Raw genomic sequence first — 144179 nt, 5'->3', positions numbered from 1 at the left:
AGAAGAGTACAGATTTCAATCTTTTGCTTAAGAATAACATCAAAGAGAGGATGAAATTACCCATTTGTTTCTATGGATTGACATTACATATGAACCAAGCTCCTGTTTATGTTGATCCGTATTCAGAAGAACTTCTTTAAATTTATGTCAGTAAATGGATACAAAAGCCATTCTTTAGATTTCACCAGAACTACCCAGTAGATCTGAATGAAAAATGTATCTATCTTGAAGCTGAAAACACATGTAGACATAAAATGCAAGCCCATGTCTATTTTACTTGAATTACATGTCATCATCTATGTATTACCTTTGTTCAGATTCTGGCTCTTCATAAAGCCCCTATTGCTAATCTGTTTCTTCAATGTTTTGTCATGCCATGAAGGCTGGCATTAAGATATGTGTGCAAGCTCTCTTGTTTATCTTCATTGGCATATTACCAGGCACTTTGGGAAAGAAACCCTGAGGTTGGTGCTGAATTTGATGAATTTTAGCAGTTGGCGCATTCTAACGAATCTCTGCCTACTCAAATTCTCCTCACCAATTTGTTTAGACTGAAGAAGCTGAAGAAGCTACTTGAATAAGCAGCAAAACATCTCTCAGACCAACAAGCAAATAAGTCCAGTTATCATGACTCAACTTGGTACAGATTAACAGAGTTGGAAGGGACCTTGTAGGTCATCTAGTCCAACCCCCCAGCCAAGCAATAGACCCTGCACCATTTCTGACAAATGACAGTCCAATCTCTTCTTGAAAGCCTCCAGTAATGAAGCTCCCACAACTTCCGAAGGCAAGTTGTTCCATTGGTTGATTGCTCTCACTGTCAGAAAATTTCTCCTTATTTCTAGGTTGAATCTCTCCTTGGTCAGTTTCCATCCATTATTCCTCATCTGGCCTTTGGCTGCCTTGGAAAATAGCTTGACCCCTTTCTCTCTGTGGCAGCCCGTCAAATATTGGAACACTGCTACCAGGTCTCCCCTGGTCCTTCTCTTCACTTCCAGACTCTCTCATTTAGGTTAAATATCATAGGCTTCATACTTACATCTTACTTGCCCCCAGGCTGAAATGGCTTGTTGGACTTATATCGAAGACATTTCCTCACAATGAAACCTCCATCTTGGTGCCAGCCTGTCATGAGGCAGGATGAAGCTTTGATCGAAGTGATCTGGCAGGAAAGAGGAGCTGACCATCAAACTATACAATATAATTTCTTAACTGCACATTCTAATCCATGCGGGGAGAGGAAAACCTGGAGGAAGTCAGCCATCTGACAAACTACAATTAGCCCTCTACAGGAACACCCTTTTCCACCCAGACTTGGGGTTCGGTGTCTTTCTGGCTATTTTTGCTTTGGTTGCCAGACAGAAGCGAACCAACTTAGCCATTAAAGCCTTCTTCTTTTTAGACCCCACAGGAAAGTAACTTATCCTAATAAGTATTCTATGAGGTTGCTATTCTACCAATAATCATACTACCATACATTTCCTGTGTTCCTCTCAGTCCAATTCAGCAGACCAGACTAAGAAACCAATGCCATGTGAGTCAGGACTACTTTTATTGCAACAACTATAGTGACAGAATCTAGAATATCTGCCTGTATGTGCTTCCCCTCCTTTCTTTGATCTTCATGAGAATTAGGTAGAGGCTATCTGAGATGCTGGGATGCGGGGAGGTTAATGGATAAGATGCTGAGCTTGTCGATCGAAAGGTCGGCAGTTCAGCGGTTCAAATCCCTAGTGCTGCATAACGGGGTGAGCTCCCGTGACTTGTCCCAGCTTCTGCCAATCTAGCAGTTCGAAAGCATGTAAAAAAATGCAAGTAGAAAAATAGGGACCACCTTTTTTTTTTTATTGAAAAAGTTTTCAAATACAGATTTTCCCCCCTTTTTTTCCCCCCTCTCCCTCCCCCTCCCTAACCCCCCCCTCCCCACCCCACCCATCCCCCCCTGTGACTTCTTCATAACAAAAAAAAAACCCTATTCATAACAGATTACTTACTCCCTCCTCTAGATATTGACCTTTACTTACTAAAAATATTATTAATATTATAACATCCCCTTTTATCCATACATTTCAGAAAAGAGAAAAGAAAGGGAAAAAAAAGGAAGAAAAAAAAAGACATTATACTATGACATTATAAAATAACTTCTCCACTTTAAAACTATACAATAAGTCCTACTTTAACATTTAATCTTCTATGTATATTACTATGACATTTCAAAGCAGCCTTCCCCATCAAATCTAGTTTAACATTTATTCCACTCTATCCATTTCCTCCACTCCCCTAAATATATCACTTAAAAATCCCTTTTCTTAGACTAATCAATCTACTAACTAGCTTATTCACCCACTATCAAGCAAAATTACCATACAACATTTCTTAATATCTTTGATTCACTGCCCACACTACTTAAAAATCTATGTCTATATTTTCCATTATATCTAAATAAAAAAAAAGAAAAGACAATAACTTTAAATTTATAATCCATATAGTATCTTCTTTAAGATCTTTCCACTGGATTGGTAGAACCAACATCCATAATCGGGTAACGTAACTTGCTGGTGCAACAGTTTATTCAAGATCTTCAATCATATCTGCCCCCATCAATAGTAAATATCTTCTTATATATATAAAAGTAAAAACAACCACCCGAGTGACATTATAATTATATTCCATATAGTAATAATTATGGGTTTCATCAGGATTATTAATTCCCGTCATCGTAGTGGGTAACAACCCGATCTTCTGCATGCCCCAGCATAATTCTCTTGCCTTGTAATTGTAATAATATAATATATTTATCAACCCCAAAAAAAAAAAAATTCCGAAATGGATAATTCAAATCCATCAGTTTAAGGCTCATTTCACGTCCCCAAATTACGGCCATGCAGAGATCTGCCACAATCTTCAGGATGATATTAACCAATACGTCGCCTCTTCTGTGTTTACACATAATAATTCATATTTTAAAGTCACTGGCTTCACTGTTGCCTGATTTAGAAATTTCTATTTTTATGCCACCTATTTCTTTTTTTCTTTTCTTTTTGTGGGTTTGTTTTCCATCCTGGTTTCTTTTCTACAGATTGTGTATCATCCGGTCGGATTTTGTTCTGCTTTGTAGATTGGTCTTGTTGGTTTTGTTTTTGTATCTCATATTTCTTTTTTATCCCTTGTATTTCACCTAATTGGTTTCCATGCTTGTCCTTGCCTTGATAAGTCATCACTTTAAGATTAGATGCCACTTCTCTCAGATTTGTAGATAATCCAGCTGGGGTATCCAATAAATCCAAAGGCAATTCTTCTGGTACAGTCTCTATATTTCGATATTTTACCTTTATTTCCAGCTCCTTCTGCTTATCCTGTATTATACCTGAAGATGTTAAGTTCATTTTCAACCTATTTTGATAAAATTCTTCCGCTCTTTCAACAGTGTTTAACTGATATCTTTCTCCTTGATATCTAAATATAATACCCACTGGGGCATCCCACCTGTATAAGATATTTCTCTTTTTTAACTCATTCACCAGAAAACCAAATTTCTTCCTTTCCATCAATATCTTAGGTGGGAGTTCCTTGTAAATCCAAATCTTTCTTCCATGCAATTGCAATTTAGAATTGAAGGAATTTTGCACGATGTTATTCCTAATTTCTTTGTCTGTAAAATAAATCACCACATCTCTAGGCAATTGCCTATGCTTGGCAATCCAGGAGTTAATTCGATAAACTCTGTCAATCCTACAAAACACTTCATCAGGTTGAACCTTTAGAATCCCAGCTAGAAATTCAGAAGATATTTTCCTTAAATCATCTCTATTATTTTCCTGCAAACCTCTTAATCTTATCGCATATTCTGTGAAATTATATTGTGCCATTAAAATCTCTTTTTCAATCTTCTGTTGCAGATTTTCTGCATTACCATACTTTTGATCAGCATTCATTTTAGATTTTTCTTCTAAGCTATTATCCTGAATATTTATCAAGTCATTTTCAATTTTTTGGATTCTATTGTCCAATTTATCTTGAATTCCTTCCATTTTAGACTCTAGTGCATTAGTATTTATGTCCAACTGCATCATAAATTCTGTAAAACCATTAGTCATAGATTTCACCAATTCTTTAATTTCCTGCTTAAATTTTTCAAATTGCTGATTCACAATCTCCTCCCTTCTTTCAATCTCTTCTATAAAAAATTCTATTATATTAAAATCAGGTTTCTCAGACTGAAGAGTTAAGACTTGTTCCTTTAAGTTGTTGGTGGGGGAATCCCCCCCCCTTCTTGTTTATCTGACTTTATGAGTCTCAGTGCCATGTTTCCGCCCAGGCAGACTTTGTTAAAAAAAAAAAGGCAAGAAAGACCTCTTTCCAATCAACAACAATATCAGGTCTCCAAGGGAGAGAAAAAGAGAAAAAAACACAGGAGCGAAGTTTTGTCTACAAATGTAGCCAGTGGTATTTATTCCGCTACTTTGTAGTAATAAAAAACGGAAGACTTTCCCTTTCTGCCTCTCCTCCAGCCGACGCCATTTTAAAAGGCTTTTTTTCCTCTTTCTTTTCCTCCTCTCTCTTAAATAATTTCTTTTTAAAAAATCAGTAAGATACTTGCAGTTCAATATTACAGGTCCAGCTCACATTTTCTTTGAGTAGTCTGTTAAATTTGCAGGCTTGCTTTTGATGCCTGGCTCTGCATCAGCAGAGGTCTCCCAAAGCCCGGAGCAGCGGCTGGGGATACGGGGCATCTCATCCGCTCCGTCCCAAAAGTAAAGGAAAAACTTTTGGGACTCTGCAGAGAGTTCTACCCACCCCTGCCGGCTCTATCTCCGTTTCCTCATGGAAACGGAGTTTTTTCGAGCCACCATTCCGTTGTGAAGGCGGCTCTGACAGGCGATGGAAGCTGACGATCCCAAAGGAACGTCTGGCAGTGACAAGCAGCAAACCGGAAGTCAATAGGGACCACCTTTGATGGGAAGGTGACAGCATTCCGTGTGCCTTCGGCGTTGAGTCATGCCGGTCACATGACCACAGAGATGTCTTTGCACAGCGCTGGCTCTTCAGCTTTGAAATAGAGATGAGCACCACCCCCTAGAGTTGGGAACGACTAGCACATATGTGCGAGGGGAACCTTTGCCTTTACCTTATCTGAGATGCTATTTAAACTGATTTTCTGGCCTAGGCCCCTTATCTGACCTTTGCCTTGGAAGTGGCTCTTTCTCTTGTCTTTCAAGGCCATTCCTATGCTCTCTATAGACCCCCCTAGATTTTTCTCCTATTTGCAAAGCATGGAGGCTTCCTAGAGAGGAGGGGGGGGAAGGTATTTCATCCTTCCTGCCTAGAATGAGTCAACTGGCTGAGTGCCAAGACCTAGCATGATGTCCTTCAGGAAGAATCCAATAAAAATAGAAAGTAAAATAATATCTGGGTCCCATAAACTGGCTCAAACTGGGTTTGGCAACCTCCCAACCTGGAGGTTTTTGGGAGCCCAATGGAGCAGCATACCCGGTGACTCCCTTAAATCAAACCTGGTGATTGACAAGTCTGCCCCCAGATCAAAATAATCCTTGTACTTAAGTCACCACAGACCAATTCAATCTTGAGAATAGAGAGACCGTGTGGGTGTGTGAGAGAGAGGTCCTCACCTTTATTATTCACTTCACCTCTCAGTAGCCTGGTCTCCGTATCTGAGCAGTAACCAGTTGCATTAGTTAGTTTGATGGATGTATAAGAAACTGATTTATTTTATTTTGTAGGAATAAAAAAGAAAATGAAAATGAGTTACTTCTTCATGCTTCAGTCTCAGCAATCAGTTCCACATTTTCAGGAAGAAGCATCATCATTCCTTACCAATACAACTGAAATCGGGCACACGTATTACATACTATAAGGATGATTAACACTGCAAATGTCATCACATTTTGTCTCAGTACAATAAAATGACAGATAGTTAAAAAATTAAAAGATCATAGTTTGAACACATTTTACAGATTTCTATAAATTGGGCATGCCCTTTCTCATCTAACAGACCAGCCTGCCTGTAAAATTTCATCCCGTTCCACTGAGAAACAAAAAGTTACAGATTTGTTTTATTCGTGGCTAGATAATGGGAGAAAGGGAGCCAATTTTTTCAAGTCTGGTTTGTGGATCGATCAGCGTCAAGTTGTCTGGAATATCTCCAAAGTGAATCAGAATAGGACTTCTGGACTGGGCCCTTAAATTGGACTTTCTGTATACCCTAGTAAGCATTTAAGATAAAAGCACAATTTAGTAATTGTTATAAAGAGATATATATTTCATAATCTGGCATTTCAGTTTTAACATTTATATAGTAGGATTGATTTGCAAAGATTTAGATGCATCAAAGGAAAAAAAAACAAATAGAAAACCAAATAGCATTGCCAACAATGGAAGATAAGAGAGAGAGAATATCGGTAAGATTGATAAGAGGTGGCGGATGGAGGTTTCTCACGCTGGCAAAGTCGTTGCAACAGATTTTATGTTTTGCAAGATGCACACAGACATACACAGAGACTCATGGACATAAACAGAGGTTCAGCCAGTTCAGACTGGTTCAGGTGAACCAGTTATTAAAATTCTGCGCAGTTTGGCGAACTGGCAAATCCCACCACTGGCAGGCCCTGCCCACCCCACCCCACCCTATCTCACCTCGCCCACCTTGGCCAGTGGCTAGAGTCATGCCTGCGCCCAGCTACTCTTTGGCTAGAATCACACTCGCTCGCCCCGACCACGTGGCCCAGCTGATCTCCATGTCCACCCTGAGGCGGCCCTTCGGCGAGCACCTTACCTTTGCGGGCAGCCACAGTGAGCAGAGTGGGCAAGGTGCAGAGATCAACTGGGCCACATTGTCTGGGTGAGTGAGCACGATTCTATCGCAGAATCTTAACAACTGGTTCGGCCACCTCTGTTTATGTCCACGAGTCTCTGTGTATGTCTGTGTGCATCTTACAAAACATAAAATCTGTTGCAACAACTTATACATACATCAAATATTGTGAAGAACATTCTTGCTCAAAAGTATATTGCTTGTGTAAATCATAGTGTTCTGTAATGAAATAGGTGATATGTTGTATAGCAAAATGATCATTACCATTTATTTCCAAAGGGTATAATGAAAAATATGGGGTTGTGGAAAGTTTCTCTCAGGAAAGTGTATTCTCACAGAAAGCTGAGAAATAGCATATTTCTTTGAGGAAATTTAGGATTCTACTATGTATTAGTAAAGAGTGAAATATGGCCATTTGCCTCTTATAAAGATGAGAATTCCATTTCAAACTGGAAAATGGAAGTAATCTAAGATCCAATTCCCATAAAGTAGTTTTTTTAAATAACTTATTTTAGTCCCCTAATAATTTTATCACTTAGTTCTCTACTATCTCAGTTTGATAGCTTAGCTAAATTGTTACCTGCTGATTTCCATATATGAGATACTCTATAGATCAGAACATATATCCTGAGGGAGATGGGCGGTCCAAAAACATGATAGTTAAACAAAAAGTGATTTTTTTTTCTTTTTTTAAGGAAGTCATGTAGAAGGTCCCAGTATCTTATACATTTTGTGCATCCAAGCATATTCTTAGGCAGTATATCTTTTCTTAGTGCTTTATGCTACTATTCTCCTCAATTCCATTTAATATTCTATCAAATTTGAGATACTTTTGAATAAGCCATTTGTAAGCAATAAGCTTTAGTACCCATATATTAGAAGTATGATAAATGTGCTTCTTCATTTTATTTTCCAGGCATAGTCATTGGGTATTTGCATAACACATGAACTCTTATCATAAAACATTATCAATTAAGCAAAACCAGAAAATATTTATACCTTCCCTCTTATTAGCATGAAAATTTTATGAGCTTGAGCAAGGTGGATTTGGTCATCTGAACTAAGAACTAAAACCTCCAGTACTATTAAACAGGTCAGATGAAAATAAGAAGATAATGTGTTGGTTTTACCTTTTCTTTCTTTTTCTTTCTTTCTTTCTTCTTTCTTTCTTTCTTTCTTTCTTTCTTTCTTTCTTTCTTTCTTTCTTTCTTTCTTATCTATATTTATTTATTTATTTATTTGTTTGTTTGTTTGTTTGTTTATTTATTTATTTATTTATTCATCTATCTATTATTTATCTAGATGGCATGGTGGCTCAGTAGTTAAGACATTGGGCTTGTCGTCTGGAAAGCCAGCAATCCAGGTTCGAGATCCAAGCACCATGCGATGGGGTGAGCTCCATCCTCGCCCTAGTTTCTGCCAACCTAGCAGTTTGAAAGCATGCAAATGCAAATAGATAAATAGGTACCACTTCAGTGGGAAGGTAATAGTGCTCTGTTACGACATGCTGGCCACATGATCGTGGAATGTCTTCTGGCTAAGAAGGTTACAAATGGTGATCACATAATCCTGGGGCAGTACAAGTGTCATAAATATGTTCCAGTTGCCAAGTGCCCGAATTTTGGTCACGTGACCATAAGGATGCTGCAATGGTTATAAGTGTGTAAGTAAATGTGTGTAAGTATGAAAACTGGTCACTTTTTTCAGTGCTCTTGTAACTTTGAACAGTCAATAAATGAATTGTTATAAACCTTGTATATTATCAGAAGATGGAATTAGAGTCAGATGGGGTTATGGCCTTTCATTTCAGTGATTCTGAGCAACTGAGAACCATTCAGCTCCTTTAAATGCTTCCTTTTCTTGGCAGATGGAGGCTGAGGAATGAGGAATATAGAAACAAGAGAAAAGAATAGAACATGGTTCAGGCATTATTTTGAATAAACTAATTTGAAACTACATTAACAACTAGGTAGACTAAGAGCTCCTATAATGCAACAAAGTGAAGCAGGCTGCTTTCGACAGATGAAGTTAAGGAGAATAGAGTAAGGCAGGAACTGATGTATGATTGGACCTGAAAAGCTTTGTGTGGTCTTCCTATAAGGAAAAATAGTGCAGTTTTGTGCTTAATTTTAGGCAGCTATATGTTTGAAGCAGTAGTAGGTTGCCCCTGGTTCGGACCAGTTCTATAGAATCGGTAGTAAAACCGGTGGGAGGCTCCGCCCACCGATCTCGACATCACCGGGAAGCTTCTGCGCCTGCGCAGAAATGCAAGTGCACGAAGCGAGCTCGCGCACGGCCTCGTTGCGAACCGGTAGTAAAGGTAAGTAGAACCCACCCCTGATTTGAAGTTAGCATTGCTCCTAGGGAAGTTACTATTCCCAAATCACATTTTTGTACATTTGGTTATGTCAACTAGGTGAAACATTTATTAAGTTACTAATTCCTGTCCCAACAGATGTAATTAGATTGCTGTTGTTCAAAGCAATACTAGATTGATAGAAGAACAAAGATGAAACTCTGTAACTAAGGATAGGATCTAATAGAAAACTTGTCTCTATAATGGGCTCACTCTAAAAAGAATTCCTTATATTTCTTCCTATACTTCTTGAAAATATGAAAAAAAAATGTCTACAGACAAAGGACTAAGCCAATTAGACAAGAGCCTCTACTATTGGGCCACGATGCTTTCAAAAATAGACAGACAGAGAGACAAGACACTTTATTTCAGTCATTGGCCAATAAAAGTACGGTATGTTCAATAAAATGAACAACACAAAACTATTCGCTAACAAAATAAGTGTTAGTAATCGTCTGTGGCCTTCTCAGCCTTTGGGCTAGGATCAAATGTAGTTCAAAAATATAAATTGAATATAATTCACTATATGCCTATAATTGTCAGCATTTATTTATGTTGTAATTTTCTGGGAAGTGATTTAGCATGAGAAGAAATTTTGAGGAAAAATTGGAGCCGCAGCCAAACCTCTTACCTCAGTGGGAAAGGTCTAGTTCAGGTTAAAGGCGAAAAGCCTCCCTATTTTCAAACAGTGTTTAAAATGCAGTAGAATAAAATTGTCCAACATTTATGCCTAGTTTATATTCTTAGTGCTTCCAAACATAATGGATAAATCTTCAACCTGTATGAAGCAAGATTTCAATTTTGAAGGGAAAACTGAACTGACTTGTGAGAAGAAGAAAAAAACTATCCTAACTCTTTTTGCCTTTCCACTGTTTACAAGTTAACTATCTTTGCTGCTTTGTGATATGAAACTCCATTGCCCTCCCTAGGCCTTGTGTATGTATGACAGATAAAATTCAAATGTTCTCATGCTGTTTTTCCTTTATTTTTCACACCTGCACAAATGTGATTGAAATGTAAATCTATGAAAAAGGCAGCTTTTACTCACAAATAGCACATGCAAATATTTTAAAAATATAAGATTAGCGATAGATTCTCTGGAACATAAACATATAATAACATTACTATTTGTCTATCATAGACCTTACTTAGTGGCACCTCATATACAATTAGCCTGCTTAAATTCCAATCACTGTTTTCATGAGATTTAAGAAACCTAGATAGGGCTATATTTGGAGGCTTAGAGGATTTTATTCAGAAATTTAATCTAGATTTTCCAATAGGAAGCCTCCATTATAACAATATTGAAGGTTCTTTTTAAAAGGAACACTCCGTGTTATATATTTATTTGGAAGTAAATCTCATTGACTTTGACGTATGTGCTTCTTCTCTATATTGCAATTAGAAACCCATCTGGTATGATTAGATTGCATCAATAATTTGCAATAAAAGAAGTAGCTCTTTCCACCAAAAGTACAATCTACTAGTGATATATTGCATATCAATATATTGGGATGTGTTGTGTACTCGTTCAATAGTATAGTGGAAATCTTTTGACTATTTTTAATGGGTAATGGAGAACCAAGGGAATTTTGGACAGAGCCTTATTGAAATCATCCAGTATAGTGGGAATTGTCCACAGAACCCATATTTAGCAGAATATACATTCATGAAGTGAAGCAAGCACATTCAGACTATCTAGAGCACCGGTGTCAAACTTGCCGCGTCACGTTGCGATCATGTGAGATTTCATGACGTTTTTCCCCTTCGCAGAGCTGGAATGGGAGTGGCCTGTGTGTGACACATCTGGCCCGTGGGCCGCCAGTTTGACACCCCTGATCTAGAGAGAGGAGGAAGTATTCAATTTGCTAGGATGAGGATTGAAGAAAAAAGTCTAGGTTTTTCAGTTGGGAAAAGCAGAGTAGAGGCAAAGAGAAGTACAGAGAGAGTTCTTTGCGTGTTATAAATATTCTTGATATTCCTAGTGGTCATTAATATAAAAGATGCAAAGAACTGTTAATTTTAGAACTACCTCTCAGAGATTGCATGTTTCAATGTTTCCATATTCATATTTTTTATAAAAAAAGATGCACATCCAGGTATTTTAAAATCTAGTATGTGGAGGTAAAGAAGAAAGATTTGCTAGTTACCAATATAAAACACTGTTACAAATAGATGATATAAATAATATAGATAGATACAGATATACAGATATATGTCATGGTGGGCTGAGATTCAGAGGAGGAGACCAGGGGTGAAATGCTACCGGTTTGGACCGGTTCAGAGAACCAGTAGCGATGGCAGCACGAAGCTCTGCCCAACCACCTGGTCGTCATTACTTCCTGTTTTAACCTGGAAATAACTTGTTTTTTCCTCTCTGCACATGTGCAGAAGGGTTTGCGTATGTGCAGAAGGGTTTACTCATGAGCAGAGGGTCTGCACACGCGCTTTGGAACCGGTAGGGAAGGTAAGTAGATTTCACCCCGGAGGATATCAACCACGAATAGCCAGCTCTAGAATTACCAAATGGACTGACAGACACTGAGCAGTCAGCTTGCTTTCTTGGAAACCTCATCTAGTGCAACTAACTCTTTGTGTACTTGTGTGTGCTTGGCCTGGGATAGAATGAAATAGATAAGTTACCGACAATGTGTAAAAAGCTGGCATATTGAATGCCTAGGAAATCTATAGAATGCATGGTGTTTTTAGAGAAAGTACGAAATGTCTGTGTTATTTTAATATGCTACATAGTTTCCCTAGGCATTGTATATAATACCTAGGCATTATGCAGAATGACAAGAATCTCATGAAAAGAGAGTCATGAAAAGTACAAGATTTTCTTACTGAAAAAAAGATTAAAAAAAAACTTGTATTGATTTACTTGTTGCAACAAGGAAGGCTAGAATAGAGAGAATAATTTATTATTAATAATAACCTCCAATGAGGCATTACCTTGACATGGTTGTGGGAATTATGTGCACTGAAGAGAATGAGAGCTATGCCAGAAGTTCAACAATACTGGACAAAGGAGTATTAAATACAGAGGAGCTAGACAAAGAGTCTCTCTCCCATAAACAAGCTACTGAGAAGTAATTTATAGAAATCCATGGCATAGTGGATCAGTCAGTACTACAGGTATCCATGCCACCCAAATCTCAGGCTGTGTTCTTCTATTTCTCAGCAGCATCCATCCATCCAAATCAAACAGCAAGGTGCAAAGTATAATTTCAAATCAGGTAAACGCAACCTCCTCTTTCCTTTGTATCTTTGTAATGCCTTCTGTTTAACTTGTGTTTTCCCCCTGCCATACAAATCCAGATATATTCTTCTGCCACTGTTTAAGTAGTGCATCAGTTGTCAAAATAGGTATAGTCTGATACAAAAACATCATTCTAGGCAAGACATTCATTTTTATCACAGAAATTCTCTCCAGCAATGACAGTTATAATTTCTCTCACCTTAACATATCTTTTTTTAACTTCATTCCATGTCTTAAAATAGTTATTTTGAAGTAACATACAATTTATATAGTATTTGTCATAGTGATACCCAGATATTTAATTTCTTCTCAATCTTATTAATTAATTCTGTTTGATAGTCTATCTTCACATTTTTGTTAACAATTTTGTTTTCTGTTTATTATTCCACAGAACCGCTTATGTAGCAATTTTTTAGTCTTCCATTAGTACTTCAATTCCCTTTAAAGGATCTTCCAGAACCAACACCAAGTCATCTGCAAAAGCTCTTAACTTGTAAGTTTCTGTTTTAATCTTTTCTCCCACAATCCTGTCTTCTTGTCTTAGATCTCTGTACAGTATTTCCAGAAGCAAAATAGACAAGAGAACAAACAGTGGGCATCCCTGTCTTGCTCCTTTTGGTATCTCAGAGGATTTTGTTAGATCTCTATTAACTATTATTTATGCTTTCTGTGAAGTGTATTTCAAATTTATCCATTTTATGAAGTTCTCTCCAAAATTGTATGTTCCAAAACTTTGAAGAAGAAAGCCCAGTTCAAATGTCAAAGGTCTCTGCAGCTAAGAAAAACTGTGTCTTAATTTTCATTATGTTGCTTCAAGTATTCCAAAATGCCCAACATATTTATAACATTGTTCTTCAACTAACTTTTAGGTAACCACAATGATTCTCATGAATAATCTCCTGCAAAATGATTTTCACTGAAAATCATTGTGAACAACCTGTAATCATTATTCAATAATAATATTGGCCCTTTTTTTTTGGTTGTTGTTAAAGTCAAATGTTGTCCCTCTTTGGGAATAAACACTACATTGATCTCTTTGGCATTTTTACTTCTGGTAGGATAGTGTTCATCGTGTTTGTAAAGATTGTAAAAGTTCATCCTCAAAATATTTATAATAAGAATCAGACAGTTCTGATTCAGACAGTTTTCTTAGCTTAATTTTTTTATAGCTTCAGAAACTTCCCTTATTGTTAAAGGTCTGTTCACAATCTGTCTCTGCATAGAGGGGCTCTACTCCACAAATTAGATGATAATTCCTTGAGGGAAGAGTCTTAGATGACATCTGATGGGAGAAGGATGGGAATAGTGCAACTATCCTCGCTCTTCTTGACTTGTTAGTGGCCTCTGGACTGGCTTCAGGAGTGAGGGTGGATGCCACTGTGGGGTACTGGTTCTCCTCTTTCTTGTGTGGTCAATTCCAGTCAGTCTAGATTGGGCGGTAGAGAACCAACCTACTCCCTCTACTTTTTGAGGTGCCCCAGAGCTCAATTTTCTTTTTTCACCTCTTTAATATCTACATAAGGCAGAAGGTGAGACAATTTGGGGTGAGATTGATGATACCCAGCCTTATATCTCCAACTCAGGTTGCCTGAGCGATACTGTGGATGTCCCGTCCCAGTTCCTAGAGACTATAAGGGTCTAGATGGGATGCAATAGTCTTCAACTTAACCAAAGCAAGACAGAGTATTGCTTATGGGTATTTGAGCCTTCCATGGAAAAGGTTTTTCCACTGCTACCCTGGGCAGTGTTGCAGTGACCAGATGAATCTGGTGCATAATCTGTAACCAGGAGGGCCTTCGCATACCTTAGGGTTATGCTCTAGTTGTGCCTGATCCTTGATCGGGAGGCTTTGCTCGCAATCACTCATGCCCTTTTGTTTGGATTACTTCCATTAGATGGGGGGGGGGGGGTGAAAAGAAGAGGTGGGACACCGTAGTCCATTTCAGCACTTTATTTCCAGCAGTGATCAGGGGCAAGAGGGCGGCAGGCCGCCAGAGCTCTCTTTTTAAAGAGCTCCAGCAGTCTCGCCGGCCACTGACAGTGGTTTATTTTTTCCCGCCGCTAGATTAGCCAATCAACAGCGGGCATGCAAATTGGTGCTCCGTATGTCCGTACATAACAACTTCAATGTGTTCTACATGGTGCTGCCCCTGAAGAGTATCTGGAAGCTTCAATTGTTGTAGAATATGATTGCATGGGCAGTAAAATGTGTTGGATAATTGACACATATAACACTACTGCTAAGTGAGCCGCACCGACTACCAGAATGCTTCTGGATACAATTCAAGATGCTGGCTATCATCCTTAAAGCCCTATATGACTTGGGGCTGGATTACCTGAGAAAGTGTCTTCTTCCAGTTGTTGTTTTTTTTGTACCCACCCGATTCGGTCTGGCGGGTTGGGCATGGCACGGGTCCCATCAGGCAAGAAATGTCAGATAGCGAGGACCAGCTGTGTCTTCTGTGCCATAGCTCCTGCCCTCTGAAATATTGTCCCTTCAGAGTTGATGACCCTGATCCTATTAGCCTTTATCATATTACAGCTAATCAAAATGGGGAACCTGGAGAATGAGAGCTGTCACTACTGCTAATGTCTAGTGCTGGAACTAATATAAATGTACAGTAATGGGGGACAAAACAGAAAAAGTAAGAGCTGCCTCAGATCAAGAAAAGAGATATTTGAGAGTATCTCAAATGTTGGGATTAGTGTCAGTTTGTGCATGAAATAGCTCTCTGTCTTCTATCAACAGAAATTGTGGTCATGGTTATTACAATAGGAAACCATAAGGAATAATAAATCTGAGTTGGAAGGAAGAAGTCGGTGGAAAAAAAACATTCTCCAGGAAATCTCTCTACCATAGTACAATGGGGGCTGGTGTTCTCTCTCTCCCTCCCTCCCCCCCCCTCTCTCCCTCTCATTATTTTAAGTCTCTAAGAGTCACACAAGCTTAGTAGTAAGATACTAATGTATTTGAAGGAGGAAGGTCCAGAGTTTTCAGTCTCTCATGGGTTTTTAAAAATGAAAAGGATATATTAAACTATTTCTTTTAACAAACAGAACATATTATGCTGCCTGGTTTGGGTATTTTGGTGGTAAAATCTTGTGGTACTCCCGGGACTGTAAAATGAGGTAGATTATGAGTTGCACACCCATAGTTTAGCACTTAGGAACAGATAACATGGATTCATTACATCTATCAAATTTCTGCCAGGCACAGAATAGTTTAAAGTCAGAGGATCTCTGCCAAAATAAAGACATCATCTCTAGTTGCAAATGTGAGCTCCCTGCAGAGCATTCTGCTTTATGCAACTCCACAAATTTATCACTTCTGATCCTTAAAACACTTTTCCAAGCGCTGTACAGCAGTAGCCTTTTTTTGAATCAGTCATAATGGTTTTGAACTGGCTGTAAGTACTATCCAGCCACTCCTATTTTTTTTTCTCAACTTCAATTATCTTCTTTTAAATCTTAGAATACATTCTGTATTACAGCGATGAATTAATATTTGCACTTTGGTATTTTATATAGAGAGACAATGAAATTTAGAATTTGGCAAACTTGAAGTCAGCTTTTAAGCATTATACTTTGCTTAAATCTCTTGCAATGTGTCATCATTATTTTATGGCTATGTTTGCTTGGAGATACAGATACACACATATATATATATATATCTTATAGATCGTTGAACCATTTGGTAAATTTTCTATTGGCTAATTTTGGCAGTGATGCAGCTTGATAATTAAAAAGTATGTTATCTCTTGCCAGCTCATTATAGCCAAGTGTAAACCAACTTTAGCTTTCCCTAATCCCATCAACCCAGTCTGTAGGAAGGGTCAGAGGTCAGTAACTGCTTCTAAAAACACTGTTCAATTGAATTCAAACACGTTGTTACCTACTAAGCAGCTGCTCGCAAACAATCCAGAATCTGTGCTCACTCCTAATTGTGAAGGCCTCTTATTGCAAGAAAAGTACAAATCTGAACGGAGCCCCTCATTCATCACTAAGACTGTAGGACAGACTGAGATCAAGTCAGCGCTCTCCCTTCCCCCACTTAAAAATATATGTTTTGAGGCCAGCTAGCTAGCCCTGGGGGATAATGATTGGATGTTTTCACAGACAAACTGCTGAACAGAAGACCTGAACCTCCCATAGCCAAACCACATTAATTGCCACAAGATTCAGAGAAATGATGCAAAGAAAATGTTTGCATTTCTGAGGATCAGCCACGAAGGATCATAAATATGTCCAAGTGTGACTTAGCAACCATAAACCCAACTGGATCCAGAGCTCCATAGAATAACTGTTCAAAGAGTTAAAGTCGACTTCGCTGCTTGGGGCTTACTCTGCTTGAGAGATTTAGGTGTGGTTTGGCTAGTAGCACCCTAGTACTAAATAATAGCTAAAACGAGAAGGTTAAAAAAAATTAAATTCTGTCATAAAGTTTTAGTACTTGGGTGGGAGACAGTGTGGCAACTCCAGGTGCATAGGCTAGAGAGGGAGGTTAAAACAACTCCTTGAAGGCAACAGAAAACCACTTTTGAAATCATGCCCAGAAAATTGCATGTCTATTTTCTGGTGAGGAACTGGACTTGACTTGAATGCAAAACATGTTCAGATAAGGAGAAATTCTTGGGAAGATTATGAAGCGGGGGTAGGTTTTAAATGGCTATGCTGACTGGGAATGCTGGGAATTGTACCGCAGTTGCAGTGCATTTATGCAGACCTAGATGTACACGAGTCACCTCTCTTGCGGGAGCTACATTGGCTGCTGATTTACTTCCAATTTAAGGCACTGGTTGGCCCTCCATGATTTGGGATCTGGTTAACTGAAGGATCGTCTTTTCCTGGTCATATCTACCTGACTCACCAGAGAGGGAATGCTATGGGTCCCCTCTCCTAAGGAAGTCCGTTAGTGGGGTCAAGAAGAAGGGCCTGCTCCATGGTTGCTCCCTCCCGGGGGAACATCATTCCCACAGAGATAAGATTGGCCCCAGCTTGACACTCTTTCACAAGGCCTGGTTTTGCCAACAGGTCTGGAGATGCCAGAGTGGGATGGAGCCCATCAAATTGCTGTTGTTAGCTGTTGGCAGGGGGTTGGGGCATTATCGTTTTTTTATTGTCTTTGTATTGGGTTTTATCCTTGTCAGCTCTCAGGAGTCACTCAGAGTGAGTTGGGTAGCTATATAAATGTTCTTAAATAAAAAAAATATGTTTGGAGATTGGCAGAATAGGGAAATACAACTGTGACAATGTTACTACCTATGTGACAATTGGCTATTCTAGAAAATCGGGTTACTGAGAGAGTGGGAATTCAGCCTAAAAAGTGGCTTGGGATGGAATCTGTCCTAGGATTGGTTTCTGGAAATGAAAAGGAAGCATTTAAAGGGGACCAGAGGTCCAGATGGGTTGAAAGCTCTTAAGATCGATTTATAGCTGTATTCCAAAGAATATGCTTTAACTAGTGTCTTGTAATTGATACTTTTCATGTTGCCTTTTATCTATAGGGCTGCCTTGTGGGCTGCCTGCAGCATTTCTTTTTAGTGTAAAAGTGGGATATAACCTGAATACTTGAATCAGAGTGAATCCCTGATATGTATTGCCAGGTAACATGATCAAGATTAGACTGTAAGCAATTTGGTGCAATTTACTTTCTAGAATTGTAAGGGTTAGCTATACATACAAACTGGTAAGATAAATGCACTTTGTACATTTCTACATTAATCTTGGAGTACTCCCTTTTATATATTTGTATTTGGGTTGTACACTGGGATAGAAAGAGAATCGAGGGGCTGGTTTCTGTTAACTACTCACTTATGTTACATCCTAGCACTCATTTCTCATTTCAAGTACCACTTTTCCTTAATCGTATTTTATTAATTCATATCATTCTGCTTCCTATCAGTCTGCTTGCATGTAATAAAAATTGAACATCTATTTTAGAAATTTGAAGGATTTGAATCACTATATGGTTGGAAAGATAAAGGATTTAATACCGAGGATATTGAAAATAGTTAAAAGAATGAATAATATCCCATCTCCTTGGAATGCAACTCATTTGGCCTGAAATAAAATAATGGATTATATCATAATCCACTTTTATTTTCTCCTTCTTTAGGAAGATTGGCCTTTGTCAGTCATAGTCAGTTTTCTATATGCACGTCATGTATAGACATTGCTTAAAAATACGTTGCTATATTTTACTCTGATACAATGTGTTCATATATTATATGCAGTGAATTAATGCTTCAGGAAAATACATTTCTCAGTGAATGATTATTTAATATTTTAAAAATCTTAAAATTTCCAAATCTGGAAGAGCGTTGTTAAGAATAATAATAAAAAAATTAATATCTGACCGGGCTCCTAATTTTTCTAATTCTCTTTATATACAAATAATTTTCTTTCAGAAAATCCCATTGGTTCTTTGGCATTTAAAAAAGAAAGGAAGTCAAATTCCATCAGGTTGAGTTTATATTAGACTGTTGAAATGTTTATGGTGACCTTCTGTTTAAAATAGAAGCTGAAATAGAAAAATAGAAGCAACTTTCTACATAAATCAACACAGCAGTAAGTCTGGACTCACAGAAAAACTTTATTTACTAGGCTTTAGTTATCTCTTGCTTGGCCTTAAATTCTCAAGCAATAGTAATGTGCTAACAACTTGGCCTGAATTTAAAACTGCAGGAAAAAAAGACAAGCAGAAGATGAAGTCATATAAAATATTGGCTCTATTTTGCTTTGTTTAAAGGAAAAGAGAAAAACCAGGGTCCTTTTAATCATGTTTGGGTTTATAAAAGTTTTCTCTGTTCTTTTCTGTTCTTCTCTTCCCACCCTCCCTTCCTGCAAAAAAAGGAGCGAAGAGAATCTAAGACCCTCTTAACTGTAGCTGAAAGTTTATTCAGGTGCTATGAATCAGAGCAAGCTCACGAAAGCAAACTTTCACCCCTGCTAAAATACCTGCCAGAGGACAAGGCGTGCAGTAATCCCCTTGCCCTCGCCCAGAAAACTGGGGTGAGGCAAAGCTGCCCTCTCATTATAGTTTAGGTCTCAAGGTTAGCCAGAGACCCTTAGGGTAACCAGCTGTCAATTAGAGATAACTCCCAGCAATGCTTCTCTGAAATCTTGGACTTATCTCCTAGCAACCTGAACTCTCCTCTTCTTTTAGGACACCCCAACCCCCTTGGCTGGGCCATCAGCTCAAGAGGCATCTTTTCAAACCAGCAAAAATAACCTTGTCAATGGGGAGGGAGGGGGAGATGCATAAAGGGGTCTGTGTTCAGAGGTAAGTCAGAGAAGCTTCGGTCTGGGAGATTTCATTGAAGAGGGCTCCTCCCCCCCTGCTGCCTTTCCACACATGGAGATGGAAAGAAAGAGAGAGAAGAGGAGGAGGAGGAGGAGGAGGAGGAGGAGGAGGAGGAGGAGGAGGAAGGGAGAGGAGGAAGGAGGAAGGAAGGAAGGAAGGAAGGAAGGAAGGAAGGAAGGAAGGAAGGAAGGAAGGAAGGAAAGAAAGAAAGAAAGAAAGAAAGAAAGAAAGAAAGAAAGAAAGAAAGAAAGAAAGAAAGAAAGAAAGAAAGCCAAATCCTTTATGCAGACCTTAACTTCTGAGAAAAAAACACAGAGGGTTGGAGACCAATGAGAAATTCCATTGTTTCCCTCCCAATGAACAAACTTAGCATTTGTTATGATAAAAAAAAAAACCCCAGCATCTCCCGCTGTACCTAAACTCTTCACTGGAACCTGCTAGAGAAAAAGGGCAGATTTTGTGTGTCAAGATGAAATTATTTGAGGTATTAAAGAGCGGCAAAGCTATCATCCTTTGGGAATCCCCCAGTTTCCCTTCTGATTCATGTCTTTGATGCCACAAGAATTGATAGTTCAGAGTGACCACATTACAATGGGGTCATTCTTTGTATTCATGTGGCAGCCCATCCAGAAAACAGGCAAGGATAATTCCAGCTAAGCGGGGTCAAAAAACCAAAACCACCAAACAAATAACAAACAACCAAGTCTACATGCCATTTGTGGCAGCCGAATCACCGGCTTTTGTTTAAAAAATAATCAGAAGTGTTCTCTTTTTACAGGGCTCTGCATTCCTTAGATGAGTTGTTTAGATGATGTGCAGTTTAGCTCCTCTTAGATTAGACAGGGATGGGGAGACCAAGGGAAGAGAGCAGGGGAAAATGGTTGCAAGAAGAGGTATTGGTTTGTCTTGGCTTGGCTTTTTATTCAGGGTGGCTTTGACAGAACTGGGTCCATCCTGACAAAAGGGCTGCTCAGAAATGTTGCACAAATCCCATGTGCTGAATGCCAGGCTTCGGAGGGGGCCTAATGTAGGCACTTGTCCTGCAATCAAAGATTCAGCTCAACACGAGTCCTTTGTGTGACAACAGCATCCACCCCCCCCATGCCTGAATGCAGAGACGCTGTCTAAAGAGATGCATAGAAAATCACCCCTTCACCCCCTCCTTCCCCACCATCTCCTTGGTGAAATGAGATGGTTTCTCTCCAGTTTTTTTAAAGATAAATCACCTTTTAAACCAGGCCTCTGATCTGATTCCCTCTCCTCAGTTTTACCCAAGGCACAGTGGCAAATCAGAAGGGAAGAGAAAAGGAGGAGGAAGGAATCACTCTGACTGTCATGGTGGACCTCAGCTCCAGACCGTGCTTCAGATGTATGTGCTTCAAAATGGCTGACATGTACACGCTTGTGAATGCATGGAAGATGGGTGGATTTTACAATGTTAAGCGATGCATGGCCCACCTCTCCTGCAAAGAAAGAGAGAAAGAGAGGAGAGGGAGAGAGGGAGGGAGAGCTTAAATTTGCAGCCCTTGCAGTTCCTTTTGATATTATTTTGCCATTTTTCTTCAGGAGAAAAAGATTTGGCAATGGAAGAAATGAAATTTTCACAATCTTTTTTATAACTTCCTTTTCAAAACTTGGAAAATGACAGCAGATAGCATTAGATTTTGCTAATTGAGAAAATTATGTAATTAGCACTTTTCACCCTCTCTCAGGTTTTGTATGGATTTGCTTTTTTAAAAAGTGCATGGAATGGATGAATTTTGAAAGCTTGATTCTTCTTCCTTAAGACAGATAACAGAATGATTTTTTCCCATAAAGAAAGCAAATTGATGTACAATGAATAGCACTAATAAGCATGTAGGAAAGTGTAGTATAAAATTTATTATCTAACAGCTGGAATTATTTTAATGCTATTTTAAATGGTCTGAACATATTTTAAGAAATAAACTATTTTCAGGAAATTATAATTGTATTTTAAGCTTTATTCAGACAAAATATAAATATATGCGTTTTTAAAGTAACAATAATTATACTAAAATATACTTTTACTGCACAATGACATTCCATTATCCCTAAATAAACAGGATGAAGTTTGTACAAAATTATTTAAGAATAGTATCTTATGTGATTAAAGTTAGGAGAGAAATCCATGGATAGAAACAATATTTATAATCTTTTTGTTCAATAGAATACCATTGCCAAAGGAGTCACACAAGGTTGTTAAGCCTCAGTGTTTGCTTATATGTTGACATTTATTTATTTGTCCTATTTCTATGACCACTTATTTTAGTCAATGACTCTTGGCAGTTTACAATTCAAAAAGATATATTTCTGTTAAAATATTGAAAAACTTCTTAAAACAGTAAAACCAGTAAAAACGGTAAAAGCATCCAATATATTTTGAAATATAATTAAGGTTCCTCTTCTAAAAGAAATGTTTGTTCAAAATATTCTTCGCTGGAAACAACTAAACACAAGAAAATATGGCCCAAGGTAAAGATACAAAAAATAGCTAACATTATTTGAATTATTTGTTTCATTCAAGTAAATTGTAGAAATGTAGTGAGACACGGGATCAGACGTGATACTTGATTCTTCTTAACATATGTTTCAAATTATGCTTCCGTTACTTTGCATGTACAGTATATGATATAAGTTCATCGGTTAAACTTCTAGGAATAAATCATGGGTACAATGAAGAGTTTTGTCAATGACATCAGCTAGGGTTTTTCCTGTAATCTTCTTTGGCTTATAGGGGTGTTGAGGTTCTTGCGTTATGATAGTTGTACCAGCTGCATTCAACCTATTTAACAGTGTCTTTCAGCAGGAGCTCCACCATCACCCTTAATGGATAGAAAACTTCCTTTAAATTTCTATGAGCACTGCAAACTTTAATATATATTTTTATATATGAATTTATTTACATGAGATGGGATCCATTCCCTCAACCCAATTAAGTCTTGTCATTGTCAATTAAAAAAGCAGATGTCGAAGATGAGAAAAACATATGCTTCACGAGCAGAACATAGGAAACATAAATACATATGGATAGCCCTGCTGGATCACACAAGGCCCATTTTAATCCAGCATGTTATGCTTCTCTTTGGACTGCTTGCAAGCAGGAGATGAGACTTATTTTTCTCTCTCCATTGTTCTTCTATAACTGGTATCCAAATTGTGCTGCCCTCAACCTAGATATATATTGAGCTTTAATGACTAATAGCCCTTGATTTGAATTAGCCTCCATATTTTTACCCAATCTCATTTTAATGTCAACCAGATGTGGACATTACCATGTTCTGTGCCAATGAATAATATGCTTTCTTTTGCCAAAATCTCCTTCCAATCAATAAAACCTTCTAGTTCCTGATATTTTTTTATGAATAGAAAGAGATCCAGGAAAGACAAAAACCCTTGTGACTCAGAGAATCCAATACTAGATTAGATGACCAATAGTTTGTTAGTGTCTGGCTGCCATTTTATAATTAGCTCTGTCACCTTGCTACCATTGTAATGATGGGCTCTACTGATTTGTTTCCAATGTAGAATTTGGGGGTAGAAAGTGTGAAAAGTCCTGCTAAAATTCAATATGAAACTGCTCAAGATGCACAGCAGAAGAAAGGAATGTGATTTTTATTTTTATTTTATTTTTATTTTTTTATTTTTGCTTATCGAAGCTGAGCTTTTCTGGTTGCTGACATGGATCCCTCTATGTATTAATTTGGTACATAATTAATTTACTATTCCTTTCTTCTAGACTTTTTTAAAATTATTATTATTCATTCTAGTCTATATCATGAGCTTTCCAGATATTCCCCCACCCAAGAATTGACCTTGGATGATTCTATTTAGCTTTCTAACTCAACCAATGTCAACTAAGTGCTGCCACTAGCTAGGCACTAGCCACTGTCTGCTTAGTCCCAAAATCCAAGGTAAACTTGTGCCTATGTTTCAATTGTATTATTTCACTAGTAGAAACTTGTGGGAAGCCTATTTTCAGTCTGGTGTAAAAGTATTGCTTTGAATCTAGCATAATATTTTGAAACCTGCTGCACCGTGGAGTAAAATAATTCTACCAAAAATAATTGTTTTGTCCCCCAAAGAAGTCTGTGGTAGAACCAGCAAAGTCCTGTTCCCCACAGAAATAGATGAACAGAGCTAGGCTAGTAAGTTGCACTTTTTTTTTCAGTCTATGAAGTGAACAAGGATTTCCTGTTACTTTTTTTTAACTTAAAAAAAGGCTGTGCCAGTCTGCTACGTGGAGCTGCCTTCTTTTTTCTCTGGCACTTTCTAGAACTGTGCTGGCAAACCTATGTCACGAGTGCCATAGGTGGCATGCAGAGCCCTCTCTGCGGGTACGCCAGCCATCACCCCAGCCCAACTTCACCGCACATGCATGTGTGCCTCCCGCCGGCCAGCTGGTCTTCGGGTCTCTGCTGCGCATGCACGAGGAGAGCAGGGTGCATGCGTGGGAGGGTGCAGGTTGGTGCAGGAGGATTTCCAGGCCCAAAATGGGGCATGCCCCCCCTATGCCCCATTTTGGGCCTGGAAAGCCTCCTGCACCAACCTAGAAGCAAAAACGGTGCACAGGGGGATGAGGCGCATGCATGGGGGGTGGGGCAAATGCACGGGGGACATGCGCGCATGCACGGGAGATGTGTGTGCATACACAGGGGCATTCACATTGCATTTTGGGGGTTCAGGCATGCACACGTGCATTCTCACACTTGCTCACGCGCTTCAGGCACTCAGCACTAAAAAGGTTAACCAGTATTGTCCTAGAATGACCATGAAATATGCATCAGCAGCAGAGAAGCACTAACCCTGCTGCATGATAACATTCTAATAAATATCAACAATCTCGATCAGGGTTGGTAATGGAAGCAGGTTAAATATAGATAGAACATAGGAGCAAGAGGTTTCACCACACTTCCCATACTCACATTGGTGCAGAATGTGCTGGGGTAGATGACATGGGTCTCTTCTTCCTCACATTACCTTCTCCCCCAACAGCTGGGTATCAGAGAGCCAGGAATTGTATCTTGCTGAGAAAAGATGTACAAGGAGCACCATTGCTTGCATGCTCTCTGATCAAGCAACATTCATGGCTGTGAAGCGAATAGGGACATTCATAGCAGACTGCACTGGAAGACTCAGAGACTCATGTATCATCCATGGCTGCAGGTTACTTGCATGTGGCTTGTGAAATAGTTCTAGGAGTAAAAGTCTGTCTTAGGGAGACTAAATTAGTATTAGCACATGTGAAAAGAAAAGAAAAAAGACCATATTGTCAAGTCGTCAGACAGTGTTTTTAGCATGACGTTTATTTAAAATAGCCCCTTTAAAAATATCCTTTAAAATTACCATATAAGACAAAATACTTAAAATCTAGCGTTTGCTCTGGTATGATAACTATTGGAAATGGAAATAGATTTTATCAAACCCCAGGGCTGCTGCCAAAAAGAGCACCCCCTCGTCTGGTTCTCCCTCCTTGGTACCATTTAATAGTAAAATGCATGACATTATGTCATTACAGGGTGAATTCCACCAGATTTCCCCCACCCTGTAGCAGCTTAAGATGTGGAGCGGGGTAGGGAAAGCCACAGAGTGATACCGCAGCAAAAAAATTATTAATAACCATGATGAGGCAAAGATGGGGAATTAAGCATGAGGCTTCTATTTTCAGTGACAGATGTGTTTTGGGTTCTCTCCCTCCCTCCCTCCCATTCTCCCTCTCTCCCTCCCTCCCTCCCTCTCTCTCTTTCTCTTTTGCCAGGAAATATAGCTTGTATATGTGTGAGGGAGGGGCTTTAAGCTTTTCTCCTCTGAAGCTGCTGTAAACCTCAGGAGAAAAGCTTGGAGTGGTACAAATTGGTGCCTCATGATTGTAGCTCAGGAAGCAATAGTTTTCTTACAGGATAGGATTCTCTTAAGCATTGATAAGAAAAATATGCTAGTTGCATGGCTGCTTTCTATCCCCAGCCATTCTATGCAGATGATGGCTATTCTTAGCAAAGTATACTCAATGGAACACATCCACTGAATTGTGCCCTTACCAAGACCATCCGTTTATATATGCATAATAACCCAGGTATGGTGCTTTAGAAAAGTGGCATAAGCAGATTTTTCAGTTACAAAATACACCTTTTCAGGAACTGGATTTTTTTTTTGTTGTTGTTGTTGTTTTAAAATCAACCCTGGAAATCATTTAAGTGCATTACGCACGCATACTTAAATCATTCTGCCTAGGCAGATGGATAGTAGAGACTGGCTTGGATCAGAGGCCCTGAAGCTACAACCTAACTCTTATCTTAGTCACAGAAAGAAATTTTCCACTGATTTAGATTCACTTCAGTGTTTTCGGTTTTTTATTTTTAAAGAAACCATCCGCAGACGGTCCCTCACGCTTTGCATTCCTGCTGGTTAATATGTGCTTGGATTCATTGGTGTGCCCTGCTGTGTTTAAGCAAGAGCTGTGTAGAATTTGCTCAATTAGCTGTACATTCCTCTGTTTGCTTTCCCGATCTGCTCTTTCCCTTTCATCTATCAGATGTTCACAAGCTTTCCATTAGATGTTTCCTGCTTCTAATAGTTGTTTGCAATTTGTTTTTCCTCTGAAGCTGCAGTGCAGGTTCCAATATGTGTGGAAATGGAAGAGGGGTTGAAGATGGACTGCAAAGAGGAGCAGAGGGTTAAGCTTGTATTACTTTGTAGAAAATGCTTAACCGGGCAGAAACATGACTTATATGTTACTAAACATATCATTCCTGTCGGAACACATGCAGAATTTCTCCTGAAATTATTGGGGCGATTTGTAATGAATGTGAGTCCTGTTACAAGTTAATGAGATTTAAGTACTGCTAGTTTGTCTTGCGCTGGGACCATTTTATTTCAGGCTGTTCTTCTCTAATGAGAATGTTAAATGTATGACCACGCTTGCCATCCCTATCACATTATTTATTTATTTATTTCCATCTGAAATGGGTTCCTTGCCAATATAAAAGCAGTTCTCAGGGTGACATAATAAAGCAGATAAAATGTAAATACAAATACGATTAAAAATAATTAAACAGTTACGGATCTTACATAGTGGTGACATCATCTGGGGGATAAAGATTGTTAAGGATCACTTTGATTTCTGTTCTTTTGTTTTCAATTAATTTAGGTGGTCCTCTTGCCTTTTATGTTAGGACTATCTCATTAAAATCAGGAAAAAAAATAAACATGGTTATAATAAATATAAAGGACTGTCATAGGATTACTGTACTATTTTCTTTCCTTTGCATGTTATGAATAAGATGACAGTCATTAGCATATCTTTTTAAAATAGTCTTTTATTTATGTAATATAACCCTCTTTCCCCATGCAGAAATCTATTATTAGCATTCCGTAACACGATTCCTCTTAAATTAAACACTTCAAAATAATTTCACTTTTTCCAGTGAAATTGGTTATTGATCAATTAATATTGTCATCCACCTTGTGACTTTTAAAAGCAAGAAATAGATATTTCTATCACTGTTCAAGTCATGTTTTGTCCACAGAGGGGGAAACATACCTACCCGAATACAGCTTGCCTCTTAAGAGATCCTTTTGGTTTTGAAGTTTGCGATGATGATTTGAATCTGACCGAGGATTGGTCCTATGTTGTTTTAAATTGAAGTCAATCACCGGATTTGAATCCCAAATGTAAGGCTTTGGAAGGGACCCAAAAGAGGAGTGCTGACTCAAGAAACCTGCTGGGACTTTGTGGCCTACTGCTAGGCAACCACCCATCCCCACCACAGCAAACAGATGACCACAAAATGGATGATCTCATCTCTAAATCAGCTAGTTGATATGCAGATTGCATGGCAGAAATCCTCCTCCCATCATACAACACTGCTCTGGCAGCAGGTGCAACATAAAAGTGCATGGGATTTGTTTTTATTTTTCCTCACATTTTAGAATCAAAATTGGTTGATTCTGTGCCTTTCAGGGTTCCTGAAGTTCCATTGTGTGTATGTTTTTTTTTTTAAAAAAAATCAGTCTCCTGTGCCAAGAAAGCATGATTTGTCTTCCATACCCTTTTCTCTTACTCTAGATTATAGCAGAATAAGAGAGAGAAAAAGAGGGAGGGAGGGAGGGAGGGAGGGAGGGAGAGAGAGAGAGAGAGAGAGAGAGAGAGAGAGAGAGAGAGAGAGAGAGAGAGAGAGAGAGAGAGAGAGATCTAAATAAATGTTCTAGAAGGCACAATAATAGCCAGTTGTCTTTTAATGAAAAAAAAAAACATCATAGGAAAAATGCAAGAAAGTACTACCTCTCTGGCCATCTTCTGCACTGAATAAGCTTAATATGCTTATTCTGCATATACATGTCATGAAGGCTGCTCCCTTTTGAAAATAGGCTGATGTTTCATATATTTTGATCCAGTTCTATAGAGGAATGATTGAGTCTGTCATCTGCACCTCTATAACTGTCTGGTTTGGTTCTGCAACCCAACAAGACAGACACAGACTTCAGAGGATAATTAGAACTGCAGAAAAAACAATTGCTACCAATCTGCCTTCCATTGAGGACCTGTATACTGCACGAGTCAAAAAGAGGGCTGTGAAAATATTTACAGACTCTTCGCATCCTGGACATAAACTGTTCAACTCCTACCCTGCCTTCCATTGAGGACCTGTATACTGCATGAGTGAAAAAGAGAGCTGTGAAAATATTTATAGACCCCTCGCATCCTGGACATAAACTGTTTCAACTCCTACCCTCAAAACAACGCTATAAAGCACTGCACACCAGAACAACTAGACACAAGAACAGTTTTTTCCCAACACCATCACTCTGCTAAACAAATAATTCCCTCAACACTGTCAAACTAGTTACTAAGTCTGCATTACTATTAATCTTCTCATCGTTCCCACCACCCATCTCCTCCCACTTATGACTGTATGACTGTAACTTTGTTGCTTGTAAACTTACAATTTATATTTCCTAATATGATTTGATTGCTTATATCCTATGACTATCATTAAATGTTGTACCTTACGATTCTTGACGAATGTATCTTTTCTTTTATGTACATTGAGAGCATATGCACCAAGACAAATTCCTTGTGTGTCCAATCACACTTGGCCAATAAAAATTCTATTCTATTCTGTTCTATTTTTTTCATGGTATGGTGGCTGATGGATACGGTGCAGTTGGAGTATCCTGTTTCTAAAAGGAACCAAGAGCACTGAAGTATTTTCATCCAAGAATGAGGCAGAATAACAAAAAAAGCTCTCCTTCTTCCCTGGTGTGTCATATACTGGGCCTTGAATAGCAGGAGGGTACTATTGTTATCTGTCATTGCAAGGTTAGATCCCAAAAGTCATAAACTGCTGCAGAGTTTTAGCGATGCTGTTGGTTTGAGCTATAGAAAAAACGTGTTTGCTCCAAATCTGTAGAATATGCAGGATAGCTTATCTAAAATTCATCAAGAGCCTCTGATGAAAAAGGTGTTGAAAATTCTGCCAGGATGTTAGACCCCTAGTGCCAGATTAAGGGAGGGTGGGGAATATATAACAAAGCTGAGGGAGTGCACGGTGCATATTGATTTGCAGCTTCTTATACATGCTTTTGTCCAGGATAATTGATCATCTGTGAGGCTGCAAGATGCATTCATCTGCAAGAGCTTATGAATGGGCTAAATCTTCACAATGTTGAGGAAAAAAATATTACTAAATAGTCCTTTTTCGTATGTGGACTGCATAAACATTACAATTTCAATAGGAATGCCACTTCACTGGGAGCGGGGGTAAAAAAATCTTTGGAGATTTATTCCTCCTGTAAAGTGATGTGCCAGAAGGTAATTCCACAGATATTTCTGTGGATCTTCAGAAGCCTGTTCAGTAAAACATTTGTCATTCATGCTGCTTTGCTCATACATATGTTTTGCCTGATACAAATCCCTTTTTGTGACCAGAGAAATCGTATACCTATATGCAAGGCAAATCCTTTGGTTGGCTGAGCACTTCTGTATTTTTTTTTTTTTTTTAGAAATTAAAACTGGCTTTACATTTTTCTTTATTATATGGATTCCTAATGCTGAACTCTTTCATACAAATTAAGCAGAAAAGTCATAAAAGAAAGAAATATTGATTTTGTTCTTTTCTTTTTAAACATGACTTGCAAACAATTTTCCTATGTTTCATAATTTATTAGAATAATAAATACCTGGAAATAAATAATAAATACCTAGAAATGCAGTCACTGGGATACGCAACCAAGTTCCACAGGACTTAACACAGCATAACCACTAGGAATTATTTCCCTTTCGTCACAATATTGTTTCCACTAAAATTGAAATACTATAAAATGGGATGTTTCCTGGTTTAAGTCTGCTGTTGTAATTCACTACTTCTTCCTTATCTTATTTATAATATATGTCACAATACCTTCTGCACTGTATAATTGCCCTTCTCTGTCACAATTTCATAAAGTAAGAGAAAGTACAATAAACAAGGACTTTTTTTCCCTGAACTGTCAGTTTATGGACTCTAGAACAGAGAGGGGAACATAAATCAAAGAATTCTGTCAACTCCTTTTGAGCGCTCTTTAGATATTGCTTCCATTTAGCTAGTCATTGAAGAGCTGCTACATAACATAACTTTAAGAACTAATGCCCAGGTTTTCTTGTTTTCTGCTCAACTCCTTTTCTTTGGGCTGAGTCGTCTAGGTTATACATGAATATTTATAATATTTTGGGGATGAAAAACAAAATGATTAAAATAAGCACGCCAAAGGGCTGCACAGTATCAGGACATCTGGACTGCATTAAAGCTGAGAGGAGTTACTCTTGAAGATTGGAATTTTACCCGTTGAAAATCCCCTTTCACTTCAGAGAGTTATTAATGGAAAGACTAGATGGCATCACAAAAGAGACCATTTTTAGTCCAGGAGTTGCCAACTGCTGATGTCTCCTGCAAGAGCGCTTCCAGATGTCACTTCTAACCGAAACCAAAAATGGTGGGTTGGCAAAGTGCTGCAAATACCATCCAAGGTGACTCTGGCTGCTAACGAGTGTTCTGAGCCAAGACAGTAGCAAAATCCTGGGTGAGTGTCTGATTTTTTGTTTTCATGTATTTACAAAACTTAACAGAAAGACACTGTGTGAGAAATCTTAACTTAGTTTTATCTTGAGAACTAATTTGGAAGCTCAAAAGCTGGACATAAGCTGCATATATTTGGGCTAAACGCTACCCCTCATCTTAGCTATGTGGTTAGCAGAGCTGGCCTAAACATTTGTAACAAATATTACATGCCCCAACTCAAGTCAAGTTGCATAGTACCCCAAACCAAGCAAATTACTTGGGAACAGGAAACTGACAATCTACCTAGCATTCTACCCATCCCCTGAAGTTACAAGAAATACAAAAATAATTAGGAGCAATATGTTTTCTTTTCATTACAAATGAAATCTGCCACTTCAAGCATCCATTTTGCTCTTTCTTAATGGTAGATCATGACCTGTTCCTTTGGGCTATTATGAAGAGGAAATGGAATATCTCAGAATGTGAGGATAAAATGGAATAATAGAAAGAAGATATATACCAGTGATAGATTACAAGCTTTACCTCCATTCAATCTCAGCTTCAGTCCCAAATGCTTGCATTTGAAAGAAATAATCAGAATGAAATTTAGTAATGATATTTTTTTTACAAGATGTAACATAATAATAATACCGCTGTATACAGCAGTCATAGTTATTGTCTGGAAGCTCATAGAATAAGAGAGGACCATATCATATCCTTATTTTTTTTCAGAGGGATTCTGCTTTAAATTTACATACTGCCTTTTCACCCCAAAATAATTCTACTTAAGGTAGGAAACAATAAAACAATAAAAAAAAGAATAAAGTTACAAGTGAAACATAAAATGTTTTTTTAAGTATATATAAAATACATAAAAATAAATCACTTGAAGCGCCCATTAGATTAAAGCCTAATTCAGCAATAAATTACCTCAAATGTCAAAAGCCTGTCCAAAGAAAAATGCTTTTGTCTGCCAAAAGGAGATCAGCAGAGCTGAAACTAGTCTCTCTATGCCAAGGAAGGTCACTAAGAAAGCTTTTTCTTTTACTGTATACAATTTACTCCCCCACTAGGAAACAGTGAATATAGGTAAATAGGGAGAAATACATGGTTTGGCTATAGTACCTGTATAAAAGATAATGGTAGGTGATTGTATTCTGAATATAAGTTAGCTTTGTGATGTGGCAATAAAAAGAAAAATGGCGAATATCTGTAGCTCGGGTGTAGGATGAGGATGAAGGTTCGTTCTCCGAGCTTGTGTTGTTGGTTTCCGAACGTTTTGTTACCACACTAGGTAACATCTTCAGTGGAGTTTAGAGGATGTCAGTGTTCTTCTGTGTTCTGATGAAGTGTCCTGACAAAGAAAACTGACCGTGACATTCCCTGAACTCCCCTGAAGATGTTACCTAGCTTGGTAACGAAACATTCAGAAACCAACCCACATGATCAGAGAACAAACCTTCACCCTCAAAAAGAAAAATGCAGTGATAGGCTGCACAAACAAAAATGTAGTTTTTCAGAGCAGAGGAAATAAGAGTTACATATTACAGGTAGTCCTCGTAGTCCTTATGACCACAATTGAGCCCAACGTTTCTGTTGCTAAAGTGAGTCAGTTGTTCAGTGACTTTTGTCTCATTTGATTTTTTTTCAGGCCAAACCATTTTTATTGATTTTTGCATGTCATGTGATTTTTTTTAAAAAAGTTTTTTTTATTTCATAAACAAACAAACATACAATATATAATCTATCAGTCAATATGTCATCTGAATACATCTTTTTTCCATCTTACTCCTCCAATAATTGTCATATCTTAATATTATCATTTCATTTATTATTACATTTCCCCCACATTTACTTTTCTATTAAAACATTTATCTATTCAACACTTTTATCCCAACCCAACCTTTGTCCCTCCCTCCCCACCCCCCCCACCCCCGACTTCCCAGAGCAAAATCAGGGTATTACATTTAACAAGCATAAGCTAAAATATACTAACTACAAAGTTCAAAACGCCCTTACGCTCTTTAACTCCTCTTTTACAAATTCATCAACCTCCCTTTTATATCTTCCTAAATATAAAGACCTTTTTCTTGATATATAATCCAATAATTTTACAATATTACCAACATTAAAAATCATAGATAAGTTTCATTTCCATACCCTCAAACACCATTCTTTTTCAGCATTGCTCCCTGCTTTTGTCTCATTTTATGACTTCCTTGCAAGTGACTCACTACAGTTGTTAAGTGAACCTGGCTTCCCCATTGACTTTGCTTGTCAGAAGGTCACAAAAGGTGATCACGTGATCCTGGGACACTGCATTGTCATATATCTGAACCAGTTGCCAAGCATCCAAATTTTGATCACGTGACCATGGGGATGCTGCAATGGTCGTAAGTGTGAAACATGGTCATAAGTCACTTTTTTCAGTGCCGCTGTAACGTCATACGGTCATAAACAAATGGTTGTAAGTCAAGGACTCCCTGTACTCTGTGCTAGTCAGACCCAATATAAAATAGTGTGTATAGTTCCGAGCATCAAACTTTAAGAAGAATTTACACATATCTGAATAGGTGCAGAGAAAAGCAGCAAAGATGATCAGGGAACTAATAGCAATTTCAACCCCATCATTAGAGTTCGAAGTAGATTGAAATATAGCAAATTAATTCATTTCGCCCCAACATCCTTGTTTCTCAAATTACCCACACTTTCTAGAGCACAGTTGTCAAACTTGATCACGTCACATAACGTATCTTGACATATAGCAACTTTTTTTCCTTTGCGGAGCTGGGGGTGGGGGCGTGGCCTGCCCATGGTGCATCTGAGCCATGGGCTGCCAGTTTGACAGACCTGTTCTAGAGTTTTATTCAGTGTTGGATACTCAAGATAAACTGAAATTATCTTACAGAATGGATAAAAAGTAAATAAAGGCTCTCCACATTTTGTGATTTTTTTTTAATGAGGACGAAACCTGTTGCTACTTTCAGAAATCTGAAAAGACAGAGATCAAAACAAGTTTTAACTTGGAGACTCCTCTCTAGAACATTAGCTGCTACAATTTGAAAAGTCTCAATGGGCACTGAATTAGCAGAAACCATTGTTATTTGTCAGATGTCTACAGTAGATAAATCTGTATTGGCATCCAGGTTTGTACAGCTTTGAATGATTTTATCTACTGAAAATGGTCACAACATAGGTGATTGGATGATCCACCCTCTGAGACAGAATGTAATATCGTAGGCCTGAGATGTCTATGCTGGTGTGGTGGAGAAAGAGAAAAATGATCTGTTCACTAACATCCTCATAAAATAGCCTTCAAACAAAATCTATCTGTAGTTGGTCAGACATTCAGTTCTGAGATTCTTTGTTTTTAGCCTAAAGTGAACACTGCATTTTGCTTGCTTAATCACTTCAGACTTCCTTGAAAACTGAAAAACCTGTTTGCCTCACACAAGGGGAGAAGCAGTCAGAAATACTCTTGGACCCTGCAGAAATACTCTTTTTAATAGGCCAATTCTCCATACTCGAGACCAGAGGTGGGTTTCAGCAGGTTCTGACCAGTTCTGGAGAACCTGTAGTGGAAATTTTGAGTAGTTTGGAGAATCAGTAGTAAAAATTCTGACTGGCCCCGCCCCCATCTATTCTCTGCTTCCCAAGTCCCAGCTGATCGGGAGGAAATGGGGATTTTGCAGTAACCTTCCCCTGGAGTGGGGAGGGAATGGAGATTTTACAGTATCCTTTCCCTGCCATGCCCACCAAGCCACACCCACCAAGCCATGCCACGTCCACCATGCCACATCCACAGAACCTGTAGTAAAAAAATTTGCAACCCATCACTCTCAAGACCAACCAGAGCATTGACAGAATTCCCTGTTCACTGCAGACAATGTTCAAACTTTGGCTTCCTGGTACAGATATTCAAATCATAATAATCCCACTGAAATGGAAAATAAATTCAATATACAGTCTTCTGAATTTGTGAGGCCAGGTACACCTCAGACTGACTCACAGTTGTCCCAGAAGTCATACAAGCCAGCAAAGACTCCAAACCATTTCAGGAAAGGAAAGTTGGAATGCCTGATCAAGGGAAAGATTTATGATGAGCCACTGCTCCTCCTGTTGATATTCCTCCTGTTGAAAGAGCAAGAGCAGGAAAAGGTGGGTAGATTTACTCCTGGGGTAAATGTAAACACTAGAGGGCAGTGGTGAAATCCAAATTTTTTTACTACTGGTTCTGTGGGCGTGGCTTGGTGGGCGTGGTGTCGCTTGGTGGGCGTGACTTGGTGGGCATGGCAGGGGAAGGATACTGCAAAATCTCCATTCCCACCCCACTTCAGGGGAAGGATACTGCAAAATCCCCATTCCCTCCCCACTCCTGGGGGAAGGATATTGCAAAATCTCCATTCCCACCCCACTCTGAGGCCAGCTAGAGGTGGTATTTGCCAGTTCTTCGAACTACTCAAAATTTCCGCTACTGGTTCTCCAAACTGCTCAAAATTTCTGCTACCAGTTCTCCAGAACCTGTCACAACCTGTTGGATTTCACCCCTGCTAGAGGGGAACCCTCTCTGGTGAATGCAAATGTTGTTGAATTTGTGTATGCATATTCATCAACTAAGCAAAGCTTAACTGGGTGAATTGATAAGCATAGACACAGCAGCCTATGATACTGGCATACTACCCCAAACCCAATTAATGTTTGAGAGGAGCGTTTCATAGATTTAGCAGAAAGAAAGCCAATTTGGTGTAGTGGTTAAAGCATCAGGCTAGAAACCAGGAGACTGTGAGTTCTAGTCCCACCTTGGGCACAAAGCCTGCTGGGTGATCTTGGGCCAGTCACTTTCTCTTACATCTAGGAAAGAGGCAATGGCAATCCACTTCTGAAAAACCCTGCCAAGAAAACTGCAGGGACTTGTCCAGACAGCCTCTGAGAATCTGATACAATTGAACAGAAGAAAACAACATCTAATAAAAGGTAATCAAATGACCTCTATGCCAGGATGAATCATTATTTGTTACAATCGTCCTGTTGTATAAATAAAAGAAATCTTATTGCATATCTAAATAAAGATAAAATTCTAAATAAAGAATACTGCATGTATTCTGGTTTCATATTCTTTCCATCTTCTTGTGGTTTGTTCTGCTGCTATTTTATTGGGACGGTTGTCAGTCAAGAACCGTTGCTTGGACAAGTTTGGAAAAAAAATAAAAGATGATCTGAATCACAAGAGGTTTAGAATGTAGATGTAGAAGAAACCTTTCTGAACCTGCTCTGTGGCATCTGCTTGGTTATCTGCACTGTGGCCTTTCCCCTTGTGATATCACAATGCATGAAAGCAAGTGCAGCCTGCGCAGGCGTGCACACACAAACACACACACACACACCCTAAAGAAAAGCTGATGCTGTCCATAAGCCGAGGGGCCAGGAAGGGGCAAAGTCTTCTGCCTTCAGGTTGCTGTGATGCACTTGGGGTGGTGGGGTGAGGGGGGTGGTGCGAATCGAAGGGTGAAAATTATGTGTGTGTCCTTCAAAGAAAGAGCAATGCCACGTATTCCCTTAAAGCAGCAAGAGGAGGGAATCTTGGCATGGAAAATATGATCCCAGACCATAGAATAGTAGACATTCTCATCTTCCCTCGCCGGAAGCGTCCTAATGCTAAAGAAACAAATGATGGAAAGTGACCTCCTGCAAGAATTTGATCCAGTAGGCTGGGCTGCTGCTGCTGCTATTGCTGCTGCTACTACTACAACAATTAACCCTTTCATTGCTCAGCCCTGGACTACAATAAGCAAAAAAAGAATGTCTTTTCAGCCGAAGGAAGAAGATCAGGGGGTCGCCTAGAAAGTACAAATAAAAAAACCTTTAATTATCTTCGCTTACAACAGAGAAACCTTTATATCCATCCCTATTATTTCATATGGCTTTCTGCTTTTTGGAAGAAGCTGCAAAGAAATCAAATAATTATAGGTTAGGAATTAAAAGGAGGAAAATGGTTCTTTTCGCTGTTTTTTTTTTGTTTTGTTTTTTTGGTTTCAAATGTAGACCTCAGGCACATGCACACATGCCATCGATTCTTTCTTCTTGGTTGGATGTTTTGCGGTACAGGAAGGCACATTTTTCGTGAATCAAGTTTGTATCCAGCTGAATTGGGTATGTCATGATATCAAGGGCTTCATCCTACAGGAGACCGAGAGATGTAACTGGAAGGATGTACAACCAATTATTTCATCCTGCAACTCAGACAATTATCACTCTTAGCCATGCTGGAATGAACGGCGGTTCTGGATGTGAATGGAGGGGAAATCTCCGACACAACCATTTTCCTTGACAACTGCTTTTCTGACGACGGCTTTCCTGGAGAAGACTGTGAAAGCAAACACAGAAAGCCTATCTTAACGAATCTTGGAGACGTTGTCAGAAATAATACCACATCCAGTATCTTTTGTTTTCCACAGAATAACATTATGCATCTATTGATACAAGCAATGAATAACAAATGGCATCGCTTAAAAAAAGAAAAAAAAGAACAAGGAAAAAAAATTCTTATGACAACCCATTTTAATTAGTTTCTTTTTCTAGATTTCAGTGTGTAGAATCCCAGCTAAGATGAATCATTTTGCTTCCTGGCAGCGTGTTTGGAATCAGTGCCCTAAAATGAGAATTTGGAATATATATGGGCCGTGTATCTATTTGCGGACTTCTTTTGTAAAAGAACGTTCATATATATATACAATGAACACCTAGAAGCCAATTTTTCAATGGATCAAATGAACTGAATTCCGAAAAGAGTTATGATTACATAGAAGAGCAGATAACTCTGCTCCCTTCAGAAGGAAGTCTATCCAGGGATGAAATCCAGCAGGTTCTGACAGGTTCTGGGGAACCGGTAGCAGAAATTTTGAGTAGTTCAGAGAACCAGCAAATACCACCTCTGGCTGGCCCCAGAGTGGGGTGAGAATGGAGATTTTGCAATATCCTTCCCCCAGGAGTGGGGGGGGAATGGGGATTTTGCAGTATCCTTCCCCTGGAGTGGGGTGGGAATGGAGATTTTGCAGTATCCTTCCTCTGCCACTCCCACCAAGCCACACCCACAGAACCGGTAGTAAAAAAAATTGGATTTCACAACTGAGTCTATCCATGCATCCATGAGAAACTGGAAATGCAAGGGTAACAGAGAGATAAAACCCTGGATAGACAGAATATCTGCAGGTCCATAGATACCCCTTCAGACCTTTCTATGAGTTCTGAGATGGGGAATATGAGGTAGCCAATTGTTTGCCCTGCCAAATAATTACAGGTAGTCCTCAATTTACAACAGTTCATTTATTTGCACCTCGTACAACAATTTCGTTGTACGAGATGCAATGACAATAAAGTAAACTAACTAACTAGTGACCATTTGAAGATACAATGGAATTGAAAAAAAGTGATTTAGGATCGTTTTTCACACATACGATCATTTCAACATCCTTATGGTCACCTGATCAAATTTCAGATGCTTGGCAACTGAGTCATATTTATGACGGTTGCAGTGTCCTGAGGTCATATGATGACCTTTTGCGACCTTATGACAAGCAAAGTCAATGGGGAAGCCAGATTCACTTAACAACTGTGTTACGGACTTAGCAACCACAGTGATTCACTTCACAAGTGTGGCAACAAAAGTTGTGAAATGGGGCAAAATCCCCTTAACAACGGTCTTGCTTAGCAACAGAAAATTTTGGCTGAATTGTGGTCATAAGTTGAGTACTGTAATTCCTTTTTGGTTCATTGCAGAAATTACCCTTGGATACAGCCACACGGATTTGTCCAAGTAAGGCTTGTGCACATCAAGTTAACTTGGCAACCCTAGGTCCTATTCAACAACCATGTGCCGAGATCTCTGATCAATTGATTAGCAATAGCAAAACTGAAGACAGTAGAAGCAAAAATGGCTTCTCTTCTTATGAGTAAAACTGCTCTATATACAGAGAGAGAGAGAGAGAGAGAGAGGGAGGGAGGGAGAGAGAGAGACATATACCATGTTTCCCTGAAAATAAGACCTTGTCTTTCTTATAGTTTTTTTTGCCACCAAAAAAGATACCATGTTATTTTTGGGGCATGTCTTCTACTGACTCACCTCATTTGCATGCGTCTCCCCTGGCCTCCTTTTCTCTGTCAGAGGCCTTCAGGAATTTCTTCCGCATCCGGCAAGGCCAGAAAAAGGCAAAGCTTTCCTGAAGGTGTCTGCAGCTGATAACAGAGCTCCAGATCGATTTTACACGCACATAAAACCTACGAAGAGTAAAATAGATATTGTACCATTACAGGGGGGATACATGAGATGTGGGTGTGGCTTACTGATGATGGCTAACGAGCCAGAAATAGATCTATAGAAGTCTCTCACTAGGCAGCACAGGGCCTGCTGGCTGCCAGAAGAAAAAGCCCAGAATCGAAGCTCAGTAGAATCACATCCACTCGATTCTGGGCTTTTTTCTTTTCTAGCAGGCAGCAAGCTCTTCCTGCTAGGTGGGAGATGCCTACTGTTGCCTACTGATGAAAGCAAACGAGCTGGAAATAGATCTATATAGGTCTCCCACCTAGCAGGAAGAGCTTGCTGGCTGCTAGAAAAGAAAAAAGCCCAGAATCGAGTGGATGTGATTCTACTGAGCTGGGGCTGCAGAAAAACCTTGGTTACATAGGGAAAACTTGGCTAGAGGAAAAACACACATAAACGCTACGAAGAAGTAAGAAAATAGATACTATACCTTTACAGGGAGGATACATAAGATGTGGGTGTGGCCTACTGATGAAAGCAAACGAGCTGGAAATAGATCTATATAGGTCTCCCACCTAGCAGGAAGAGCTTGCTGGCTGCTAGAAAAGAAAAAAGCCCAGAATCGAGTGGATGTGATTCTACTGAGCTGGGGCTGCAGAAAAAACTTGGTTACGTAGGGAAAACCTGGCTAGAGGAAACACACACACACACACACACATATAAACTGTATTTGGGTGCATGGGTAGCAGGGATAATCTGTATGTCTAGATCTGCAATCCATTTCCATAGTTCTTCTCCTTAACCTGCTTCATTCTTGCTAAGATTTATACATTGTTCTTAATTTGGGAATGATATACTGCATCTGTTTGATTTGACCTCTTGGCTGTAGATTAGCTCACTTCCTTGAGCCCTGCAACTTTGCTGACTTCCCTGCTGTGATTTCCTTTGGCGCTATTCTCAGCTTCAGCATTTCCATCCATTAAATATGTAAATGGTTTCTTAGCGCTCCATTCATCTCAGACACCTATGACTTCACCTATGGCATAAGCCCCACATCTTACAGTAGACCATTTCTTTTTTTAAGTGCCATAATGATGTAGTATGGATTGTACTGCAGTCTGAGGAAGTTCAATATCGTCTATTTGTGCAAGTGCCTGAAGGCATGAGTTTGAGAAATCTTTCTAAGAGTTGCAAAACCACAGGTGAAAAACATATTGCCTCTGAACTTTGTCCTGGTTTACGCACAGGAACCCAACTCAAATTATATTTTTAACTTGTACGATTGATATCTTGATTCTTCTATGCTTTTGATTATGGTTGCATAGTTAGTCCTCGATTTGCCACAGTGATGGAGCCTATTCATTACGGCCCTAAGTCATGATGGTGGTAAGACAGTCACCCACGTGACCGACTGATTTTACAACCTTTTTTGTGGCAATCATTAAATGAATGTTGAGGTCATTGGAACGCTGTTTCTATGGGTCAGTTTTTCTGAAAAACAGAAATAAATTTTGCCGGGTTTTGGTAAAGACATCGTAAAATACTGTCAGATGATTATGGGATGCTACAAACAGCCTAAATGGGAGCTGATTGTCAAGCACCTGAAATTCAGTCATGTGACCAGGGGGAGGGGTCAGCTATGTAACTTTGGTACTAGGGCATAAGTACCCCTGGGGAGATCGGTCGTAACTTCGAATGCTTGCTAAGCGACTGGTTCAGTGGTGAAATCCAATTTTTTTTACTACTGGTTTTGTGGGCATGGCTTGGTGGGTGTGGTGTGGCTTAGTGGGTGTGGCAGGGGAAGAATACTGCAAAATCTCCATTCCTACCCCACTCGAGGGGAAGGATACTGAAAAATCTCCATTCCCACCCCACTCTGGGACCAGCCAAAGGTGGTATTTGCCGGTTCTGCGAACTACGCAAAATTTCTGCTACCGGTTCTCTAGAACCTGTCAGAACCTGCTGGACTGGTTGTATTTCAAGTACTGCGTATAATGCACTGAACTATATGCAGGTAGTCCTCCATTTACAACAGTTCATTTAGTGACCACTCAAAGTTACAACATCGCTGAAAAATGTGATTTAGGATTGCTTTTCACACTTACAACTGTTATAGCATCCCCAAGTTCATGTGATTTACATTCAAATGCTTGACAACTGACTCATATTTATGACAGTTGCAGTGTCCCAGGGTCATGTGATCAGCTTTGCAACCTTCTGATAAGCAGAGTCAATGGGGGAAAGTCAGATTCACTTAACAACCATGTTATTAATTTAACAACTGCAACTTAACAAATGTGGCAAGAAAAGTCATAAAATGGGGCAAAATTTACTTAACAAATTTTTCACTTAACAACATAACAACATAACATTTTGGGCTCAATTGTGGCTGTAAGTTGAGGACTACCTGTATTTAGTTAGAATGACAGCTATTATTTAATAAATAGATCCTTTTTTTTAACCTCTTGTATAATATTCAAATAAAGCTTTAATTTTAAGCTGGAAAATTCCATTCCTAGCAGCACCTGCTATAGAAGACTTAAAGGTACGCTAGATTTTTTTTTTACTGTCATAAATGAATCCAAAGGGCTTTACATCTCTTCCATGATTACATCTGTCTTGCTCGTTCGCTTTTATGTCTATGTACTCTAATGCAGATTAGCAGGAAAATAATTTGGATGTAAATTACCCCAGCCAGCAGTGAATTATGAATGGGCATGTTTCAGGCCAAGGAGATTGCTGATTTGCTTAGGGCACAAAGCAAATCCCATAAAAATCCAAGAGTTATATACTAGAGTCAGAAACAGTGTTGTAAATTTGGAGTATGTGCATTTAAACAAGTGTTGCTATCGACTTCAGCTAATGTGAATTCACAGGAAGATTGTGTTTCAAACGTTACACATTCCAGTCAGAGGGAGCGTCTTTATGAAGGAAATGTGAAGTCAACATACATAATGGCCATCCATGTTTATTTCTCTCTGTCTATGGGGTGTGCATAGAAATATACTCTCTGTAGATCTCTGTATGTAAAGCAGTAAAACAGATGGGTACGGTCCATGAATTATGCACGAATTATGTTGGATTCAGCTTAGATAAGGCACATTTGAAGTCCAAAAAAGTAAATTAAATAAATTGTATGAATTCATTTATCCTAAAGGCAGGTAAGAAAACACTTACCGTAAATAATGTAGATATGGCCTTTTCAAGGATGTTGCTAAACACTAATGAATTTGCGGGGAAAATAGAGGAAATTAAGGTAGTGAAAAGAACTAAATGTAATAATTCATTTCCTAATTTCTCTGTATATAAAATATCTCCCTATTTAGATGCATTAATATTTGAAACCATAACATATTATTCATTGCTTATTAGTCAAATCCTTTAAGATCTTTTAGTATAACTGTAATGTACAGTTATACACATTGATTAAAAATGGTAGAAGGGAGCAGGCCAGAAAGGGAAAAAAAAAACAAAGAATGGGAAAACATCTCAAGCAAATTCCTTAAAAATCTAATGAAATTATCCCAATAATTAGCAAACGGGCTATACTGTATAAGCAAGGTTTCCTGCTTCCTGAATTTGTGCCAATATATTAATTTATCTCTTTTGGAATGACCCAAAATGTTGATACTTATTTTCTTTTCCACAACACTTCCATTAATATCAATTTTGAACCATTTGGCTATTTATATTTTAAGACTAGTTCCAGATTATTCGTTTAATATAGGTTTAATAATAATATATATTATTCATATGCCAGCAATGAATATCTATGGATTTTTTAAAAAATAATAATTTATATTTTGCAAGGTTCTTTTTTTTTTCTTTTTTTTTCTTTTTTTTTGGATCTGCATGGACTGATTGTTCTGATGATCCATATCTGATTAAATTTACACACGATGTCAGTTCCTTTTTATAAAGGAAACCAGAGAGGGCACTGTAGCACAAGCAGATGAATGTCCAGCTCCTCACTTCCATTCCAGCCAGTGAATCCAGATTAGCCAAACCTGTTTTGGTAAACAGGTTTGTTAGCAAGACCAAAGGCTGCTAATTGGTATTGTGATGCACAGATATTTTAATTGGGTTAATCATCAGAAAATGTTTATCGCTATTGACCCAGTAAAATGTCAAAACTGCTTGGCTGTAGTCAATTTTAGAAAGAAAAGAAGTGGGTTTAACAATGTATGGTAATTTGCATCTGTTTAACACATCAGATGGAACATAGAGGTTGGATATCTTCAGGGTATCTCTGATGCCTCCTAAAGAAATTGTTTGAAGATTATTCCTATTACTTCTCTTTGGCATTGTGTGAGTGCATATAGAGCAAACAAAGGCTAAAACCTTAAGCAGGCTTTGTTGGAATTCAATCTGAACTCGGTGACATTTTCACCCATGTAAACATTGCCTGGATAGAACCAAAAGTCTTTATTTTCTTTCTCTCTTCTTCTTCTTCTTTCTTTTCTTTTTTTCTTTTTTGCTACTTTTTCTTTGAGAAACGGAGTTGTATATTTCATCCACATAATCCTATTACGAGCTTTCCAGAGTCTGTGGATGGGAGCAGAATACAAATTCTGCAATAAATATATAAATTGTTTTATTGGGGTCCATAACAGTATTTGTCACTTATTTTTCAGCAGCCCCCAAATAATTTGAGAAGAAAAGTTAGCCAATGGTAAATAAAGAGTACTTCGGGTATTTCCTATTTTACTACTCATAGTAGGGATGGTAAGTAGAACGACTGAGATATATATATATCTCAGTCAAACATTTCTATTCAACATTTATCAGAAGAGAGAGAGAGAGAAAATGTGTAATTTATTTTTGATGTATACTGATTTATTTTTTATTTATATTTTATTGGGTATTTCTCTCTCTGTGTGTGTGTGTGTTTGTGTGTGTTTGTGTGTGTGTACCAGTATGTAAATATCTATATCAATAGAGGCAGTCCTCAACTTACAATAGTTCATTTAGTGACTGTTTAAAGTTACAGCGGTGCTGAAAAAGGTGATTTATAACCGTTTTTCACTCTTTACAACAGTTGTAGCATCCTCAAGGCCACATGATCAAAATTCAAATGCTTGGCAACTGGTTCACATTTATGACAGTTGCAACATCCTGGAGTCATGTGATCAGCGAACTTGACAAGCAAAGTCAATAGGAAAGCCAGATTCATTTAACAACCATGTTACTAACTTAAAAACTGCAGTGATTCACTTACCAACTTTGACAAGAAAGGTCGTAAAATGGTGCCAACTCACTTAAGAAATGTTTCATTTAGCAACATAAATTTTGGGCTCAATTGTGGTCATAACTTGCGGACCACCTCTACCAGTATGTAAATATCAATATCCACACCCTAACAGTACCACCTTTCCCTTATTATTTGCCCTGTTAAAATTTCTCCCCTACAGACAAGTGAAAATAGTGTCACACTTTTAGAAGGAATATAATATTTAGAAGAAAAAAAATTGAGTCGTTTTACAAAGCAGTCTCTGGTTGATTTAATTTTCGTTTTTTGCATTTCTGTATAAAGGAGAAAGGGACAACCACAAGGATTTTCCATGTGGGCAGCAGTATGAATTATTTGATTTATATATCACATTTAGAAACTGGCCATCTCCCTCATAGAGTGACTCTGGGAAGTATACAAATAGGCATAAAACCATAAAAGCTACATATAGATATTATAATATGAGTCAGTTAAAGAGAAGAATAAAATAATTATAATTGAAAAAGGAGGAGAAGGGCTGCAGGGCACTAGCTGGCCTCATGGCTCCATGTTCCTCTGTGGGCCCGAAGCGAATCGGTATACATTTTTCCTTCTCTCATGTTCATTTGTATCTTTCTGCAGGGAAATCTCTTTCCAACAGGCTTGTAAAGTGCTCAATATCTATACCTTTTGTAGAGTCTCAGGAAGACAGAAAGACAAAATGTGTATTAAGATCCCACCAACATCTAATTTGATAGGTCACAAGAAGTACAATTCTGACCTGAAGACCAATCCTTCTGACTTCAAAACACAGTGGGCCTGTCCCCAGAAGACCTGGAATATTGGAAAATGCAACCAAGAAGTTGGTTGCAGCCAGCTTTCAAATTGTTAGATAAGAAAACATCTGTGGATGTGAACTATCATCTTTCAGAAATAATTTAATAAGAAAAAGATGGCTGTTTTCACCTGCTAAGGATCAAAGAAGGATTTTGATACAGGCTTGATTTATTCCTTCCCATTGGTCTGATGATTAAAACTAGACCATTTTTCAAAAAGAAAACAGATCGCTGAGTGTGTTCCACTGAAATCAGTCAGAATTAGCTCCCTAATGTTGTTTATATAGGATTAGATAGGTGCAAGTAATACTGGAATGCAAGGAAGGTTCTTAATGCAAGACAGAGGTGGGGAACGATGGCCCATTTATTTATTTATTTATTTATTTATTTATTTATTTATTTATTTATTTATTTATTTATTTATTCAACTTGTATGCCGCCTTTCTCCAAAGACTCAAGGCGGCTTACAATGCATTTAAAAACCATATATAAAACATTAAAAGTTAAACCATTAAAAAAAATTAAAACCCATTCACACCATTCACGCCAAATCACAGCAGCGAGATCAACGGCCCCAGGCCTGCTGGAAGAGCCAGGTCTTCACCGCTTTTTGGAAGGCCAATAGGGTGGGGATGGTCCGGACCGCAGGAGGTAACTGGTTCCAGAGAGCTGGGGCAGCCACAGAGAAGGCCCTCCCCCATGGGCCCACCAGCCGGCATTGTTTAGCTGACGGGACCCTGAGGAGACCAACTCTGTGGGATCTTACTGGTCGCTGGGAGCTATGCGGTAGAAGGCGATCTTGAAGATACCCTGGCCCTGAGCCATGTAGGGCTTTAAAGGGCTTTAAACCAACACCTTGAATTGTGACCAGAGACCAATAGGGAGCCAGTGCAGCTCGCAGAGAATTGGTGTAATGTGAATGTACCTTGGTGCACCCACGACAGCTCTCACGGCTGCGTTCTGGACCAACTGTAGTCTCCGAACACTTTTCAAGGGTAGCCCCATGTAGAGCACGTTGAAATAATCTAACCGTGAGGTGACAAGGGTATGAGTTGTCCCAGCATTCCTGAGCTAGCATGCCATTGCTGGCTCAGGAATTCTGGGATCTGAAGTCCACAAGTCATAAAGGGGCCATCATTCCCCACCCCTGATGTAAGAGAATATTAATAAAGACATCAGTTGAGGGTTTTTTTTCCCTTGAGAAATTGTTTGTAATTCACATACTTGTTGAAGTGGCCTTATCAAAGTCTTCAGATAAGCCCTTGCTTTTAGACTGAATTATATTATGGGATTTCTTCTTCAAATAATTCATCAAAAATGTGTTAATTGCTATGACTATAATTGGAGACAACTTTTATGTCTACAAGAGTTGGGTGATAAATATTATATTGGTATGGCCAATTTTTAGATGTTTTTAGATATAATTAATTCATATACATTTCTTTTCAAATTTTAGAGAGAAAGTTGAGGTTGTAGCCTAACGACTGTTGTTTTAAATTTATCTTCAAGAAAATGAGATATATCCAATTATAACTGTCCCCTTAAAAAAAAAAAAAAGATATCATGGCCATATTAGAGTCTCCCTTCTTATACCCTAGACAGTTTCCACAAACCTACTCTTTCATTAATGACAATTAATCAAGAGTGTTGTATTTAGAAGAGGGGTGCCAGTGATGGGATTCAGCCAGTTTGCACTACTTCGGGGAGAACTGGTTGTTATCTTCCTGAACAGTTTGGTGAACTGGTTGTTGGAAGAAATCATTAGGGCAGAGAACCGGTTGTTAAATTATTTGAATCCACCACTGAAGGGTGCATAGCTTCCATCACCTCGAGGGCCATATATGTTGTTATATGGTTTATCAAGACACTTACTTCAAAACTGAACAGGATCCAAAACAGGCAGGAACACTTTTAAAAATACACTTTTGTGTCTGCTATTTTCATATTCACACCCACATATGTATATATAATAAGTTGTTCACTACAAATATAAAATCACATTTTATTTGTTTGTTGGCCGCCCATTTTATCACAGGGTAACCTTGGGTGGATTACAATATTAAAAAACAATAAAATACAATAAACAAACAAACAAATAAATAAACAAACAAATATTATTTTACTGCAAAATCCCCATTTCTTCCTGATCAGCTGGGACTTGGGAGGCAGAGGATAGATGGGGGTGGGGCCAGTCAGAATTTTTATTACCAGTTCTCCGAACTACTCAAAATTTCTGCTACTGGTTCTCCAGAACTGGTCAGAACCTGCTGAAACCCACCTCTGCATAAAGGCAACCATGGTTGGCCTGTTCACCCCATTTCCAACAAATAAAACAGAATTCGTTATATCAGAGTCTCCAAATTTGGCAACTTTCTCATGCTGGCTGGGGAATTCTGGGAATTGAAGTCCACAAGTCCTAAAGTTGCCAAATTTGGAGACCCCTGCTCTATATTAATTGTAGATCTTTCTTACAGACTGAAAAACAGTAGACTTGAGCAACTCAACAGTGGTAAAGCCCCAAGCAGTGGTCTCGTGGCTGCCAGATTGGTGTAATCCTGTTTTGGACTCCTTGTTGACATTATAGATAGTAAGGCACTGATTCCAAAGCAATGGGATTTAATTCCTATCTGTAAAAAAGGCAGCCAAGAATTGTCTGATAATTATCAGCCCATTAGCTCCTTAGCAAAATAAACAAATTTTATGTTAGGTATTTGTGTAATCAACTGTTAGGCTGAATCAAGAAATGTTCCAGACAAAGAGCAAGCAGGCTTGAGAGTTGGGCCTTGGTTTTGCAGCCTCTACTTGAAAAATAGTTATTTTAGGGCAGAATCTATCCTGTGCATGGCTTTAATTGATTTTATACTCACACTTAACCTTATTTCTAGAAATACATTATGGCGCAAAGTTAAGAATTCAATCATAGATGTGTCTGCTCCTGTTTATATATAAATTATGGGAGAACTAAAGTTTAAAGTTGTACCTAGGAAATAACAACTGTTAAAGACATTTGACAGAAACGTAGTTTGATACCACTACATTTCACTTACGTATCAATTCTCTAATTGAAGGATAGGCGTAAGGATAGGCAGTTTCTCTACGTGCAGATGTGGCTGTGTGCTATCACAAATGCCTTAGTAATAAAGAAGTTATTGAAGTTATTGAAACAATAAACCTTTTGTTATATTGCCCTTATTACAAAGATGCCCAGATATGGTTAATAACTCTCCATCTAGTCAGATTTACATGCCACCTACATTCATTCTATTTACAGATATTATTGTCTGACCATTGTGAATTTTTTTCCCCCTGAATGTGGCTATAGTTTGCTTCACTATTTGTAAAATACATAGTACTTTGACCACATCAATTTTATTATTTAGTTTTATTATAATTTTTATTTACTGTCTCTGAATTTACCATTTTTTTTAAATTGGTCAATTATGACTATAATAAAGTTGTTGATATTGGTTTGATTGATCGTAGCATCAATTATATAAAAGTGATTTGGTTATTGCTATGTATACTTCATGTTCCACAGTCCTGCACTGCTGTCTCACAGATGAGATGGGGGTCTCCTGGGAGGAATGAGTGAAGACTGTCAGGATGAGCAAAGAATTCTGGGAAGATATGTCAGGAGTCTATAATTTCAGCAGGGTCACCCAAGGTATGAAAGCCATCCAGGTGCCTGCCTAGAGCAGATAGATATCTATGTTTGGCAGCATTGCTATAAAAAGATATTAACATCACTTTAAGCACAATGGCAAAGGCATCATTTCATACTGAATGGGAGAAGGAATGTTAACTCGCTCCTGTTTTTTATCAAGAAAATTACATGGATTGAAAATATAAAATAATATAGTGCAAGATTATGAACCTTAATTGGATGGCACTCAACATGCTACTAAAGAATTGCTGAGGATCTTTTGGAGAACTTCTATCTGTATTTACAACATGGTTGGATTAAAAACTTTGGGACATCCAGTTGCTGAAGTTGCCGTGCAGAAATAGAAAATCTGAAACAGCAAAGATAGAATTAAGAATGGGGACATGGAACATAAGAAGCATGACAAAGCTCAGCTCAGTGAAACATGGAATAAATCAACTCTAAATTGATATTTTGGGGATCAGCAAATGGAGATGGACTGAAAATGGACATATTCACTCAGAAAATCATACTGTGAAGGGCATGAAAAACAAAGAAAGAACAGCATTGCCTTCAAATGTGTAGTAAAACAGTAGTTGGCTACAATGCTGGTAAATTCACGTGTAGGACAGGACTACTCTGAGGTGATTGGCATCAGGTAAGTATTTTAATGGTTAACACACGAGCAACTGCCTCACTCTTCATACAACTAAAGAACCACGAACTCAGCCTGACAGCTCTTATATAGTCGGCTGTCAGACGGCTTAACCAGTGGGAACACCGAATGTAACAATTAACACCAACAGGGGGCCTATACTGCCGAACAGGCTCAGAACACAACATCCCTTTCCCCTGGGATGGTGCATGCATAGTCTCGGAGGTACGCGGGTTGACTCCGGATTCTTCCAGATCGCCACGGGCTCGTCTTCTGCAGTTGCTCTGCCTGGACAGGAACATCCCCACCCCCAGGACTTTCCATGGCCCGCTCCTCAGCTGGAACGTCGTGCGCCAGACCTGGACTGTCGTCCCGCACCACTGGTAAATCTTCCAGAACGGCGCCTCAACAGTGGGTTGAGAACTACTCGGCGCGTTGTTTCATTCGGGTGAATGGGGGTCCCTCGGCTCAGGCTCATCCCTGTCCCTTTCCGGGTCAGCCATCCCTCTAGGACCGGTAGGCATTTAGTTGATCTTGGTGACAGCACCAGATCCTACCCTGGCCCAGATCTACCCTATAAGAGCAAGGCCCTGTGACATCTATCACCCTTCCGGGAATCCACAAAGGTGGGCCCCCATAGTTCCTGGCATAAACTTTTTTAAAAAATTTTTTATTAAGTTTTTAATTAAAGACAAAACACAAAACACAAAACCACACCCAGTGTATAATACGAAATTGGGGAGAAGTGGAGGAATTTTTTCTTCATCTTCAGGTCTTCCAAAATTCTCTTTGCATTGGCACTGGCATTATTTCTTCCAAGTTCCCGATTGCGTAGTCCACAAATGGTTGCCATATCCTCCAAAATATATTTTCTTTCAATAGTCCTTTTTTGAATTTTATATCACACGTTAACTTATCATTAAGGGCAATTTTCCAAAGTTCTCTAAACCATTCATTTATTTTGTATTCAATATTCAATTTCCAGTATCTTGCAATCACAATTCGTCCCATAATGACCAATATCATTACAAGCTCCCTTTCATCAATTCTTAACACCTTGTCATTCAATTTTAATATGAGGATGGTATCTACTCCCAACTTTACCTTCTTTTTAATTAGTAAATAATTAAAAAGTTCCTGGCATAAACTGAATCGCCCACTAAGAATGGTCTGGTTGTACTGCGGGAGTCCAGGGGTTTACTAGGGGCATATAGAGGGTGCAAACGATCTAATGTGGTTTGTAATTGCCGGCCCATAAGTAACTCCGCGGGGCTCTGGTTAGTGACCTGGCAGGGGGTGGTGTGCTGTACAATCATATACTCAGCCAAACGCTCCGGCCAACCCCCCAGGCCCATCTGGCCAAGCGCGTCCTTAGCAGAGCGGACGGCCCTCTCTACAAGGCCATTAGCCGCCGGGTGGTAAGGCGAAATGAGGCAATGTCAAATGCCCAGCTTTGCAAGGAACAGCTCGAAAACAGATGCAGTCAGCTGAGGCCCATTGTCTGATACTATAAGGTCGGGCAACCCATGCATGGCAAAAAGTGCCCTCAAGGCCCTTATTACAGCATCGGACATGGTGGAGTGCATTAGCACAAGTTCCACCCACTTAGAATAGGCGTCCACTACCACTAAGAACATCTGCCCGTGGAAGGGGCCTGCAAAATCCAAATGTATGCGGGACCATGGCCCTCTAGGCTCCTCCCACTCCTGGGCTTTCCCCTTAGGGGGCATCAGTCGTGATTCTTGACAATGCTGAAAGGATGCCACCCATTCAGTGATGCTCTTATCAAGGCCGGGCCACCAGACGTAACTCCGTCCCAAAGCTTTCATCCGGACAATTCCAGGGTGACCTGCGTGAAGAGAGGCAAGGACAGATGTTCGTAATGGCCTAGGAACCACCACCCGGTGACCCCAGAGCAAACAACCCCCTTGGGCAGATAATTCCAGTTTCCAAGACACATAAGGCTGCCAGATAGACCCCAAAGTGTCTGAGGGCCACCCCCATTTAACCCAGTCCAGGACTTGGGAGATTTCTGGGTCCCGTGTGGACAGGCGGGCAATGTCAGCTGTAGTCAAGGCAAAGGAAGAACTGCCAATCAGGAAGACTGCCGAAGCCGGTACTGGGTCACAGAGTAAGGTGGTCACGGGGCAGCAACTCAGGGCATCGGCATGGGCCAAATTCCTCCCAGGAACATAGGTCAGTATATATTGGTATGCAGCCAAAAAGACTGACCATCGAGTAAATCTGGGGGACAGGATCTGGGGGGCTTGTTTATTCCCAGCCAGTAATCCTAGTAAAGGCTGATGGTCAGTAGTTAAGATAAACGGGCAACCATAGAGGTAGTAATGAAAACGCTTCACTCCCGCCACTAGTGCCAAAGCCTCCTTGTCCAGTTGAGAGTAATTCCTTTCAGCGGGAGCCAAAGTACAGGAAAAAAAATGCCACAGGGGCTTCGGACCCATTCGGAAACCTGTGGCTGAGGACAGCGCCGACCCCATACGGGGATGCATCACAAGCCAGAACTAACGGGAGATTCTCACAATACTGAGTGAGAACAGAATTTGAAACAAGCAATTGTTTGACAGCTCGAAATGCAGCGGTGGCTTTAGCGGTCCAGTTCTACGGTGCTCCCTGGTCTAACAGCCAGTGGAGTGGCTCTGCAACGGATGCCTTGTGGGGTATAAAGACAGCATAGAAGTTTAAAAGGCCCAAGAAGGCTTGAAGTTCAGATTTGCAAGTGGGAGCGGGGGCATCCAGAATAGCTTTAGTTTTCACTGCCATCGGATGTATCCCCATGCTATCGATTAAGAACCCCAAGAATTCAACCTGTGGTACCGCAATGCTGCATTTAGACTTCTTAACTTTGAGACCCACACTCTGGAACTTAGACAGGACACGACGAAGGCAGTCCATCAGTTGATATGTGCTGGTCACAGAGACCAGCACATCATCGAAATACGGCACCACCCCGTGAATTCCATGGAGGAGCCTCTCCATTAAGCTCTGGAAAATTCCCGGGGCCACGCTTACACCGAATTGGAGGCGGCAGCATTGGAAAGCTCCCCGATGCGTGACAATGGTCTGCGCTGTGGCCGTCAAGACATCCACAGGCAACTGTTGATACGCCTGTGTTAAATCTAACTTAGCAAAGACTGACCCGTTCCCCAAGGAGTGTAACAAATGCTGCACTACCGGGATAGGGTAAGCGTGTGACAACAATGCCTGATTAATAGTTGCCCGGTAGTCTGCACAGATATGGATCGATCCGTCCGCCTTAATAGCAATGACAGTTGGGGTCTCCCAGGGGGCGTAATCGACAGGCTCCAGGACACCCTGAGCAATGAGTTTGTCCAGTTCCGCATCCACTTTTGGACGCAAAGCCAAGGGAACACGGCGTGATTTGAGTCTCCGCAGCTGCACATGGGGATCCAAATTAAAAGAGATGGGGGTTCCCGTGTATTTCCCCAGTTGGCCATCGAACACAGCAAGGAATTCTTTACACAATACCTCAAGTTCAGACGACCGAATAGCATTGATGCCCTGAATGGTGAGACCAAGGGCGTTGAACCAGTTTAGCCCTAGGAGGCTTGGCAGGCGTCCATCAACAACCACCAATGATAGATACCCAGCAAATCTTTTAAAACGCACTCAGAAGGTCCCGGAGCCCACAACGGGAATTGTCCCTCCTTGATAGTCTCTTAAAATCAAAGTGCAAGGGTCCAATCTCCGTTTTGAAATTCTCTGGACAAGGCGTTTTATTGTGGCCCAGGAAACGATGGAGGTGGCTGACCCTGTGTCCACCTCCATGGGGCACGGTCTCCCTTCAATGTACAACGTGAGGTGGATTTTGTTCTTAACCAGTCCCTCGGCCGGAACGACCATGTTGACTGTGGAAAACCCCCGAGCGTCTCGGCCACGCTCATTTGGCAGGCGGAATCGCCATTGCCCCTCCCAGTCACGGGGAGCCCTCGCCCTTGACTGTGGCTGCGCAGTCCGGCAAACTCTAGCTATGTGGCCTTGCCAGCTACAACGGCGGCAGACAGCATCTTTAAACTTACAAGAGGCTCGTAGATGGTTCCCCCCACAACTGTAACACTCATTTAAGCCTCTCCTTGGGGGCCCTTGCTCAGGTGCCTTGGATTTGGCCTCATGAACTCGGCAAACGTCCACCTCGCAGTCTGAGTCTGACAGGTCAACTTCACTCGTCCCATTTACTGACAGAGCTTCCCTATTCGGCTTTGGGGGGCTTTGTCCCCGGGAAAGCTCCGCAATTGATAGTGTGGCTAATTCAGCCATGCACGCCTCATCCAACGCCATGTGGAACCTCAGTTCATGATTCATGATTAGCCGCCTCTTAAGGTTCTGGTCTCTAACTCCACTCACGAGCCAGTCAAGGAGATAACCCTCCAGGTTCACAAACTCACAATGGCGCACAGCTTTCCTCAATGCCGCGACATATTGGTTAATAGTCTCCCCAAGGGCTTGATCCCAGTGGTAGAAGTGCTGTCAGCGGGCGATCCGGGAAGGAGCGGGAGCATAATGCCATTTCAGTTTATTCATGAATTCCTTCCACATTCCCGCATGTATGGATTGTGGGGCCATTAATGTCATAGCAGTATCGAACATCTCAGCCCCGCAGAAGCTGAGGAAATACGCGCGTTTGCGCTCGGCAGACAAGTTCATGTAGTCATTCACAATTAAAAAACATTTGAAACGGGCCACATACGCATCCCACATCTCAGTGGCTGGATTGAACGGAGGGAAAGGATGTGAAGACGCCATTCCCACTGCTTACTTAGTGTCACGCCTCGCCTCTCCTCAGTCTGTCAGGTTGCCTCTGGCTCATATCGCACCTACTCTGTTGTTTATTGGCAGGTCCGACATCCCACCCTCGTCGCCAATGGTAAATTCACGTGTAGGACAGGACTACTCTGAGACGATTGGCATCAGGTAAGTATTTTAATGGTTAACACACAAGCAACTGCCTCACTCTTCATACAACTAAAGAACCGCGAACTCAGCCTGACAGCTCTTATATAGTCGGTGTCAGACGGCTTAAGCAATGGGAACACCAAACGTTACAATTAACACCAACAGGGGGCCTATACTGTCGAACAGGCTCAGAACACAACAAATGCTATCAATGATCAAATGATCATTGTGATCAAACTTCAGTATGAAAATTATCCAAGTGTATGATAAACCACTGATGGAGAAGAAGAGAGAATTGTTGAATTTTATAGTCAAGTTCAATTTGAAATCGACAGAACATGTAAGAAGGGTATGCTATTTGTAGCTGGAGATTAGAATGTTAAAATAGGAAAAATTAAGGAGGAAAATATAGTTGAACTGCACGGCCTAGGAAATCAAAATGAAGCAAGATAATTTCTGCCAATCCAACGATTTCCTCATTTCTAAGATCTTTAATTGTGCTAACTAGAGCAAGGTGGATGGATTCCATTGCAGTAGCAATGAGTGCACCAGTGTAAGATCTGAAAGACCAGGTTGGGGACAGATCATCATGGAAAAAATGTATCTATGTGGTTGCTAAGAGTCAACACTGATTTGAGGGCACATAATCAATAAAAGTGTTTTCTAGGAATATGACCAGTGTGTTAAGTTGAGGAATAGTCACACAAGTGGTTGAAAACTTCCTATTTACATTTCTTTATTTTAGTTACACACAACAGATATTCTTAAGTACACATTAAGGTATATATCAGTTATTAACAAAATCCTGCAAACATTAAACGCATCAGGCGCATCAAAATTAATTTACATATAGTATTCATTCCTACAGTAAGAGTGAGAGATCTTATTTTCCTACATTAGGCCAAAATGGGTAGCTAAATGTTGGAATATTTCAAGCTTTCCAGACATTTTATTTTGTCCAGCTGCAGAATGTTCTGCTCACTAGCTAGTTTCAATACGTCAATTCTGTTCCATAATTTACCACCTCTGTGTATCTTCCTTCCTTCCTATTTACCTATTGAAGAAGCCTCCTTTTTTCTTTGAAATGTGCCACATTATTGGCAAAGTGTTAACATCAGAGAGCTCATCTGCCCTTCTGCAGTCCATAAAGTTGGTCTATTTTCAAAGAGAGAGGTTTACCCCTGTACTTTATGCCTTCACTCTGTGCCAGTGTGTAGTTTCAGTGCTCCATTTCTATCTGAGCCTAGGCCGTAACAGCATCTGTAATCAGCGTTCTTTCCCTTCTCACTCCCAATAAAGGTTAGTTGCCATTTCCTGATGCATTGTTTAGAGCTGTTTGTCCTTTATTTCCTGTCTCCTGTACTGCCATAACTGCTGCACTGCTCCACACTATTTAATGTCATAACATCAAGCTGGCAGTCTGAAGGAGCTTCTGGCAAAAGGCTTAGCATCAGTCCTCCAGTCTGAGATCACTGAAGAAGAGCTTCTACATGTAGGTTTATTGTAACACGACCATGGTTAGAGGCTGCTGTATTCTGTGGATTTTGCTTAAGATATCTGTAGCTGATTTTTTTCTTTCTTTCTGCCGTCCTTCATAGAATATTTTTTTAGAAGGGTGTTTTTTGATTTGGGGATGGGTTTTTGTTTCGCAAGCTGATATGTAAATGTAAACCAGATATATGAAATATTAAGGTAGACTTTGAGGGTGATGGTTATTAGCAAGATTTTTTTTCTAATTCAGGAGAGAAGAAGAATTTATTTCACAAGCCATGAAGGAAGATCTATGCAGTCAGGAATGTAACAAACAATAAATGCCATGGACGTTCAGCTATGGGATAGCAAGCTTTGATAGTCACCAAAAGCTCGTACTAGAGACTTCGTAAATGTTAATCATTCAACATAGATCTAAAAAAGTAAAGGCAATAAAGAAAGGTTCCATGTAGGCTAAAACTTTTACTTCTAACAGACTTACAACTGGTCGTTTAATATTATTCAAACTGCCAAGTGTGTTACAGAGTTACACTGATCAATCATGAAAGTTCAGTTGCCTTTTTAAAGAAAGCACCTTTGGGACAAGCATCACCCGGACGACTGAGAATCTCCACATGCACTGATCAATCATGCTTCTTTTCAGTAAAACAAACCCATCCAAACAAGATGGTATTGAAAGAAATGATGTACAGAGGCTACGAATTATGTCTGTCAGTAATTGTAGAAGTACTTCGATCTGTTGGCAGTATAACTCTTCAAAACCAGGACCAAATTTGGGGTGAAAGTTCAAAAAAAATGAAATGGATTCAGCCATGGGTAATAAAAAAGAGTTTCTTCTTTGAGAAAATCACTTCAATATATCTGGTGAACTCTTTGGAGTATTACTAACCATTCTAGTCTAAATCTCTACTTTCTTCCTGGTCATGTGACCTAGAGCACAATTTTTCAAGCGCCAAGCAGATCAGAAGATTCAAGCAGTTGCAAGGCTAAGCTCTCTACAAGAATCTGAACTATAACAGTCTAAACAAATTGGCGGACTTAGATTTCTTGTGGGTGCAAAAGCACTTGTGACTGATGTGGTGTTTGACCCCTACCTCGGGGTCATCCTAGTCATCTCCTACACAGGTATTTGTAAAGGCTTGGAAAGAATTCTAGATAATGCTCCATGTGCTTTCCCTATCTTATTCTTCCTGATTCAATGAAAATAAATGTAAAATATTTAGTGTTTTATTTATTGTTAAAATATTTATTGTTATTTAAAGATGTTCAGAACTCTGTCTCCCTGTCTAGGATATCTTCTCCAAAACTGAACATAAGAGCACCACATTTGGTGTAGATAGGAGAGAGGCACAAAAGAAAGACCAAGTACAAAAATAGGCTCAACAACTTTCCACAGCAAACTCACTGCGGCAAACTCACTGCAGCCAGCTCACTACAGCCAACTCACACCGAGGAACTCGCCATGGCCAACTTGCTGCAAGACTCCTTGTTGTGGGACAATTTAACAATTTTATTTAATTATTTAAAATAAATAAACATTATTTTAATTTTTGACATTCACATATCATTCTATCCCTCCTTTTGCATCCTTTCTTATAGTGGAATAGAATAACTCTATTCCACTATTTCTTTGATATTAGTGTAACTCTTGTCCCACAGAGAGTTGTCCTGTGGTGAGATGGCTATAGTGAGTTGTCCTACAATGAGTTGGCCAGGGCAAGTTGGTCATGGCGAGCTGGCTGCAGTGAATTGTCATAGACCTCCAAAATACCTGTAACAGACAGTTATGCAATGGCTCGGAATATGCTGATGCTCTTTCTAAATTCTCTTTCTTCTCCTTGTTAGATCACATGACTCTCATCTTATCGTATGGGCCCTGCCCTATACTCACCTACGTGGTGGGGGCACACGTATACACATGCAACATGAGGGAGGAGCCAAAACACAAACACCAATATTAATTTCAATTTTAAATTTCAAGGATTTGGGGGTTTTAAATTGGGAAGCTAATGATTTAATTCTTTTTTAATTATCTTAACTTTTGTATTTGTATGTTTTTTAATTTTGGCTGTGCCTGAGTCCCTTCTGGGAGAAGGGCGGTATACAAATTAAATAAATAAATAAATGAATAAATAATTCATTAAATAGAAGTTTTAAAAAATGCTGGTGGAACATTTGGTGAGAATTTCAGAAACTGTTTTCCCTAACATATTTCAATCCATTAAAATGGATTAAATGGATTAATCCATTAAAATGACCCCACTCCCCCAATTTTTAAATACTTTTATTTTTTAGCCCCCAACTAAAATATTGCATCATAATTCATTTCCAAGGTCATTGTTGCCATTTGCTCCAAAATGCTCTAATCCAAGCAATCTAGTGCTTTGTAAATTATAGCTACCACGCTAGAAAGAAAGGGAAAAAGAGCATTTGTGTTAATGTTTCCCAATTACACTTTCTCAGCAACTTCACTTGCGTAGGAATCACGCAAGAAAGAGTACCGTATTTTAAAGTAGGATCAGCGGGATAACGGATGCTTGGCTGTATGCAACAAAAATTATAAAATAAAATCTTAGTGGTTGATGTGAAAGTTGATCTGTCAACATATCTTTCCCCTCTGAGAACCTGTGCAACCTTGCACACACAACACTGCAAGGTCATGACAGGCATTCCTCTCAATGGAAAACCAATTGCACACACATTTGGAGAGTTTCATCTTTGCAAAAAAGGAAATCTCAATCTCTCTCTCTCTCTCTCTCTCTCTCTCTCTCTCTCTCTCTCTCTCTCTCTCTCTCTCTCTCTCTCTCTCTCATACTTTTGTATATACCTGCTTAGTAGGGCTTTCCCCCCCCCCAAAGCGGTGTTCTTTTTTAAGCAGAAAACCATCTAGATGGTGGTAGAATCAACAGGATTGGTTATGGAAATCTATCACAGCTTGTCCTCCCATGGTTGGCCGCATTGTGAGAAAGTGTCAGAAGAAAGTGATGATAAGAAATTATATATGGAATGATCTCTGAAGGATATGAAATTGGAGTACACAGATGTGAAACTGTATTTGACTGAATTCCATGAGATTGGATTTGAGTTTCATTGCCTTTCTCCTCAGGTAATGAAATGTCTTTGGATTGGCAAAGAAGCTGGAAGGAGGAGAAGAGATCTGGGTATGGAATGAACTTTCTAGGTGGGTTGGAAATTACATGGGCAGCCCAATAAGAATCATTGGACCGGAATTTGCTCATCTTTAGGGAACAGCTACTGCTTCCTTGGTCTTCCTGAAATTTTTTTTCCAGAAATTCTCAAATTTTTCTTCCAGAAATTCTGAAAATTTTCATAATGACTTGATCCTACTTTTTTATTCAGAAGTTTGACTGGTTTGGGCACAAGCTGACAAAAAAATGGTCTTCTCATCTTTCAGAGATAAGATTTTAGCTTAGATTGAATCCATACAGGTTTTAAATCAGTTGTGGCATTTCCCAGAAACATGGATTTAATCTTGGAGGAAAGGAACATTTGAGGATTTCATCAGTGATTAAATAATAATAATAATAATAATAATAATAATAATAATAATAATAATAATAATAATGTTGCCTCAAAGAACTTAGCATAAGAGGCAGAAAAATTCATAGCTAATTGATCTTTTCTTTTTCCTTTCTTTTTTTTTTCATAGCTTATTGCAGTGTTTCTCAACTTTGGCAGCTTTAAGATAAGTGGACTTCAGGTCCCAGAATTCCCCAGCTAGCATGCGGGCTGGGGAATTCTGGGAGTTGAAGTCCATCCACCTTAAAAGCAGTCAAAGTTGAGAAACATTGGGTTATTGTGTTAATTGAGCGCCACGTTTCAAGACTACTTGAGGCCTATTAACCATGACGCTTTCTTTCTAGAATAAGACATAGGCCTGGTTGCTAGGAAACTGGAGGGGCAAGTTGGCCTCTGGATGAAAAAGAAAGAAGAAAAGGGGATGAAAAGAGATTGGAAAAGAAAGAACTTTACATTTCATTCCTGATTTGTCCCAAAGTATTTGAACCAGTAGAAAAAACAATAGAGCAACTTTTAGAAAGTGATCCTTTAATTCTTATTTGGGTTTTGCGTGTGATTTGGGTTTGTTGGTTTAATTGCTCCTTATAGAGTCTTACTATGAATTTATTTATACAATGAAAGAATAGACATGGAAAATTGGGTGTCCCTCAAAGATTTTCTTAAATCCCAAGGTTTTGTAAAGGAGACTGCAAAAGCAACAGGATTTACTGGTGTCTTATGTCAGTCATTGCTGTGGGACATGAAGGCAAGTAATGACTGGAGGAGGATTTTTTTCCCAGTATTAAAACTCACCTGGTAGAAAGGGAGGCCCACTTGTGCATCACCTAATGTGTATTCAGCTCCCAGCAATTGTTTTGAATGGGGAAGGCTTTCCATTTAAAAGGAATTATCTGTTGTTGGCATATTTTTTTATTTCTTAGCCCAGTTCTAACTTACTGTTCTGACTTAATAGCTATGTAATACTTTCAGGTTGGAAAAGGAATAAGGTACATTTCTGTAGGTGGGTGGATGGATACCATAGATTATTTCAAAACAGAAAACCTTATTTTTAGTTTAGTTTACTTTATTGTCATTGCACCTCGTACAACAAAATTAAATGGCATCGTCAGTGTACATTATACATAAAAAATAAAACAAAAACACACATCCTTCACATTCTATACAATTGAATTAAAAACCCCTGATATTACATTAATTTTGCACTATACAGTAGAATTCAGTATAGTTACTGCTCTGGGATAGAAGCTGTTTTTTAAGCCTATTTGTCCTTGTTTTTATTATCCTGTACCATTTTTTATTAAGGCTCAATAATTAATAATTAATTAATTATTAATAAATTAATAATTAAGTGAAGTTTGCCCTATTTTGCAATCTTCTTTGCCACAGTTGTTAAAAGTGAATCACTGAAGTTGTTAAGTTAGAAACATGGTTGTTAAGTGAATCTGGCTTCCCCATTGGCTTTGCTTGCCAGAGGTTTGTCAAAGGTGATGACATGTCCCCGGGGTACTGCAACTGTCATAAATACATGCCAGTTGCAAAATATCTGAATTTTGGTCACGTGAGCATGGAGATGCTGCAATGGTCGTTAGGTATGAAAAATGTTCATCAGTCACTTTTTTCAGTGTCATTGTAACTTCGAATGGTTACTAAATGAATGGTTGTAAGCCAAGGACTATCTGTATCTGTTTTGTGCTTGGTGCAAAGGCTTCCAATGACAGTTTGAGAACTCCTATTAAGTGTATGAAATTAATGCTTTTGAAAACACAACTCAAGGCACAGTAATAGCAACTGGAATACAGAATTGTGGGGGGGGGGGGAAACCCTCTCCAAACGTCTTAGGTAAGTTCAGCTTCTTTGGCACGGGGTTAGTATGCTGGCTTCCAAGAATGCGCCAAGCAGAAAAAAGTATATTTTATTGACGCAGGTTAGTTCAATACCTGAATACTTTCAGCCTCAGAAATTCTTCCAGGAAAACAAATAACCTTTCCTGCTTTTCACGTCTCCCTCTCCATTTCTAGAACTACTTTGCTTTCCACTTCTTGCAAAATTAATGTATTTTCCTTCTGTTGGTCCTACTTAGAATGATGAATTTATGGTACATTTATGATGTGTCATCGTCTAATAGAATCCTCTTGATACCGCTTGGTTGCAACTAGTGCAAATTTGAATATTCAATTGCAAATTGATAATTGGTCAGGTTTAATCCCAATCAAAATTAAAAAGCGAATGCTGTGTGTGTAGCTGAGGTTTGTGCATGCAAGTTGCTGTTGGGGTTTGGGATGCTGCTAGCATACGTGTGTGCAAGATGGAGAAAAGGAAGATTTCATCAGAGGCAAACAATAATCTGCAAGTGAAGGAGTTTACTCTCTAGGAATCTGAAGGTATCCTTTGAACTGTAGAAATAGTGAAGCAAAAGATGGTGGGTGCTGATCCTAACCTTGATTGAAACATACAAGTTTGCCAAGACATTGATAAAGCAGTTTATATGTATCAGCCTATGTATGAAGATTTTTAAAAAGGGAAAATCATTCAGTCTATGCTGTTAAAACATTTTGAGAGGCAATAAAAAGGTTTTTGTCACTGTAAGCTTACCTTTAGAAATGATATTTAGATTATTCGATTTTTATTTTGTTTCCTATAACTACTCTGTGTTGTTGCTAACATTTCATTAATAGGCATTTAAAAATTATGTTGGAAAAAATTCACTGTCTATTTCTCTAGACCTGGAACCAATTACCATATTCCATAGAAATATCACTTTGAATAGTGTGAATCTGAATAATCTGACCATTTTGTGAGGTTCATTATCTTCACAAATCGATATCTACCTGTATACAAAGCCACCCATTAAGACATTTATCAGGGACAAAGTCCAGATTTTCTCTTAATGAAAGCGCCATGCAGAGTGATTAGATTATCTGCGTTGTCTTTCAAATTGTGGAAAAAAAATCCTGCTTTGTATTCTTCTTCTTGCATTTGGACCCTGGAATAATTTTGTACATTTAAAGGTTAAGTGTGTGCTGTTAGTTTTTTAAATAACTGCCAAATAGTATGCCATATTTCATTGTGTAAAGCAGGGGTCCCCAACCTCCGGGGGCCATGGACTGGCATTGGTCCACGGCATGCCAGAAACCAGGTTGTGCAAATGAGCAAAGCCCCATGTGCATATGTGCGGGATGCAGGCAATCTGTGAAACCACATCCCCTCCAGTCCGTGTAAAAACCTCTCTCCATGGAACCGGTCATTTGTGCCCAAAAGTTGAGGTCCATTGGTCTAAAGAGATATTATTGTAAGAGTTCAAAACTGTAACCTTAATTGAAAATTAGACAGAACTGAAAGACAAGGAAATGCTTTATTAAAAAGCTTTAATAAAATGACAATGCAATCCTATATGCTCTTTGATTTCACTGGAAGTGTAAGCTATATTGAACATTACAAGTTTTTTCTTTGTGTGTGTGTGTGTTTGTGTGTGTGTGTGTTTACATGCCTAGAATAGATTGAAGTGCATTAAGTTCAACATTTGTTTTTTCACATCATAGTCATACCGATAATTACACAATTAAAACCTAATTCATAAACAAATGCCATTTTGGTAAAAGAAAAAAAAAGATACTTTTATGTTGATATGAATAAGTTCATTACCTAGTAAAACATGTTGCAGCAGTTTGAAACAAAACAAAAAAACAACAATTAGAAGCTTGGGTAAAATACATCTATTCATTTTATAGAGAGAATCAAATGATGATCATCAACATTCAGAGCACCGTAAATTAGTTCTTAAAATCGTAACCAAGATGCAATTCGGAAATATAGCCATTGAATGTGAATCATGCCAGAGGGGAAAAAAATCAGAAAAAGTAAGTACTTTTTTGTTTACGTATTCCAGAATTACTGAACTTTCATCTATTTTAATTTCACTTGCAGCTATTCTGTGCCAGGATTTAGTATGCTTATGGAGGACTCTCAGTCAATCTCTTCTTTCAACATTGAGTAGACTGTATCTCAAGTAGTGTAGCAAATAGTAGGTTTGCTACTCAACAGGTTATGTATTCAGTAGGATCTGACAGTGTTATCTGTATACAAAAAGTATTTTCAATAAACCTTTGTCACACTTCATAGATTGAGCAGTATAGTTAAGAAGTATTATAATCATATGGGAAACCCGGGGATTGCTTTGATTTATAGGCATGATGTTATGTCATATTAGTTGACATTATTTTATATATCTAGATTTATTTGTTTCCTTATCTCTAGTAAAAAGTATCAAATCTATGAGATTAGATTTGGCAATCCGTGTAGAATCTCATAACTTTCCCAAGTAGTGGGTTTTTAAACATATGATTGTTTTTTCCCACCTGGGAGAAAACTTCACTGTTACTTCCTTATAAAATTACATTAGCTTACGAATGAATCAACATATTGGAAGTTGATTATATAAAATGAGAAAATGATTGTAATTTAATTTGTAACATTGATAATGTTCTCTTCTTTTTTTAGCAACAATTTTGCTAACCGAGCAGAATTGTTTGTTTGCTTGTTCATAGGAGGTTTGTTTTCATCTTGTGGATCAATTAAAATGCCTGTTTATTGCACCACAACATGAGGGAAAATATGTTTCTTGTTGAACCAAAATATTTTGCATTCATTTGCAGTGCACGCCATGCAGTTTTGTGGCTTTGCTTAAATGTAGTTTTATATCATAAGTCCATGCAGAGGAATGCTGAGTACATTAGCAGTTGCAAAGTGTCACGGGATCTATTAAGACACAAGAAAATGCAGTAAGCATTAACATTTAAATATTCCCCGAAGGAAAAGAGGGTGAGGGATAAGTATTTTTTTTATTATTAACATCCTAACCATATGACCATGTACGATTGTATTCTGCTTAACCAGGATAACTTCAAGTATTCAGTTAAAGTGACTGATATGCCCGAAGTTCGACTCTCCTACACAAATCAGTGGAACTTAAAAGGTCTGAATCCTGAATTGATACATCCTCATATTTTATCATAAAATAACTAATATACAGCAGGGAATAATTGCACATCCGTCAAAACCAGTCATTGTGTGCAGGGGTGGTATTCACTTACTTTCCCTACCGGTTCGCAAATGTGAGTGTGCGTGTCCATGCATGCGCCCGGCCTTCCGCGCATGCACTTTGCTGCCCCACACGCCTTCTGCTCATACACCTCAAAACGTGCCTAAATAGGATGGCATAGAGCCGGGGCAGGGGGGCAGGCCCACCCGCGATTTCCACTACTGGTTCGAATTGGCTGAATGCCACCTCTGATTCAGTGGTGGGTTGCTCCCGGTTCACATCGGTTCGCAAGAATCAATAGTAAAAATTTGTAGTAGTTCGGAGAACCGGTAATAACATTGGCTGGCCACGCCCCCAAACCGGTCCCCTGCCTGGTCGCCTCTCATTTACCCCACCCACCTCATCAGAGGCTTTTTTTTTTTTTTTACTTTTAAAAGCATTTTTTCTACAACCTCTTCGGCCGAAAAAATGCTTTTAAAAGTAAAAAAAAAAAAGCCTCTGATGATCGCGCGGCTCAGCTGGGATCGTCAGAGGCTTCTGAAAGCATTTTTATCTGCAACCTCTTCAGTTGAAGAGGTTGTAGGAAAAAAAATGCCTTTAAAAGACTCTGGTGATCTCAGCAGAGTTGCCTGATCATCAGAGGCTTCTGAAAGCATTTTTTTCTGCAACCTCTTAAGGATGTAGAAAAAATGCTTTTAAAAGTAAAAAAAAAAAAGTTGACCACGCCCACCCGGTCACATTACCCCCCACCAAGCCACACCCACAAAATAAGCCATGCCCACAGAACCAGTAGTAAAAAAATTTAGAACCCACCCCTGCTCTGATTATGTGGCAAAACTAAAATGTAAACTCCACTGATTTTATTAGAAGGAAATTTCACACACAAGTAAGATTTGCTCTCAAATCAATAGGATACAAAAATGCTTGAAATAATTATTTGAGGTTTTTAAAGTGCAGACATTTATGGCATGCCTGATTGTATGATGGAGCGGCTTTTTTTTTTTTTTTGCTTTTCCCTATTTATTTATTCATGTATTAATTTTAATTCCAGCTTTCCATTACTCAGAAATATGTATATTCTAATTGGTTTTTTTCCCCCTCTTATATTTATTTAGATGAAATAAGTTAGGAATACCAAATAAATATAGCCAAGGTTTGGGTTTTTTTTCTTGAAATACCATTTTTCCTGCAGTGGTCTTCTTATAGTTCATTATTATTATCATCCATGATGACGGAAGACTCGTATCCAATACTTTCTCAAACTTGTGGTTATTTCTTACATTTCCCCCCCCCCTAAAAGAAACAGAAAAGACAGTCATGCCCATCTGCTTTTTTCTCTGCTGCCTTTCAAGGAGAATTGGCCCTTGGCCTTTTGCTGAAAGTACTTCCTTCCTTGCAATGCAAGGAAGAAATGCAAACTGGCACCTCACTAGAAAAACGCCTGTAGATTTTGATGGATGAAGACTGTACTGTACGTTTGCTGCACTTCCCTTGGCAAAGTGCCCAATGCAATGCAACATTACTAAATAATGTCTAGATCATTTCACCTAAGAATTCAACAATATCCCAGGTTTTTTTTTTTAAATGAAATATATCAATAACATAGGTTAAGGACAGGAAATGTCTTCTACTAAGGAATATGCAGGTGAAATATTAACAGTGCTGTAATATTAATCTCAGTGGTGTCTGTGTGGCAAAATATCAAGCAGGAGTTAGGACTCATTTTATCTTCAACACCATAGGCTATTTGTATTGCTTCTGGAGCCTGCTATAAGCCCATGGTGCAAACATGTAGATCATTTACTAATAGCTTTCGATAGATCTGTCGTCCTTGAATTTATTCAGTTTCTTCTTAAAGCCTTCCAGGTTAGTGGCTATCACCACATCTTGTAATATTAACCATAGGTTAATTATGTAATGTGTGTTGAGGTGTTTTGTCTGTTCTGTATCTCTCTTCAATCCCTTTTCATTGGAGGGTCATAGTGTTTTGAGGGAGGTACAAAAATTATCCCTGATCATTTTATCTTTCCATAGAATATTTCTAGCTCAGGATTGTATTGTGGGGTCCTTGGTGCTCTCTGAGCTTGGTGGTTTTGTTGCAGATGTTTCATTACCAAACTAGGTAATATCACTAGTGGAGGAAAATCACCAAGCTGAGAGAGCACCAAGGACCCCACATTTTATCTTTGTCTGAATTCAATCTGATGACTTCCAAGTCTTTTCTGACTGGTTAAGACCTCCTGAGAAATGACATGCACCCAGGTCAAAGATGACAAATTCTTCCTTGCAGGAAGCATATTTCTATCACTCTCTCAAGTGTTCATTCCTTGATCCAGCAGTACCGGATATTTTTTTGTCCAGGCTCCAATCTTCCCTTTATTTAGAAGGCTGTTTAGAAGCTGGTAGTCCTGCATCTCTGAGGAAGATTATCTGCACCCCATTGAAGTCAGGTTTAAGGCTAAAATATGTTGCCAGGATGATGTTGATCAACTTGTGGTTGACCCAAGATGGACATAGTGTATTTATCCTGCCTCTCCTTGATTCCTCAGTGGCTTTCAATAACATTGGTTATGATAACCTTCTGAACTGGCTGAGAGGGTGGGAAATTAGGGAAAGGACAGAGTCTTTTTGATGGGTTTTTTTTTCCTTCTTCTAAGATCAATTCCAGCTGATATTGGGGTAGCTCTCTTCTTGTTTCTATTTAATGCCTACATGAAAATGCTAGGTGAGCTCATCTATCTCCATTCAGTTACCATTAATTATCTTTAGTATGCTGATTCAGTTATACATCTCTGTCTGGAATCATCCAAGGGATGCGACTGAGTTGTTTTCTCAATGCCTGGAGGTACTGCAGGTCTGGATGGAGAAAAACTGGCTTTGGTCAACCCTGACAAGACTGAGTGTCTGTGGGTTTTATGACCTTCCAGTTTGGTGATATCTCATAATTAACTCTGGATGAGGTCACATTTTCACAGCTATAGTTCGTGCAAAGTTTGAGAACTGAGAAAGAGCCTTGATAGTACAGGGGTTTAGTGCACCCTGTTATTAACACAGCTGCCTGCAATTTCTGCTGGTTCGAATCTCTCCAAGGCTCAAGGTTGACTCAGCCTTCCATCCTTTCTAAGGTAGGTGAAATGAGGACCCAGTTTGTGGGGGCAATAAGCTGACTTTGTATAAAATATACAAAAGAATGAAGGCTATTGCTTAACGCATTGTAAGCCGCCCTGAGTCTCCGGAGAAGGGCGGCATATAAATCAAATAAAAAAAAAAAAAAACTGCCCTGAAAACCTGTTTCCTGTTCAAGAGGAGATGGCAGTTGTGGCACCACAGACAGTTATATGTTGTATACCAATTGCACCCAGTGATAGATCAAGTAGTGGCACTCATGCCTTAGTTACTTACTCAGCATGGATTTCTGATTCAAAATATGTGGTTTACGCATAGCCTTAATTAAAATGCTCCATTATGAATGGCTTTTACAACCCAACATCGTAATGTAGACTTCATTTCTATAACTTCTTTTCAGATACTCTATTCCATGGGTGTCAAACTCGCGGCATCACGCTGATATCATGTGATGTTTCACGACATTTTCCCCTTTGTGGAGCTGGGGTGGGCGTGGCCTCTGTATGACGCATCTGGTCCGTGGGCCGCCAGTTTGATATCCCTGCTCTATTCTATCTTTCAACATAGTTTTATGTTCCCCTTTCAACAATTTCTCAGTATTCTGTGGCCTCTAAACATGTTCTTTCCTCTTTCCATTGTTTTGGAGATTGTGACAATGTTCAGATGGTTCCCTTCAATGTTGCTGGATCCTCCTAATAGTTTCTTAGTCATTCTCTTTTAACTAAATTCGTGCTAGTATATGTGATAAACTAGTGTTGGAAGAAACATCCTTCTAAGTTCTGCTCCAAGTGGGGAAAAAGACACTGGAAACATGGAGACTGCTTGGAAAGATGGTTTAATGGTGGACAGGATCACATGGCTTGAGTTCCTGAACAGAAAAGGGGCAGATACAGTAAATCTTTGGGTTTTTATGCTCTCTCTGACTCTGCACTTCCTGGGGCCCAGAAAGAGTACTCTGATTGGTTGTCAGACTCCCAGGGGGTGGGGGTCTTGCTGGCTGATGGTCACATGTGCTTCCCAGGTCACATGTGGTGAGTTTCTGCTGCTATTGTGTAGAGGGCTAATCCTATCTTTGTTGGATCTTTGGCAATTCCTACTATGGCTCTGCCTGAAGGAGGCAGATCTTTGTTATGTAGAATAGACTGGCCCAGGCCTTAATGGCCCATTGACAAAGGGTGGGGGGGCAGGAAGGTGGGAGCTGCTTTGTCTGTAAAATATGCTTCTCCATTTCTCATCCAGGGAAATATAATATTCTGCCTTTTTTTCATATTTCCTAAAATATTTCACTCTTCCAGGAAAGGGGTGGGTGCTAACTTCCTACACTAGCAAGCTGCAAATGTGTTTGCAATTATAAATTATAATTGTATTACTTCTTTTCTATTCCTGTTATCTTTCGTCATCTTCACTAATGCTCTTTGTTTATCAAAAGGACTAGAATAGCACATAAATAACTTTCTTGCCACATCGTTATTATTACAACCACTCTTTAAAGTAACTCAGGCTGAGAGACAGTGATCGGTCTAAAGTCACCCTTTCCAATCATCCTGGTAGAGAGAATATTTGAATTAGTATTACCCAAATTTGCATAGTGAAATTTGATGTTTTAATGAGTGCAAGAAATGCAGGATTCTAAATTCCTTCAAACACTGTATAAATTAAAAGTTCAATAATGATGATTAATTGGTCATTTGTACCAATCACCGTATGTCTACCTAACAAACAGTATCAAGTGCTCCCCATCTAATATCGGAGCAAATGAAATGATTGGATAAAAGAATACATTAATTTAATTTGCCCTCACTGCCATTTCAGTGAGAAGTCATACAGTAGTGCACTATCTAATCTAATAACAGCAGTGCGCTGAGAAATGTTTGGCTCTGTTCATAACCTGTGGGTGAACTTGGCTTTGCTTTCCAAGAATGAGACTGTGATAACAGAAGAGCTTCAGCAATTAAAATACTGCTGGGTTCATGGGAGAGACAAATGTCTGCTTGCAAATGCTGCAGTGCACAATTTATGATGTCTTTTATTTTAATGCTGCCCGGTATATCTTTTAAATGGGCTCATATAGTCAAGCCAGTTTCTTCTGCTGTGAGGGGGCTAGGATTGCAAACAAGCAAGAGAAATGATAGCTCCACATTTCCATATGAGCTTTTTTTTTTTTAAATAGTTTTTATTGAATATAAATATTAAAAAAGACATACGTAACATATACACAACAACCATTTATACAACATATACACAAAAAGAGTGTAATTTCTTCTTAAGCATTTTTTCAGAGTGACGTTCTACAATTCTACTTATGATATATTCCTTCACCTCTCCTTAATCTAATAACATTTTTTAATATATATATATATATATATATATATATATATATATATATATATATATATATATATTTAAATCGGTAATATTTCCCCTATATTTTTTGTATATTTCTGATTTTTAACCAATTATACCAATTATTCCATATTTTATAATAGTCTGATTCTTCTCTTTCTTGTAATTCTTTGGTTAACCTATCCATTTCAGCGCATTCTAAAATTTTCCCTATTACTTGGGTTTTTTTTTTTGTTTCACTTGGTATTTTTTCTTGCTTCCAATTTTTTGCGTAGGTTATTCTTGCAGCAGTTAATATGTGAATTGTGAGATATTTGATATCCTTAGGATATGATTTGTTAAAGATATGAGCTTTTATTTGGTTTCTTTTTTTAAGAAAATAATAATAATAAAGAAATCTAATTTCTACACTAACCTTAATACTGTTACATAATGTGTTTCCAATTTGGAGCTAGATTGATTTCCCTTAATGGCAAAAAAAAAATCTATATGAATCAAAAAGAGTGGCCTACAGAATCCATATCCCTCCATTCTAAAAGGAAAGAACAGTATGTGTAGCCAACCTACCATGGTCGGGAGTGAAATCGATGGATGTGGCAGAACTTAAACTTATGCAGACTCACGGGGTGCTTTCTTAACTCTTTTCCTATAGGATATAACTGCACTACTGTTTTTTTTTAGAAAATCGATTCTCTTTAGTTCCTTCTATGGCTTACCACTTGAGCTAGCTCCTTTTGAATTCTAAAATTCCACAATTCTACATTCCCGACATAAGTTACGTCCAATGAAGATAACATAGAGTGTTCTATATCCCTCTTGTGCATAACATAACTTTGGTTTTCTCTTTTTAAAAGCAGAAAAGGGATTCCTTAACTCAAAAGCAGCAGATACTGATGACATTGAAATGAAGTATGGATCTCAGTATGTATGTCCTGGACACAGGGAACCACCACTCTTACCCAGCATTTTGATGGAAAGATAAGAGATGTTTGGCAGATGAATAATAAAAAATTAAGGTATTGGTTAGGAATCTTAGTATAGAATTAGTATTGGTTAGGAATCTTTCTACTGGTTTTTAATTAAATTGAGCTTAGTTCAACTAAACACCATATTTTATACACCAACACTTAATAAAGCATAATTTTTGCCTTTATCTTTAATAATAGCCAGAGTAATAAAAGCGAAGCACTATCTTTACTATTGCCACATTATAGATCTGTAATAGTACTTTAGTGTTTTTTTTTAATCGCAAACACATTACCGGTAAGCTATTTATTAACAATTTTGTATACTGATGTAATATTTATAGACTGAGTGGTTGCATAGTAAAAATCAAAACATTAGCAAGCCCAAAAACATAGCACAACACATAAAATATCACAAATTGTCAGTGGCTCCCTGCAGTCCTACTAAGGCCCAAAGGAGCCGAAGGATTCTGTCTTGAGGACAGAATGATTTCAAAAAATCATTGCCCTGATTTCAAAAAATCCTCAAGAGGATTCTGTATTGAGGACAGAATTCTCTTGAGGATTTTTTTTGAAATCAGGACAATGTTAGGGCCAGAGGAAGAGGATCCAGAGAATAAGTTATTAGTAAGTTACTTGGAGTATCTCCAAATCCCAGACCAGTTTCTTTGGGGGAGTCAGCCCCATCTAAGGCAACTCCTAGCACTGATGTTCCTAGACAGACAGATACTAATCTAAGAACAGAAGTTCCATCTTGGTCGGAGTTAATCTGAACTCCTTCTCCCCATCCTGCCAGTCGCTTAACAGCCTCTCAACCCTAGTCAGTGTAATAAGATACTAAAGAGTTTTCTGCACTAGTGACCTGACAGATGGATTAGCAGGAGCAGGAAAAGAGTGGGGATAACTGAGCTGCCACAAGAAATGTAAAAAGAGAGCTACAAGAGAATGGCATTGCTGATTATGAGCAGCCGTGGCCATATGATCGAGATGATCACGGAATAGGCATAACAGCCTGTGAGTAGGCAGAATGGTGCATCCCATCATAGCAAAAAGAATTGTCAACCTCCTAACTGCACAATACAATCTGGAAAAAAAAGGGTTCGCGATGATTTTCATTAGTTTGGTTTGTTGTTAAGAAAGTAAGGAATTGTTGCTTCCAGTATTCATCCCACTTTGGCTGCAGGGTCTATGTTTTGCACTTGCTTTAGTTTATTTATTTATTTATTTATTTATTGAATTTGTATACCGCCCTACTCTCGAAGGAATCAGGGCGGTGAACAGCCAGATAAAATACATATAATACAAATGTTAAAAAGCATTAAAATACAATTAAATAATTTGGCCCGGAAAACGAAATTTAAAACACTCCAAATTCTTAAGACAAAATTAAAATTTAAAAATTTAAAAGTTTAAAAGAGAGGTTAGGCCAGGCTGGCCTGCTGAAAAAGAAATGTTTTGATGGCACGGCGAAAAGCGTGCAGGTCCGGGATCCTCCGTATCTCCGGGGGGAGCTCGTTCCAGATGGCGGGTGCCCCCACAGAGAAGGCTCTCCCCCTGGGGGCCGCCAGTCAACATTGTTTGGCCGACGGCACCCTGAGGAGCCCCTCTCTATGGGAGCGTACTGGTCGGTGAGAGGCTACTGGTGGCAGAAGGCGGTCTCGTAAATAGCCCGGTCCTAAGCCATGGAGCGCTCTAAAGGTGGTAACCAAAACCTTGAAGCGCACCCGGAAGACCACCGGGAGCCAGTGCAGCTCGCGCAGGAGGGGGGTCACATGGGAGCGCCCCATCACTCCCATAACCACCCGCACGGCTGCATTCTGGACCAGCTGGAGCCTCCGGGTGCTCCTCAAGGGGAGCCCCATGTAGAGAGCATTGCAGTAGTCTAGGCGGGAAGTGACGAGGGCATGAGTGACCGTATTTAACGAGTCCCGATCCAGAAAGGGACGCAACTGGCGAATCAGGCGAACCTGATAAAACGCCCTGCCGGCCACAGCCGTCAAGTGCTCTTCTAAAGACAGCTGTGAGTCCAGGAGGACTCCCAAGTTGCGAGCCCTCTCCGTGGGGGCCAATGACTCGCCCCCAATAGTCAGTGATGGCACCAACTGACCATATCGCGATGTCGGAAACCACAGCCACTCAGTCTTGGATGGGTTGAGCCTGAGTCTGTTCCTCCCCATCCAGATCCGTATAGCCTCCAGGCACTGGGACATCACTTCAAGGGCATCATTGGGATGGTCCGGGGTGGAGATGTACAGCTGGGTGTCATCAGCGTACTGGTGGTACTTCACCCCGAAACCACGGATGATCTCACCCAGCGGCTTCACATAAATGTTGAACAGAAGGGGCGAGAGGACCGACCCTTGTGGCACCCCACATACAAGGGGCCTCGGGGTCGACCTCTGCCCCCCTGCCAACACTGACTGCAACCAGTTGGAGAGGAAGGAGGAGAACGACCGCAACACGGTGCCTCCCACCCCTAGCTCTTCCAGCTGGTGCAGCATGATACCATGGTCGATGGTATCAAAAGCCACTGAGAGGTCTAATAGGACCAGGACAGAGGAGCAACCCCTGTCCCGAGCCCTCCAGAGATCATTAACCAATGCGACCAATGCCGTTTCCGTGCTGTACCCAGGCCTGAAGCCCATTCACATAATAAGGTTGTCGAAGGATGAGGTGTAAGGATTTTTGTGTTGCTTTTCAGCCAGTTTATTGCAGAATCTGACACTGATTAAGGCTGAGAGATAGTGTGTGGCTCAAGGAAACGTAGCTGGCTTCTATGCCAAAGAGAAGATTAACATCTGGGTATCCCCATTCCTAATCCACAGCCCCACAATATGCAGCTGGCAGAACATAGTTGTCTGCTTCAGTTTCACTTGATCTATGTAGCAGAGGAGGAGTCTTTCAAGAGAGCTAATCCTGTTGTTTTTTTATTTTTTTTAAGTAACAGATTCTATAGACCATGGATGTCCAACCGTGGTAACTTTCAGATTTGTGGACTTCAATTCCTAGAATTCCCCAATCAGCATGATTGGGGAATCAGCCCACAAATTTTAAAGTTGCCATGGTTGGACATTCCTGCTATAGTCTGAAAAAAATAGGAAAACCTCTACTATAGGTATTTATTTCCTAGACAGCCTCATGAGGAAATAAAAAGAAGGTAATGTAAGAAATAGTTATTTGTGAATTCCCTCTGTGCAAGACACATAGTATTGAAATACATAGCATCATCCCAAAGCCTTGATTTTCCAATCTCCTCCATAGATTTCAAAAATGCACGGGCCCATATACACAGGTTCTTTTAAGTTTAACCATATAGCAATACGAAACAATCAGCATCCATCTTGCAGCAAGATTTCAACAGCAGGACTTCAAAAGAAAACCACGGCTTCTCCCTGCTCACAGTTTCAGGAAACAGCTGCATTTCTTTGAACTCTGCTTTAACATTACTTTACGGTGAGCTTACGCTCTCTCTACGCCTGACCCCCCTCCCCCCATCCTGCCTCTCATCCCCATTTGCAGGGAAAACTAACATGGCAAAGTGCTGCTCGGAAAGGACAAATGGGGGGGACAGGGTGGTTGAAAGCAGATGGTAGACTAGCAGAAAAAGAAAGTTTAAAGAAACAAACATTCGCCACAAAGAGCAGAGGCAATTTGAAAATACCAGGTAATTGTTAGACAGAGTAACAATTCTTCTTTTAAATGCAACTGTGAATTCAGTGCAGGAGATGTGTAGTAAACTCAGTTTCTTTTGGAACCATGGCTTGGAATATGGCCTGTCCTATGTTTTTTTATATATATATATATTCCTTTCTCTGGAAGCTTCTATTTATCCCTACAACATACAGTAATTAACCAACGTAACAAGTTAAAGGTCAGGCGCTGCCTGCAGAAGCATGCAGGTTAACACCATCGGAAGTTATTTTTATTTCTTTACTATTTTCCTGCCCACATAGGAGTTTGAAAACATGCAAATGCAAGTAGATTAATAGGTACCACTTCGGTGGGAAGGTAACAGTGTTCCATGCACCTTTGGCATATAGCCATGCCGGTGACATGATACGGAAATTGTCATTGGACAATGCTGGTCCCACAGCTAAGAAACAGAGATGAGCACTGCCCCCTAGAGTCAGAAACAGCTGGACAGGGAAATCTTTACTTACTTTCCAGAATGTCTATAGCAGTAGTGGGTTTCAAATCCCGTCGCTACCAGTTTGCTCGTGGGTGTGCGTGCACTTGCACATGCGCACAACGCTTCTGTGCGTGCGCAGAAGCGTCCGGGTGGGTGGGCGGAGCCTCCTGCCACCGCCACTACTGGTTCTCCCGATCTGGGGTGAATCGGTAACAACCCACCACTGGTCTACAGCCACCACAATGATGCATTCCCTTGCTGTTTTCAAGTCAGATCCATAGCAAAGAAATAAAAGCCATAAGCTATATAGTAATGCCATTTATTTATTTATTTATTTATTATTGAATTTCTATACCGCCCTACTCCCGAAGGACTCAGGGCGGTGCACAGCCATGGAATAAAACACATAGATATACAAAATTTAAAATCGAATAAAATAGATTAAATAAATTTGGCTGAATTAATACCCATAATTTAAAATACCCATATTTTAAAATCCATTAAAATTTAGAATTTACACTTAAAAGGGAGAAGATTTAGGCGAGGCCAGCTTGATGAAATAAAAGCGTCTTCAGCTCGCGGCGGAAGGTGCGCAGATCCGGAATCCTCCGTATCTCTGGGGGGAGCTCATTCCAGATCGTCGGTGCCCCCACAGAGAAGGCTCTCCCCCTAGGGGCCGACAGCCGACATTGTTTGGCCGACGGCACCTGGAGGAGCCCCTCTCTGTGGGAGCGTACTGGTCGGTGGGAGGCTGATGATGGTAGTAGGCAGTCCCGTAAGTAACCAGGTCCCAAGCCATGGAGCGCTTTAAAGGTGGTAACCAGAACCTTGAAGTGCACCCGGAAAACCACCGGGAGCCAGTGCAGCTCGCGCAGGAGAGGTGTTACATGGGAGCTCCATGTTGCTCCCATAACCACCCGCGCGGCCGCACTCTGCGCCAGTTGGAGCCTCCGGGTGCACCTCAAGGGGAGCCCCATGTAGAGAGCATTACAATAGTCCAGACGAGAAGTGACGAGGGCATGAGTGACTGTGCGTAACGAGTCCCGATCTAGAAAGGGACACAACTGGCGAATCAGGCGAACCTGATGAAAAATCCTCCCGGTCACGGCCGTCAAGTGCTCTTCTAAAGACAGCCGTGAGTCCAGGAGGACGCCCAAGTTACGAGCCCTTTCCGTGGGGGCCAATGATTCGCCCCCAATAGCCAGCGATGGCGCCAGCTGACTATATCGGGACGTCGGAAACCACAGCCACTCGGTCTTGGATGGGTTGAGCCTGAGCCCGTTTCTCCCCATCCAGATCCGTACGGCCTCCAGGCACTGGGACATCACTTCAAGGGCATCGTTGGGGTGGTCCGGGGTGGAGATGTACAGCTGGGTGTCATCAGCGTACAGATGGTACTTCACCCCGAAACCACGGATGATCTCGCCCAGCGGCTTTACATAAATGTTGAACAGAAGGGGCTAGAGAACCGATCCCTGCGGCACCCCACATATAAGGGGCCTCGGGGTCGATCTCTGCCCCCCTGTCAACACAGACTGCGACCGGTCAGAGAGAAAGGAGGAGAACCACCGTAAAACGGTGCCTCCCACCCCCAACCCTTCCAGCCGGTGCAGCATGATACCATGGTCGATGGTATCAAAAGCCGCTGAGAGGTCTAACAGGACCAGGACAGAGGAACAACCCCTGTCCCGAGCCCTCCAGAGATCATCAACCAACGCGACCAATGCCGTTTCCGTGCTGTACCCAGGCCTGAAGCCCGACTGGAACGGATCTAGATACGACGCTTCATCCAGGTACTGGGGTAGCTGTCGCGCAACCACACTCTCAACAACCTTCGCAACGAAGCAAAGGTTGGAGACTGGACGATAATTAGCCAATACTGCCGGGTCCAGGGAAGGCTTCTTGAGGAGAGGCCTTACCACCGCCTCTTTCAAGGCGGCGGGAAAGACACCCTCACCCAACGAAGCATTTATAATCCCCTGGAGCCAGCCTCGCGTCACCTCCCGGGAAGCCAGCACTAACCAGGAGGGACACGGGTCCAACAAACATGTGGTCGCGTTCAATCTACCCAGAATCCTGTCCACGTCATCTGGGGTCACAGGATCAAACTCATCCCAGATAACAGTCTCAAGACCTGTCTCCGTCACCCTCGCTGGATCTATCCCGTCAGAGTCCAGACCTGCCCAAATCTGAGTGATTTTGTCATACAGATACTGAACAAAATCCTCGGCTCTTCCCTCCAAGGGGTCCTCCCGCGCTTCCTGGTGGAGCAGGGAGCGGGTCACCCTAAACAGGGTGGCCGGGCGATTATCTGATGACGCAATAAGAGCAGTAAAATGAGTACATTTTGCTGCTTTTATCGCCACTAGGTAACTCCTAATATGAGATCTTACCAGTGTTCGGTCAGATTCCGAAAGACTAGCCCTCCAACTACTCTCTAGGCGTCTTTTCCGGCGCTTCATCTCCCTCAGCTCCTCGGTGAACCAAGGAGACAGGCGAGATCGGCGCCGGGTCAGAGGCCGCAAAGGCACGACTCGATTCAGGGCTCCAGCCGCCGCCCTATCCCAGGCGGCCACTAGGTCCCCAGATGAGGCGTGAGCCAGAACCTCCGGGATTGGCCCAAGCTCCATCTGGAACCTATCAGGTTCCATCAGGCGCCTGGGGCGGTACCATCTTACCGGTTCCGCCTCCCTGCGGCGGGGTGCTGCGGTTCGAAGGTCAAGGCGAAGGAGCGAGTGATCTGACCATGACAAGGGCTCGATGACTATATCCCCTATCTCGAGATCACTCAACCACTGTCCAGAGACAAAAACCAAGTCCAGTGTGTTTCCCCCAGTGTGCGTAGGGCCATGAATTAATTGGGTCAGGTCCATGGCCGTCATGGAAGCCATGAACTCCTGAGCCACCTCAGACGCCTCACCCACAGATGGCAGGTTGAAATCCCCCATGACCATAAGTCTGGGGGTATCAACCGCCACCGCGGCAATAACGTTGAGTAGCTCGGGCAGGGCTGCCGCCATGTGGCAGGGAGCCAGATACGTGATCAGCAAACCCGTCTGAACCCCGTGGCCCCACTTCACAAGGAGGGACTCACAACCAGCTGACTGAGGTACAGTGGTCTCCCTCGGCCTAAGGCCTTCTTTAATAATAACCGCTACTCCCCCGCCCCTCTCCTGTGACCTTGGCTGATGGAATGCGTGGAAACCTGGTGGGCACATTTCTACCAGAGGGACCCCTCCCTCTGGGCCCAACCAGGTCTCCGTAATACCCGCCAGGTCCGCTCCCCCCTCGTAAACAAGATCACAGATGAGGGGGGCTTTATTTACTACATACCTGGCGTTGCACAACATCAGACGAAGGCCCAGGCCCTGAAGGTCTGTACTACCTGGAGAACGGGTGGAGCCTTGGGGGCCGGAGCACTCTACCGCTTGAAGACAGCGGGTGCGTGCTCCCTTAACATGATATGGCCCCCTGCTCCCGCCATATCTACCCCTCCCACACACAGTACCGATGGTGAAAGCATAGTCTGGACCAGCTCGACCCCCTCCGGATCCCCCACCACCCCCGCCGAATGTCCTGGCCAAGCCCGACTCTCCCCCTCGTGGGTTATCCCCCAAACCCACAATCCTAATTCCAATCCCACCCCACTCCCCCCTCCCAGAACCCCTTAAAAGTTTAAACAAGGACAATTTTAAAAAACCCCGCAGCCCCCTCTTTGCGGCATGCCACCTCTCGGACTCCAGAGCCCGTCATCGAGGTAGGCCCTCGATAGAATGGAGGGCCAAGCCTGCGAGAGGGGGGAGTCTCGCAGACCAAGAAGCTCCGCTGCTGAGTACATTAATCATAATGGGTAACACGACCATATCCTGAGGGTGTATATAAAGGACCGAGGAGAAGACAAAGGAATGGGGGATCTCAAAGACATATTTGCAGGACCAAGTCCCCTGTCCCCTCACAACAGAGGACATAGTCCAAAGCCAGGACGACCACAGTTCCAAGGGGAGTATCAAAATATCTCTTTTTTAAAAAATCCATAAAAGTTGAGATAATCCACTGCTGTTTGGATAGGAAACAAAGCATAGATACTATTATAAAAGAATAAATGTGAATCAAATGCTTGATTAAATTCTTGTGCTCAGAATTTTGGCAAAAAGCCCAATTCAACATAGACTAAATCCAGACTGTTTAGCTTGATTTGAGAGTCTTATTCCTCCCACTGTTTCCCAAAGCCAGTTGCTTTCCTTCTAATCCGGAGACATATAGCTCAATAGTAATAAAGCATCCAAGGAAACTTTCAAAGTAATTACCAAGTGTGGTATGTGTGTGTGTGTGTGTTTTAATATAGCATGATGGAAGGGAATGGAATATTATGACAACAGGGGAATCCTATTAACTCTCCTGGATTTTAATGTAATGAAAATAATAAGAATCACTTAATTTTTGTTCTGGGGCTACCCATTATTTCTTGAATTAACCCCCCGTGAAACTTTTTCCTCAAGGTACAAATGGCCCCGACTGTGCAGTTATTTAGAAAAGTTGTGAAAACCTGGATCTTCATTCAGGCCTTCCGTGATGTTGAGTGAGATTATTCATTTCATTGCATTTGCCCTCTTTTATCTTTAACTTTTATTAGTGTTATTGTAATGTTTGACTGTTGTTAGCCACCCACAGTTAATGAGAGGCAGGTGGTGTCAATCTTTCAATAGTCCAGAGTGGAAATCATACTCATGAGTATTAACACTACCTTTATTGTAAGGCTACAATAGCAGAACCTCGCAAGTCTGAAAGTGTTTCTTCCACCGCCGTCCTGGCCTTTACTTCCCAGAGAACTAGAGAGGGTCCCTTCTAAGATGCTTTCTCCACTCCCATTCCTTCTGTGAGCTAAGATACCTCTTGTCTGACCGCTGCCCTAGCTGTAGCTCTTCCTCCTGTCTCCCAAGGAACCCATTACAAGGAACCCATTACAAATTACAAGTTTAATTTATTATTATGATTGGTTACAGAGTAAGCCAGGTTTTTTAAAGGCTGAATTTGTATTTTATCTATCTTTTGAGTCCTTCCCAAGAAAAAGAATGCAACTATCTTTGGTTTTACTTGGAAACCGCTTCTGGACTTTATGCTTGAGGTGGAAAAAAAAATAAAATTTGATTTTGGATTTTGCTGATTAGATAGGTTTGTTGTTATAGAAATGGTTAGTACATGTTACTATGTAAAAGTTTTTTTAAAAAGGAGCTTTTATGATATTACCTTATTCTACTGCCCTAAAAAGAGTCGTAAGTCAATGCTTTTCTTTTTCTTTCCCCTTTTACACTACACTTTTTCCACTTTCTTTTTCCCTCTTCTACTTTCCCATTATTTTCATTCTTCTTTGTATTTTATATTTTGGTAAATTAATAAATGTTGAAATGTAAATTACATCTCAGCATCTTGTTTATGGGAGATATACTTTTTCTGGCTCCCCTGATGAGACTATCCAGTATGCTTGAATCTCTGGCATAGCTCTCATCTTTCCCTAAGAATGCAAGCCTCACAACCACGTCGTACTAGTACCTCACTGGGGAATGATGATGATAATGATAATAATGATGATGATCATCATGATGATCAGTAGTGGGTTCCACTTATCTTTGCTACCGGTTTGGAATTGGGAACCTTCTGCACATGCACAGAGCATCCATGATGACGTCTGGGTGGGTGGGCGGAGCCTACCGCCACTGCCACTACTGGTTTGCCCGAACCAGGGCGAACTGGTAGAAACCCACCACTGATGATGATACACTGAAAGGCAAAGACAATCTTTAGTTCCGAAATAATTGTGTATGTCTTTCCATTATCTGAGTTTAATGCTCACACACTCCAAGTGAAGACTGACTTCATGATAGAACTGATATTTTAAGATTGCTGAATGGCACAGAAATGTCCTTCTTTTGTCCCAATTGTAACAGCAAAGATTCCTCTACACTACACATTGTTTCAACAGGCCTCTCAATACAAGCAATTACTTTTTCTTCAGTTTTCTCAAGAATTGCTCTTTTTTTTGCTTCAGAATTTCCTTTTTATCACATACTCTGATAATCTCTCCCTGTTTCAGTGTTGACTCTCTCAGATGGTACTTCTTTTTATTCAGTTTCCCTTCACACCCACTCTCATTTGATCAATAGACCAACCTAGTGACTCAGTTGTTTAACTATCTCTTAGGCCAGCCATTTTACAGGCCCTTAAAACTACTAATGTTCAGCAAGTCTTAGTTTTCAAATTCTTATCAGCTGAAAGGGACATATTTTCAAAGCCCGGGTTGTGTATATAAAAACTTCAGCTACACATTCTATATTCTACACAAGTCTTTCTCTCTCTTTCATTTGACTGATATTTCATCCATACCATACACTGATTACTTGTTGTCAGTTCTCTCACAGAACATAGAAGGAAAATACTTTATTATAACAGAAATGTTAATTCTACAGATGCCAATTAAAGGGAAATTGCTACAAACTCTTTCTTCCTTACATACACTATATGTCATACATACACTACTAAGTTTCAGGTGTCTGTTCAACGAATGTCATTTCTTTATGATATCTACTACAGGGATGGGTTCTACTTACCTTTACTACTGGTTTGCAACAGGGCCGCACACTTCTGCGTATGTGCAGAAGCTTCCTGATGACGTCGGGGTCAGTGGGCGGAGCCTCCCGGCGGTTTTACTACCGGTTCTATAGAACTGGTCTGAATCGGGGGCAACCCACCACTGATCTACTGTCTTAACAATGTGCCATTCTTTGTTGCCCCAAAAGATTTGCTTCATGTTTCATTTGTTTCATTTCAATGGCTTTGGGTATTTTATAGCAAAAAGTCCATCGTCAGTTTTGTGAAAGTAAATTATAAACAGAAAGAAAAGTGTCAATAAATATGCCTCTTTCAATTTGGCAGCCTAGCTTCCATGAAGTTGAGAATAGGAATCAGAATCAATGTTAATCTGTGGCTTCTTGCTGTGACAGGTTTGATCATCTTTGGATTTAGCCACATTAATTGGTTGACCCATCACCAAAATAGATCAGCATCCACTTCTGGAGGGCAGAAACAGAAGTTGCCTTATGTTAATTCCCCATCACTGCCATCAGACCAACCTGAAGATGTAACTTTCTGGTCCATTTCTGAAATACATCTTTCCATGTTACATCAACTCAAGGTTCCTGCCCTTTTTGGATAGAATGTTCATTGGCTATCTCATCCCTTCAACTGAGAAATGTTCTTTCAATTGAGTTAGAGCTTATGCTCTCAAGTACCTGGAAGCTGCTTGGTACCATGGTTGTAATAACTGCACAATGGTCTTGATACTTTCTTTGTAAGCAGAAGAAGCAAATTGTTAGAGCAATTTGGTATAGTGGTTAAGATATCAGGCTAGAAAGCAGGAAACGGGAAAATTGTAAACAAATAAAAACTCGCTCAACTTAATCTGAGTTTATTAAATTGCTGTTTTGAAACTGTTCCCTGTTTCCCAATTTCCGCAAAGAGGCATGGTGGTGCAGTGGTTAGAATGCAAGCTAATTCTGTTGACTGCTAGCAGTTCGATTCTCACCGGCTCAAAGTTGACTCAGCCTTCCATCCTTCCAAGGTGGGTAAAATGAGGACCCAGATTGTTGGGGGCAATATGCTGACTCTGTAAACCACTTAGGGAGGGCTATAAAGTACTGTGAAGCAGTATATAAGTCTGAGTGCTATTGCTATTATACATTTTGATAAGCTTACTGAATGTAATTTCGAGCTTACAGTATTTTATTGGGAAAATATACTTTAAATTTACTTACTGCTCAGATAAATGCTGTACTACGAGTATGATCATGTGTGAGGCTGGGCATAGAAGAAGACTAAAGAAATGACTGACACCATCATCTGCCAACATCCTTTGCTTAGTGTTGCTGCCTGACATATCCAAACTATCATTATATCAAAGAGCATTCATTTTTATCAACAGCAAATTATTTGCTGGGGATCAGAAGAGATGGTCAGGAAGGGAATTAAGTAGGCATAAATAGCATGACCAATGTCTTCCTCATCCTCTCCACACATCCATACACATGTTCTTCTTGTGGCTTCTGATACCTTATCTAATGTATGCCTGGTGCTAGGATAATTTATTTCTTTTCAAAACTTAAATGTATGAAGCAATGCATGTTTTATGGATTCCAGCCATGGATGGAGCCCTTAAAAATTCCAACCAAGGTCTTTTAAGGAGCAGAATTCTTACCAAAACAAAGCAAAGTTCCTCTCTATGTGCCTGCTAGTCTGCGCTCAATTCCCTTAGAGAAATCAGCAGGAGAAAACAAACTTCAAACAGACTTCACACAATTTCCCTTAGCGATGGGGAACTTCACAAGAGCTGTGTGACACACAGTAGACATTCTAAAAGAGAAAAGTGAGAAGAAAAGCAACGGTGGATGCTTCTAAACAAACATGATGAAATCTTCCAGCAAGAACATTTCAAAGACCTGTGCCAGATAAGTGAGCTGCACCAAACAAATGGCTGTCTTTTAGAGCAACAAATGTCAGCCAGAAAAAAAGACGCAAGAGTAAGGAGCTGCAAGAAATTGGAAACAAGCTGCAGAATGATCAGAAATAATCCCCAGTGGAAATCTGAAGTAAGTGTGTGTGTGTGTGTGTGTGTGTGTGTGTGTGTGTGTGTGTGTGTGTGTAATAAATAAAGCACAAAATTTGGAGAAAGACAACCATCATTTATGATGATCCTGTAGACCTGGTTATGTTTAATATAGCTCATTGGATATGGGATAAGAGAAATGACAGATGGCTGGAAGAATATTAGTTAACCTATTAATAGAGAGCAGTTACTAAACAAAGTTTTGGTTGCTGCGTTTTCTCTAAGCATTTTGGCTTTCTTCTCAAACTATCCTATTGCAGGTTTCTTAATTCTTTAGGGAGGAGATACTTCAATAATTAGCACTTTTCAATGCAACACGAGGTCTGTAAAATTCATTTTGCCTGCATTCCATTGAAATAGAATATTTCAAGTCTGTGGTCCTCCCGTTAAAATCTGTGCAAATAGAAAAGTGAAAAACTGTTTAACCTGCTCTTCTATATTTATACAAATGACTCCTTTACATTTAAAAAGATTTAAAGAGAATGGGGAAAATAAAAAGTATTGAAAAAGTAGCTACTATAATATTGCCTTGGAAATTGTTCTCCCCCTCCCCCAATAAATATGTCTAAGTGTTTAAGTACAGTTATTCTTTAAAACATTAAAGCTGCTTTGGCGTATGAGAACTTTATCATGTTCCCCATGGCTATGTCAATTTACAAGATAACAATGTTGGATTTAACATGGTGATGAGATTTGGCTGATGTGTTTTATATTCAAATATTTTAACATTCTCTCTCTCCCCCTTCTTTCCTCAATGTGTGTGTGTGTGTGTGTGTGTGTGTGTGTGTGTGTGTGTGTGTGTGTGTGTGTGCCTTTTGAGCTAGTCTAGATTCCTGGCATTTAAACAGGACCAATTTATATAGTTCTCTTGGCGAGATATTCAGAAATGATTAGCATTGGCCTTTCCCGGGTCTGGAGAGAGAATTATTGGCCCAAGATCACCACTTGGGTTTGTAGCTAAGTCAGGGACTAGAACTCATCGTCTCCTGGTTTTTAACCTGGTGTCTTAAACCGCTTCATCAAACTGGTTTTTTCTCTCTCTCCCTCTCCCTCTCCCTCCCTCTCCTTCTCTCTCTCTCCTGTTAAATATTGAATAGAAATGTTTGTCACATGACAAAAGTATACAGGAGACATGGTATATACTAAGGTGACCAGACGTCCCGCTTTTGGCGGGACAGTCCCGCTTTTGAGCAATTTGTCCCGCGTCCCGCGGCGTTTTAAAAAAGTCCCGATTTTTCATTCTGCCTCCTGAATCCCCGCTGATGGCTAGAGGGAAAAACAAACTCTTTAAACTAAGGTGACCAGACGTCCCGCTTTAGGCGGGACAGTCCCGCTTTTGAGCAATTTGTCCCGCGTCCCGCGGCGTTTTAAAAAAATCCCGATTTTTCATTCTGCCTCCTGAATCCCCGCTGATGGCTAGAGGGAAAAAAAAAAACTCTTTAAACTCTTGCTGCGGGGCTTCAAAGGGCCGACCTACAGCTGATCAGTGTTAAAAAAAAAAATGAATAGACCCATGCCTGCAAAAATAGAAAAAACAGCCCCTGTTAACAGCTTCCGCTAGGTTAATTAGCTGCAAAAAGCTGCAAAAAGTTCCTGGAGCAGATTTCCCACCCCCCTAGCTATACTGAAACAAAGGCGAAAGCGAAACTAAACCTGCAACGTGACAAAATGAGGCAGAGAGAGATTTCTTTCTTTTTCTTTTTCTTTTTCCTCACCAAAAAAGGTAGGTACAAAACTGCAACCAATGGGAAATTTTGGGCAAAAGAGGAGAGTTCAAGATTTTAAAACACAAAAGAAAAAAAGCTCTATTTAACTAGGGAATTGTAATAATTGAGGTACTATTAATAATTGTATATTGTGTTGAAAGCAGAAATGGTTAAGTTGTGGTTTGGAGGAATATATGGGGGAAATTATTTGGTTTATTATTATTGGTAAATATAAATAATTGATTTGTGAGAAATTGGATTGCATGGAAATAATTGGAATATTCATGTTCATATTGATTAATATACAAAAAAATATAGTTATATAACTAATTGATTTATATTAAAATGTTGAATTTGTATTAAACAACTGTATTACATAATTACATAATTAACCAATGTGAGGATGGATATAAAAATAGATGACAATGGGAAGGGGTATAATATAGAATAGAAGGGAAAAATTGAATTTGATTAAGATTAGAGATGAGGATGAAGGGTAATATTGTTTTTTTAAAAAAATAGATGAGGAATAAATATGGCAAAAAGGAAATATAGAAATTGTAAATTTAATTGAAATGACTAAACGCTGTTTAAATTTGTGAACCAGCCAAATATTCTGTTCAAAGAAAATACATTGCATGTTTGTATGTGTGTTTCTAAATTCTAATTATTGCTATTTATTCATATTTGTTCTCTTTTATTCTTTAAAGTTTAACAATTCATTCTTAATCTTAATATCTTTATATTTGCTTGGGGTTGGCTTTCTTCCCTTTCATCTTTTTTATTGTACAGCAATCTTTCTCCTCAAACCTACCACCACTCTCTTTTCTTTCCTTCTTACTTTCTCTTCCCCCCACCCTCTTTTTCTCCTCCCTACTTCCTCTTTCTTTCTCCTTCTCCTCCTCTCTTCCTCCCTCTCTTACCCTCACTCCTACTCTAATTTCCATTCCTTCATCCCTCTCTATTGCTGTATCCTTTAATGCATATGGACTACTCAGAGGGCTGAAAAAGTTATTTTTGACTGGTCCTCACACTTTTGACCAGTCCTCGAACTTATGACTGTCCTCACATTTTACATTTTTGCCCTATCTTGTCATCATGGTGAAGAGAAGCAGTTGTGAAATGAGTGACATGGTTGTTAAGAATGCTGCACGGGCATAAATGTGAGGATGGTCATAAGTGTGAGGACCAGTCAAAAGTGCGAGGACCTGTCAGAAATGACTTTTTTCAGCCCTCTGGTTAGTCCTTTTGTGCATATGGACTACTCAGAGGGCTGAAAAAGTTATTTTTGACTGGTCCTCACACTTTTGACCAGTCCTCGAACTTACGACTGTCCTCACATTTTACATTTTTGCCCTATCTTATCATCATGGTGAAGAGAAGCAGTTGTGAAATGAGTGACATGGTTGTTAAGAATGCTGCATGGGCATAAATATGAGGATGGTCATAAGTGTGAGGACCAGTCAAAAGTGCGAGGACCTGTCAGAAATGACTTTTTTCAGCCCTCTGGTTAGTCCTTTTGTGCATATGGACTACTCAGAGGGCTGAAAAAGTTATTTTTGACTGGTCCTCACACTTTTGACCAGTCCTCGAACTTACGACTGTCCTCACATTTTACATTTTTGCCCTATCTTATCATCATGGTGAAGAGAAGCAGTTGTGAAATGAGTGACATGGTTGTTAAGAATGCTGCATGGGCATAAATATGAGGATGGTCATAAGTGTGAGGACCAGTCAAAAGTGCGAGGACCTGTCAGAAATGACTTTTTTCAGCCCTCTGGTTAGACCTTTTGTGCATATGGACTACTCAGAGGGCTGAAAAAGTTATTTTTGACTGGTCCTCACACTTTTGACCAGTCCTCGAACTTACGACTGTCCTCACATTTTACGTTTTTGCCCTATCTTGTCACCATTGTGAAGAGAAGCAGTTGTGAAATGAGTGACATGGTTGTTAAGAATACTGCACGGGCATAAATGTGAGGATGGTCATAAGTGTGAGGACCAGTCAAAAGTGTGAGGACCTGTCAGAAATGACTTTTCAGCCCTCTGAGTAGTCCCTATACACATAGCCATGGCCACCCGGTCACATGACCAGCTAGCCACGCCCACCCAGTCACATGGCCTCCAAGCCACGCCCACACAAGTCACGCCCACAATGGTGTCCTTCTTACCAATGTTAAAATCTGTTCACCTTACCCTATACGCATAGCCATGGCCACCCGGTCACATGACCAGCTAGCCACGCCCACCCAGTCACATGACCAGCTAGCCACGCCCACCCAGTCACATGACCAGCTACCCACGCCCACAAAATAAGCCACGCCCACAATGTCCCTCTTTACCAATGTTAAAATCTGGTCACCTTAGTATATACTTTAAGTCATCTTCACTTCTTTCTTTCAGTTCTTATTCCTGTCACTGATGTTGAAAGAATGAAGGTTAGACCAAAGACAAATTATCAAGAAAGCACAATGGGAAAGTGGCCATCTGCCACCATTTATTTTTCAATGGCTTCCAATCCCCGCATAAGGGTTAAAAACTATGATGCTTTCTGGGTATTTTGGACTACAACTCCCAAAACCAATCTTTATTGCCCATTTTGGCTGAGACTTTGGGAAATGTAGTCCCATACACAGTGTATCATGCATGGTAACACACAGATTGTTGCACTGTAATGTTATTTTTTTATCTCGAATGCAAATCTTGGCTTAGATTTTCTACATCTGCCAATTCCCCCATAATGTGTAGTATACTTAGCATATTTATCTTTATTGGAGATTTTTATGGTATATTCCTTCCTTGCTTGCGATCAATATTAAAAATTGATGACTAAATTGTTGGAATGTATTAGTTTACTAAAAGCCAAAGAGATATAGAATTCCAGATTTCCCAGTGAGACAGGCCAATGGGGAGACTAATTTAGATAAATTATAGTACAGTAGATTTCTACCCTTTGCTGCAGGAAATGTCTGTTGACAAGGATGGTCCAAAATATTTGGCAAAAACAGCCCCATTCCCTGATATCAAAATAGACTGGATTTTAGTTCACTAGTCTTTCAATGCCTTGATGGGGTTTCTGCTTCCACCAAACCTAAGGAAGTTTAATCACGAAGATATTTTTTTAGGGGGAAAAAACTGTCTCTCTTAGGTGAAGAGAGGGACTGATCTCAACAGCTGATACACAAAAGGGGGAAGAGGAGAGAGCTGCCTGCTGCATGATCCCCAGGCAAAGCAGAAGTAATAAGCAGAACGGTATGATGGGACTATCGTAAACAGATAGGTTACTTGATATACTAGATGCAACATCTGCACTGCAAAGTTTTCAATCTGCTCTATCATAGATATACAGCCATGGCACCGACACAAACACGTGGGTATTTCTCCAGAAAGTATGCACATAAAAAGCACAGTAACGGCAGCAGTTCACACATGTTGGCATTCAAAGATGCTTCGCTAGTCACTGCTACACAACATTTATTTGACACCTTTACTACTGGAAAATATTTTTTCAAGCTTTGTAGTATTAGGGACACCTCGTGCCAGCCCTCTCTCCTCCCCCACCAGAAAAAAATAAGCCTGTGCAAATAAGCCTGTGCAAAATAATTCTCAATTCTCTATGGCCTGTTTTACAGATGGAAGTATTAAAGCTGAGATAAACCACATAATGGAGCCATAGCAAATCCAAATTCAAGACTTCCTGAAATGCATACCTTTTTTTCCCCTTGTTGAATTCAGTGGGCAGGATGGCATACATGGAGTGGAAAGATCTGGGCTTCAGCCTCTGGTGATCCATAAAAACTAATGGCTGATTTGGAGTAAGACGCTTCCTCTTCACCCAGCCTACCTTATTGTTAAGATAACCTTCATACATCACTAATTCTGCATCAGCTATCTGGGACTTTTACTGCTCTCAGGGTGCCCCATTTGTTCTTGCAGCAATAACACATTTTTCAGCAAAGGCTCCTGCACAGCTGCTTTATGGAACACAACTCAATATTTATTCCAGCTTATCAAAGGTTGACTCTGTTCAGTCCACGTTTGTCAGAAATATTCACCTGCTTCTGTCTGTGATTAACTCTATGGATGCAGGACTACTTGAAATTGAGGCCAGTGTATGGGTTAATTTGTCTGAATTTTGTTTAATGCATGGTACTTTCTCTGTAGACTTTATTTATTTTATTTTATTTAAGAGTTTTATATAGCCACCCAACTCACACACAGTGATTCCAGGAGGCGTACAACATTGAAAATCCATAGTAATCCCCTTAACTAGCTGCAGTGACATCACAATCAGACAAGCCACTTGATTGGCTCCAAATGGGGTCCCCAAGCCTGCTGACAAAATCATGTTTTCAAGGCCTTATGGAAAAACAACAGGGTGGGGACCAATCTTAAATGATGTTCCAAAGGAGGGAAGCCACCACAGAGAAGATCCTTTTTTAAAGTTCCACCAGATGGACTTCCTTGATAGTTGGGACCCACATCATACCCTGCCTTCCTTCTCTAACCCTTAAAATGGAAAAAAAAGTGGCTGAAGGAGAAATTATATTACCGTGGTTTCTCCCCTCATGCATTAATAGCAACTGAGTATGAATTGGCCAATAAGCCCTAAACAACAAATATTTGATGTTAGCATCAAATTAAGCATGGCCTAATTCCTATTGATGTCTTTTTCACCAACCAAGCCTGCTAGATATCTTAATTTGATCACCAGGCCAAACATTTGAAGACCTCTTTACACTTCTGTGCTATAATACTGCAGTCCTAAAAGGGGGATGCCAGAAAATCCGATATAAAGAACACCTTAGTCATAGTAAATAGCCATTGAAACAGCTCATATGCTTCTTTACTGTCAATTCTCTCTGACAGATCCGTGACACAAATGTATGAAGTTTTATTAACACAACACCTAGGCCGTATTGACTTTTTTTATCCCAATGATTTTTGACCTGACCAAAGTGATGCACTCTCCTCCAATGCCACCAAGCTTCACTTGAAGGCAAGATTGAACAGAACCTCCATAACCACAAACCACTTCACTTTGAGTAAACTCAATGTTTAATGATAACAATAATTGGTAAACCTCATAGTTATCTGTCTCTAAGTATAATTTATGACGGGTCTTCACTGAAGCCTTAATACTAATAACCTCAGTGTTCAACATGGCCAGAGGTAGGTTTCATATACTGTAGCATCTGGTTTGTTCAGCACCGGAAATGTGAGGGTCCATCATCTGTGCCTCAAAAACATAGCTATATAGGACTGGATTGCGCCTGGGCAGGTCGCCACTACCGGTTCTCTTGAACTGGTCCGAACCAGCTGAATACCACCTCTGAACATGGCTTACCTAAACTGTGCTCAGTGTATTTTTTTCCATTCAATTTTGTGAGCTAGACAGACAATTCTATTTCATCTCTAATTTTATGTTATTTAAGGATCATCACTGAACAAAATAAAGTACTGCAATGCTTCTGCCACTGGAAGAATGACAGTGCCTACTGATAAAATAACTGTTAACTTACAATAATAGTTAAATGCAGCTTCACTCTGAACAATACTACTGATTAATAGCTAGTAATTACTGAACAATAATAATGGCATCATATATGATATAAATATAATACTAATAGTAACATTAATATCACTGAATAACCACTGTGGGTGAAGGATATAAATACTATTCATAAATGAGACATAAATTACAATACTTACGACTCCAGAATCAAGATGGCATTTATTTTTCATTTAGAGCAGTATAGGTCAATTAGGCTGTGTGAGAATAGCATTTGGGAGAGAAGGCCAAATAATTTGGCTGATAATGTTAAAAGGATAAATTCAAAGCAAATTCATCAACAAAGTAAAGTTGATGACAGACTCCACACATTTTGTTCTCTTCCAGGGAAATGATATAACTCTGTATATGTAAGTTAAGCAGCAGTTGGCCCCTGAATTAATTTGCTCTGAAAAACAAGAGGGGAAATGGCTGTTTAAATGGTCAAGTTAAATAAGGTACAATTACATACATACTGGTCTCTTTAATTCAGCGCTCCCACCGGTGTGTTTACGAACCCCAAGAGGGGGTACTTTGTTGCCTTGTTAGTTTTAATTGCATTTTGTTTCATTAGATCATCTGAAACAAGAAACCCCTTCCTAATATGGATCTTTGAATATTCTTGTAATTGTGCTATTTTGTGCCTAAGATCGGCTTTTTTGAAAGTTGAAATCTTTTAGACCAGGTATATTTTACCCTAACTCATAAGAAATTCAAACTTTACTGCTGAAACATGGCAAACAAAATTACCCCTCACAAATAATTCCTCACAGAAATGGGTGGCGGCAGGGGAACAGTATATACGATTATATGACTCAAACTCTTATAGCTTTGGTTTGAAAACTCAGCATATGTAAGGTTCATAAATTAAAGTAATAGAAAGCAGGACAACATCTGTTCCACAGGATACAGGGGAATTTGGACATTTGAGAAGTTGTTATACTGATGTTACATTCGGCATGGCAACAAACGAAGAACATTTATACCAAAGGAGATCTTCTGGTGCCTACTTGTATTTCTCTGAGACTTTTTTTTCCTCTTTTAGTTGAACACACATCTGTTTTAATATTTGTAACACACAACTTCCCTGCAACTTTAGTTCTAATTTGTCTTGAGGATCCATTACATGAAACGGGTTACAGTTAATTTAACAGAGAAGGAAGGTGTGTAAGATACATCCCACCCACACCCCACCCACCACCCCCAATATTTAAAAGTAACACTTTCTGCAAACCTTCTGGATCCCAAACTGCTTTTAATTCATTGTCAAGTACACCTTCCAACCTAGCACGACATTTCAAAGCTTCCCAGCATCGTATTCCTGGATACGTTAACCACTAACTACTGTTCCTAATAAAATCCTATGCTAGGCTGATTTAAAGCAAGGTTTGCTTAATTCCAGATCAAAGCCAAGCCTTCTTTAATTCATATTTGAAGAGGCGAAGGATGTAATTGAGCTCATTTACGGGCTGTTAAGTAACTAGGATGTTTGCTTCATACTTAAAGCTACTTCCTGAGGCTGCCAGGGTAGCCCTTTTATCTAAGCAGGAATGTATTCCAAACAGTAACTCTCCTGCAAGAAGGCTGCCAAGCAGAATCAAGGGAGGAATTCCTGCAACCTGATTACCTGAGATAAGAAACGACTCAGGTGAAAGGAAAGAGGGTGAAAGAAAATTAGTGGAGGGCTTCAGGTGCTTTTTTAAAAAAAAGGAGGGTGGGGGAGGAAAAAACCCACCCAATTGCACAGCCTCAATCTCTCCTTCATCAAACTGACAGTCCATCATCCAATCAGCAGCCAGCATCGACACCTCAGTAAAGGCAGCCATTTGGCATTCTGGAATTCACCCACACAAATACAAATGTCATCAAAGATACGCCAGGGGTTCCTTTGAAAAAGCCCAGGTTCAAGGAAAGGGAATAGGGATTCTAGCAGCCTGAAGAAAATGACACAGCAAAATCGAAGATCTGGTTCCTACGAAGTGGCACCCTCTCCACACACATACACAGACGTCCCCTCATTACAAAGTGCAAGCATGCAAAAGGATTGTAACCTGGGCTCCCTTTGTATAGAATTGCAAGGATGAGCGCAGCCTCCATATATCCCTTACCGGTGGGAGGCAGTTCAAAGGAAGAAAAAGGCAGATTTCTTCTCCCTCCCCAACTTAATGGGGCTTCTGTAGTTACCCTATCCATGCTTATTGGGATGTGCCACTGATAGGGGGGGCATTTATCTTCTGATAAGTGGAGGGAGCTTTATTCCTTTGGGCTGTTATGTGGGAACCAGTCATATTCAAATCAGGGGAGGCTTCTGAGTGAATAGATCTGCCCTGAAGCTGCAAGGCTAAAGCCATTGGTGAGAGTGTTTATCAAGGATTATTTCAAGTAAAAATGGTTAAGGTTGTGTTTTTAGGCATGCTCATGTGAATAAATTCATTAGTGCTTTGTTGCTGGATCCACAACTAGAAATGCCTTTGAAGAAGCCAACATGAAAGACTTTTTGGCTGTCTTGGTACAATGCATGCTCTCTGATGGCATCAAAGACTGTAGAGCAAAGTGGATTTTTCTGGTCTAAAATCTGATTAGGGATATTTCTGAAGTTATTTCTCCCTGGGAGTGTGTGTGTGTTTGTACAATTATACCAAACTCACATTTCAGTAAAAAGAGTGGTAGGAGGCTGGAATCTCATGCTTTCTACCAAATAGCGGTTGAGGAAATCTTATATACTATTTCATAATAACTTAATGGTTTCAAGTCCTCAAAGTGCTTTCCACATAATGACTGATTTCATGCAAAGGACTAAGGCAGATATTGAATGAAGGGTTTCCTTGTTTGTGGCTTAGAACGATTAATGCACACAGACAGGGTGGTTTGTAAACCATGGTCGAGAGCATTATGTGCTCTAAACATAGACCATAGTTAAACTATAGTATTACCACAGCTATTTATTTATACTTAATTTTGTGAACGTTTTTGTTTTAATGTTTTTAAATTGTTTTAATTGTTTTATAATTTTAGAAATGTAAGCTGCCCAGAGCCACTTGGTTGAGTTGGGTGGCTATAGAAATTGAATGAATAAGTAAATAAATAAGATATATGAATAAATAAATATGATATGTGAGTAAATAAATATACATTAAATTGTCATTTCTTTTCATTTGTAAGGCAAGGTGTAGTTATAGCAAGAACTGTGACTGAACAACATGCAAAATCTTTTAACTTTTTAGCAGGTAGTGCACATGTGAGCAAAGGGTATTTACTTAAATCATCTCATTCAGAATATTAAAACCAGAGCTTGTATATCCCACCCTTCCTTCAGGATATGCAATCTGAGTATTTCTCATTTCTCTAATTTTTCCCTATACAACAAACCTATGGGATATGTTCAGCTAATATAAGGCCTCCAATCCATTTCCGTGGCTGAAGTTGAAGGTTAATCTGTGCTACCAGGTGAATAAATCATGCTATGAGTCATAAATCATACTAAGTCATAGTTATACATGTATTATCTCTTTAAAAAGGCATAAAACAATTACCAGGTTTCACACAGTACAGAAATTCCCTAGAAGTACAGGAGTTCAGTTGCGGTAGCTCCCTGAAACGAGTTGTGGAATCTCTCTGGAAAGGAAAAATTCAGAGGGATAGATTTCCTACTGATCTTTGCAGATGCCTTTATAAAAAAGAAGAATAAGAAAGAAACTTCTGCATAGCTGCTTGAAATATTGGATTTTCTAGCTCTAACTGGCAGCCTCTCTCCCAAACCTCAGAAAGAAGCTTTTTTGTATCCCAGCTATTTGGGACCTAAGATTTAACTGGTCATACCAAAGATTGAATGTTCTTTTATAGTGCACACATAGGTGAAATCCAAGTTTCCATTGCCATCCTGGAAAAAGATTTCACTGAACTGAATCTCTCCCATCACTGAAAGGACTCTTTGGTTCTAATCCGAAATAGTTGCTTCTCTGAGAGCTTCCATATTTTGATTTTTGTTTGTTTCCTTTTATTGATACTTCAGATGCCTATTTAATTTGTTTCACAAATAAAGTATGCAAGTCACAGGAATTCAGTGAGATCTAAAGAAAGCAAAATCAGACCTGTTTTTTTATATGTACATTAGTTCTCAGCTGGAGCCCATAATTCCTGGTATGAAATTTCTGGAACTTCTCTGATTGCCCTTTATTTTTTTATTTCCTTGGCAGGACAGACCTTGGGTCCCAGATGTTTCACATACTCTGAGACTAGGGAAAGCATCTATTCTTGGGAGAATTGCTTAACTGTAAAGAACATCATGAATACAGTGGACGTTACATAAACAGTGAAATGGAGATGGAAGCTGCCCAAAGGGACCTCTTGCTAGCTAGGCTTGGTATGCAGGGGAAAAGCACACGCAGTCCATTTATTATTTATTTATTTGGTTCGACTTATATGCTGCCCTTTTCCGGAAACTTAGGGCGGCTTACAATGCGTTAAGCAATAGCCTTCATACTTTTGTATATACCTGCTTAGTAGGGCTTTTGGGCCCCCATAAGCGGTGTTCTTTTTTTTATACAAAGTCAGCTTATTGCCCCCACAAACCGAGTCCTCATTTTACCTACCTTGAAAAGATGGAAGGCTGAGTCAACCTTGAGCCTGGTGAGATTTAAACTTGCAGTAATTGTAGGTATTACTTAACAGGGGTTTAGTCTGCTGCGCCACCAAGGCTCCTCCATTGAGACACCAACTCAAATGCAATTGGTCTTACTGAGCAATATGAAGCAAATATTTTCTCTGCATAAATAAATGATAGTCGTCGTGCTTGGATGATGCCTTGTTTCTGTCACAGGGACTATGGCAGTATTAGGATACAATGGAACAAGGTGTTTAATAGCTGCATCTGAGCAGGTAGGATCTCTTGATCTCCGTGGCATGCGAACCTATAACCCAAGCCTTTCTTTCAGTAGAAAAGTATGTAAACACTAATAACAGGGAAGTGGGAGAGAAGAAACAGCAAGCACAGGTACTGAAGCTGAAATGTATATGCCGCAAGCATTGGCAGTAGAGTCTGTTTCTTCAGGACCTGAGCAGGGATTCTATGGGATCCATTCTATGGGGGAAAGAGGCAACCTGAATAGCAATAGCAATAGCACTTAGGCTTATATACCACTTCACAGTGCTTTACAGCCCTCTCTAAGTGGTTTACAGAATCAGTATATTGCACCCAACAATCTGGGCCCTCTTTTTTACTGACCTCAGAAGGATGGAAGGCTGAGTCAACCTTGAGCCTGGTGAGATTCGAGCTGCCAAACTGCAGGCAGCTGGTGATCAGCAGAAATAGCCTGCAGTACTGCACTCTAATCACTGCGCCACCGTGGCTTGGAATAGGTTTCATAAGTCCTAATAATACAGTCATTGACCTCAATAGGACTCATCCAGGACTCACTCTTTCTTTCTTTCTTTCTTTCTTTCTTTCTTTCTTTCTTTCTTTCTTTCTTTCTTTCTTTCTTTCTTTCTTTCTTTCCTTCTTTCTTTCTTTCTTTCTTTCTTTCTTTCTTTCTTTCTTTCTTTCTTTCTTTCTTTCTTCTTTCCTTCCTTCCTTCCTTCCTTCCTTCCTTCCTTCCTTCCTTCTTTCCTTCCTTCCTTCCCGCCCGCCTACACTTGGCCTATAGAAAATGAACCAAGGCTGCTGAAAGAAAAAAAAATGTATTAATACTGTTAATGTATTTTAATCCATAATCACTACCCATATAGTAGTTAGGGAATGGATGTCTTCTCCTACAGAGTCTACCCCTTACCAGGATTCTTTCCTAGTTTCCTGTGTTATAAAGAAATAATGACAGCTTGTCTATGCATGTTCCTAGGTCTAATCTTAGATACAATTTGTGTAATTACCTGCCTATGTTAGAGTTACATATTAGAGGCAATGTGCTGTGAATGGGTGAGGTATGGATTCCATCCAGGACTCTTTCTTTCTTTCTTTCTTTCTTTCTTTCTTTCTTTCTTTCTTTCTTTCTTTCTTTCTTTCTTTCTTTCTTTCTTTCTTTCTTTCTTTCTTTCTCTCTCTCTCTCTCTCTCTCTCTCTCTCTCTCTCTCTCTCTCTCTCTCTTTCAAAAAAAAAAACTTATATAGCTGCTCATGTTGTAATGATAATCCTGGGCAGTGTACAAAATGGTGAATACAATAGAACCCTCAAATCATAAAATAAAATAAAAAAATCTGTAACTCGCTCAAGACTTCCAGGGATCACCACGACAATGTCCTGCCGATACTGGGACAATGTTTAGAAGGAAAATCATGACTGGATGCGGGATCCAGACTGCTGAAATCTCACTGGAGGAAGGAGAGATCATTGAGATAACTCACCTGACTGGACAGCCACTGCTTCTTATGAGTAGACTGCAGCATATTTTTTTCCTGCTTTGGAAAGTTATCTTCTTGGGGAAATAGTTTTTTTTTTTTTAATATGATTTTTCTGATTAAACAGCAAAAGGATGTTTCAGATATAGATTCTGAAAAGTTAAGAGTCCAGAGGAATTTGAAATTATCATTTTGAATTCATTAGAAGATTTCTTCAGGTGATAAATAATGATTGGGTGTTATTTAAGAGGCAACATGATAATGGGTCCTTGAAGGTTTGATATTAAAAGGAGCTAGAGACTAATACAGGTTGTCCTTGACTTATGATCATTTGTTAAGTGATTATTTAAAGTTACAATGGTGCTGAAAAAAAGCGGCTTAATCCTTGCACTTAAGTACCATTCACATGGTCATATGATCAAAAATCAGGGGCTTGGCAACTGGCATGTATTTATGGCAGTTTGTTGTGACCGAGGCCCAAGTAGTGATTACCAAACACAATTCAGTCCTCAACAAACTTATTTTATTAAAACAGCTGAGAATTAATTCTGTTTATGAAGAATTTTGTTTTGAATTAATTCTCAGCTTAGTCCAAAACAAAACTCTTCGTAACCAGTCCGTCGGCCTTATCACCAACCTTTGATGTCTTTGGCAACCTGCCAAAGGCTTTTCTCGGCAAAACCCCGACAAAGTTTGACAAGAAGCACAGGAATCAACAGAACCCAACGGCTCATTGCTGCTCTTTTAAGCCTTATGGGAGGGGGCAATCATCTTCTGGCCTTTTTGCTTCAGCTGCTCTTGCCTTCTGGAAGCTCTTCACATGTGTGCGCTAGGAACAGGCTCCTCCTGTTCCTCTGCCTCTCTGCTGTCCACCTCTAGAGGCTCCGGAGTCCACGCATCGCTCCTAGATGGCCCTGGCCTCATCTCTGCCTCTGACGCAGAGCCCTCATCTGGGCCTTCCCCTGATTCCAGGACTGGCCCATTGTCCTCCCCAGCCTCCTCACTGTCCGACTCCGCTGCCAGGTCCTCAGGCTGCTGGCGGACCACAACACAGTTGCAGCATCCCAAGGTCATGTGATTGCCATATGCCACCTTCCCAGCCAGCTTCCAACAAGCAAAGTCAGTCAGGGAAGCCAAGTTCACTTAACAACCATGCTGGTTTCTTAACAACTGCGGCAAAAAGATTTAAAATTGGGCACAACTCACTTCCATGCTTAGCAGTGGAAGTTGCAAGTTGTGGTTATAAGTTGAGGATTGCCTGTAAATTTGTCTCTTTAGTAAAGAATGGAGCAAAAATGGTTGATGGATATTTTTGAACATTGATCTTCAAAATTATTTATTGTGCTAAATAGTGCAAAATTCATGGCAGCTTGGGTCAGCAGTCTTCCATGCACATCATTTTATTGGGCTCCAGTTTTATCCTAACCTTGGTGGCGCAGCAGACTAAAGTGCTATTAAGTAGCACCAGCTGCCTGCAATTACTGCAAGTTCAAATCTCACCAGGCTCAAGGTTGACTCAGCCTTCCATCCTTTCGAGGTAGGTAAAATGAGGACCCGGATTGTGGAGGCAATAAGCTGACTTTGTATAAAAAAAGAACACCGCTTGGGGGGGGGGGCAAAGCCCTACTAAGCAGGTACTAAGCATACAAAAGTATGAAGGCTACTGCTTAACACATTATAAGCCGCCCTGAGTCTCCGGAGAAAGGGTGGCATATAAATTGAACCAATAAATAAATAAATAACCCACAGTCCATTGCAGAAGATGGATATTCTTCCTGAATTTATTTGTGGTTGATTCCCATTAAATTTAATAGAAGATTATCTAGTTGAATCAGTCCCTGATTTAATGTAAGTTTATGTAACTCAATCCCAGATTCTTCTGAGTGGCTTACATATCCTTCTTGTAAGAAATTTCAAATAGTCAACTCATATTATAAAACTATTCTCAATAATGAATAAATTTACAAAAAAAAAAAAAAATTACAGATAGTCCTTGACATAAAACCAACCATTTAGGGATCATTTAAAGGTGTGATGGCAGTGAAAAAAGTGACTTATGACCATTTCTCACATTTATGACCATTGCAGCATCCCCATGGTCATGTGATCAAAATGTGAATGTTTGGCAACTGCTTCATGTTTACAATGGTTGCAATCTTATGACAAGTGAAGTCAATGGGGAAGCCAGGTTCACTTAACACCTCTGTTCAGTGGGGAAATCCAATTTTTTTTATTACTGGTTCTGTGGGCATGGCTTGGTAGGCATGGCTTGGTGGGCATGACAGGGAAAGGATACTGCAAAATTTCCATTCCCACCCCACTCCAGGGGAAGGATACTGCAGAATCCCCATTCCCTCCCCACTCCTGGGGGAAGAATATTGCAAAATCTCCATTCCTACCCCACTCTGGGGCCAGCCAGAGGTGATATTTGTCGGTTCTCCATCTACTCAAAATTTCCGCTACTGATTCTCCGAACTGCTCAAAATTTCCGCTACCAGTTCTCCAGAACCTGTCAGAATCTGCTGGATTTCACCCCTGCCTCTATTACTAACTTAATAACTTCAGTGATTCACTTAACAACTGAGCCAGGAAAAGTCATAAAGTGGGGCAAAACTCAATAATTGTCTTGCTTAGTAACAGAAATGTTGTGGACATCCATCAAGAACTACCTGTATAGCCACCAAAGAACAATCAACTTCCTGTGCAGGGACACCAAACTCGTCCTGGCCTTTTCTGAAAAGCCATGTTTTTATAACTTTCTTTAAAAACTCAACAAGGTTGAGCTAGGCAGATAAGGGGAAGAAAATTATTCTGGAGAAATAAGAGTGTGGCTGAAAAGGCTCTTTTTAAGACTTAAAGAAATGAATATGTGCTTGGAAAAGCAAAGGGAATCTGATGATAAGTAGAGGTGTCCCACCAGTTCCCCATTTCTTTTAAAGGCTCTTGGGCAGACTTTGAGCCCTATCTGCCTACAGGTAGTTCTTGACTTAAGACCACAATTGAGCCCAAAATTTCTGTTGCTAAGCAAAACATTTGTTAAGTGAATTTTGCCCCCTTTTACCATCTTTCTTCCCACAGTTGTTAAGTGAATCAATGCAGTTGTTAAGTTAGTAACACAGTTGTTAACTCAATCTTAATTTCCCCATTGACTTTGCTTGTCATAAGGTCACAAAAACTTACATGATCAAATGACCCCGGGACACTGCAGTGGCCAAGCACTTGAATTTTGATCACAGGATCATGGGATGCTGCAATGTTGTAAGTGTGAAAAATGGCCTTAAGTCACTTTTTTCAGTGCCGTTGTAACTTTGAATGGTCACTAAATGAATGGTTGTAAGTCGAGGACTACCTGTAGTGATCTGTGGGGTAGCCACATGGATTAAGATCCGATATAGGGCAGTGCCACTTTGGATTGGAGAGGGATTCCAGTAGAAAATAATCCCTCTAGCCCAGGGCAGGGGTGAAATCCAGCAGGTTCTGACAGGTTCTGGAGAACCAGTAGCGGACATTTTGAGTAGTTCGGAGAACCAGCAAATACCACCTCTGGCTGGCTCCCAGAGTGGGGTGGGAATGGAGATTTTGCAATATCCTTCCCCCAGGAGTGGGGAGGGAATGGAGATTTTGCAGTATCCTTCCTCTGCCATGCCCACCAAGCCACACTCACAGAACCGTTAGTAAAAAAATTTGGATTTCACCACTGGCCCAGGGGTCCCCAATCCCTGGTCTATGGACCAGTACTGGGCCGCAGTATGCCAGAAATCGGGCCGCGCAAGCAAGCAAAACCCCATCCGCGGGATGCAAGCAGCATGCGAAACCACACCCCCTCTGGGCCGCGGAAAAACCTCTCTCCACAGAACCGGTCCCTGGTGCCCAAAAGGTTGAGGACTGCTGCTCTAGCCTCTCCCTTTTTAAATTGAGATCGCACCATGAACAAATACATTTATTTAGAAGCAATGTTTGACCCACTTTAGATTGAGATCTAAAACCCTTTCAAAGAGCTTTGAGTTGGGGGAAAAAAAATCATTATACAAAGTGAAACCTTTTCTACCTTTGGGAATTATGAGGTACATGGTTTCTGAATTCCAGAGTAATCTTGCTTCTCTCTCCCTTAGTCAAGCAAGCGGGTTTTTACAGCCTTTCTGCTTAATAACGCTCCTCTTATTAGGCAAAGGGGCCTGTTAGAAGGTGTTAATTCCAGTCCCTCCAATGTTTTTTTTTTTAAAAGCATATTTACCTACGAAGCCATGTGTAACGAAAGAGAACCCCCCTTGGTGAGAGGTGGGAGTTAGAGAGGAAAGAGGCCTGCATGTTGCATTTCTTTTACACTTTTGCCCAGGATCTCTAAGCCCCCAAGGTTTAATTATCGTGTGCAGTCTAGTGTTGAATAGGGGGGGAAAAGGAGGCTGTAGAAGGATAGAAAGATTTTCACACTGATACCCACAAAGGAATAGGGCTATTAGAGGACGGGATAAAAGTGAGGTGGACTATGTGTGTGAGAGGGACACATTCTTTTACAGGGCTGAGGTGGGGAATCTGGAGTAAAATGTGTACAAATCAAACTATTTCCTTGGAATGTGGTCAGGATTTTTTTTAAAAATAATAATACCCAGCGGGAGTTTTTCCCTCCCTTCCATTGGTTTAAAGGAATTACACAAACAGAATTATATATAAATGCAGAACAGAAATTCATCTGTTCATTTGAGCAGGATTGACAAGATGGGGGAAAAATAAATCCTCCCGCCCCCTCCACACCCTTCCCCCACATCCCTTGGCCTTTGTGTTTAGCTCATTTCAAATTACATCACTGGTTTAGCAGAACTAAAAGGTGCAAAAGCCCCCTTGCTATTATTCACTCTGCCAACTGTGACCTGAAGAGGATTAAAGATTTGTTCGGAGTCTTTTCATGGTATTCTTAAAGTTCCCCTCCAAGGGAGCCTTTAAACAAAGGCTTACACGCTAAGCACTCCTTTTGTTATTGCCTATTGTCAATTAGTACACAATCTTTCCAGCTTCGGAATAACCGAGCCTTCCAGTTCCAAATTAAATTATACCAATGTACAGAAAGAGGAATATAGCAGACAGAATAGTGACAAAGAGTTCTCTGGAATATTATCTTAATTCGGGAATAAGGATACCACCATTCATCAGTAAAACCTGGGGTGGAGGGGGGAGCTGCAGTTAGGTTTCAGTATTCATGTTTGGAAACATCATCTACATATTCGTATCTCTTGAGGGACTTTCAGGGCCAAGATGAATTTTTGGAAGCTGTCAGAATATAGTGGCTGTGTTTTGTTTTGTTTTGTTTTGTTTTGTTTTGTTTTGTTTTGTTTTGTTTTGTTTTGTTTTGTTTTGTTTTGTTTTGTTTTTAATTTAGAAAGGACAGTCCTCTGCTTTTAGGAATTCCCTAGCAGTCTAGCTCAGCCAAGCTGTCTCAGGAATTCTGGGAGATGAAGTCCACAGGTTGTAAAAGGGCCACATTTGCCCACCCCTGGTCTAGCTGAAGTGCTACACAGTCATTACTCTAAAGAGAAGAGAGGAAAGGAGAACTAGAGCCCTTAATTTGTTGGCATCTGGTTCTGGCATCTGGATGGCAGACTGAGCAGGAAGTCAATCGGTTTTCCCCTTTAGAGTGCATTGTATTCTTAATGCACTGTGCTTTGGTTTAAAATACAGTAACAAGGCCAGACTTTTCATCGGTATTTTTAATACGTAACTAGACAATCCTGTAGCCTGTTGGGTCATCCTTTGAAAGAAAGGTGATGCGGTCTGATAGGACCAAAATGAATGTTAAACTTTTAAGCTGACCATATTATTTTTATCCTAATGTCAGGTGGTCTTGTGATCATCTAAGAAGGATACATTTCATAAATAGAAAAATAATTATAGTGGCAAACAAAACTTTAGTAATAGGTCAGTATTGATTTACCTAAACAGAATGACAATGAGCTGTGGTGTCACAGTGGTTAGAATGCAGTACTGCAGGCTTCTTCTGCTGACTGCCAGCTGACTGCAATTTGGCAGTTCAAATCTCACCAGGCTCAAGGTTGACTCAGCCTTTCATTCTTCTGAGGTCAGTAAAATGAGGACCCAGATTGTTGGGGGCAATATGCTGACTCAGTAAACTGCTTAGAGAGGGCTGTAAAGCACTGTGAAGTGGTATATAAGTCTAAGTGCTATTGCTATTGCTACCATGGGAATAGTGGTAGAATTCAATTTTTTTTTACTACCGGCTCTGTGGGTGTGGCTTGGTGGGCATGGTGTGGTTTGGTGGGTGTGGCTTGGTGGGCGTGGCAGGGGAAGGATACTGCAAAATCTCCATTCCTTCCCCATTCCACTGGAAGGATATTGCAAAATCCCCATTCCCTCCCCACTCCTGGGGGAAGGATATTGCAAAATCTCCATTCCCACCCCACTCTGGGGCCAGCCAGAGGTGGTATTTGCTGGTTCTCCGAACTACTCAAAATTTCTGCTACTGGTTCTCCAGAACCTGTCAGAACCTGCTGAATAGCACCCCTGCATGGGAAGGCAAAAAAGCAGTGGGAGTCAGAAGCAAAACATACTCCGTTCTAGTTAGTATTTGGACTGTGAAGTCAATCTGGGAATTCCAGGGTTGTAGCCTGGAGTGGGAAGAATGCTATACAGGTAGTCCTTGACTTATGACAACTGAGTCCAAAATTGCCATTGCTAAGCAAGACAGTTGTTAAGTACGGTTTTGCCCCATATTACGATCTTTCTTGCTACAGATGTTACGTGAATCGCTGCAGTTGTTAACTTAGTAACACGGTTGCTAAGTGACTGTGGCTTCCCCATTGACTTTGCTTGTCAGAAAGTTGCAAAAGATGATCACATGATCCTGGGATACTGCAACCGTCACAAGTACATCATGTGACCATGGAGATGCTGCAACAGTCGTAAGTGTGAAAAATGGTCACAAGTCCCTTTTTTCAGTGCCGTTATAACTTTGAACAGTCACTAAACGAATAGTCGAGAGGACTACTTGTAGAGTCAAGCTCAATTTTAAGTCAACTTCATTTTAAATGTTTTAAAAATACCCATAGTTTGGGAGAGGAGTGACAGAGTAAGTTATAATAATCAAAGGACTGTTTGTGGTCCTTTCCCTACTAGCTCCTATTCACGAAACAACCCGCAGCATATATTTCCTGTTAGTGTCATATTCCCATGATGTTACTTTTGTCCCGTAAGTGAAATAGGCCTAAGCCATTCTTAGCTTATTGACGTGAAAGAGGCAGAATAGGGATTTTCAATGTGGGTAAAAAAAAAAGGTCACGCTGCTATAGCTTTTTGCTGATTCAAGAATTAACTCAGCAGCGGATAAAGGCCCTGAGTCAGTCCAACTCAGCTTCCGTACATTATAGGAATTTTGCACAACTAAATCATCTCTTCTTGGCAGGTAGTCCACTGTGAGTTCAAAGGAAGCAGACGTGCTTCTTTGATCTACTGGGAAGGACCTACATAGGATTCTTCTGCACATGTTTTCACAAAAGAATCTTTTGTGCACACTGGAAATGCCTAAGAATCAATGGAAAATGCTTTTGCTCAGGCGTTAGTTTCTAATTTTCACAGATCCTTTCTGCCTACTTCAGCCCTGCATGCCACATTTTGTCTTGTAGCAGAATGCCCTCCCCACTCCAATCCTAAAGTTACATTTTTGGAACAGGGATCTTAAGGTTAGTGAAAAATTGAGTATCTGATCCAAAATCTACTTATTACATATATAGACAACCTTCTTATTAGGTCCCAAGAATTTGGAGTTGTGCCAAGCTATAGCTTTGCTTTTCCAGGAAAATTGACAAAATATGAGAATCCGGACACAACATAACTTTTTCCAAAGACTGTCCATTCACAGAATGCAAGATCATTTTTTGTTCCAGAAATTTCATTCCTGTTGGAAGGCTTCCAGCTGCCTGCACTGCTTTCAAGATTCAGCAAAAATGACCTATTGTTGGATTAATAAACTATTATTCTGGCTTTAAGGTAAGATGTTTGCAATAAAGGAAACACTCTATAAAATCAGAAGTTTGAAACATTACACCTAGAAGCATTTACTTACTTATTTAGTAGGACGTGTGAATGTATTCATTTTGTGAGATTGTAATGGATTGTCAAAAGGATTAGATTTTCTATTGTTTTACAGTGAAAATATTTGTTTGTTTGTTTGCTTGTTTTTTTATCAAATTTAGATACCACCTATCTTACTCTCAAGAGTGATGTGGTGGCTCAGTGGCTAAGATGCTGAGCTTGTCGATTGAAAGGTCGGTAGTTCAGTGGTTCAAATCCCTAGTGCTGCGTAACGGAGTAGAGCTCCCATTACTTGTCCCAGCTTCTGCCAACCTAGCAGTTCGAAAACACATAAAAGATGCAAGTATAAAAATAGGGACCACCTTTGGTGGGAAGGTAACAGCGTTCTGTGCACCTTTGGCGTTTAGTCATGCTGGCCACATGACCATAGAGACATCTTCAGACAGCGCTAGCTCTTTGGATTTGAAACAGAGATGAGCACCGCCCCCTAGAGTCAGGAACGACTAGCACATATGTGTGAGGAGAACCTTTACCTTATCTTATTCTCAGTGTGACTATGGACAGTTTACAGTTTAAAAAAACCAACCTGATTCCTCTTCTACTCCTTACCTTATCAATCCCAACATTAGGTTACTAAAATTGAGAAAAGTTTTAGGAAAAATATGTGTGAAAACAAAATTTTAATCTCAACATATGCCCAGGAGCAAAACATCCATTACCCATACATTGTCCTTGTTTTGAACCTCTGTTTTTGCTACGCTAGACTTCAGAACTGCAATGGCTATTTTTTTAAAAAAAATATTTTATAAGTAATTCAAAGTGGCGAAAATATCTAATATTCCTTCCTTCTTATACTTTCCCCATAACAACAATCCTGTGAGGTAGGTTGGGCTGAGAGAGAGTGACTGGCTCAAAGTCACCCAGCTGGCTTTCATGCCTAAAGTGGGAGTAGAGCTCACTGTCTCCTAGTTTCTAAGCCACCACCTTAATCAGTACATCAAACTGGCTTTGCTTTGCTTGATTCCCTTTGCAATATAACAAATAATCATAGAAGTGATATCCAGGGTGTCTTTTGTGGCAATATTCTGTGACAACACATTTCATTGGATAACACACCAAATTGGCATGTGCAATTTTTTTTTTTTTTTTTTTTTTTTGTAGTCTGGCTGATTACTAGGCATTTATATTACATGTAATCTGACGGATTTGAACTGTATTGAACTACAACTTCCATTATCTAAAAATATGGCTCTTTAGTCCAACCCATTTGGAAAGTACATCAGGGAAGCCCTGACTGAATTCAGACACTTTCTTTAGGGAGTGACCAAAGGCAATAGGAAATGAGTTGGTTGGCTACAAGAGGTAACCACCCTGGAGAAAAACCTGTCTATAGATGTTCCTCTCCATTCACTTTCTCACCTGCCAACAGGAGGGGGAAAAAAAGACATTTTGCCTTATGTTTCTCTTGTTTTCCTTCCTGTTCCGCCTGCTGCACACTCCTTCTTTTGAGCTGCATGCAAAAAGTTCTTACATAAGTTCAGCTAGGCCCTTTTGCCCAAAATGATACAAATCATTTTTGGTTCATACGTCTGATTAATGTCAAGAGTCACATAAAGGTTTGCTTTGACTTACCTCCTGAGATGCTTGCATTCTATCTTTCAGAAGGTGAATATTCTAATGGCCAAACTTACTTACTTACTTACTTACTTACTTACTTACTTACTTACTTACTTACTTACTTACTTACTTACCTACCTACCTACCTACCTACCTACCTACCTACCTATCTATCTATCTATCTATCTATCTATCTATCTATCTATCTATCTATCTATCTATCAACAAGTACAAGGAAACAAGTAGCAGTATAGACATAGACATAGACATGGACACATGAAAAAAATAGGCACAAATAAAAGGATATAAATAGGCAAAACATAGCCATAAACACATAGAATGATTACATATAAATGGGGACTGTAGGACAGGGACGGTAGGCACGCTGGTGCACTTATGCATGCCCCCTTAGGGACCTCTTAAGAAACATGAAAGGTCCATAGTAGACAGTTTAAGGTAAAAGGTATGGGGATTAGCAAGATTAATGACAGGATCATGTAGAGTGTTCCAGCCATTTACTACTCTATTGCAGAAGTCATATTTCCTACAATCAAGATTAGAGCGAATTACATTGAGTTTGAATCTATTGATAGCCCTTGTGTTATTACGGTTGAAATTAAAGTACTCATTTACAGGTAGGACTTTTTGGTAAATAATATAGATAGAAGGAAAAAATGGAATTTGATTATGATTAAGATTAGAGATGAGAATGAAGGGTAACATTGGTTCTTTAAAAAAAATAGATAAGGAATACATATGACAAAAAGGAAATATAGAAATTGTAAACTTAATTGAAATGAGTAAATTAAATCAAATAGATGGTAAATATACAAATATATGTTGGAGGTGCAAGAAAGAGATCGGAACATATAAACACATGTGGTGGGATTGTGATAGTGCACAAAAAATATGGGACATGATGTTTAGAGAAATTGGAGCACTTTTGAATGTAAATTTAGATATGTCACCGAGAATTGCATTATTGTTGCTGGTGGAACAACGGGATATAAATGAAACAAACAAAAAAAAGAAATGATTGTAAATTTGATAATGGCAGCTAGATTAATGATGGCTAAATACTGGGGAAGAAATTGGGATATTCAAAGAAATGAATGGTATAATGAAATTTGGAATATGGTAACAAACGATAAATTAATAACAGAAATTAAATTTAAAAAAGGGATGATTAAAACAAACAGTTATAATGAAATTTGAGGGGATTTTATAAAATCAGTGTTGGTGGAAGGCAAAGGGAATAAACCTACTCAAGAATATATGCTGTTTTGGAGGGGATAAGGGCACAATTAGAATATATTGTATGTTTTTTAGCTGTTATAGAAGAAGAAATATAAGGGGAAAACAATGGTCTCCGGGGATTGGGGTGCACTGTATTATTGATATCTTTTTTCTTTTTCTTTTTTTGTATTTAAATGTGTATGTATATGTCCATACTGTTTGCATTACTTGTATTTAAAATAAATTTTAAAAAAAGAAAGAAAGAAACACTGTCTTAGATTTATTCCAGGCTGCCTCAGAAGCAGGCTGGAAATAAAAAGAAGGTGACAGTTGGACTATGTAGATTAATTAGACATAGCTAACTAACTAACTAACTAAATGCACAATACATAAATAAAAGTAACCTATACAATTAGAACAGAAATGGATGTGGAAAGCAAATAGCTTTTTTAAAAATGTTCTCCAAGCTACATATTTTCTCTAGATTATTTAACTAGAGGGCAGTAGGCTAAGAAATACTTCCTGAAACATTAAATCTTTCCTGTAATTTGCAGGGCCATTCATTAAAACATGGCAATCAATGCACATCCGTTTAGTTTTAGTTCAATGCCCAAGGATGAAACTCAATAGAGGCACAAGGTGCAAAATGCCTACTAAGAATGTTAGACCTTTACTGGAGCTGTCTGTCTATCTGTCTGTCTGTCTGTCTTATCTATCTATCTATCTATCTATGAACTGATATAGGTAATCAATGTTGCTTTGATAATAATGTATCATCCTCAAGATAAGATTTTTCTCTTGCTAGAGTTTACCTCTTTTTAAGCGAATCAAAGCAGTTTGGAAAAATGAAATAAATCTCTGAACTATATTGTCTTTGATATTCCCTCCATCTTTCCCAATGTCCTATAGAGAACAAAGTAGCTATTCATTCTTGTGTAATGGATTCTAATGTGACTTTACCTACAGGTACTCCTATTACCCTCCTCACCAATCTGTGTCCTGCTATGGCTAACACATAATAGCTTTGGGAAGGAACTTTCTCTCTTTTTTTTTTTGCAATCCTTGGAATTATTAATATACTTTTGCATAATTTCTGCACTTTCCCCATTGGAATCTTCATTAGAAATGATTACATTTTCTTGTAGTTGTCCCATCATCTGTAATGTTAATACCTGATAATACATTAGGATGTATTTTCCTGGTAGAGGATCCCTCTGGAATCCTCCATTTGGGGATGGAGAGTTGTTCCATTTCCACTGCAGAACCTACAGTGATCTGAATTTCACAACTCCAGATGGTGAGCAAAATAAATGCTCACAGGGTAGGAGAACTTTTGGCTTGCTTAAATATTAATGTTGCTCTTAAATAACAACTCTCAGAAACTCATGATGGCCTTTCCACAAAAGTTCTGAAAAATTATTAACATGTTTTAAATCTGTTATGAACATTGTTAAACACAAGATAGCATAGCAACAGTGTACATTTTGCTGAGACAGTTGCAACCATCAATACTCTAAACCAGGGGTGAAATGCTACCGGTTCTCACCGAACTGATAGTAAAAAAAAGCTACCAGTTCGTCTGAACTGGTATTTCTGACGATCAGCTGTGCCGCACAATTTGTATTTGCTAGAAAGCAGGAAATCCTGATTTCTAGCGAATCTAAATCGTGTGGCACAGCTGTTCCCCTCCCTCGCTGTTCTACTTACCTTCAAAAGGCTCCTTTTTCCATGTGAAGCACGCGTTTGGTGTGCACTGTGCATGTGCACACACGTAGTGTGTGTTTGGCATGCAGCGTGCATGCACATGCACTGCGCATTTGGAGTACACTGCACATGCATGCACACAGCATGCATTTGGTGCATGTGTGGGCAGCAAACTGGTGGCAACCCACGGAGGATTTCACCAGTGTCCTAAACACTTGGGAATACACTATGAAGACTTGTAGGGGACTAATGAACATTTAAGGAAAAATCATAAGTCAATGGTAGAGCACAATTATTGCATGCAATCTCTGGCATTTTTAATTTTAAGAATGAAGAACGGTGTCTAACAAGACTTTGGGAACCACTCTTATTCAGATCAGGAGAGATGACCTAGTGCTCATGGCAGTTTTGGACTACAACTTCTGTAAGCTCCTCCCATCGTTCACAACCATCAGAATTAGTGCAATTGGCTCTGAACTGCTTTGAGAGTGTTGGGAATATTGGACCGGATGGACAAATATTCTCACTTCATACAAGTTCTTTATAGCACTATATCTTGTCTCCATCCTTTCTAGATATTCTAGATATCTAGATTCTTCCACTGAGAATATTGTTGGAGATGCAGCAAATGTGTCACCAGGAAGAGTATCAACTAGAGGAAAAAAGTAGGCATGTTTTGGGCAACAGTCATTATGCAGAATACAATCTATTCAACTCCTTTCTTCTAACATCTTCTTTACTACATGATTCTGATCAGGGGTAGGTTCTACTTACCTTTACTACCGGTTCACAACGGGGCCACATGCTCGCGCTCACTTCGCTCGTGCGCACACATGCTCTTCTATGCAAGGGCAGAAGCTTCTCTGCATGCGCAGAAGCATTTTCATGACTTCAGGGTCAGTGGGCGGAGCCTCCTGCCGGTTTTACTACTCATTCTATAGAACCGGTGCGAACCGGGGACAACCCACCACTGATTCTGATGGTGATTTGTTTGGGATCAATGTGTGCATGGAGTCCTCCTCATAAAGGACAGGACCATAAGAGCCTGCTTTTGTAGGACCACTAGTGGAAAATTGTAACTCTTTGCTTCCATCTAGTGGTCATATAGATTTTTGTAGCCCTGTTTATCTTTTCTTGTATGTTGGCATGTTAGCAATTGTTTCAGGCAGAGGTTTTGCTGATCCAGTTTCACTGGGAAGCTTCTGCATGAAAAGCCTTTAGGTTTTTCATGGTTCGCCATCACTGTCCTAGGGTATGCCTGGGCAGGAACAGGACTTTCCAGAAACTCTTCCCTCCAAATTTGGCAGAAGCTTGGCTTCTTTTTCTTTCTGTTTTTTCTTTCTTTTTTTTTTTTTTGGAGGGGGGAATGCGTTTGAATCAATGTTGGCTCCTGATGACTGCAATCACTGTAGTTTTCTTGGCAGTACTTCAGAAGTAGCTTGCCATTGCTTTCTTCCTAGGGCTGAGTGAGAGTGACCGGCCCAAGGTCACCTAGCTGACTACATACCTAAGGCAAGAGTAGAACTCTAATCTGCTGTGTTAATCCCTAGGCCAAACTGGCTCTCTTCTTCCTAATTCCAAACTTATTTTAGAACTTAGATTATAGCTTCCAAGTCCTAAGATTCCTCCTGGCAGAGAACTCACTGCTGATCTTCCACAATTACATCTCTGAAATTTAATGGTTCCATGAAAAGGGGTTTGAAAAGCTGCAGAAAACAAGTTTAAAAGATACATGGACCAGTTGCCTAACTTGGTCTAAACACAAAGAACATATGCTCAATGGGCACAGCATACATACCCTGTAAATCAAAATGTAGGCTACTGTAGCCCATCAGTATGAGATGCTTGACAATTTCTTTGTTTTTGTAGCCCTCGGCAAGCAGCCAAACAGAAGGTTTATTGATCATCCAATGGATGATCAGGGTTGAATGATAGGCTACAGTCAGCCTGTGGATTGAGTGGACGGAGGTTAAATTGTTAAAGTAAATAAAGTGTATAGCATTTTAGTGAAACACGTCATTATTGGGTTTTTTTGGATGTATATTTGGTTAAGTTTTTAGTAAAGCAGAATGGAGCAAAGTTAGGCAAGAAATTGCTGTTGGTAGGTAGCATACTTTTCAGCTGTTCTAAGTGACTAAAAATAGATTTTCTTTTCATTAAAATTGTGTCTGGTGCTGTAGGTCTTAGTTTAACATTAAGCTCAAAATGCTGATCTAATTCTGTTAAAAGTGTAACAGATGTGACTTTGAGACTAATACAAAAGTTTGCCCCATTCCACTCTTATTCTACATCAGTGTTGATGTTTGGGTCACATTGATCCTGACAGTCTTATAGGAATTTAGATAAGATACCTATGTTTGAAACCCCATTGTACGCATACAATTTTCTTTCAGTCTCTTAGAAAGTTCAGTAAAGAATGTTTCTCACTTGAGTGATATATTTATTTATCCAGATTTATTCATAGCATATCTTTCAAACAATTTATTATTGTAATAAAATCTGAACAAGTTAACAATAACCAAGACATAAAAATAAGCTAAAGGCAGACAATGCTGAGCAGAGGAAAAGTAATAAACCATGGGAAAAGGCTATAAACAGAAGTCTAGAAAAACTAAATGTCTGCCTGTTGTCAGAAAAGTATTACAACTGGTGTTCGAACACTCCAAAGTCTCCTCAGTGAAAAAGCTTGAAAGAAGCCAAGACACTATCAGTGAATCTCTGGAGTTTTCTAAACTGAGAATACTTTCTGTTAAAAAGCACTTTTGCCCAGATTTCTCACAAAATCTCCAATCGTGAGAAAAACTGGAGAAGTACTTCCGATGATCTCAATATATAAGCAGGGAAATATGCCAAGGAATGCTGATCTTGAAGACCCTCTTACTGTGGATGATTGCATAGATCAAGAACCAGCAGTTTTTGCATCATCCTTGGAAACAAACTAGAAACTGATATGGTTGGTCATAATGGAATCATGTTTTAATTAATCGTCAAACAGATTATTATTTGATTACCTCTTAATCACAGCAGTAGTGCTGTCATTCCCCCCCCCCTCCTTCAATCTATTTGAGAAGAGCCAGGGATACAGAAAGGGAAATGTTTACATCGGACATGATTCTATATATGTAGTACATGCATGTAGACATGCGCATCCACATGTAAAACTTAATATTTTTTGAATTAATTTTTATTAAAGAAATGTTGACAGAATAAAAACATTTTTACAAAAAAGAAAAGAAAGAAAAGAAAGAAAAGAGCCAGTTTGGTGTAGTGGTGAAGGTGCTGGCCTAGAAACCAGAGACCATGAGTTAGGAATGAAAAACTAACTGGGTGACTTTGGGCCAGTCAATCTTTCTCAGCCCAACTCACCTCACAGAGCTGTTGTTGTGGGGAAAATAGAAGAAGGCAGGAGTATTGGTATGTTTGCCATCTTGAGTTAAATATGAAAAAAGGGATAAAAATCTAAAAAAAAGTGATGAGAAAAAATGAAAAAGAAAGTGGAAAAAAGAAAAAGACAAAATATAAAGAAATGACTACCCATCCTTTTTAAAACAGTTATACATTTCATTCAAATTTCTTCTCTCTAAGATTACATCATAACTCCCTTCTTTCCATAATTGACCCTTTCTAACTGCCAAAACCATAAATCACAGTACATTTTTTCCCATTTTCAGCAAAAAGTCCATAAATAGTTTCTAGTCACTAATGTAGTTACTGCCTTTTCTCTAATTAAACAGGTCAATTTTTCCATCTCTGCAAATTCTATCATCTTCACCAACCATTACTCCATTATAGGCATTCCATAGTCGTTTCATCTTTGCATTTACAATAATTTGCTGTGGTTAGTGTATAGAAAAACAACCATCCATAAGTCTTTTTTTAGCTATTTGACTATTAGTCCCAGCAAGAAAAGTTCTGATTTTAATTGAAAATCAGTCTTTAAAATTCTTTGTATTTACTGGATGTATTTGAACCCAGAATTATCTGGCATTTTTACAAGTTCACCAGACATAATAAAATGACCGTTCATGTGTTTCACATTTCCAGCATACGCTGCGCTGTGGGTATGAATAGTCTCTCTGGTAACCAACTGTTTCAGTCATGAGTATACTGTAAGACTTCAATTTGCAGAGTCTCCTCACAAGGAGCAGAAGTCTGGGGTGCTGGAGGGTGATCTCCTTTGTCTAGAGGATGTCAGGCCTGGAAGCCATCTTTTGCATTGGACCTTCAGGCCTGCCACATTTATTGCTGTGGGAAACTGGGAGGGGAAAATTGTATGGAGTAGGGGTGATATATAGTCATAATAACATTCTTTTCTCAGAGAGTCAAGGACATTTTGCCCTGCACCTGGAAGGGTGTGGCTGAGAGGCATCTCCAGTTCGGACGGTGCTTTGATTGGACCATGTGATGAACTTGTGGTTGCTGGGCAGGGACTTGGACTTTCCTTTGGGTGGGGAAAACCTGGAAACGTTCAGATTTCGGTTTTCCCAGATGTGCCAATATGACATCTCTAGTAAAATGGAACTTTGAAGAATTTCAAGCCTCAGAGTCTTCTTTCATTGGGGGCGTTACTTGGAATCCTGACAGAGGGATTCTGCTGACCACTATTCACCACGTTAGCACTGTATTTCAGAGATGTCTGGTCCACCATAAACCTCATCTGGATGCGGCTTTTATTTTTATTTATTTATATTCCACACTTTCCAGGTAACTCAAGGCATGGCAGTGAAATATCCAACACAACTTTCTCCTTCTATTTTCCCCACAAAAACAATCCTGTGAGGTGGGTTGGTCTGAGAGAGAGTGACTAGCCCAGAGTCACTCAGCTGGCTTTCATGAATAAGGCAAGACTAGAATTTAATATATTTATTGTCTGCACTCAATGATTATAGAAAAAATCCAGTGTAGTCTCACAAAGTAGAATGAACTGAAGAAAGAAAATGACATAGAAGAACAAGAAGAGGAGAGATACAACTCTAAATATGAAGTTAAAATTGCATTCCAGATGCAGAAAGGAAGTAGGAGCATTGATGCGTAGCTCAGCATAGAACTGATAATTAGTCTGGAAAAAAATGTGTGTATTTATTGTGTACTTTCCCAGTTCATTGACCATAATTCAGAATGATGACTAGGAAACAGTATGTTGACATGCTCAGCATTTTGTATGCATATCTATGTGCTTTCAGACAGTGTTATCAGTTTATAGATGAGAATAAATTCATTCTTCACATATGACTGAGTTTCAAAATTGGCAGGGCATCTCTTTCTCTTCTATGTCATACCATCAATCTAGTAAGGTCCTGGATTCATGGTTCCCATTTTAGGGAGCTTTCATAAGACGCCAAGAGTTAATGTGCAATGGAAGCATTTTATTAAGTATTCATTACTTTATTGGTGTAAGACATTTTGAGAAGAAAGGCATTGTGAGAAGCCAGTCAAAATATTTACCAGTGCTTCTCTTGTACCAGTAGATTGGCAGGGGGGCATCAAGGATTAGACATAGCCTTTTATATACATCTGGAGCATAATTCTGGGTTGAAATATAAAGTTTTCTACATTGGGGAGAGGAGAAGGAAAATGGCTCATTTCAGCCCAGATGCTTAGAAGCAGGAAGATGCATAGATTGGTGCATGGTACTTCTATAAGCAGAAACATTCAAGTTTGGCTTAAAAAAACAGGGATAGTGAAGTATATTAGTAGAATTAAGATCAGCTTCATTGATAAACTGGGAAAATCAAGAGAAAGAGTTATTTACAGACATTTTTAAAGTAACTTGATTGATTGATTATGTGCCATCAAGTTGTTGTTGACTCTTATTGACTACATAGATAGATTTTCTTCTCAACATTCTATCCTTAACCTGGTCTTTCAGGTCTTTCAACAATGCAAGTATCACCACTGTAACTGAATCTATCCATCTTGCTGCTGGTCATCCTCTCTTCTTTCTTTCCTTCCAGTTTTACCAGCATTATTACCTAGCTTCTCCAGAAAGCTAGGTCTTCTTGTGATGTTTCTGAAGTAGGATCATTTGAGCCTGGTTGTTTGTGCTCCAAATAAGATCTCTGGGCTGATTTCTTTGATGATCTATTGGTTAATTTTCTTGGCTGTCCCAGGAATTCTTTGCAGTTTTCTCCAGCATCAAGTTCAAAAGCATTAATACTCTTCCCATTTTTCAAAGTCCAATGCTCAATTTCATAAAGTGCCACTGGGAATACCATGGCCCGCACTGTTCTGATCTTTATACATAATGATGCATTCCATTACAGCATCTGAATATATTTTCCAAAGACTTCATGGTGGCTCCAGCAGCAAATGGTGGAGACATGTCCATATTATCCTCAGGTAGGAGCAGAACAGATCATCATCCATATACTTACCTGGGAAAATTTGCCATAGAGTGACCACTTGGCAAAGTTTGTTCTAGCAGAAATAAAGAAACATAAGTAAACTGAAGTAGAGCCATCTAGAATTTATTTATGGTGAGTCTGAGTCAGACTGAGGCTGATTTCGGGTATTCTTGTCCTCAACAAATGGTTAGCAAAGCATTTTCCCACTATAGCAAGTAATAGATGTAGATGAGCCCAGAGGAAAAAGCTCTGCCATTGCCCTCTGGGTTATGAAGCGGTGCTAGTATTTTTGCATCTCAAATTCCTTGCAATTGCAGCACACTTTAAAAACTTGTTTATAACATGATACAGTAGGCCTAAGTTAATTTGATGGCATTGTGTTGAATACAAATAGATTCATCTGAGGTATAAAACTTAATCACAAATATAAACAAAATGAATGCAATAACAAAACTGTCAATAACACATAAATACTAATAATGGCAATCAATAACAAAGATTTTGGATATAATGCCTAGTAAATCAGGGTGGGGTTTTTTTTCTCTCTCTCAGTAAAATGCTTGGTATGATGAAAATCAGAAGTATCATTGTTACTTTCAAATTGAAGCATAAACTGTCATAAAGAGATTTAATTAAAGCACAGTTTAGGCCAGATGTAATGACTTAAAGCAGGAAGCAGGGATTTATTTTTGTTGTGGAATTATTGTTTAGCAAATATCTTTCCAGGCTCAACTGTATTTACTTGGAATACATACTGGCCTATCTTATAAGGTAGACACCAGCACCTCTGGCATCATCAGTAGGGACCAATTTCTCCCTGGGCAAATCTAGACTACAATTCCCCCCTCCCCTTTCTGTGCACATATTCCACTATCTTGAGTTTATTTATCAATATATCATATTTTCCAGCATTTCTTTTTAACTTTTTTTATACTTTCTACTGACTGCAATTTTGGTAGTTTACCAAATGTTACATAGCTCAATCTAGCAGTCCTGTAATCCTTGCTGGTGGAAATCACTGAAATTGTTTAATGGATCATATGGTCATTAAGTGAATCCAGCTTCCCCCATTGATTTTGCTTGTCAGAAGCCATCTGAGATAGTCTCAAACGAAGATCACATGATCCTGGGATGCTGCAACCATTCTGAAAACATTCTGGTTGTCAAGTGCCCAAATGTTGATCACGTGCCACAGGGATGCCCAACAGTCATAAGTATGAGGACCAGTTTTAAGTCAGCTTTTTCAGAGCCTATTCATCACTAAGCGAATAGTTGTAAATTGAGGATTACCTGTACGGTATTCAAGATGCCTCTAACTATGTGTGATACGGGATAAAGGAAAGAATATGCAAATTTTCTTATCAAGGCTTGCTTCAGCAAAGGATCACAGAGGACAACTTGCATCTGAGGCTCTAAAGTTGCTTGCTGAATCATCCACCAATTTACAGGCCTTCAGTCTTGGCCTCTAAGACCTGAGGCCTTTATTCGGCTGCCTCAGATCAATAAGGCCTTATGACTGGACTTGCTTGTCTGGGGGGAAGAGAGGCTCTGCAGCGCTGTGAGGTCATTTTTTTCAGATTCTGTTAGTCATTTTCTATGCCAGAATGGATCAAAGCAATCTTGTAGATTGACACAGCCAGTCAACAACGATCTGAGGTCCTTTATGTTTTAGATCTCAAGCAAAGCATAAACTAATTGTTTCAACCAGGCAGATATGTGATCTCTCCTTGGAGGTGCTTCCTCGCCCTTCCCTCCTCTTAATTCTCCTCAAATGGAAACATTAATTATATTTCGGTACAGAGGAACAATAAATTGCACGTTGTGCCTTTATTTATTTATTTGGGGTCTGCAGACTCTCTTTTTATAGAACGCAGGTGTATCGCAAAGAAGGTTCGTGCTTGCAAACTGGTCTGTGTGTGCATGCGTGTGTGAATGCATGCTCCTTGGATTACAAATGGCTTTCATTATATACATGTATACACTTGCCTTTCCTTGAAGTCACTATAACTCTCCTCCCCCACCTTTGGGCAGGGGAAAGGAGAAGGCCTTTTTGGATTTTTCTTCCTGGGGAAAGAGAAATTCGGTTTTCAGGATGATATTCCTTTGTAAATTTACTGACAGGTTGGGGCTCCCTGAGCCCATGCAGCCAAATGAGATGCTAATCAGTGAAGAGAATAAAAGTCATGCAGGAGATCTTGGATTCAGTAACCCAAGAAACTCCATTTAAAAAAGAAAAAGACATTCAAATTAAGAATAAGCTTGCTAGCAACCACATGGCCCCTTTCAAATCCTCTTCCAGAATCTGGAGTCATCAGAATTGTAAATTTGATGCTAATTGTGTTAGAATTATATTGCACTTTTCTTCTGGAACTGAAGGTAGTTTAGATAGGAAATGCTTTGTATTTTACTCCATATCAACAGCCCTGCGAGTTAGGCTGCAATGAGAAAGAATTAATGGCCGAAAATCACTCATTGCTCTTCCATAGCTGAGGTTCAACTTTAATAGAGTTTCATCTGTCCTGGTTTTCCTTAACCGCTATACCAAACAGACGTTTAAAACTTTTGAACCTTCATTTTTATTGTTCTCTGAGAGAGAAATATATATGATATAGACATGGATGATATAGGCTTGATTCTTGACGACTGCCAGGTCAAGTCCCTGCAGCTTTTTGGAGAAGATTTCTGAGGTAATTTGTTATTGGCTCCTTCCTAGAGCTGACAGAAAGTAACTGGCCCAAGGTCACCCAGCTGGCTTTGTGCCTCATGGTCTCTTAGTTTCTAACCTAGTATTTTAACCACTACACCTAATTGGCTCATTTTTAATATACTGGACAAAGAGCACTGATGTGATTCCTGCGAACTGTTGAAGCCACTTTCCCAGTTTAGGAGTCAAAGCTCCAAGTGCTCCTACCACCACTGGCACCACTTTGGCCTTTACTTTCTACATCCCCTCTATTTTCTCCTTCAGGTCCTTCAGCTTCCCATACTTTCCTGATGTCATGGTTTCTCAGCATCTGACATGGACCTTGTTAATTGGGTGAGGTCTGAGCCAGCATGTCTTGCCTAGTTCATGTCATTCTCATATTTTAAGTAGGTAAGTGAAATATTAGGTGGTTGCCCAAGGACTCCTACTGGTAAGGTAGGTACCAGCCAGGATAGGTGATGCTCTAACCACTATCCAGCTTCTCTGGATTGGATGGATGGATAGATACATGGATGGACGGATGGACAGACAGACAGACAACATAAGTAAGCCTTTCTTTCAGTTTTGTAAGGTTTCGTAAATTTTTCTTCATTAATTTCTCTTCTTGCAATCATTAATTTACAAGGAAGCAATGAAAATATACATGTAATCCTTGATTTACAACCACAATTTAGCCCAAAATTTCCATTGCTAAAGCAAGACAGTTGTTAAGTGAGTTTTGCCCCATTTTGTGACCTTTCGATTACCTGTAATCCATTTCCATACAATAGTTATTTGAGTCTGATAATGATAGCAATGTATTTTGTTTCATAGAAGTTACATGATAATATTGAACAGAACACCTTTACCACCCAGAAGGGAGACTGGGACCCCAAGTCTTGAAACCTGTACAAACCTAAAATGTTGCACATTTTGCACAAAATCTTGCATAAATGGGCATATTAATAATATAACATACAGTAAAAAGGTAAAGGTAAAGGTTCCCCTCGCACATATGTGCTAGTCATTCCCGACTCTAGGGGGCGGTGCTCATCTCCATTTAAAAGCCAAAGAGCCAGCGCTGTCTGAAGACATCTCTGTGGTCATGTGGCCGGCATGACTAAATGCCAAAAGTGCACAAAACACTGTTACCTTCCCACCAAAGGTGGTCCCTATTTTTCTACTTGCATTTTTTACATGCTTTCGAACTGCTAGGTTGGCAGAAGCTGGGACAAGTAACAGGAGCTCACCCCATTACGCGGCACTAGGGATTCGAACTGCTGAACTGCCGACCTTTCGATCGACAAGCTCATCATCTTAGCCACTGAGCCTCTGCGTCCCTAACATACAGTATATAAGTGTATTATTACATTCAACACACGCACACATACATATTCAATACAGTTATCAATTTCACCTGGCTCTGCCTTTTTTTCACCTTGCAATTGTAGAATTGCATAGGTGAATTTTTTCACCTTCTATGCAATTGTAGAATTGCATAGCTGAACAGAAGTAAAGTTGTAAAGGCCATACTTTTTCTAAGCAGGAGAAAATTTTAAAACATCATTCGCCCCTCATTGTTGAATCCAGTCCCACTACAGCAGCCTTTCCTGACCTGAACCCTTCCCAGATGAATTGTGATTACAACTCCCTGATTCCTATGCCAAAGCAGTCCTAACACTTGTAATGAACTTCACATTAGAGAAACTACACTATAATTTTGAGTCAAAAAGGCAAACATATAAGATTTTATTTTGAAAAAGGCCAGAAGGAGAAATGGCTTATCTAGAAGCATTGAAAATTGTTCAACAAAAGGAAAGTGATTTTGAAACAACTGCCATAGAAGTATGGAACATTTTAACTTTTCTTTACCTAGAAAGGAGTGGAAGGGGACAATGAAGTTGCAAAGTTTTTCCAACTCAGCTTTTTCTTTTGAAGAAAACCATATATCATATACAAAGGAAAAAATGACAATTAGCACAGAAACCGGTTAAAATGTTTGCTACAAAGAAGGAGAAATAAAGAGGTGCCGAAATCTCTTTAATTGCATTAAAGTGTAATGAGCAATAACAATGACAGTTAGACTTATATACCACTTCATACTGTTTTACAGTCCTCTGTAAGCAATTTACAGAATCAGCATATTGCCCCCAACAATTTAGGTTCTCATTTTACCGACCTCAGAAGTATGGAAGGCTGAGTCAACCTTGAGCTGGTCAGGATCGAACTGGCATTGAGCAGAGTTTGCCTGCAATACTGCTTTCTAACTACTGCGCCACCACAGCTGAGCAAACTTATTTATGCATTGAGAGCAGTGGTGGGATTCAAGTAATTTAACAACCGGTTCTCTGCCCTAATGATTTCTTCCAACAACCAGTTTGCCAAACTGCTCAGAAAGTTAACAACCGGTTTTCCCGAAATGGTGCGAACTGGCTGAATCCCACCACTGATTGACAAGCAGGAGAGGGAGGGGCAGCTTCTCCTCCTCCAAGGATGAAATATAAAATAAATACATAATGGAATGTCTGAAATTCACATCTGGTCCTGAATCAAAGCACCGTAAAAAGAATGTACAAATTGTTGTATTCTTTAGAGCTTTCCCATCCTAAGTGAAATCCTGAAGAAATCAAATGCTTACTCAGATAATACTTGTGACATTTTAAAGGTATGTGGATTTTTCTCCCTTATGGACCAAGAAGGCTATATTTGGGTTTTTATGTACATTGAATCATGAAGGATTTGATGTTTCTGATCATGTCCCAAATTCTCTTTATTCATTAGCAAATTACCTGCAGCCAGACTCAACTATCCAGGGATGAGGAACAAGCTGCTGAAATGTGATGCTGTCAGCTTAGCAGAGAGTCATTTGGCCTAGGGGTTAAAGCACAAGGCTAGAAAATGGGAGCCTGGGAGTTCTAGTCCAGCCTTAGACAGAAAACTCAGCTGGATGACTTTGGGCCAGTCACTCTCACCCCAACCCATCTCACAAGGTTGTTCTTGTGGGGAAAATATGAGGAGGAAGGAGTACTATGCATGTTCTCCACCTTGAGCGACTTAGTTACTTATAAAGTATTAAAGGTGGGATAAAAAATAAATAAATAATAATAATAAATACCCCTTGTGTCTGACCCACCTTTAATAAGAGCTGCTGTCCAGTGTGCCCTTACTGGCAGGTACCTCCTGCCAAAACAGTGGGGCTGGTCTCTTGACTTATAGCACTATAAGTTCACCCCTTCATCGTCATAATAAGCCATTCGCAGCAACAAATTATCGTTGGCTGAGTTTCAGGAGGAGGCCGCGAAGGGAAAACACTCGGGGGCAAGGATTAGAGAATCTGTCAGTCTCCGAAAGTTATGAAGGGGAGAACTAGGGCTGAATCTGAGTTGCAAAGTTGCATCTATACACTTTAAATATGCAGGAAGAAAACATCTGGCTAATTGGAAGCAAGGCAACCTGTAGCAGCACGATAATGCTTTCTGACATTGGTAGGGCTTGGAAAGAAAAGATTTGATCAGGGATCCGGGTTAACTTTCAAAAACCAGGACAGGCTATTTGCAGAAGTAAGCTAGTTGCTTTTTCCAACTCTTTCCCCTCCACGCATTTCAAGAAGAATGCGTAGCATCCAAATGTATTTAGCAACATGAGATGCTGCACACACCAGGCCTTCTTGCTGTTTATGGAAGGCATGAAAAAGATTCTTGACAGCGTCTTAATGGAACTCTGTGGGTTGAGGGTTAGAAATGTCTCTGTGCGAGTTGGCACTTGTGAGGGGATTCCTTTCTGTCTCTCTGCTGAGTTCTTCTCTACTGTAGTATTGTGGGATAATGCAGTTGGGCCAAGTTCCCTTTTGGGTTTAATATAACTTGGTTTTGGACATTGGGTTCCATACACTTGCTCATAAAATTAGGTAAAGGTAAAGGTTTCCCTCACACATATGTGCTAGTCGTTCCCAATTCTAGGGGGCGGTGCTCATCTCCATTTCAAAGCCGAAGAGCCAGCGCTGTCCGAAGACGTCTCCGTGGTCATATGGTCGGCAGGACTAAATGCCAAAGGCACACGGAACTCTGTTACCTTCCCACCAAAGGTGATCCCTATTTTTCTACTTGCATTTTTTTTACATTCTTTCGAACTGCTAGGTTGGCAGAAGCTGGGACAAGTAATGGGAGCTCACTCCGTTATGCGGCACTAAGGATTCGAACCACTGAACTGCCGAACTTTCGATTGACAAGCTCAGCATCTTAGCCACTGAGCCACTGCATTCCTCTTCATAAAATTAGAGTTCTGCCAAATGACTAGTGTCACATTTCTGTCCAAAGGATATCTACTCAACCATGGTTTATTGAATAAACTTGGCTCACACCTTTTGCTAAGCCATGAAACATGATTCTTATACAGGTGATCTTCGATTTGCTACTGATCACTTAGCAACGATCAAAGTTATGACAGACCTTCCTAGAGCTACTTATCACTTGGTTTCAAAGTTTCAGTGCCTCCCCCCCGTCACATGTCACATGATCGCAGTTTGGGGGCTTGGCAGCTGGACCACATTTACTGTATGTCCATTTGTGGCATCCCTTAGTCATGTAACCACAATTTATTACATTTTTTTTCCCAGGAAACCAGCATATCTTTTCAGTTTCTGGCAATACATGCCCATTAGGTGCAATCGGTTTGCTTAACAACCGCTGTGTTTGCTTACTAACAACTATGGCATTTGCTTAATGATTGCTGCAGAAAAGATCCTAAAATTGAGTGCAGTCACATGGTGACCCTCCTTAAAGATCAGCATAACTTATGACCCTAATTCTGGACTCAATTACAATTACAGTCATACGTCGAGGACTACCTGTATTGCACTAAGTGGAAACTGAACAAACCAAATGAGGACGTGGTGCGTTGTGCAATTTCAAGTCTGTTTTAAGATGTGACTTTAGAGAAAATGTTTCAAGAACATTTCAATGGACTGATATACTGTATTTTGGGATTGGGGGTTTTTTTGTCCATGAACTTGCTTCTTATTCTCCCTCTTGCCTAGTTGTAATTTATAAATTAATAAGGGGTTAGAAAAACAGCATATTGTATATTTAATTTCTTAAAAGTGGGTAGGTAACAAACAGGTTTGTTTGTTTTTTTAAATTCCATTGACTTGCCAATCCCTGCCCTGATAAAATGCCACCTCCGGACACAACAGTTCAGAACACAGGACACCCTTTCACTTCTTACTAAGCATTCTTCCTTAACTGAGTCTGGATTTTAGGTTAAAAAAAAAGGATGGAGAAAGGATGACATCTGTTCAACATACATCCTCACAGTGGCATCCCAGCCAATACATACAAGAGCTTCAGGGAAATATCACATATATATATTGCCTTTGGCTAGGAAGTTGCTTGTACTTCTGCCATGTGTCAGAAATCTTCTAGATCCACTATGCAAAACTCTAATATGTTTTCCCATGGCCATTTCCGAATAAAATGACATTCTACTGGATCATCAACAATATATCTGATATGATTTTCTGAGAGCCAGCTTTAAGTCCTATGGAAGTATTGTGATCTCTGCCACATGACAACTGGTGCTGTCTCTCTTCCACTCAAGTCTCTCTTCCACTCAGCTGATTTACACACACACACTCACACAGTGTCAGGCGATGAGCCATCCTAAACTGGAATGCATCTCAGTGAGTTAACAGACATAAATGAACAGAAGCTGGAATTTGCATTCTTGGGAAACAGAGTGACCCACACAATTTCTAGAGGGATACAGTAATCTGCATTGAAGTCTTTTCTATAAATGAAAATTATTAATTCAAGTTCATGGTCCTTATCTTGATCCTGAGGAAGAAAAGAGTTCCAATGGAGACTTCAGTTCTTCAATAGTTTTGCTTAGCCTTAAAATAGTAAGAGAACCAGAATGCTACTAGATGGCAGAACCTCAGCAGATTAGCTTTTCCAAGGATGAAGATACGCTTGTTCAAAAAGCTTCCCCCAATTAATCTTTGCCCTTTTGTGGGGAGCCTTCGAAGGGGGTGGGGGTTATATTATACTATTAATAAGTCACAATTTAATTTTAGTAAAGAGATCTATTTGGCAACCTCTTTTTTCCCCCAAGACAACCCGGAAATGTAATTGCACTCCTGACAAGCATGAATTTGAAAAATGTGGACTGGCTACCAAGACATCTCTGCAAGCTGCTGAACTCTCTCCGCTGTCAAAGCATAGCTCTGGGACAGAGGATAAGTGTTCGAAGGGCAGTTTAGTCCCTGGATAGAGTTCCTGTGATTGATAGGAAGGGCCAGTTACTCTAGCTCTACTCAAAATGGAAGGGTATTTTTGAGCCTCAACTCAGTGTCAAGAGCATAGCCGACTTGTTAATGTTTTGATGCCAGCAACCAGAAGATTGGTTCATTAGCTCAAAATCAATACAAAAATTTATTTCAGCCACGTGTTGCTCCTTCAGGTTGCCAGGTCACCCAGTGAAGCAGAAGTTGGATCTAGCAGATACCCACTGTCTAGACTGCACAGCCGTTCAGTTAATTGATTCCATCTCTTGCCTATCCGTGAGCTCTTTTTCCTTCACCAAGAAGCCACACCATGTTCCCTAAGTGGCCTTGGACTTTCCCAGCTCTCACAGTCACTGAGCCAATCAGAGGCCAATTTCACTGTCACTCTTGCAAGCCTCCAATAGGCTGTCAGACTCTGCCTGTCTTGAGGTTCTTGGCATTTTGGAACCACCTTCTTCATCTTGTTGCTTACTTGGGATCTTTTTTAATAAATGTTAAGGAATTGAGACGAGTCCAAGAGTGCCTGAGCTAGTTCTGCTCCTTGGAATTGTAAAAAGCAGCTGAAATATTTAGAGGTGGAGAGGGATAAAATCTCAGCCTTAGGACGTTTGGAGAGAAGTCTAATGTTCTGCTTTTCTAATACATGTTTGTGGAGCTTCTCAGTCATCCAGATCATGGTTGTCTCCAACCATGGGCTGTTTCTCATCCAAGAAACGTCATCAGTTCTGATGGTGTGTGTGTGTGTGTGTGTGTGTGTGTGTGTGTGTGTGTAAGCTCATGGCACAACGTAGGAGATCAAACCCATGAGGACAAGATTCAGCAATCCATCTGCATTTGAAAGACAAAAGTCATTCTTTTGAAGAATGATTCAGGGGGCCCTGAGGGCATAGATAAATCTCCAAGTGGCCTCAACAGCTCTCAGAGAGAGTGTTAATGACCAGATGACTGCAAAAAAATACAATCCTTCCATCCCCCTACCAGTGGTGATATTCAGCAGGTTCTGACCAGTTCTGGAGAACTGGTAGTGGAAATTTTGAGTAGTTCAGAGAACCGGTAAATACCACCTCTGACTGGCCCCGCCCCCATCTATTCTCTGCATCCCAAGTCCCAGCTGATCGGGAGGAAATGGAGATTTTGCAGTATCCTTCCCCTGGAGTGGAGTGGGAATGGAGATTTTACAGTATCCTTCCCCTGCCATGCCCACCAAGCCATGCCACGCCCACAAGCCACGCCCACAGAACCAGTAGTAAACATTTTTGAAACCCACCACTGATACATCACTTATCTCCAGTTTACAACATAGTCCCTGCAGCAGTTCCAAGAAGATTCCACAACCAATTGCACCCTGATTCAGGGGGCCCTGAGGGCACAGATATACCCCCAGTGCCTCAACAACTCTCAGAGAGAGTATTAATGGCCAGATGACTGCAAAGAAATACAATCCTTCCATCCCCCTACCATCCAGTCTCAACTGTCAGTACCTATCCTTCCATTCTCCCACCATCAGAATTGATGAAGCTTCTTGGATGAGAAGCAAAACATTTTCTTCTTCTTCCTCTTCCTCTTCTTCTTCTTCCTCAAAAAACAAACAATCCAGTCCTTCAAAAGTTGCCTTTTGAAGAAAAAGCACATAAGGTAAAAAAAAAAAAAAGGGGGTTTTGAGTGCTTTCATGAGCCCTTTTTAGTTTCATGGTCCTCCCAAATTCTGGATTGGCTGCTGCCATCTTGTTCTTGTTGACTTGGGAAATGAACACACATATAAAAGCCCGAAAGGATGGCTTGTTCTGCTTATGCTTAAGTTGTCACCTCCCTCTATCTCACTTTTTATTTACTGCTTCTTCACGTTTAACACTGAAATTGTGACTTTCAATTCATTCCAAGCCAAGAAAAGAATTTGGCTTAAATGATTAAGAAGCTAATATAACAGTGTGGTAAATGCAGTTTTTATCTGGCCCAGTTTTCACTTTTGTATAGCTCTACTAAAATAAAAATGTCTTATACTATTAATACCTAACTAGGAATACATTAGAGAAAAGACAGCTAGTTCATGTATTTATTTGGGATTTAGAGGATACTAATTTAATTGTAAATTAGTATACTTGCAGATTTCCGTAGTCTAGACAAGCCTTAAAAAATCTTACTTGAAAGAAGGCGGAAAATTCTTGTAAACTTCCAAATGTATTATTTGCCCTTTAATTCCTTGTAATACCAATCTGTTTGTTTGCCATTTTAAAAGGTAACTTTTCTTTAACTGTGTGCCATCTCAATGTTGCTTTTTTCCCCCCCTATGAACTAAGTGGAGTGTTTTAGTAAAGTGATGCCAAATATTTGTCTCAGCAGTGTTTACCTTTTACTTGTAACAGCAGAAAGACTGAATGCATTTAATTCCAACAAGGTTTTGTGTCCAGAAATCTCCATAGCTTTCCATATCGGCCTAGCAGGCGGAGAGTAAATTATGGCATGGAGATGTAATAAGGTAACTGTTGTAGCTTGTTCAGTTTCTGCCTGGTGTGGAACTGCAAAAGAATAAATTTCTACGCCTTGTTAGAGTGTGACTCTAAAGAGAGTTAGTATGAAAAGGTAATTCCACTTTAAAAAAATTAAAGTTACCATGGGTCAAAACTAAAGCACTAGGCCTCTAGAGTTTCTATATAGCAGGGCATCTGGGTGTATAACTACCATGTTTTCCCGAAAATAAGACTTTTGAAAATATTTTCTTTTGACCCCCCCCAAATAAGGGCTTGGCCTTATTATCGGGGGTATTATTATTTTGGGGGTGCAGGAGGCGGCGAGCGTGGGACTGGAAGCGGGACGCAGGTCTTACCTTTCAAGCTCCGTTGCTTACAACGCTTACATGTTGTAAAAGAAAACCTCGCGAGTTCGAGAAGTTTGATTGAACTCGCAAGAAGGTTTTCTTTTCATTCCTATCACCCATCTCCACCCACTTATGACTGTATGACTGTAACCTTGTTGCTGGTATCCTTAAGATTTATATTGGCTGTTTCCCTATGACTATCATTAAGTATTTTAAGGATTTATGACTATCATTAAGTGTACCTTATGATTCTTGAAAAATGTATCTTTTCTTTTATGTACTCCGAGAGCGTATGCACCAAGACAAATTCCTTGTGTGTCCAATCACACTTGGCCAATAAAGAATTCTGTTCTGTTCTGTTCTGTTCTATTCTAATACTCAAGATAGGATCTGACCCACATCAATGTTTGTGTATATTTGCATTTGTCTCTGTTAAATACTAGTACAAATGTGGATAGGAAGAAGCTTAGCATTGGAGGATGATGAATTAAGAAGAGCCATTAGTTTTCTCATACATGTTCCTCTTTCTGGATCTTCCCTGAACTAAACCATTATTGTTGCCTTCTGTTGGCAGGTTTGTTGCTACCAGATTAAATTAAAATAAATTCTGGTTGATCCATGATTGAATTTTGATTCAGAAGTTCACTTTGCCATATGCTGCTGAGCTCCCAGTGCATGACCTGGAAGGGAGGGTTGACACTGTCTCTAGCAGGAGTATAACTTTGCTCAGACTGCACCAATATTTTAAAGAAATGCCAGGGCCTAGGCCCCAAAAGTGGGTGGGATAGGATTAAAATATAAAATACATCTATCAAGTTTATATACAATATGAGTACTTAGTAGTTGTCCCACAAAATGCTCTCTGACTTCACTCACACTCGCCCACATACACACACATATCTACGAGCCATCCTGTGTAGCACCAGAGACACCCCTTTTTGCTTGTAAAGCCTGTAGAGCTTTGATGACCAGGGCTATGAAACCAAAATTAATCAGTGTGGATGGAAATTGTAATTCATCTCCTTGCAGCCGTCCAACCTCTCTTACCACAGTCATGACGATGGAAGAATATTATAGGGCAAAAGGATAGCTTGGGCACATATTCAACTTCAGAGGAGGAAAAATAAGGCCACTTTTCCTTTTGACTTTTAAGATAAATTAAAATCCAACTGACAGGATGAAAAAAGAAAATATCTTCCTCTCTTTTCTTCCGTCCAGCAATAGCAGGAAACTCTGTGTCAGGTTGGGTGATCCCAAAGGAAACAAGGGCAGCTTCCTATGTAGATGCACACATCTACTCAAAGGAGCAATCTCCAGGGAGTCCAAGAAAGAAGGCAGAGTAAATGATTTTCCTTAATGTGTCTTATGGGAGAGGAGGAACATGGCATCTCAAACGTCTTGTTCTGTGACTCATCTTAGCAAGAGATAGAGCAGTTTGACCAGTCTGGAAGCTGATCCTTGGCTTGGGGACAGAGTGGAAGGCACTGCTTGTAATTAATGGTGTTTGCTCAGCATAGGAGAGCAAAATGTCTGGGGTTGGGAAAGGGATATGATTTTGTGGAGTTACAAAGGCAGGGATAGAAGAGACAGTAGAGACCACTGCTCCTTAACACACCTAAGGTAAGGCAGCCAGGATTGCTGCATCAAAGGACAAGAACTGGAAAATGCAAACAAAATTGATTGCCATCGCACCACCTACAAAGGAAACCACATTAATGGGAAGAGGGCAAAACTGCTAAAACATTTGTCAAACATAGGAACCAAGGGCTTATGGAAAAACAAGGCAGTAACTCTTTCTTGCTGTGGGATGGAAGTGAATATCCTCTCCCAGTGCCAACCATATTTTCAAGATAAGGTGGTAATGATAGGGTTTTTGTTTTGTTTATTTTTTCCAAATGAAGCAATTGAATCAAGAAACAACTTTGCAAGCATGTCCAAGATCAGATATAACTTGCCTCAGTCTCTGGAAGCTCCACTTTTCTCTCTAGACTTAGTTCAGTTGTCCAGCTGATTGGCATTTAACCTGAAGGGACCATCCTTTTAAAGTAGGGATGGGACAATATTTTCAATGTAGTCATTATCCACAACCAGTGTGTTGGCCATTTGTGCAGACTTGCCCTTGTCCTACTGCATGCCATTATTCTGAAATGTTTAACTGAAGCATCCCAAGGTTTGAATCATTTAGATTCCAGATAGGGCTATTGTCTGGTCATTTATTTCCTAGCATCTGATGATATGAACATCAGATAAGACATTATTTAACATACCCTTGTATAGTCAGCCTTCCCAACCTGGGTGCCCTCCACCTGTGTAATTATAACTTCCAAGTTCTTAGCATGGAGAATTTGGAGAATTAATGCCCATTTATTAGGTTCATACCCAAATTACTTGGGTCAAGCTACTTGACCATGCTAGGTGGAGTTCACCAGAGTTGAATCTCCAAATTGGAAAAAAAGGGCACAAACCTTGATTTCATTTTATTTCCCTTATGACTTAATCTAGTATCAAAGTAGCACTTTTCAGAGATTTTAATAAGGTCTCACTTCTGTTTAAAGTCCACATGTCTAAGATTTTATTCTACTTAGAGGCTCCAGAAAAATCATTTTATTACAACTTCACATACAGAAAAAAGTTGTGAAACTATTACTTGGCTGTATCATTTTAGGTATTGAGTGCAAAGTCTAGCAATAGTATAGTTCTTTTGTCCTTAAGCTACAATCCTACATCCATTTGCCTGGAAGTAGCACTGTTGAATTTAACTTAGACAGTTCTTAGTAGATCTATCTGGCAGAGGAAAGACTTCTATTTGTCCTGCTAAAATCTGGACGTTCCTCCACCCTTCAGATACACATTGCTTTGGGCACCAAAAGGAATAGAGTAATCTGACTTTGAGGGGCAGGATGTTTAAGGGGAGCAGTTTAGGGAGGGAGGAGTTTGTTCCCATTGACACCATTGAATCAGATCAGAGATACAAAATCTTTATCAATCTGACTGTTACAAAGTGATAAAGATTTTGTACCTCTGATACATAGCATTTCCCTATAAATAACTTCGCAAAATAATTCAATATGATGAAAGTTTGATTTGTGTATCATTGAATGTGAGATAAAAGTAAGGAGAGATTCATCGTAACAACGCTCACACATACACAGACAACTACAGAAATCATTTGCTGTAGGTTGAGGAATGGCCCTTGGCTACTTTGCATTTTAAGGTGCAAAAAAACCTTTCACAAAGTGGTCATTTGTGTATGCACAAATGGTCTGCTAGATCTGAGCAGAAGTCTTCTGAATTCTAACAGATCAGACATCTATGTTGTAGAAAGTTTGTTGCAGACAGTAATTTGGGCTAAACCTTTGTTGTTGTTGTTGTTGTTGTTGTTTTCAGTATTTTGAATTCTGCTATAAAGACCAATCTCCTTTCAAGACTTTGCATAATTGCAAGGCAACATTCCTGGTGCCAAAAAGACTGCTAAATGTAAATTACAAATGTGGATACACGTAAGTAAGAGCAGATCTCTGTATTGAAGGAAAAAAAATCAAAGTAAGGCAATAGGTTTACCTTTCTCGGAAGAGTTGATTTTTAGACTGTTTGTTAATCCTATGCAATATTTCATCAACCCAGGATGTAATTTTATGCAGAACATATTTGGTCTTGATTCTGAATACATAATTCTTCCGTCAAATATATAGTGACTCAGACCATTCTATTCAAGGAACTATAAAGAATTTGATGCTCATCAAAGACCATGAACAAAATAACATTACTACAGATATTTTCATCCTGAAAGCAAGCTAACAAACCCTGGTAGGAAGTTTTTAAAAAGGACATGCAGAAAACCAAAAATATGTACCAAACAGTTAAAGTTAAAGTATCCACCCCAGCAAAGGTTAAACACTGAGAAAATTCTCCTGTAAATTTGTCCACCTTTACTATGTGAAGTTTTGAAAGTAGCTCATAGAAAGCATGTTTTAGCTGTTATACAATATTTCCACAAAATACCATATTAATAGTAATATTCCAAAACTATTGCAACAGCTAAATTATCCAAAATAATTATGTTGAAATCATACTGAATTTGATTGAATTGTCTTGGTGCTTAAATGTCTTAAATTTGGAGTCATTTTGATTCAGGCTAGTGAGATTTTAGGAAGATTTCATGCAGCTGAGGACTATAAAGGGAGAAATGTATATATCCATGGCACTGCAATAGGTACAATTATTGAATTTACAGGTATGGGAGGATGACTTAAAATTATATACACTATTGCCCTTTTCTTTTTGTGCTCCCTCTTTTATAATACTAGTGTTTATCTGTAACCTTTAGACTCTGAAGGTAATGCTAATAGATGCTGAGTTATTAAATGGGAAAGAGTCTGTCACTGGTGCATCATCAGAGTTGGATATATTGACCTTGCCTACCTAACTGAAAATTAAGTGTGTTTTGTATTTGTTTGTGTGTGTTTGAACACACATGAAACCCTCTTAAGAGAAGTCCACTAGACTTTCTCTTGCAGCTTAAATCACAACCCAAGAGAGAATTTATTCTGGTCTTATATTGGAATAACAATGTGAAACCTTCACCCATTCCATCTTAACCATTAATATTACTAGGCTTTCCATCCACCATTAAGATTTCCTTGTTTTTAGTGACACGTGCAAGAGATAGAGTCTTCTTTATGGTGGCTCCAATCCAATGGCACTTCATTCTATGTCTGTGCAGCATGTTGAATGCAAAGGGGAAAGGGTGATTTGAGGATATAGGGACATTTACATTACAACAGCCAGCAGATCCTGGCAGGAAATTATTGAGTTCAGGGAGTCATAGCTAGGTCTGAATGGAATCTGGAGCAAAGAGATACAGAATACAGGATAATAAAGTTGTTAGGGACCTTGGATATATTCTAGTCCACCCCCCTTGCTCAAGCAGGAAGCCCTATATAATTCTGGACAAATGGCTGTCCAATCCCTTCAGTTATGGAGCACCCACAACTTCTGGAGGCAAGCTGTTCCACTGATTAATTGTTCTTGCTGACAGAGAATTTCTCCTTAAATCTAGGTTGGATCTCTCTTTGATAAGCTTCCATCTGTTACTTCTTGTCCTGCCTTCATGTGCTTTGGAGAATAGGTTGACCCCCTCTTTTCTGTGGCAGCCCCTCAAATATTGGAAGACTGCTATCATGTCACCCTAATTCTTGGTTAGACTAGACATACTCAGTTCCCTCAACCGTTCATCATACGCTTTAACTTCCAGTCCCCTAACTACCTTTGTTGTGGTTCTCTGCATTTTTTCCTAGATTCTCAACATCAAGATGCTAAAATCAAGAGCTCTTAGGATTCTCTATCCCTGAATTGTGGTCACCAAAGATTAATCACATTTTTTAAAGCACAATTTTTTTTCTCTTCCCTCATTCCTTGTCATTTTTTAATTATTCCTTGTCATTTTGGTATCTTTTCACTGTCTCCTTCTCTGAACTCGAGCTATTGTGAACAGGAAGGATTTTAATTTACATTTCTGCTTTACTGTGAGTCATTTAGTTTGTATTTGTAAGAAAAGAATACCCTTATTTTGGACTGTAAGAAAATTGGAACGATAAGAGTTTAATGATTCCAATTAGGTATAAATGGGATCCAGATCCATAGTTCCATGAGGTTGTGATATTATCTTCACTATGCTCTTGTAAGATGTGATAGAAGGACAATGCAGGAAACCATAGCTGGAAGAGTGTGAAGATAATAAATATGATAATTTACTTCCTTTCTTCCCTCATTCTCTCTGCAGGTTTGTTAATACCACAGCTTGTGAGGGTCCACCCTGCTGCCCTTCTTGCTATCCTCAGCCCTCCCACTGAGCTGACCACTACTTCAGCTGGCCCCAGTGTGAAAAATGCAGCCCAACAGGACCTCAGTGCCACCTTCACAGGCAGGAAGGCAAACCAACAAAAACCCAACTGCAAACTTTGTAAGTTGAAGCAACCAGAATTTGATATGTTGCAATTTCCCCACATGGAGACTAAAGCACTGTTAAAAAAATAAAAATAAACAAGTCGGGCAATTCCTCAGCTCTACTTGCTTTACAAAAACACTTGGACTTAAAAAAAAAACAAAAAACCCCACAGTAAGACTGTTCTCTTACAGTTTGTCAATGAACTAGAGTTGTGGGGACATAGTATAATGAATGGAAAAGATTGCAAGCAAATGAAGTGGATGACAGATCTGAACTGTTGAATTCGCAGGTCCAATCCAATTTGGTCATAGAGCTACCCTAGGGACTTCAAGCCAACCCTCCTCAGACTCTTGTATCAGAGAAGATCTGAGAACAACAAGAGATTCGTTCCATCTCTATACTAAGACAAGTATGATAACTAAACTACTCATAAATATAATTTATGATTAGCAGATTGAAAAGTCCTTGGTGTTCTCTGAGCTTGCTTGCAGATGTTTCATTACTCAAACTAGGTAATGCTAGCAGGACTAGCACTGATGATGTTAGCTAGTCTGGACAATGAAACATCTTCAAGAAAACAACCAAACTTAGAGAGCACCAAGGACCCCTCATTTCAACTCCGAGCTACAAATATTCTCCTTTATTAGCAGTTTCAAAATTCCCTATACTTCCTCTTCAATATGTGTGTGGAGAATTGCAATTGAGCCCAAATAAGCCAATACTCCCTTTCAAGAGTTTCAGGGGAAGCCATAAACTTAAATATCTCTCTGTGAAGCAAATAGGATTCGAAAACAGAGCCCACTTAGGTGAGATCAGGTTCATCAATATGCTGTAATTTGTTTTCTCATTCATTCTCTCTCTCTCTTTTCTTCCCCTCTCTCTCTTTTAGCAAGTCCTCTGTTGTTTATTTCCTTTCTAAACAGTCTTAACCTTTCTAACTACCCGTCACTTTTTCTTTTCTTATTTCATCACCTCTTTCACAATCCCAACTAAATGGACTTGTCCATATGCAGAGGGGGCTCAGTGCAAGGCAGAGAACATTTGACATCCACCTGTCTTCTTTCTTTCTATTCCTAGCCATTTTTCCAGTTTTTTTTTTCCTCAGCATCTTCTCATTCTATTGGCTTTCTTTTCCTATCCACAAGGCAGGAGTTTTTCATTAAGCTGTCTCCAGTGACATGAAAGTCTCTCCCCCACCCCACTCCCGCTTAATTTAGAACCCAGCACCACGCACCAGTAACTGAGTCCCCTTGTTTTTCAGCATCACAATAAAAGGGAACCCAGTAGAAATCTGACTATGATCTCAGAGGCATAAAGTTGAGCTAAGATTACATGCAGTAAATGGAAAGACTTAAAAGGGGAAAAGATTAATGTGCTCATTCAGAAGGATGAAAGGAAGTAGTAGAGGCCACTTTTGCAATTGAATTAAGTGAATGTTGTGATTATAGCTGCTTTCAAGGGTTCACTCTTGATCTGGTGGCTTTTTTCCCCCCTATTCACATGTGGGAGCTCTTCCATACCAACTGTTGGCCCTTGTAAAACTGACCCAAAACTTAATACGCAGTGAGACCTTCATACCTTCCGAACTTGCATAAACTAAATGCACTACTCCAGTGGACTTACCTGCTTTCCCTTCCAAACGTTTAATGCACTCCAAAAGTAGCTCCTGCAATGCTCTAGTCCTTTTGAGGCTCCCTTGAGAAGTCTAAAAATCACTGAGGCTGAGCCAGCCAGGTACAGAATTATATTACTGAACATGTATCGTTTAGAGGAATTGGGAAGAAACGGTGTGGCTCAGGAGACATGAATGAATGAATCACTCATACCCAAAGAGACAGGGCATCCTGGAAGCAGACGTGATTATTTAATTTGATCAATCATCAGTTTTGAGAAAGTGGGGTTCCTTTGAGTCAGTGTTGGGGGTAACTCCGAGTAGTGCCTGCAAGATTTCAGAAGTGGTTCACAATTTGTCTGCTTCCTAAGATTGAGGGAGAGTGACCGGTTTAAGGTCACCCAGCTGGCTTCATGCCTAAGGTGGAACTAGAATTCAAGTGGTCCTAGTTTCTAGCCTGCTGCCTTAACTGGCTCAAATTGTCAAATTGTTACTGAAATAAACATTGGCTGTTTTAATGAGGGAACATTTATCTGAACAGGAAGGTTATTAGTCTTAAGCCATTCTTATTATTCTCTTAGCCCTTCCTTCCTTCCTTCCTTCCTTCCTTCCTTCCTTCCTTCCTTCCTTCCTTCCTTCCTTCCTTCCTTCCTTCCTTCCTTCCTTCCTTCCTTCCCCATGCACTGAGTTTTGCCAAAGACTGACCAAGCATGTGAGAAGACATACCCATACATCGGTTAAGGGCGATGAAACAGTAGGAAAGGATTGCAGTACGTATATGAAGTACATCAAAGTGAAAAGTCAGATCATCCCTTATTAATAAAGGTCACCCTGGAGCAGCAAAAACTAGAGAAAGAAAGCCACTGGTGAAAAATAGCTACAAAGCATCTTGCTTATAGCAGTGTTGACAGACAAGATTGTAGGCAAGTGGGCCACAGAAGAAGAATATTGAGGATAATGCCTAGCCAACATAGCCATTGGATATATTGACTAGGGATTATAAGAGCTGTAATCCACTATATCTGAAGGGTAATTGATTGAGGAAGGGTCAGACCATAGCATTTCCTGAGGAAGCACTTGAGTAGCCTGCTTTAGCCACAATGCACTGTGTCTCCCTTCTGAAGGTCAGAGGTACAGTATGCCTGAGCCTTTCCCCTCTCCCCCAACTCACATCGACAAAATACATAAGATACTTCTATACTCAAATGACAGTAATGTCTGACCCAAATGCATATTTGATTGTTTATCAGAAGTGATCTCGCAGTTGTCAGGAGTTTTGCAGGGAGAATTTTGAATGGAATTCTACCAGGCCCTTTGATCTGACTCCAGCGAATGTGAACTATGCTGCCTCTTGTTAACATAAATGTTGCAGCTTTGCCTCTGAACATTTCTGGGTAGAGGAGACCTTCACAATTAGTGCTGATGAGAATGTGGTTGAAAGGTCTCCTGAAGAGATTCCAATGTCTGCACTGTATTTCCTCATGAAACCAGTATAACACTTAAATTATAAATCATCTGCCATAATGAAAATCGATTCATTATCAATTAAACTTTTGGACATGAAAAAAAAAAAACCCACATCTAGGATGCAAGGCACTGCTATATTAACCCTGACCATGCCCAATTTGATGGCTTGGTATGGCTTTCTGTTTTGAACAGGAAATTTTTCAACCTGAAGCTCAATTAAGCCCAGCAGCTGCTGCATCTGAAATAAGCTTGTCAATCCAGAACTTTATCAAACCTTATAAATGGGCATGCCTAATTGTGTTATAGGCACTAATTATGTGATTACTTTATTATGTAACTAAGTTAAACCTCTGAGGATGCTTTTAGGTGATCACCCCATCCAAATAGCCTTACACTGTTTATTTATAGTCCCCTCGATAATACAGAATAGAATACAGAATAACAGAGTTGGAAGGGACCTTGGAGGTCTTCTAGTCCAACCCCCTGCTCAGGCAGGAAGCCCTATACCACTTCAGACAAATGGTTGTCCCATCTCTTCTTTAAAATTTCCAGTGTTGGAGCATTCACAACTTACTCTGGAGGTAAGTTGTTCCACTGATTAATTGATCTAACAATCAGGAAATTTCTCCTTAGTTCCAGGTTGTTTCTCTCCTTAGTTTCCATCCATTGCTTCTTGTTGTGCCTTCAGATGTTTTGGAGAATAGCTTGACTCCCTCTTTTTTGTGGCAACCCCTGAGATATTGGAACACTGCTATCATGTCTCTCCTAGTTCTTCTTTTCATTAAACTAGACATACCCAATTCTAGCAACCGTTTTTTATATGTTTTAGCCTCCAGTCTCCTAATCATCTCTGTTGCTCTTCTCTGCACTCTTTCCAGAGTCTCAACATCACTTTTATAATATGGTGACCAAAACTGTATTCCAAGTGTGGCCTTACCAAGGCATTATAAAGGGGTATTAACACTTCTGGACTGTATGGACCACTGCAGACCATTTTGCAAATTGGAAATTTCTGAAGATAGTCCATATTTACATGCTGGGCCCCGCAAGGCAATGAATCCTTGTCTTTCTTAACCAAGAACTAAATACTGGGAATGCCAGCTGATCAGTACTCAATTGCTTGGCAGAAAATTTACCATCTTGTCTCACCAGCATTGTACCAAATCATAAACTTCTTCTCCTAAATGTAAATAAGTAGGATACATGTGTACTATGTTGGGGGGTCACTGTGCTAGATGGTGATAGAACATGCTTTTCATGCCTTACGTTCAGCCATTCTAGCAACTTCTGAGCCAGCACTCCAGTCCAAAGCAGAATGGAAATAGGATAAGTCAGTTGTCCCTCTAATAATTTCCAGGGCACACAAGGCACAAAATACTTCTTCCTCCCTGGCAATATCTGCTTTTCCTTATTTGGAACCGGGGAAAGTTGATGAGTTTATAACTGGATTGACACTGCCTGCACTTAGTGGCAATTTCATGGACTCACCTGGGGGGTGACTGCATCATTTCACTCCCTTGACCAGGACCACCAAGAGGATTCTTAAGTGCTGGAACATGACTAATATGCCCCCCCCGGCCCGGTGCATGCACGCGTGCCCCGCTCATGTGCACACGGTCCCCCCGCATGCCCCCCGCGCATGCGCGGCAGAGACCCGAAGACCATTTCCACCCAAATTAACCATTCATAAACTGAAATGAAATATAAAATATATTCCAATATGGTTTTTCTTTTTAAAAATTTGGTTTTGTAAATTTTTTTTAAAAAAATTCCCCTTCATGGTCCCTCTTTAAACTCCATGGGCCCCGGAACAATATACCAGCTAAACCCCCCTCTCCTCAGGCCACCCTTGACGGATCTATAGATTCATCTGGCAGACTCCTGAAAGGCTTTGCCATATTACCAAGTCCATTGTGCTGAGTAGCCAGGCTGTTAAGTTTCCAGCCCCAAATTTACAAGGACAGTGCTCATTGTGGAAGAAAGCAAAGGCTGATTTTCTTTCAATACACACTTGTTTCCCTGCTGCCTAATCTTTCCAACTGATGGCATTATGAAATGGACCAGAGCAGGGGTGAAATGCTCCCTGATCGGACCGGATTGCCCGGTCCGGTAGCGATCTTGGCCTGTGGTTCGACGATCCGGTAGCGATGTTGGAGTGAAGCTCCACCCACCCACCCGGGTGTCATTACTTCCTGGTAACCAGGAAGGTCTGTGCACGCTCGTGACGTGCGTGGGCGGCACATGCACTTCCGAACCGGTAAGGAAGGTAAGTAGATTTCACCCCTGGACCAAGGCCTTCTGGCTGTATCATGCCATTGCCTGAACACCTTACATATTACATAACTCTTGGTTTAAGCCTTGAGAAAATAATTTGTCCTGTAGAAATGATCCTCAAATGTTACACCAACAAGCTTCTTCCTTAATTCTCACTCAGCAGCAGTAGCCACTATATCAAGAAGCAGTAGAATGAGAGATAAAATAGGGACAACCCATGAATCTGACTGGAAAGCCAGCTCTTTCAAGCTTCTCCTTTGCCTGACAATATGCCTTTTGTATCATCTTCACCCAACGTATTGTCATGCAGTATCCTCAGAACTTCACCAACCTGATTCCTTTCACATATAGGTTAAGAATTCTGGGAATTATCTTGACCATTGGCTATTGGCTCTCTTGTTCAGGAATGAGATGAGTTGGAGCATTAGGGTGGGCAAAGGTTACCAAGTTAGGAAAGGCCAATAGGATGATTACTATGATAATGCATGCATGAGTATTTTAGTGCACTCAAATGTCCCTTATCAATGCAGGTATTATTTAATTGCCAAGTCATCATCCATATTCCCTGGAATGAAAAATGTGAAAATGTTAAGGGAACTAAATGCACTTATTAGATGGAAGGCAACTATAAATATAGATTCTTTTATGGGTATTCTTCAGAGCAGCTGAGCCACTTCTGGAAAGCTTTAATTGGCAGGAAATGCATCTTCAAATGGCGCTAAGTATTCATTGCCAGCAGCAAGAGCCGGGATACCTGGAGTTGTTAAGCAAATCAATGGGCTGGTGAAATCAGACTTGCTTTTCATACCTTTACAGATGCAGAGGGGAAAATTTTTTCCTATTTAAAGGGGTTCACATTAAAGCAAAGCCAAAACAAAGAGAAGCCCATGGCTGTTTTCCAAATGAAACAGCCTGCAATTATTACCAGTAATATGTATTTTATTATTCTTAGACAATATCAGTTCACTTTGGGATTTACGTGTGCTTTCTTGCATAAACTGTGTGTTCTGCATTATGCCACTTGGTAAAATTTGACTAGGTATTTCATCTACTGGAATTTATTTCAGCAATATATAAAGTATACTTAAACAATATAGTATTATACAAATATTGATAATCTTATTGAAACTGTACGTGATGGAACAAATAATTGGACAGGGAGACATCAGGCAGTATCAGTTTTGGCTTGGATAGTGAATACAATAGAAATTTAGGAACCAACTTCTAGATTTTGTGGTCAAATCCCACACACATATAATAAAATAAAATTATGACTTTGGGATTTGCTGAGTAGATGGATTTGTTGTTACAGAAATAGTATATATACTAAATGTATGAAAGTTGAGGCTGCAATATTATTACATTTTACTGCACCAAAAACAGTTTGAAATTTTCCCCTTTTTCCTTTTACCTCACGCTTCTCTGCTCCCCTTTTCTACCTCCCCCATTTTCCCAATATGTTTATTTTCACTTAATATAAGTGAAAATATGAAAATATAATTTTCATATTTAATGAAAATTACACATATAGATAGGCAGGCAGGCAGGCAGGCAGGCAGGAAGATAGTGAAGGAGAGGGAGAGATTTAGGAACAATCTTCTAGCAACATAAATATATATTTAAACTTAACTATTACAGAGATGACCAGTAGCTAGAATTACTGGATCTGGGCTGCAGGAATCTCTGTCGCCATTGGTTTGCAGCAAAGAGCTAGAGGTTTCTTTAGCTCTTTGCTGCCATCTGGTGATTATTCATATACTTGCAACCAAGATCTGATAGCCCTAGCAATATCACTCCCAAACTTTCCATCAAGATTTGTTCTAGCTATAAGAGAATGGGCTGTAATTTTCTCCAGGCATGGCATATGTTCTGCCTCTGAGAGATAGCCCTTCCTACATAAATTGAAAGGCAAATATGGCAAACATGTGTTTCATAAAAATATACTCATTAGGGAGGCAGGATGGAGGATGGCTCCCTGTTGACCAAACATTTCAGAGAAATCTGGGCATGCCTTCTGCCTTAATGAGTGAAACAGCTTCCCATTTCAAACTTCCTCTGGGGAAAAAAGTTCTTTGCATAAAAAGGGCTCCCTTAAAAAAACAAACAGTGATTTTATTAGCAACAATGCATCTCCCATCTCTTGATACTGTCAGTCTGTCAGTTCATAAAATGTAATCAAAGTATGTGTAAAAGAAAATAAGGAATTTCCTGTCGGTCCCAAATTTAAGGACTTTGGGATGTTTGTATGTTTGTATTTTGAAGACATTAGGTCCTTTGCTCTGACAGGATGATGGTTTCTGCTTCACACGTGTGACTATTTGTGCTAGTATCTTTTGGTTGAATTGTGGCCTAGGAGATGTGAAACAACATACTGAAAAGCCGAGGGCAGATTAAGGAGAAGCTGGATTTCAATAGAATTGACAAAGACTAAATATAAGATGACTTCCAAAATCATTTGCTCCAAGAGATCTGAAAGCAATTGTGTTTCTGTGAGTGAATGAACAAGATGTCTGTCGTTTGAGAAGTAGAGAAAGAGCATTGAAAAAATGACAGAGAGAAGAATGAAGATGTTAAATACTGAAGGGAAGTTGTCAGACTTGAATTTGAAGGACATGGAATCATTTTGTTGTACGGCAATGGTGTATGTGTGTTTATCAAAAGCCTAGCTAGCATTCTTTTCCACACAAAAAAACCCTGAGACATAAAATAGGGATGATTGAGAAAACTGGAATATGAACTAACAGAGAAGGAACATAACAGTGCTTCTTCCATGTGTCATATGATCAAGAACATAGTAATATCCATAAAATGAAAGCAGACTTGTAATGTTGATACAATCCCATGTCTAAGTAAAGGTTATACAATCAGATTAGTATGTGACTTTATAAGAAAGACTCAAAGATGGGTATACAATTATTTCTCATGTGCAGAATTATCCTTTCTTCTCTTCTTCCATACATTGCCTCCCAATGTACCCACATCTGTGGTGGTGCAGTGGTTGTAATCCAGTATTGCAGGCCGACTCTGCCCACTGCCAGGAGTTTGATTCTGACTGACTGGTTGACTCAGCCTTCCATCCATCCCAGGCCAGTAAAATGAGAAGCCAGATTATTGGGGGCAATATGTTGAATCTGTAAACTGCTTAGAGAGCGCACTAAAGAACTATGAAAAGGTATAAACATCTAAGTGCTATTGCTAGTGCTATTGCTATCCAGATCTGGAAAGCCTATTTGAGACCTGAAGTGCAGATGTGTTTCAAATGATCCTTGTTTACTCTTCCAGGGGGGAGGGTGGGAAGGAAAAGAAGTTGAAGGCTTGTGCTGACTACACTTACACTATCCTTCCAATGTTCAATGAATACAAGTGTGAAGATCATACTAAATGTGAATTGCAAGAGTGTAAAGGATGCCAGGTAGTCTATCTGGAAAATACTTTTGTGATTCTGTTGTTCGTCAGCAGTTCCACACTGCCTAAGATTGGCCATTTTTCATCTGTAATAGCTGAGTTGTTTAGCTGCACTGTACCTATAAGCATCCAGAGACCTGATTATTATATATAAAGTCCTAGAAAGCATGGAACTAGTCTATTTAAGGGACTGCGTCTTTTAAAATTGTTCTCCCCATTCAGTAAGGTACTGCTCAGAGTCCTAGTCTCTCAACAAGGGTAGAACTGGATCCAGAGGCAGACTTTCTCTGTGGCATACTCAAGGACTTGGAATATTTTTGTTTGTGTGGGTTTGTGAGTTGTTTTATGTTTTTCTTTGTATGCTTTAAACTGCCCAGTAGTTGGGGTTTCGGTGTTATACAAATTAATTGCAAGAAATAAGCAAATTAGTTTATGTAACTGCAGATTGCCATCAAATAATAAAGATTAGGCTGATTTGAAGCACATTGGTTTGGAAATTTAGAATTTCTCCTTTTCTCCCACTGCTTTTCAAAATACACCAGCAGCACCTTTCAGTCCTAAGTTAGTGTTAGCACAAAGAAAGCTGAGTACTTTTGTGGAAGAAAAGTGGCAGATAAGGGAGGAATATTTTTTATTGATTCAACTGATAGCTGATAGCCAGTGCAAACAATGCAGAAATAACTGAAGATTTAATATAAGGATGGAGTGGTGCTGTTGGGAAAACTCACTACTGATTGTCCTTTAAAGGGGTCACTATTGTATGACCTCCTCCTTGCAGATATGACAGTAAGCTCCCACCACACCAGTATCTAGTTATCAGAATGAAAGCTTCTGTTTCTGAATGCCTTTTAATTAACTATCCAGGGTTTTGTGTCACTCATATTGTATGGATCTTTCAGTTCTGCAAACCCTTAGCTACAATCTGAAGTGATACAATTCAGAAATGGACTGGATAATAACTTGTTTTCCCTCGTTGGGAAAAATAGAGATGCAGGACCATATCACTTTCTCAAAAAAAAAAAAGAGAGAGAGAGAGAGAGAGAAAGAGAGAGAGTCCAAAAACAAAGCACTGTATGACCAAGTGTATCGTTCCTTCTTCTCTCCCGGCATTCTTCCATATGTCCCCAAACTTTTAGAGAACGTTGTCTTTTGAAGGCACAGTTATATGCAAAAGTTTCTTTCTTTCTTTCTTTCTTTCTTTCTTTCTTTCTTTCTTTCTTTCTTTCTTTCTTTCTTTCTTTCTTTCTCTCTCTCTCTCTCTCTCTCTCTCTCTCTCTTTCTTTCTTTCTTTCTTTCTTTCTTTTTTGCCAACATATATGTTTGGATGGTTATGGACAGTAAATTCCATCATACCTGGAAAAAAAAATAGATAATTAACTCAGTTGTAAAGAATTGTGGAGTTGGATTTTCAAGGAAACTATTTGCATGTACTAGCTAATAACATACTACTAACTTGCCATTTCATTCCATCTGGAGTGGATGGAGATGCAACTAAAATCTGTTGAAAGCTCCTCCAGGATACGCTTCTTCAGCTGCCAAGGGGA

Source organism: Pituophis catenifer, unplaced genomic scaffold (genome assembly GCF_029215685.1).
Source record: "Pituophis catenifer annectens isolate HBS135680 unplaced genomic scaffold, rPitCat1.0.hap2 SCAF_1, whole genome shotgun sequence".
Taxonomy (NCBI): Eukaryota; Metazoa; Chordata; class Lepidosauria; order Squamata; family Colubridae; genus Pituophis; species Pituophis catenifer.
This window is presented reverse-complemented; position numbering follows the sequence as displayed.